A 131039-nucleotide genomic window follows, 5' to 3' on the forward strand; every position below is an offset into this window, starting at 1 on the left:
AGGTTTTATCAGACAATAATTTAAACCATTTATGATGGATTGAGTGAAACTCAATTGTGACTTGAATTAGGGGTCTTAACATTTAGGATAATGACACCAAGTTGTATCAAATTATATAATGACTACAAAATTGTAAATTGTTTAAATACGACAAATCTGTGATTATTTGAATTTTCAATATAATTAATAATTAATAATAAAACCTTGTAATAAATTAATAAATATTTATCTGGTTAATTACTCAAAACTTTGGTTAACAGTAATATTAAATATCGATTAGTTCACCATTAATCAGTGATGTCTCGTTTTCAGTGTTAAGTGTAACTTTATATTATTTTAAAGTCAATTTAAAAGTGAAAACTAAATTCCCTCTTTCACCATGTCTACCTCTTCATTATTTAAAACGTTTGAATGTCCTGTTTTAAAAATGCATAGGCCATCTGTGCACTTGTCAGTGCAAACAAACTTTGGCTAGCTGCCCTCCAGTTTGAAATGAGCCATGACATGCATTTCTATTCCCACTGAGCCGTCAGCTCTGTAACCAGTGTCAGACTACAGGCTCACCACATGTGTCCTTGTGGGCAGTATTGAGGTGAGGTAGATCACACTTCCTGTTCACTTCATGCTCTGTCCTTCATCTGGAACCCGGGTTGGAGAATTTGGGGATTAAGTTTGAAAACAGCCCAGAGGTTTAAAAAGTCTGAATGTGGACTTGTAAGAAAAAGAAAAAAAAGTGGATAAGACTCTTATTGCTTTAGTCCACAACAATAATGAGAGAGGCACAGGTAAAAATGCAGCAGTCCTCCCACCACAGGGGGAGATACATCACTACACAGAGCTCTCGTCCGGCCTGGGCAGCAGCTGAGTGCCTTTCCTCTTCTCCAGGATCTTATTGAGCTCATCAGCAAACGAGTAGGAGTGCGGCGACGTGTTCTCAGTGTCGCTTTGCCTCAGTAGCACGTAGCTGTTTCCGTTCATTCTCCTCAGCATGCTGGGCAGCGTGGCCGACAGTCCGTTGGGGAAGTCGCACTCTGGAGAGGGAAGGTGCGGCGTGGGAGGGAGAGGGGGGGCGGGGGGAGGAGGCTCCTTGTTTGGTGACGAGTGAGCCTCGCCAGGGACAATCTGGAGGAAGCCTCCGTCCTGGACGCTGCCGTTATGTTTCTTTGAAATGCCATTACAAACGCCATTGCCGTTGCAGTGGCTTGAGATGGTCTTCAGCTCCATGTGGGAGGAGCTTCTCATCTGTTTCCTGTTCCTGTTGTGCCTCTTACTGTTCGGGTAGGCAGAAGCAGCAGCGGCACGTAATGAGTACTTCCCTCTGTTGCCCACTCGCAGGCAGAAGCCCACGTAGACGAGGACCACGGTGAGGACCACGCACAGGGCGCCGAGGACGGTGATGAGGGACAGGTACATGGCCTCCATGTTCCTGGGGGAGAACAGCTTTGAGTGGGGGAGGAGAGGGGCTGGGGGTGGTGGCAAGGGCCTCTCTGAGGTTGGAGAATCAGTGGCTGGTGGCATGGTCGCAAAGAGGCTGTAAGGATCTTCAGTTGGCTCGAGAGGTGGCGGCGGGGGCAGGTTAATTTGGATGGTGACGTTGTAGGCAACTACAGCGACCTTGATGTTGTTCTCGACAGCGTAGCAGGTGTACAGTCCGATCTGGTCCTGCCGCGCCTCGATGATCAGCAGGCCGTCTGTGCCGGTTCTGAAACCCGAGTTGAGGCCGTAACCCTGCAGCTCGCCGCCGTCCAGAGTCCAGAGCGGCGTGGCCAGGTTGGAGCTGAGCTCACACTGCAACAGCACGTCGTCACCCACACGCACAGAGCGGCTCCGCTCCACAACATCTGAAACGCACACATTAAGTTTAAAGGAAAACTCACAACAGCCTCTGACTTATTTTATATTTTAAACCCTTTAACACCAACTTAATTAAATTGAAATGCTGTTCAAAGTTATCGAAGCATTCACTCTAACTACCGTGTTTTTCATTCCTGCCCGTGTGTCACCTTGTACAATGACCGAAGAACGGATGCTGCTACGTTTTAATAGACTGAAACTGTGAAGTGAGAGAAGGCATTTGGCTGTCTTGAATATCAAACAGATTTCTCTCCAGAGATGGTAAAAATGTGATTAAAGGAGGGAGGAGAGGAATTTGCCAACACAGTGTGCATAATCAACTTCCAAAGCCATCGCATGACAACTGTGCATCTTTCAAGTCCTTCCTAACATTCTCTATTTTTAATCTTCCTTTCATCGCCCACTGTGCCAAAAGCAAACTTTTTTTTAAACGAGTGGCACCTAATGGTAGATGAGTGCTCTGCGTACCGTCTTGTGTGTTCTCACATCCCCTGCTGCCACGCTGGATGTCCTGGATTAAACTAGACCTGCACAGAGAGAAAACACAGCCATAAGAATATTAGTTTCTTTCTGTATTCTGATCAGTGCACATCCCACATGACTTTTACTGCTTAGATAACAGCTTTCTCCTGAGTAAGCATTGCTTTCCACGTCAATCAGTAACCTGTAAGTCCACAGCTGCATGCAATGTTTATTATCACAGCCAATATTCCTGCTGGCGTTGTCGTTGCGCAAGAGTTCTGGGAGCTGACAGTGTGACAGGGCACCGTGATACCTGAGGTTACTCAAATCAAAACAAGCCAAAGGGCACCTGCAGCACTTTAATCATCACCTGATTGAATCTCACACACACACACACACACGCACACACACGCTTGCTCATCCTGCAACACCCACATGTCTGCTTGTGCCATTACGTCCACACACTGGGCTCCGTTCCAGGCACAGTGAGGGTCCCTGGCAAAGATGCAGTCGTAGCAGGATGTGTATCTGTGGCAGTTGGAGAGCGGGAGCTGCACCACGCCCGACGGAGAGCCCACGTACACACTCATCTGAGGGAGGAGGGAAGGTGTCATTATCACAGGATGGAGATCACTCCTCTGATACAGGATGTGTGTGCATGTGATGGTTGAATACACTACCTGTTTTGCAGATATCAGTAGAGCGCTAACAGGCTGTGGCTCCTCAAACAGTTGAAGCTCCTCGATAATGTGGAGTTGACCCTCAATTTCTACAGCTTTGTGTAGCCATCCTTCATCTGAGGGACACGTTCAAAGAGGAGAGACACGAATCAAACATGTGAGATGTGGACTTGTATAGATAATCAAGCTGAGAACCATGGAATCATCCATTCATTATCTACTCCACTTATCCTTTGAGGGTTGTGGGCAATAGGTGGGCTACATCCTGGACTTAACATAGAGACAAACAACCATTCACACTCACATTTACACCTACAGATAATTTGCAGTCTCCAATTAATCTAACCTCATTCAGCATGTCTTTGAAATGTGGGAGGAAGCCGGAGTACCCAGAGAAAACCCACGCAGACACTCAGAGAAAATGCAAACTCCACATAAAGACGACAGCCGCACCAAGAGCCGACTTGTTGTGAGGCAACAGGGCAAGGATTGTTGGTGTCCATGTAAATGTAGTCAGTGACACAATTGTGGGCTGCAGTTTTTGACCAGGTCTCTGTTTTGCTTTTCATATCAGAGTGATTTTTACACACCTGTGCCCATGTATAACACATGATTTGTTTGTCCATCCGAGCCTTGGATCTGGTGCACAGCCATGTGCGTGTAGTGTGTGGTCCTCCTGAACAAAAGGGGACGTCTGTCTGAAGGCTGGACCTGCTGCGACATCAGGGGATGCCTCCTGACAAAGTCCAGCACATCGTCGGTCAACGAGGTGGAGACGTTAATGCCCCTGGCCCTCAGGGCGTCGGTTATACACTGCAGGGGAAGAGGCCAAGGACAGGCATGATACAGGCTCCAGGAAAAGACATTTTTGGCTCATTTGTCATTAAGGCTGTTAATAAAAATGGGCAGTGGAAGGGAGAGAGGATGTCATGAGGCTTAGCGAGGTGGTCTGCACGGAAAATTAGGGGATCAAGAAAACGAGAGCCTGTGGAAGATTGGTCCGGGGAAAACGCGATAACAATGAGCCTGTGTGAGCTCAGCGGGTGGCTCAAGCTGACATGTGGGCGACTCAGCTCTCTGTGCACCTGACGAAGGGAATGACTTCAGCCAGCTGCTCTAAGAGGCTTTCACACTCTCATGTTAAAACCTTTGACTGTTTCTCCTTTCCCCTTAATATCAAAGTTAAAATTAAGTCCAACAAAGTGATACTACAGTGGATAATGTCTGCTCATGCCAAAAGTGCCCCGGCCCTGGCTGCCACACTAAGCCACAGTCGCCAAACGCTACGGGCTGGAGTTAATAGTCATGGAAATGGGTTTCAGTGGTATTAAGCTGGCTGTGCTTTGAGCCTCATCCTTGTGGACACTCTCATCATCAGTGACACATTTCTTTAGTGCTCTATCTTGTGCAGTGTTCCCTGTGTGTGTGTGACTGTGTGTTTACCGTTCCAGGTCGTGGGTCAGGGATCTTTCCAGTGTACTCCCTCCACTTGGAGCCAGAGTCCTGGTTCTCCATGTAGGGTCCTTGGAAGGCCTCTTGGACTTCAGACAGAGAGAACCGACACACCGCAGACGCCTTCACGTTTTTCCTTAAGACGTCGACACGCACGCACACACACACACAGACACACAAAGATAAACCGTGAGAAAGACCAGAGCACAGGGCGCCTACAATAACAGCGGTAAACCCAGTGTTGCCATAGAGACAGTAGTAGAAGTACAGTAGACCAGTGGCTCACGTTAGAAAGGGACAAATGGGAGGAACGAACAGGGGAGGGGTGGAGAGATTGTATGAAGCCGATTCAGAAGTCAGAGTTTTCAATGAGACTTTGCTGCAGTATAAAACCCGATTTGCTGTTACCATGGTAACCACAGATATTGCTAAATCGACCAGGACTGAAACACTTCAACTTTTGAGTAATCTGCATGTTTAATTAATATTCTGTCCTCAAACTCCTGCAGATCTCCTTCACGCAACTTGTTTTTCTATCATTTGGATTAAAAAAAAGTTCTCGTGGCCTCGTCTCGCCCTTCTCCTTCATCTCATCCCCTCTCGTCTGCCTCGATGTATCGATCGCTGCCTTTCATCTCTGTCCTGCTCATTTACATTTGCACCCTCAAAGCCCGCGTCGGCTGGAGAGCCCGACAACACATATACATCCCCCACTTACCACTCCAGGCCAAAGATGCCATAGAAGAGCGTGTCCTGCGGCGTCTGCCCGGGCAGGACGAACACGCTGCGCAGCATGTTGAAGTGGAAGTCGTACTCGGGCAGTGAGCACACGAGCCTGGCCTTGAGGAAGGACGTCCAGCGTTTCTGGAGAGTCAGACGTCCTCCCCGGTCCCCCTGAGGGAAGAGAGGTGGAGAAGAGAGGAGGAACAAAGGAGGAGGAAGGAAGAGAAAGGGTCACATTAAGTCAAATCAAATAAAAACAAGCTGAACACTGCTCGGGGAGGAACACAAGGGGGAGTGAACCTCCTGAAAAGCTGAAAAACGGCAGGGGTAAGCAATAACTGTACGTTCAATTCAGCTGACTAATCCACAGGCTTATATACCAGCGAGTGTTTGTCCTCGGCGGGTTGAAAGCGCACACTGTGAAGCAAAATTCTTTCAGTCTGCCAAACACACAGACACACTTCAACACCTGCCGACAAACCAGAAAAATGCTCTGACAGGTAAACGATGGAAAAGCTTGACTTGAAGACACACATATTTTGCATTGTCTTGGCCTTTTCGTTTTAACTTTTTGAATATTCAGCCAAAGGCAAATTAAAAATTTCACGCGTGCCGACCGGAGGTATTTCGATAAAGCCTATTAAGAACATTCAGGCAGAGAACTTGTTAGCCGACTTTATATTAAGATGCCACAGGAGAAAGCAACAACAGGTTTATTGCAGTGTACAGGTGGCTCTCGCTGCTCTTCGCTCCTACCTGGGCAGCAGATAATGTAAATCATCCAATTTTTAGGCAGCAGCGGATGCCGAGCACTCTGTCTTTCCCACTGCTGTCACCCATTCCTGTCACTCTGAGGCACGGTGACTCCACAGCCCATTCGTCAGCTGCACAGTCAGCTCCCAAGGCCTTGTTACCGATGCATTCTCCATTCAGCCTCTCATCTATTATAACACCCTCTCCTATCATCAACTACTTTTCGAGTTGCATAGGTTCGAGGAGGGGATGCATACCTTCAATCCCAGTTGCAAAATATCTCCCTGCATCTCTTTTTAAAACTGGTCTCACCTTGCAAACCCGAGCCACTCGTGCCACCCTGCTGTGGCTGTAGGTGCTCGTCTGCTCCTGGCTCCTCTCGGTGAAGAAGAAGTAGATCTTGTCATCGTCGCCGGTGCTGCTGATCAAACTCTCCTTCACAAGTGCAGAGCCGACAAAGTCTGCCTCTGTATGAGGGAGAAAATGATGCAATGGCTCACACAGCGATACTGTAATTATCCAATGATAGAGGTCACTTTTCATGAAACAAAAAAGTGACGAAAATTGAGAGGCAGAAACCATCTTGCATTGCAGTTGGCTTCCTATACTATGAGTGGAAACCTATACGAGTTCATAGTTTGCACAGATGGTGAGAAGTTGTTTACATGCTTCAGTAATCTGCAAAACATCATGTTTTCGAGTTTCTGAAACCCAGCATCATATTAATGAGACTGTCAGAAGCTACAGGATGCTACCATCTCTGTGAGTCTCCACAGTGACAGACTGGGAGAGAGAAACAGGATTATCTATGCATGTAAAACTAAGCTGCTCTGCTTTAAGAGTAAGTGGAGCAATCAGATGCAGGTTTAACGAAAAGTAAAATATCACATTTTAGAATAAGCTCGCAGAGCAAACTCTGGAGAAAGTCCAGAACAACTGACTCGAACATATGTGTCCAGAGTTCATTGCATCTCTGAAAGCAGCTTCTGTGTCTGCGTGGGTTTTCTCCAGGTACTCCCACTTCCTCACGTAATCCAAAGACATGCAAGGTTGTTAATTAACAGGTGAGCGTGTGTCTCCTGTCTCCTTCTCAGCTGGCTCCAGCCCCACCTTGGGGGGTATAGATAATGGATGGATGATCCACTGAAGCTGCTCAGGCTACTTCAGCAGAGAACTGTATATTCTTGTTGATGTGGAGGCTTAACCTCTATTTAGCTGATTGACGGACAGATGCTTTGACCACTTGGACCACCCTGCCATCAAAACATCTTTAAGAGCTTTCATCATTCGAGAAGCTTAACTTACCGTTCAGCCAGCGTGTGGGGGCGTCCTCCGTCTTCAGAGTGGGAGGCGGAGAGTTGCGGCGAATATCTGGAGAGCTCCTGAACTCGTACTGGGATGCTGTGTACATCTGCTGGTCTGGAGGTAAAATCAATTCATTGGATCATGTGTTTGTCGGATGAAACTCTGGAAATGATCGCTAACTGTTGAAGGGCTTCACCTATGATGAGGGCGGTGTAGCCTGTTGTCGGGTCATAGGGACATTTGTCTCTTCCGTCCTCAGGCTGAGATGACATCACAAACCTCTCCTCATCCTACACAGGACAAAACAAACGGGGACGGAGGAAGAGATGTAGTGAGCTTCAGGCTAGAAGAAGAAATTCAATATCAAAATCAGTAATTTGTTTTGCATGGACATACTATATATGCACAGAGTGGTCTGAAGGCGTGAGTCCCACACATGTAGAGGTGAGTCGAGTTGAACCTCTGGAGGAAGCGGATGTGATTGTAACACTCGGTCTGGAAGAGAAATCGAAAATTACAATGAGGAGGATGAATATCAAACCAAACAGAAAAAAAGATGAAACGAAAGAGAAAGAGGGAAAAACTAAATGAAACCTTGTTGTCTTTTCCCTTGAGAAGACACTGGCGTTTTTGCTCGGGGGAGGCCTCCCACTCGATCTAGAACACACCACATAGCATAGAGTCACACAGGGGTTTCATACCACAGATTTGCATGAGTTTTAGCAAAACAACACAGATCCGACAGCAGATAAATGGAGAATAATATATTTTTTTCGCTTTAATAATTCATCTATCAGGCATGGCAGTTTAATCTATGAGGCATATTTGATACACTGATGTAGATTCAAGGTCCTGTACAGGGACACTAAAAACAACACAGACAAAATGAAAAGAAATCTATTTAAAACCAGTTTAACACAACTTTGAAACAAAATAAAAGAGATTCAAAGAGTAGATTAAAGAAGGTAGAAGAGGAAAAATAAATACAAATGGTAAAATCTGTATAAGAAATTGAAATAAGTTGAAGGAGTAAAATAATAAAGATAACATTGACAGAAATGTGTAAGATAATAAAAAACTATTGTTAGGAATTTCGTAATTGTTACTGTGTTGCAGGCTTTTTACTCTTATGTAACAAAGAAAGTCGACTTTAGTTGACATTTTTACTTCCTGCAGCATATGGAGGAGTGCTTGTGACACACACACACACACGTTGTCACAAACACCGCCTCGTATTTACATAATTAGCATAACAGCTTAATGTCAGTCTGTCGGCAGGTAACAAACACTGCGGAGTGACAGGTGGATAAAAAGGCTTTTCAGCTACGATGGCTACTTAAGGGAACTTCCTGTAAACATTCGAATGGTTTGAGGACAACTCTGTTGATAATACACTTGAGGGAAATGGAAATAGACGAACCCAGATCATAATTTAAAAGTTATATCCCTAAAGATTTTACTTCTAGTTGATTTAGTAACAACTGTCGTTACTGATTAGTACATTTCATCTTATCCCAGAGTTTCGGTTGGAATTGAGGCATTTATTGATCATTGGAGGCAGGAAACACACTTTCTGCACCAATGACCATGAATTTTTATGTCCGTCTCAAAATAACAACTGTTGTGCTCTTCTCGAATATATGACATATGCACAGTAATACTTGGTTTTCTCTGAATACTTACCCACCACAGACGATACAAAATACTGCACAGATATAATTTAATAGCAATTGGTGAATAGATTTCAGCTATTAATAGTATGAATAATTGGATTTCACATGAAGAGGAGATGGAAAAGATGGAAAAAGATTCCAGTTTTTCCAAAGAACCCACAAAAGAGACAGAAATGTGTAAAGAAATCATGAATTAAACATTGTGATTCATGTTTTTAAGTTGTAACTTGAATAAAGTAAGTATTGCCAATGTTGGGTTGTTGTAAATATTATGCTAATGACTGCATTAACTAGAAGCTATTTCCGTTTAGACTTTTTCCATAGCGGAATGATATTAATATGAACTCTGAATCTGTTTAAATGGTAGCCTTACAGTAGCCTTTTCTTTCTCATTAATATGTATATTTATGCAGCAAAATACTCCTGTGGTGTAACTGTGAGCTATTGTGTTAAAAATAATGTTACTCGCACAGACAAACACAAGGGGAGCAAGGGGAATAAATATTGTTGCCACAAAATGTAAACTTATCGCCTGAAAAAGTTCCTGCACTGTGGGATGCAAATGAATCCGTGTCAAAGTCGAAGATACGCTGGCTGAGGTGCACGACACGCAGCGGCACGGAAACAAACAAACTCACGGCGAGAGCAGAGCTGGCTGAGATGTCAGAGGCGTTGAGACCGAATACAGCCCCCCGGGCGCCGACGTAGAGACGCTCACTGTCAGCCTCCAGCAGCATGGTGCTGTAGTTAACGGTAGAGGACGAGTGGAAGCGCCTGGAGCCCTGGAGACCTGAGGAGGAGAGGAGAGGAGGAGAGGAGAGGAGAGCAGAGGAAAGGGGAAGAGGAGTAAAGATTAGTAATGAGGACCTTTTGTATCCCTCTGTCTAGTTCCACAACATCTGTTTATGTAAAACAGCTTCAAATGTCCTTCAAACTAATTCATCATCAACCTCCACATGCACCACAAACACTGTTAAGTGGCTGAATCAGCGACACTGAAATGGATGATTGGTGAAATTTGAGAGAGGAACCCTGTGTGAATATTGAACAATATGAGTGGTTGAAAAGGCCGGATTCCAGGCATGTCTCAGCACACTACGCTATCGATCATGGTCTGTCTCGATGGAAACAACAAGGTTAAGAGAAAAACATCTTTCAGGGAAAAACACATCATCTTTTTGTTTCAAATAATCCAGGAATTAACTAGTTTGTCTGGTACAGCACCACACACCAAATACTCGCTGCTCATCTCAATTTTTATGTGATCATTTCAACAAAAGAATTATTACAGCCTCACATCAGTGTCTAATAACAACTCTCTTTGTTTAGGAAGCCGCTGAATGTGCAGAAAGTTATACGCATCAGGAGGTGGAACATTAAGAGAAGAACACATCAGGCTTTTATCAACCAAACCCAACAGTATGAGTATGACAGTATGAGAATAAAGGGAAAGGTATAAATCTGTTAATCTTCTGTGTTGGACTTCTCACTGTGTGATTGCCGAACATCAGTGCAAATTGGTGAGATGGCCTTCCTCTCTGATTTGAGCATTTGGCTTAAAAAAAAACTGAGATTTCTTTGTCGCAGCTGGGAAAATGTCTCTCTTAAAATCCACTGTGCTGTAGCTGCACAGAAAATATTTTTAAGTGACTTCACAGAAAGAAAAATACACAGTACAAGAAATGTGAAAACACTATTCCTTGTAAGTAGCTGCTTTTTGTCAGCTGCAGTGTTTTAGCCACTTTCTTTAAAGCCATTTGTGCTCGTCTTTATTGCTGAATTGATTAGTTAATAATTGATTAGATCACTTAATTAATCTTCATGTAGTTTGATGACAAATTAATTTATACACAGTTCCCTGCCGCTAGCACAGCTAAAAATGGAACAAATATGTGGGTTCCTGATTTTCTACTTTTCTCTGTTATATAGACCACGAAGAAGATAATTAAAACGGTCCAATCACAACATGACATTTCATGAGATCAACTTCAACTCAACGTGGGGTCAATGGTCCTGTGCTTTTTGTGGATATTCCCCAGCCCACTTTTTTCCATCTATTTGAAAACACAAGATACTAATGAGGCTCAGTCATACAAACACTCAGCAAAACACACACGCACACATACAAACAAAAAAATGTCATAAACTCACAAGCTGAAGTCATGACGTAGTGGAGTTATGTAAGTTTTAAACATTCAATCTATTAGGACTCCACGTTGCTTAGGTAAATATGACTTCCCCGCCCCGTCTTACTCACACACGCACCACTTACAACCTTTAGACCAGTAAGTGTTATGATAATAATAGTTAAGATATTCACTTTTATTTGCAGCACTTTTACCAACAAAGTCATAAAGGGCTTCACAGAAGAATATATATATATATATATATATATACACACACATACTGTACATAGATCTGGAAAAAAGTTAAAGACCAAAGACCACTGCAAGATTAACAGTTTCTCTTATTCTACTATTTAGAGTTAAGTGTAAAAAATATTGTTTTGTTCAATTAAAACTACAATTCCAAATTCAACAGACACTGGAATGAAATGGCTGCCATCGATGTAGAAATGCAGAGTTAAGACAAATCAGGAATGGGCTGTATATTTTTTCTGGAGCTGTATTTCTTTAAAAGGGGTTTAAAGGCAGAAACAGATAGATGTCTAATCTCAGTTGGTTAATCATTTCAGAGATTGGGGGCTCATACTGGAAAAGTAAGATGGCCTTTAGTCAGTCTCCGGGGATTTTATAACCACAACAATAACTGCATTGTTGTAAGAAAACACTGTGGCTAAAAATAACAGCAATGTGATAATTTGATGTCTTAAATATCTGCCATTGACGAATGCTGAGCAGGTTTAACCGTCATCTGGGGTGGAGCTCTGACAGCAATTAGGCCGTACAAACTTGAAAGCGAAAGACTTTGCACGTCTACTGATGAGAGCAGCCAAACTGACGAGTGTCAAAGTTCCCCAGCTCAATCCCTTCCCCCTGAAGACTGCATGGTTATCAAGTGAGCTGTTATTAAGATTCCTATCAGCTGCTGCACATCACAATCCACTCTGCTCACTTCAGGAGCAGCAGTTCTCATCCCTGACTGCTCCTGCAGCCGATCAGGTGCCTGTTGTTCCTCCCATGTGCTCAGCAGCAGGAAGAAGAGTATTACCTGTCTGAGATTTTCAGAACAATAACCTTTCCTACGTGACCTGAGTGTTTCATTGTGGGTGAAGGCAAAGCATTACAGCAGAGACAATACCCAGTTTCCTGTGCGTAATCTGAGTATTAGAACGACACAATACCCTTTGTGTGTGTGCGTGTGTGTGTGTGTATGTGTGGGCCTGGCAGTCAGAGCCAGGTAACACAAAACAACCTGCGTAGGGTACTGACACAATAGAGGGAGGTTTTTATCTGGGCTTCATTAACAATATGTGATGTGATCCCAATGCACATTTTAGCCTCAGCTTACAAGGCTGTGCGTCAAAAGGTGCTTTGATCAACTCTACAGCAAAAGAAAAAAGGAGAGGAAGAGCAAGTGGAGGGACCTCAGCTCACCAGCATAGTCCAGTGTTCCACTTTGAACACCCCTGTTCTATATACACATCATTGTGTGTCTGAGTCTGCAAGTGTGTGTGTGTGAAGGAACGAGCAAGCTCCGAGGACTTACAGCTCTTCAGGGTGCTGGAGGCTCATGCCATTGGACTGTGACATGACAGCCTTATATACAAATTTACACTCGAGCGCCAGGCCTGTGTTCTGGGCGATGGTATAAACAAAGTTAAATCCATCGACTGTGACTGATGTGTGTTGCAGATTTTCAAAATACTTCACGAGCCAATGAAAAGGAGTAACGAACAGTGATACTCTATCCGTTTTGCCGTCTTTTAGCCTGAATTCATCTAATTTTATAGTTGAATTTTTCGTTGTGTCAAGTGGAAAAAGGGAAGTTGTTATCGGGAGAAAAGTACAGGTGTGTGTTTGTGAGTTTCACTGTGTTCCGGTGTGTGCGTGTACAGTATCAATATTCCCCCCAGATCTGGAGGCTTTTAGGTTGCTAAGAAACACAGCGGTTAAAGGGATTACTGGTAAGTTTGCCGATCGAAAGATGTGCAAACGTTAAAATAACAAAGACGAGACGTAAGGGCAAGTGGTAGGAAATATGCCGTGCATATGTAGAAAGTATGAACTAATGGAGAAAAAATAACCACGAGGGATAAAGAGTCCAAATTGAAGAACCGTGGAAGAGGGAGGAGTGGATGAGAGAGTGATGGGGTGACAGACGAGGAGAGGAGTGTAGGAGGACCGGTGGGCTGCAGGCTCCAGCACAAACTGATGATGAACCGAAACTGAGCTAAAGGTACAGAGGAAGGAGATGAGTAATGAGTGCAAGCAGGTGATGCGTGGTGAGAAAGACGACTGCAGGAGCGGAGAGTTTTTTTCCACGGGTAGTTTGAGTACGAAAATTTGATCGCTAACAAAAAAAGTCATCAGATCATAACAGTTACGCTATTAGGACACACACAGACACACAATTGCCCACACAAGCACCAAAAGCAAAATACTGTATAGGACCATCTTGCGCCATACTATGACTGTTGTCATGGTTACGCTGCTTCTCCACTACTTAGTGGTGTCAGTCTCCCCGGCTGCTCCTTAGGGATCCAGGCGTGAGCACTTTACTCATCTGCCTCAGTCTCTGTCACCCTAGGCTACATTCCATCACTCACACAGGCTAAATGAATAATAATAATGATTACAAAAAAAACTTGTGGTTTCGGGGCAGGTGTGATAGTTTCCCTGAGGCAAGAAAATGTATGAGCAAGTCAATATGCACACAAATAAGACGAGGAGAAGGAGAAGAGAAAAGAGCTGTGTCAGGAGAGAGAAAGGGAGTGAGGGATGAAGAGAATAAGGATATGAAAGATTACTAGATAAAGAAAGAGGCAGAAAACAGCTTCTGTGGTTTAGCAGAAAAAGAAAGAATGTGAGGAGTTTCTTTTTCTATTTAAAAAAACCTGACTAAATCATTGTTGGTTTGAAAGCTTACACTGCATAGGTATTCTTTAAATGTTGATCCAGCTTACTTCGTGAGCAGCAGCTGGGACAGAGGGTCGTCAACTAACCAGAATGTCAGTGGTTCGATCCCCGCCCCTACCAGTCAGCATTTCAGGTTGGCTAAGATACTGAGAGCCCCTGCTTGTGCTTCAATTTGCTCTCAACCTTGACAAGACCAAACTACTTTACCTTCTAGGGAAGGGCTCTCCCACCCAGGACCTTACTATCACCATCAACAACACTGTGGTATCCCCCAGCCAGACCGCAAGGAACCTGGGTGTGACCCTCAACAGTCAACTCTCCCTTACTGCCAACATTGCTGCAACAACCCGCTCGTGAAGATACTGCACATCGGGAGAATACGCCCCCTTCTCACTCAGAAGACGGCACAGGTTCTGGTCCAGGTTCTGGTCCAGGTTCTGGTCATCTCACGCCTACATGACCGCAAGTCCCTCCTCGCTGGTCTGCCTGCTAGTGCCGTCCGACCTCTGCAGTTCATCCAGAATGCAGCAGCTCGACTGGTCTTTAACCAATCTAAGATTTCTCTCACACTACTAGGCTCATCCGCTCCCTTCCCTGTAGCAGTAGCTGCCAGCATCCGTTTCAAGACACTAGTACTTGCGTACCCTGCTTCCAACAGATCGGGCCCAGTCTACATCCAGGACATGGTTAAACCACACACTCCAGCCCATCCACTACGCTTTGCAACGGCTAACTGGCTTGCGGCTCCCTCACTGGGAGCTAGCCACTCAATATCACAACTCTTTGCTGTCCTGGCTCCCAAGTGGTGGAACATGCTCCCTAATGGCATCAGAAAGTTTACACATCTTCCACCGCAGGCTGAAGAAACATCTCTTCCGACCACACCTTGGTTAAGAAGATGATGTCTGATAACCCTTGTCAACTCTGTCGTTTATATTAAAGAAATTATAATAATTACATTTAGTTGCACCTATATGTTGCACTTGTGGTTTGGCTTTTTGAAGGTAATTGTACTTACATGATTCTTGCTGTTCTGGGTTTGTATCCGCGAGGTTGAAGGCACTTATTGTAATTTGCTTTGGATAAAAGTGCCAGTTAAATTATATGTAATGTAATGATGCTCTGCTTGTGCTCGCCCTGTGCACTGGCACTCACATTTTCTGTAGGACAGAAATCCTCGCTCCAGCTTCAGATCTTCTCCTGGTAGCAAAATGTCTGCGCTCTGATAACTCCTCTGCTCTTTGACTTTTTTGTTATGCTCTTAGATTGGGCAACAAGTTGGTCAAAATTCCCCAACCATTAGAATGCCAGGGGTAGTTATGACAAATGATACTGCGTAATGAGAAGGGCTGGAGCGCAGGGAATCTAAGCACAAGTAGGGTGTATTTGAGGGTGAGTGTAGGGCTTTGAGAGAAAGCCTTTCAAAATCTGAACATGAAATCAATAAGTCCTTCTTTCAAACTGAACAAGCACGATCTTGAATAAACCCCGCCCAATCACCTGCATGGTTTTGTCATTGTTTGCTTACCGCTGTTAAGAATAGTGATGCGTGGAGTCACATCCAGGTCCAGGGGCGATTTGAACGGGTAGCCGGCCGTCGCACACACACAGCAGCTCAGTAGCAGGAGCCACAGTGCAGGGGATCGAGCTCCCGGCATCTCTACTAAACATGCAAAGGCGCTCATACGAACATATTCAACCTGTTGCTCCCACACGTGGTCATATACACAGGCAGCCTCCTTCAAAGTGCAGGAGGAAGGACTGAAGAAACCTGTAAAAAGATAAAAACACACAACAACTGTGTTAGCACGTAGGTGGACACTTGAGTAGACACAAAATCCTGCAGAAGTGGTGAAAACGTGACACCTTAAACAAGTCAGAGGAGAAGTTGAAAAAAGAGGCAGCGAAGTCGAACGTCCGAGTTCAAACACAGAGAATAAGCTGACGTGCAGGATTTCACCAGGATGACGACAGAGATGTGAAACAGACCCAAAGTGCATTCGCTCAATAAACTATATCGGGTGCTTTCGCAGATCAATGGCGCTCTGCGAAACGGAGCCGTCTCTCGGCTATTTAAAGTCTCGCAGCCTGTGTGGTGTGTGTGTGAGCGGCAGCCTGGCCAGTCCAAACACATGACTGGAAATATCATTAACCAAACAGAGTCGGTCAAACACAGCCACGTGCTGAAACCACAAGCAAACACTGGAGGATTAAGCTGCAATGTGGAGCGATTCGGATCGATAAGGTGCGAGAGTGTTTCAAACAGCAGACGTACCTGAGACATGTGAAATCCAAGAGGAGGGGAAGACTGAAATATGATAATATCTGGTAGTGTGTGTGTGTGTGCGTGTGTTGAGAATGTCAATGTTGTTACTGCAGAGCAAGACGCTCTTTTGGAGGAGTGATGGGAGAGATGGTGTGAGGAGGACTGAGACGTGCGTGTGCATGTGTAGCAGCAGTGCACATAGCAATCTAATCCAATTCTGTGTGGGGGAATGGGGACAGCTCTCTTTTTCTTACTCTCTTTTTGTCTCCCATTTAAACACACACGCACACACGCACACACACACACACAATATCCCTGGATCTAAATCTAAACAGTCACACTCTTTAACACTTTCCATTAAACAAAGCATGAGCCTCCAGCACCCTGAAGAGCTGAAAGTCCTCGGAGCTTGCTCGTTCCTTCAGTCACGAACAAACAGACACACACACACACACACAGACTCAACACACAATGATGTTTATATAGAAGCATGGATGCAACAGCAAAAAAAAGCAGGATAGCTGAGCCATTAGCACAAGTTGTTTGTGACTGCTCTGTTATAGAAAGTCCCAGCAGAGCCTCACGGCTTGAGAGCTGCACCATGTTTCGGTCCAACACAGCAATAAGCAGGTGGATGAGAGACCCTCTGCTCGCTGGGAAGTTAACAGTAGGAAGTAACAGTAAGACTCACAGGCTCACAACAGGCACTGTAACGTGATATCACAACTGTTCACCAAGCGCTGGTTCTATGTGAGACTTTCATCGACCACTAATGTTATAGAAAGTTCCATAAATGTATATTTTATAATCCGGACCATCCTGCAGGTTCTTCCTGTTCCAGCAGATTTCTCTATCGAACTAAATCATCACAACAATGTGAAACTTATGGATTTATGTTATACTGAACTTTTATTCCTATTTATTTCTTAATTAAATGCACAGTGGCGCAGTTGCATGTAAGAGCTGTTTTGAAAATAAATCTGTGTTTGGCCAACTGCCACAAAGTACTATAACCACAAGTTATGCAGGAGATAAAATCACAAAGATGATTAGAATAAAACGTTCACGTGAATTTTCATGAAAAATTGATTGAGAAGAATCATTATTTTAAAGGATTGTTTCTGTGATTTTAAGTAGTTCTCATCACACTGTATATTCAAGTTTTCATTTTTTCTGCTAACTTTGGTTTTAATTAATGTAAAGCAAGTGAAATGTCCTGATTGACAGCTGAGATTGACCCTTAAATAATCAAGCACATGTATCAACAGGGCCTCACTACTGCGGCTCTCTATTTTAGCAAGGAAGTGGAGATATGTTGTGCATATAGTCTTTATAATATATAGTATGGGATTCGTATGTAGGACTTACTCCGAATACAAGGAGTATTTCAATGTTTTTGAAACAGTCTCTTATAGCAGCTTTATTGCCTTGACAGAAAGGAAGTTTGACTTTGAGAAGTAAAATTTAAATTAAAGCCAACAACATCTTCACTGCGATGGATCTAATGTCTCTGCAAATACATAATTCTATAACCTTGAAGTGAATATACACCATTACCTCTAAGGCTGGAAATATTGTTTACCTAAATGCTTTGGAAATGTCCAGTGTATGTGTCCAAATGCACAAAGATCCTGTCAGAGTGAAAGTGAGGCTGCAGTATTGAGATCCCTAAATGCAGCCATTTGGTAAATATTACTTTTATACCTCTTCTTTTCAAAGTGGTAGCAGAGGTGCACTGATTGCCATTTGATAATTCAACTACTTCCCTAAAATGGGCTGTCGGGGTCTCAATCTGTCGACCGCACTGGTCCTGATGTGGTCATATAATGTGAGGAAGAGGAGTCTATTCAAGTGTAAATGTTTTACACCATGAGAAAAAGAGTAAGAGCATTAAATGCTGTCCGGAGGTCCAGCAGCGAGCCAGTAATTGTGACATATCCAATTCTCTATCATCTATAAACCACGACTCCAGAGTTGCTCTGTTTACCCATGACCCCCCCCCCCCCCCCCCCCCAAATGCAGGGGCTTTCAATTGTTAATTGGCCATTGAGCACAAGAGTCAAAACTTGGAGAAAACATAGAACAGAGAGACGTTGAAAAATAAGACGGGGCGCACCCAGAGGAAATCAGAGGGACGCCACCACTCACGATCCAACCCCTCTAATCTCTCTTCACCCTGATTTCGCTGCCAGCTCTCGGTCCCATGACATCCATTCAAGGAAATGGATTTTTATCGGGCAATTATAAAGTGTCTATGAACCTGCCTGAATGGGGAAGGGTGGAGCAGGGTGGTGACAGCTCCATCAACAGACGACTCTATATCACGGGACTCAAATCTCTTTTTGACTTGGATGTGTGTGTGTTTAACAAAAGATTACAATCTAAGGCTTTGAGTTGTGCGTCAACTGAGAGAGAGAGAGACTGCTTTAAAACACAGACACAAAAGGAGGCAACGGAACTGAACTCTATTTGTTCCCAGTACTGTACGGCACTTTGTACAGTCACTTGAATGCAGCACTAAACCGACTGTTCACACTGGGCTCATTCTGACATAACAAAAAAAAGAGACAAAACTGATCAACCCATTCAATTTTGTTTACGATCTTTCATTATGTACAGTGCACCAACCACACCATGGCAATTTCCAATATATGCAAATATACGTGGCAATAAAAATAATTCAGATTCTGATAAGGGCGCATTGGCTTCGCAGCTTATTTGTGGTATTTGTGAAGATATAGAGTTTAAGTTTTTAGTCCCGCAAAATTCATGATCAATGACATTTAGGAAAACAATAAGCTTACAGACATTTCAGGCATTCAGTGAAAAATTGACAAAGAAAAACTCTCATAGCAAGGACCACAGTAAATAACCCAATATCCAACATTTGCCTGAAAGGTGGATTCACAGTCTTTCTTTAGAATATCATTGCAATGAGGAGAATGTTCTTAAGAGGAGCAGAGGAATCTCCTCCAGGACCGACAGACGTGCTGTAAGTGTTGCTTGAACAAACTAAATGCTAGTAGAAGCTAAATATGCTGTATTGTAAAAAGTTGGAGAATTTGTTCACACCATAGACTGTACCTCCCGCTGTCCAGACATAAAGCTAAAATCTTCCAGATACAAACTCAGCCATCTTGCTCATTTGGAGCCAGAGTCTGCCCAGTGGTGATCGGGAATGACCATGAAGCAGCCAGGTCCAGCTAATCGCAGTCTCAGCTTTCAATCATGATGTTTCACAATAGTTTTATAGCATCAAATAAAACAATTGTTACTTAAACTCTATGATAAGAACTAAATCTAATGAGAAGAAGCATCTCTGAGCAAAATGTATTTATCGTGTAGTTTGACTTTTTAGTTTGATGTCCCATCTGCTAACATGGAGGAGGCAGGGTTTACAGCCTATACATTAAGGGGAGATGTCATGATATCTATATCGTTTTACAGTCTATAGTTCACACCTACAGTATGTTTGCAGTGCAGACATAGCCAGGAGAAGCTGCTGCAGAATAATTATTTATACGGAAAAAAATAAAAGCAAGGGATAGGTTGAAAACCAGTAAAGCATTTGAATGATGAGGAAGAAGAGAAAACAATAGGAAGAGAAAGTCAATGACGATCTGCGTAACAATAAAATACCTCATGTTCTATGGCCCCCTATTTGCATATCTAAGTGTTTCTCTTCCACTGTCCACAGCTTCATGCATTTTTAAAGAAAACACAGACCGATGAGTGGGTTCAGTCGGTTTGCACAGGTTTATCTCTCTGATTGGATGATCACTAATGATTAGATCACAGGTACAAAGAGCAGCAGCCTGGACAAGAGGAGGCTGATTACACGTCTTTAGCAGATCAATCATGCTCTTCAAGCATCATGCCTGTGTTTGCGGCTCATTCACTATAATCACAGCTGCTCGGCCGGATGCCTTCCACATGAGTTTCAGGCCGAAGCTTCATGTTTGAATGTTTTACATCTTGAACACAGTCCCTGCTGATACCTGACGGACCAGTGCAGCCCCAGAGGAAGTGTAACTCAGTAAAGCAGGAGAGGGGTAACTGGCTGGTTTTCATTCAGCACATAACCATTGTACGTAGTGCTGAAACTATACTGAGGTAAAAATGTTCTCATCATTTCTAGAGTGATAATTTTTAGTACAATAAATGTCACATTACTGTCTCTGCTAAGTTTGAAGGTTGTGGGTTTAAACTCTTTTTCATGAGACAAGAATGAAAAACACTTGAATATCTTTTGTGTTACACCTCCTCACAGTCTATACACAATGCACAACCAATATATTGATGTGTGTTGTGTTTTTTTCTTCTCAATATAATAACAATATAAATCTCATCAATAGCAATATTTTGAATAAAACGATACGATTTTAATCAATACTAATACAATTTCTATATATATCAATATCTCATCGCTCTCAATAAAACAAAAGTTTAATATATATTGATATGTTGCTATTGATGATAATTATATTACGATAATTAGTTTGATCGTCTACCCCTAAGATATTACTCTCGTTTAATACGTTACATCTGCTTGATGAAATATCTTACAACGTATTTGAGACATTTTTATATTATGGGCTACACGTATTAAAAGTCTGTAAATTTACATTTTTAACATTGTTATAGTTTTAAAAGACAACTCATCGACACACACGTACACAACAGACACGCACACACACACAACAGTGAGGAACACTGCAGACAAACCGTGAAGAAGAACATGGAGCAGAAAGTGGTTTTCATGTGTTTCTGCTGTGTTGGATGTGAGCAGCGGTGGTTTCATGTTCTCACCTGAATCACGATCCAATTCCTCCGAGACAAAGACCCGTACGTTTCCTTCAGCTCCGGAGGATCCAACTGGACTGGAAGCGCCCCCACGCACACACACACACAATCACACACACACACACTTTGAAGCACACAACCACCCACAGAGAGTGACACACACAGCAGCGGACTCTCCGAGTACGAGCTCCTCCACTCTCCGCGCCGCCGCCGTCACAGGTGGTGTGCACCCTCCTTTCTCGTTTCCTCCGTCCTCATTCCTCCTCCTCCTCCTCTTCCTCCTCCTCTTCAGTTCTCTAAACGCAGTTCGCTCCTTCTTCGCTTATTTCGCCACGAGACGCTTCCTCGGTGCTTGAGCTTGTTCCTTCTAAACACAGGTAAATAAACACAACCTGTTCACTGCTGCAGGCTGAGCGCCCTGCGACACCCAGCGGCCACCGAGGGAATTACACCTCACCAGGGGCTTAAAGGGATTGTTCACCGGAAAATCGAAATCCACTCATTATCTATTCACCAATATGCCGATATGGGGGGTTGAAGTGTTTGAGTCCACAAAACACTTCTGGAGTTTCAGAGGTAAACAGTGTTGCAGGCAAATCCAATATATTGAAGTAAAGGGTGACCACTTGAAAAAACAACAGAAAAAAACATGAAATGCTCCATACTGCTCCTGTGGTGTCATAAGCCCTGGCTTTCAAATTTGACTCGAATCAAGCTGAAATAACACTGATGTTATTATGTGATAAATGAATATGGTAAACTCAAATGTTTGCCTGTTTACACATCCAGCAGATGTGGAGCAGGATTAGCACTCATTCATATTTGGGCTCCTGGCCACCTGGTGATCGGCATCCAATATTCACTGTGTTTTCTCCAAATTTGAAGCATCTGAACTTTTCACATCAAAGTTGATTGCTAACTTTTCCTGTCTGATGCTGGACATGTGGCTTGAAATATGGCAGCTTTAACTTTTTCACATTAAATAGTCAAAACTAAACAAAAAACTAAATTAAAAATAATCACAGTTGAAGCTTGGGTGTAAAACAACTTACGGTATTATTTTAGATCAACGTTAAAATAGTGTGATCTAGTATGAGGATATTGGTTTGATCAGATTTGATTGAGTGACTTTTGATTTATACATCATAGATTTTGCAGAATTTCAAACATCAAAGCTTTTAAATGTTAAAATAAACATTTCCACCACATACTTTCCTCAGTTGAATAATTAATTCGGAACAAGAGTAGAGGTCACCATCGATTGATATATGCTGGCTGCAGGTTTACAGAAGATGGTGGATGTGCAACGTTTACTGAAGATGTCTCCTCAGCTCGTACTTATGTTTTTTCCTCATTAAAACTCTTTGCTGTTGCTTGTAATAGAGTCACATTACTCACATTCAGGCATGCAGACATAATTTCCCCTACAGCTCCTCATCTGTTTCCCCACCTCCTCTTCTTCCTCCACTCCAGACCCTCAGGTAAAAATATTACATTTTGCATTTCTGGATCGGGTGAGATTCATGGCGAGGCTGATCTCATATCCCTGTGAGTGTGGATGTTCCGTGCACATGAGTTCAACACTTAATGAAGGTGCCTGTGAGGGAAGCTGGCTCCATCACTCTCCCTGTGTTCCTATACCCAGATATATACAAACCAAATGAAAAAACAAGCCCAGAGGGTCTATATATGGGATGTGAGTCATTATGTTGTAGAAGGCGACTGTAAAAACATAGATCTGATATATCTGTGCTCATACACACGATGGATCTTCACACTGCTCATAAAACACACAAAGGGCTCCTGCTGGTGTGCAGCAGAGATCAATGGGGGCCCTGATTCCAGTTTCTGTCATCCTTATGGCTCACGTACGGCTGCTCCTCCCTTTTGTACAGAACTTTTATTCATCATCAATGAATGCATCAATTATGAATGCAGTGGGCAGTGGTGATGTCGAATTCAGCATTTAATCTCAACTCCTTATTACAATTCAGCAGAGGGTGAGTGCAGCAGGAGCCTCGAACATTCAGCTCCATTAACCCTGCAGAGCTCACCAAGGGACACAGCAGAGGAACTTCACTGGAGCTAATGGAGGAGGGAGCATCCCTGCCACTGGTTACGTTGGCAACAGTGGCACCCGGTACAGGGGGGGAGCGGTTCGTTCATATATGGTTGTTTACACAATGTTAGTTACATCACACTATGCAGCACTTTAGTTTTTCCCCCCCGTTGGGGCTCATAGCCAATAATAATAACAATGAAGGATCCAGTACTGTTTCACTCCACCTGCTTTTCTGCTCCACAGATCTGCAGAGAGACACAAAACACAGCATGACGCAGGACCTGATCAAGGTGAACACATTCATTCATATGGATACAAATCTGACAGTCCTCCACCTTGGTCCAACCTTTCATATCAAGTATCTTTATAGTATCATCTCCATGACATTTCATACAGATACTCCTGGTCTCTACGAATTCTATGAATTCTACTGATTTCGGGGGGATATGATGTATTTTCCTTTAGCGCCGCCCTGTGGTTGACATTAGAATTTGCCTTTTATGGCCAAATAACCTTGTCACCATTAGCATGTAGTTTGTGGTTCATGTTGATAAGCAAATTGTAAATATTGTATCCACAGCCTCACAGCATGGCCCAGTTATTTCTTAGATTACTGCCTCATAAGTATCTTTATTCCAGTTTTTTATTCATTTTTATTTATAAAATTACAAATAACTGTCTCCGGTTTGTCCTCATCACAGAAGACATTACGTATTTCCACCTCGACACTGCAGTAAACAAATTCATATTGATGAGTTGAACAATAATTGAGACTCAGCCTCACTTATTAAACTAATCTATCCTTAAATTTTGAATCAAGATATCAATTTATTGCTTTTCTGCAGCACTGTACTAAAAATATGATCAGGTATAATTTCCCATATACGTTTTATAAATAATTATTCATAAAACAATATTCTGCTATTTGAATCACCTTCTCTCCAAGTGGTGAAAGCTTCACAGTCTCTCCAGCAGAGGGCAGCAAACACTACTGTTAAAGTTACTGACAATGTTTAGAAATATAAAATTGGACTTGAGTCATTATTTGCAGTCAGGAACAAGAAGACGATACAAACTTAGTACAAATTGTTTTATTGTAAATGTTTGATATACTACAGTACATTTGTGGTTATAACTGACAAAAGAGCTAAAGAAAAACATAACAAAAATAAATACATCTGAGTTGACAGAGAAATGTGATAAAGTGAGTTTTGGGAATGTCATTTTTTGCTTTTAAGAGATGACTTGACTTGTTTGACCGTTGTGACTTTACAATATAATGAATCATCTCTTACGGATCACTACAAAAAGTCAAGGTTCTTGGTATTAGGCTTGCCTCATTATATGATTGTATTCTCAAATTCATACTTTGAAATCCATTTTCATAACAATATCATTCCTACGGCAACGTTTCACTAGATTGTGCGACAGAAGTACATGTATACACAGTATCTTGTGGCATCTTAAACACGTGTCACAGCAGGAGACTGGATTTCTGGGCATCATCGACCACAGCGTGAACAGCAAAAGATCGATCAAAAGCTTCACCGTCTGTCTTTCCCACCCATCATTTCATATTCCATCAATGTAGGCAGAACAGTGGTGGTCACAGCTGAAATTTTTCATCTCCAGTGCAGATATACAGAGGCACGGTTACTCAGCAATTCGAAAGAATCATCCACTCGTTCACCACATGCAACGTAGAGCCCCAAGTTTGTTAGAAAATAAAGAACAGTTCAAAAGTGTCAAAATCACTTTCTAGAAATGAAAATACTGCTCGTTCCTTTTACATCCCAAGTTTTGAGTTTCTGTCACTTTAGATATAGTAGCTGAGTAGTTCAGATGCTAAGTACAAAAACAGCAGGGTCAAGGAAAAACAATGCCATTAGTGTCTTGAGTACAAAGTACACAGTAAGAGGGAGCGAGAGAGGGATAGAGAGATAGATAGAGAGAGAGGGAGAGAATCCTTCTATTGTAGAAACAGAAAAGTGCCAGAAAGAACTCAGAGCTGATCCTTCATATCGTTTGGTCTGTCGTTGTCTCTTCATTTCAGCAGAGTCTGTCTCTTTTCCAGTCTGTTAAAGCGTGTGGGTGTGTTTGTGTGTGTTCACGCGCACGCTGGCTGACTGGAATGTCCAGGGTCTTTGTGTTTTAAGCCAGGGTCCTCTGTCTAGGCTTTATTCTGGGATAGAGCTGTGAGGGATGGCAAGGAGACAATGTCAATATTATAATTGCAGAAAAACAAGTCTGTGTAAAATACACACATTCATTATTGATTCAACTTCACCGACTCACCCCGAGGAGGTTGCGGGGAATGTAACCCTCAGTGTCGGCCATGCGTGCCCACCACCATTCCATCTCGTCCTCGTCTTCTCTGTGGATGATGGTCATGCAGTCTCCCTCGCCGAACGTCAGCTCATCAGGGTTTTCACTGGTGTAGTCCCACAGGCCGTAGACCACACCCCTGTTCATGATGCCCATCTTCTCCTGCACACCTGAGGGTAGACATGGAAAAAACAAATTCATTACATACAGTATGTCCAAGTTAAATTGGTCATTATAAACAGATTATTACTTTTCAACCTTTATTCATTTCCTTTATTAATAAGCAAATTATCTTAACAGTAATCTTATTGATCATGTAATATGCATATGATCACTATAACGCTACATATAATAAAACTGCTTTCACTGACCATAGAGGAACTGCGAGCACTGGGTGTAGCCCTCCTCCATCTCTTCACATTTATCAGCTGCCGTCTGCATGTCGCTGTAAGTCATCGCGAACACCGCAGCGCCGGACTCCACCAGGAACTTGCACACTTGCACGTTGTTGCAGGATGCAGCACAGTGAAGAGGTGTCCTGTGTTAGAGATAAAACAAAAACAAGATAATGGGTAGATGTCTAATGACAGCTCAGATTTGCTTGAGACTCAGATCGAATAATCCATCATCAATCATGGCAGCAGTGAACTTGAACTCACCAGCCATCACTGTCAGCAGCATTGACGTTAACTCCAAACTGAACCAGAAACTTGACAATCTCAGTGTGTCCGGCACAGACAGCGTTATGTAGAGCTGTGATGCCTTCATCGTTGGGCAGACTGGGATCCTCAACCTACGATTGAGAAATGACAAGATGGTCAAAATATATCCAAACATCTTTGTACAATGGTAGTTTAATAATACAGCATAAATAGATGCAATAAAAAAATAATTTCTTACTTCATAGATGATTCTCTGGACCAGGTCAAACTCTCCCTCCAGAGACGAGTCCAGCAGCAGAGCCAGTGGGTTGAACTTCACTCTCATGCTGTGATCGATGCGTACAGAGCCAAGCTTGCGTAAGTTGGTCCTCTTCCCCTAAACACACAGTCATAAACATGAATCAGACGAATGATCTCAATCAGCCATTACAACAAAAAGAGAGATGAGAATCTAAAAAGGTGAGAATGTTTAGAGTCTCATCCTGCTGAGGTAAGAAACGGCTACGCTCTGTTGAATTCAATCTGGACTGAGAACAGAGACGTGTTTTTCCAGCCCTCAGTGCAATGCTAATCCAGTTGGTCAGCACAAGCTGTAAGACACAAGTCCATTTCTCTAAAACCTTGATTATGCAACCTGATGAGGAACAATCGCCCTCCAGTGAAACTTGGTGAATGGGTCTTAGAGGGGAACAGGGGGGGGGGGGGCAATATAAACAAAATCCACAACAAATTCCTGCAACAACATAGTTGATTCAGTTGCTAAACCGCCCTCTTTCCCTCTGAAATCTCATTGGTTTGCTCTTTCGGGTAAAAAAAACGCTTAAGTAGTTACACTGAGAGCTTAACAACAAGACTATGAACTGGTGTTTATTTACAACACAGTTTGTTCCAAAGTAAATGCGAGAAAGTAGGGTGGATATCCGCTTAGTGTAAGCAGAGTGAGGCCTATTTTCTCCAGAAACAATAGCAGTGATTGATGAGGATCATTTAATTATATAACATCAGGCCAGGTCACTGAACATTTACTGTAACTCATGACCTGCCCCCATCACAAACATGTGGGGGTTTAAAGGACCCGTAGTATAAAAACAAACAACAGTGTTTCAGATGTATGATGGGGATTCATACCGGTGGTAGTGTGACTTGGCCCGTGACCTCTGGTGCCTTCATGTTAAAGGTGTCCTCTCCCAAACTGTCCTGCTCCCCTCCGCTGGGGTACGGTGGAGGTGGGTAGGGAGGGAACTCCTCAAGGAAGCCCTCTGGAGGTGGAGGAGGCAAGTGGGGGATTATGTCTTCCAAGCCAGCAGGGGGTGGTGGTAGGAAAATGGCATCATCTGGCCTGGGGGCCGGGTGGGATGGAGGAGGAGGGGGGATGATGTCTTCGGTCTCTGGGATAGCTGAAGGCGTTTTAGTTTGTTCAGCAGGGACAGAAAGGGAAGACTGCGGCTGTCCTCCCTCCCGAGCAGGTCCTGTCTCTGAAGGGTGGTTCTCTGCCCCCATTAGAAGGTTTGGTGGCCCCACAGATCCCTCTGCCACCTTCTCTGCTTCACCAGCGTAAGTGGGGGTGGTTGGTGTGGTCACAATGGTCTCCATAGCTGCCAGTGTGGTCTTCTGATACAGGAGTTTCTGAATGTTGGGTCCTGCAGGACCTTCCGGTTCAGTGATGGAGCTACGTTTCTTCAGGGGCCTCGGGGCGTTGTAGAGTTTCTTTCTCAGGGCCTCCAAGTCACCCTCGCTCTGATGTCTGTAGGGGTTAGAAATAAAGGGAAGCAACTTGGTGGGGCTGAGGGGCCGGGGGGTGCGCTCCGTTTCTGGTTGGGGGCTCTCAGATGAGATGGGACCAACATTGACGGCTCCATTGTGGTCAACTTCAAACTCTGGAGCAGGGGAGCGGCGGTCCAGGTACGGGTTCTCTGGATATAAGGGGCCTCCAATTGGGATCACTGGTTTACCGTACACTACAAAAAAAGATAGCAAACAAGTTTCAAGACTTTAGTTTCAACATAGATATGATGTTGTGTTATTTGATGTCACATGTGGTGTGATGTCATTGAACAAATCCCTAGCAAATTAATAAATTACTGTATAAACTACATGGCCCAGTGTCACTGCTCCTGCATTTTTTACTTTATCTTACAGTCGATGGATGGTGAGCAAGATACTGTGTATACATGTACTTCTGTCGCACAATCTAGTGAAACGTTGCCGTAGGAATGATATTGTTATGAAAATGGATTTCAAAGTATGAATTTGAGAATACAATCATATAATGAGGCAAGCCTAATACCAAGAACCTTGACTTTTTGTAGTGATCCGTAAGAGATGATTCATTATATTGTAAAGTCACAACGGTCAAACAAGTACCAATTAATTTGACCTTTATTTTATTTTTTTGTGACACAGGATGTTAATAAATGTAGGTTCAAATCAAGCAGTTACTTATCACACAAAGTAAAAAGAGAAAGGAAAGCAAAGCCTTTGACAATTGAGACAACTATCTAATGAAGAATGAATACATTTATCTGGGTCACCTTAATAACACTCAAATACTACATTTTAGTTTAGTTTAGTTAGGTTACAACTGGATGGTCTTACCACTGGTGAATCCGTTGTTGCGGTTCTGGGACCTGTTGAGAACACCCTGCAAACTGGGCTGGAAGGGCTTGGCTGAGCCAGGTTGCTGTGTGTACATGGAGTATATGGAGCTGGCCGCTAAGGTCTGGGGCTTACTCATATCTTTGGAGGAGGGCAGCTCTGGGGTGAAGGGCCGTACGGTGGCTGCAGGTGGAGCGTCCTGCTTGGGGGGCAGGGGGAGTGTCTGGCTCTGTGAGGGTGTCATAGGGGTGCGGTTCTGGGCAGCCTGGGGTTGCTGGCTGTGGGGCTTGGCTTTAGGGAAAGTGCCTGTGTTGAGGCCTGGTTTGCCGTACGGCACAACACCTGGGCCTTTTGGTTTGGTGGGGACGGGAGGAGGCACCTTGACCGGAGCCTTGGGGGCAGACTAGAGAGAGGAGAGAAGAGGAAGGTAGCAAATTAAATGACAGGATATATACTCGATGGTAATAAAAAAGGAGATAATTGTTTTCTGGTCCCTCTTACATGAGCATCCCTGACCAGGTCATCACTGCTCTGGTTTTTGCGGAGGGAGGTGGTGGGAACTTCTGTTGACTCGAACATGGAAAGTGGACGTACCTTCCTGTCTCTCTTCAGTTCCGTCTCATCTATCCACAGACCACATGAAGAGGCAGTATTTAGTTTTGGCTCATTTTCAGACACAGATTCTATAAAAAGACAAAACAAAAGCCCCTTTGGAAGCTCTTGTTCTGCATTATATCTTATGATACTCTATACATGTGTGCTGTTTGTATATGTGTATTCTTACCTTGTTCTGCGCTTGCGTGGGAGTGAGAGGAGATTCGTGGTAGTGTCGAAGAAGGACCATGACCGTTGGTGTTAGATTCTGGACCTGAATAGAGAAGAGAACGAAGCAGGGAGTTTAATTTTAATTTATTATTAGCATGAGGGATTTTATGTTCAAATAACACAAAACTCCAATACACATAGTGGAAACTAGCTCCATTATAAATTATCAATCCAGAAAGAGAAAACATTCAGATTGAAGAAAAATCCTGGATTTCTGAAAAAGAACAGCAGGTGTTTTTTGGGGGGTTTTGCCTCCTTTTTTTACTCATCATTTGTTTTCTCGGTTGGCTGACTAAGACCCAGCCAATGGCCATGCATGTCCACAAACATCCACAGTCAGATGAGCCACAAAGAGCACGAGGCTCAGCATCACATCAACAAAGGTGAAAACATGATGATTTCCAGTACAATGCTTTCAGAATATTGTCAAATGCATCCTCTCAAGAGGCGTTGTATATAGACAAGGACATACACTCACACATTTTGCGAAGGAGACCTGATTGAGTTGGTCAGAATCCACACAGAATGTCAGTTCAACTAAAGGTTATGTGTTTGTTCCAACTGACCCATTTAGAGCAGCAGAAAAAGAGCCGGGGAGACATCTCAATAAAGGCATCAACAAACAACAGCAAAACAAGCAAAAAGACCAAAGATCCAGCAAAGAAGTCACGAAAGCACCTAATCTATTGATCTTTTTTACGTGAGGATAACTCACGAAAAACAATCACGTATAAACAAAGCCACTGAGAAGCACACACACACACGCACAAACACAAGTGTGTACCTTTTCTCTTAGCCCGCAGCTCTTTCAAAGGCTTAAGCAAGAACATGGCTTCTGAGGAAGATGCATTTGAAAGACAAAAAAAATAAAGCCTTAGATCTCCAGATTTTCGTTGGCTGTAGACATGCTATTTGCCGGGCCCAATGAGGGGGCCCCCCTTAGGGGCCATGCAGAGACCAGCACAGCCTTCAGGAGCCTGTCTCATACTATGCAATGTTCCTGCTGTAGAGGAACTAGGAATAGGTGCACACTGAGAGCGGCTTCCTCAGCATCCCCGCCCATCCCTCTCTCTCGCTCTCTCTCTCTCCATACTGCACATCAACTCAGCCAGCAGAAATAATTGTGTGCAACATCATGACAGTCAAAAACGTGTTACTTTTACTTCCTGTTCAGAGGATTGCTTAAAATAGGAAAACGTAGGACTCACAAGGAGATGAGCGAGGGAACAAGGGGGGAATCCCATCTCCTATTTTTTCATAATGACTAACTTGGTGTTGGAACATTCATTTTTAATAAGCTGAAGTACACTGACGGCCCACCAGCCACTGGGGGACTGATTTAAGGCTAAGAGAGTGAGTCAGTGATGTAGAGCGTGAGAAAGAATTACGAGATAAAGGATGGCAAAACATTTGAACATCCTTTAAGGGGATATGTTGCACTCATCCATCATTAGATTGTCAAGACTACAGTCTGTGGGGTTATGGTGCAACAATTATTATAATAAGTCTGGCACAGTAGAGAAATTTGTAACCTTTTGCCTAAATTGAATTAAGATCCATTCAATCTATTAATTTCGTAGGCCTTTTATCAATAAAATTGAATTCAAGACATTTTAAGAACCCTTGGCTGCGCTGGAATATGAGCCAAGCAGCAAAGACTGAATGCTTACAGCTGATGGAATAGGGGCACACACCACAGCAATAACACTGGTTCGAAAACCTCACTGCAAAACACATCAAAAGTTCCGAAAATGTCGGGAGAGCGGAAGAAAGAATGACATGTTCAGGCTCAGCAAAACCTGGGTCATAACACACCATCCAGGAGGTCGCTAGCTACCTTCTGAGCTCAGAGTGACATCACAACCAGCAGGTGTCCCAGACTCCTCTGCTCCTGCTGGAGGGACGGCAGTCTTGTCACATTTTATTTAAAGAAAATAGACCATGCACCATGATGACAGACACAAAGAAACACAGAGAGCAGCTGTTGAGGAGTCCTAATAGTTGAAGACTCTACTATTGGTTTCCCTAAAGGTGCTATATATACACAGTACATTTTCTATACAACCAAACGTGGTTTCTTGCTGGGAGCTAGTGGTGGTGATTGTCACCTGCCAAGAGCTTCAGCTATTATTGCGTTACCAAGATAATGCTATAATACCTTCTCTTCAAGGCAGACCGGACTCAACGGTGACCCACCATCTGAATGTGTTGAGAGGGCCTAGCCAGGCTGGGGTAAGCGGATTAGCATTCTTGCTTTACTTCAGCAGAAGTAAAGAATAATAGAAATAGAGGCCACTACTAGACACAGCTATTGGCAAGTTTGATGCTGATCTCAAGTTTTTCTGTAGTTTCACAAACTCAGCAATTGCCAAATGCAGCAGATTAATTTATATTTAAATGATAGAAGAGACAATGTTGATGCCTGCTGCCACCTGGACCCCAGCAGGGATCTGCGTCATGGTCAGGAGGGAAATAAATGAGTGAAGAGGTGAGCTAAGAGCTTCAGACAGTCTGTAGTCTCTGGTTACTGACCTGCCCCGGCCTTGCTCTGTGGTTCGTGGGCTGGTAGGGTGGCAGTGCCATCAGGGTAGGCTGGCTTTACAAGCAGGTCATGTCTCACTGGGCCCCGGGGCATGGTGGATGATTGGATGTATGGGCCGACCGCTGCCACTCGAGATGGACCTGTCTGCTGTCCGGCCAGGCTATCAGAGGGCTGCTGTACAGTGAAAAGAGGGGAGAGAAACAAACAGACGAGGCTGTTAGAGCAACAAAGGTCAGCGAGACAGAGAAAGACGGACAGAGACATATTAACATGATAACTAAAACGTTACATAATGCTAAGGTAATGACTCAGAAAACATCTGACATTAAGATGAGTGTAATGGACCCTTACATTCTTAGATCTTTCTTACAAGAGAGGTAAATCTGTAAACTTAAGCTAGGGGTGAAATCAGTAAACAGATTTTTTTGTGGCAAGCACTGAAGATTCTACTTCATTTTCTGACCTGTGGGTGGTGCTAGTGGAACGGTCATTCCAGTAAGACACACTGTGTTTGAGGTGTACAACTGGAGACTAGACCTGCTGGTGGGGATTTAGCGATTACAAGTGGGGGAAATAAGGAGTCATTCTCTAAGGATCCTGATGTCTGTGAATGCAACAGTGTGTCTGGCAAGCTTCTAAACCGTGACTGGGATATTTTACTCTGAACCAAAATGTTGTAATGACAGACGAACATAGCCATCCTCTCCGAACCTTGCCTTTAAAACGATCCCACTGGTACTTAGGTTTCTTAACAATCATTATGTTTAGTAACTATGAATAACTATAGTCTATATAGCTATATACAGCTACTGAGGAGAGAGTTAAATCATGCAGCTCAATTTAAATCCTAATTATAGAAATATATCCCTTTATCTTTTCTAAACCCAACAAACAATCTTTCACTTCAAGCTTGGATAAAGTACTTTCACTATCTAATAAACCTTGACCTCGGAACAAAACCATTTCTCACAGCTGATGACATAATGACAAAGTGTCCCTTCAAAAAGAGATGAATGTGGCTCAATCAGAAACAAATCTGATGGAATCTGAAGTAATACTTGAGAGATCAGAGAGAAAAGAGAAACATGTGTTTAGCTCCAACACTAGTGTAATTACCTGAGTATGAATCTCTTTTGAAGCCCTCTCTTTACCAGGGTAGCCATTCTTGAGAAAACAAAAGCACAAACATGCAACAGCAGTTCAAAACACCAAATAATCCCCTTTTCTATTAACAATCTAATGTTTACCTTTTCTAACTGTTTGCTGAACTAAAGGGCGAGGATGGTGCAGTAGGAATCTAATCTGACTGCTCCCTCAGCATCAGTGTGGTTTGAAGTGGCTGTGTGGTGATGTAAGTCGGACGCTGGCTATTTGTTTGGAGGAGAGAGCGGCTTGGACGCAGTGTGTCTTTGTGCTGAGGTGAAAAAGGCCCGCTCATTATGATTCCGGGCAGGTAGTGGGTAAATCACCTCCTCACTAGGGCCTTTTGAGGCCTTCATCTCAATACACATGCACAAACACACAGTTGTTTACTTTCTCTGTTCTCATCTGACTTTATATATATATATATGTGTCTAGCGAAGATCAAAAGACAAATAAGGTCTCTGTAAACTAGGATCAGGGAGCGGATTATATATTTATCAAAACAATCTCCATTATAACATTTATTATTTATGTTCTAACTTATAGACTACTTTGGATCTTGTTCACCTTATTTACTTAATGCATGCTGCCTGCTACAATGGTATTTTTGTATTTACAACACAAACAGCTTTGACTTTGTTTTACAGTGTTAAGAACCAACATTCAATCATGAAAAAAGATCTTTGCAGTTAATTGGTTGAATGTTAATTTGGTTGAAAGAAAGAAAGTTAATATGGAAGGACGCCGAATCACCGTAATTGTCTTTGAGAGGAAATCGAGCTGATTTCCTGAACAATCAAGTTACATTAGACAACTGCACAGAAGACAGAGTCAAATGACAAATGTGAAGTTAGAAGTTGAAAACATAAAATCATCTATCACCCATCCGGTGGAACATTATTATGTTTTTTCTTTTTTTAGCAACCCTCACTTCCTTGCTATTCCTATGAAAAGCTTTCAACCTTAAGCAGTGAACATGTTAATTTCTCTCCCTTGCAGTCTGTTCTATACACAATTTACAGTCTCATGGCAACCTGCGTTCAAAACAACTCCTGGAAAGGACACCAGATAGAGATCATAGCCAAAATCCTAACATCCATTAGGGCGAGTACAAAGATTATGCATCCTTCTGATTTCTGGTATGTGTTGAATCCTTCCAGGTATTTAGAGTTTTGACTAACATGGTTGTTTGTGTTTGATAGACCTGTTATTTGCCTTTTCCTGTTTTTATCAAGGGTGCAGCCAGAGCAGATAGCATCTCTACTGACATTCCTGCTTGTCTGCCGTGTCAGCAGGCACTCATCGCTGCTCAGGAGTTGTTTATGCCAAAATGTGACTGAAAACACAGCTGGGTAAAGAAGTGCGAGTGTAAAATCAGATGCAACTCTGTGACATGATCACAAAAATGATCAAGCCCCAACAGCTATCTCAAACAGAGGGATCAAAAAGTGGGAAAAAGACTGAAAGGTGTCAACTCCTTCAAACGAGGAGGTCGCAAGAATTTCCCCACACAGAAGAAAACAATTTTGAGGAGCCTTACGTTGGCATGGGGGATCTGTGAATGTCGGGGCATCTGAGGCTTTCCGAGGTAAAGAAAGACACAAAAAGCCTTCATCATAAGGCCACTAGGTGGAGCACTGATCAAAACCATTTCATTCACTTATAACAGGTATTAATATCACTGTCCTGACAAACTATAAGAGAGTCACGCAATTAAAAGCCAAATTAAAGTAATACTTTCACAAAATGTAAATGATGACATGTGAGGTTATTCTGTAACAGTTTATGTGAATATTTTAAGTTTTTATATTTTGTTGGGGTTTTATAATACTTACAGGCAAGTTCTCTTTCTGCTGCAGTGCTGCCTTCTTCTTCCACAGCCGATCTCGGAGCTCAGTGATCCGTTTGTCCATGGCAACCACCTCCAGGTTGCGCTTGTTCAGGTTCTCTCTCTGCTGCTGCAACTTAGAGTTCTGATCCTGGTTTAGCTTGTTCCTCAGCTGACCCGAGTAAACAAGCAGGCAGTACATAGAGAACAGATAGTTTCAACATGTATGCTCAATTAGAACAAAAATTGTTGAATTTCATTTATTAAATCTTATTTCTGCTCACTTGTAGCTCCTTGTAGAGTCGGTCTAGTTCGGCGACGGAGCTCTGGTTGTCATGGATGTTTTCCATTTTGCCATTTTTCAGCAACTCTAGCTGTCGGCTTAGGTCGTCAACCTTTGATGCAGCCATCACTAGCTCTCTCTGCTTCTGTTGGAACAGGTTGTTCATCTGTTCTATCTCCTCAACTGGGGAGGAGCGGGACATAGAGAGAAGGAAAAACGGTATGAGATGATAACGGAGGAAAGGAAGATGTAAGGAGAACCTCCGGATATTAATAAAACAAGAAATGAAACAAATATTTGTTCTCTTTATATCTTAAAATAAAAATCTTCCCTGCTTCTTGTCATAGAATTATCTGTGCAGGGATCCATTTGTGGATTCACAAAACTTACCCAGTTTGCCGTTGCTGAGGCGTTTCTGCTCCACCTGGCCCTTGATTGCCCGGACCTTCTTGAGCCGAGTCTCTTGGTTCTCAACGTTCTCTCGGAGGCGCTGCAGCTTCTCCTGCTCAGAGGCCTGCTGTTGCTGACGCTGCTCCTGCTGCTTCAAGTAGCGCAGCCGCTGCTCCTGCAAACAAAAGAAGGGAAGCACGGAGCAAAGGTCACCCACAAATAAAATCAAACACATGCATAGTCATGGCTGAGTATGCTTTCTACAGTAGTTACTGTTCTCGAGCAAGATATACAAAACTAGATATTATGGTAATGTTTAGCAGCTTGAAGAACAAGAGCCCTTGGCTTTTAAAAAAAAAAAGATTTCTTCCTGTTTCTATAAGCAGAAATGGTTTAAATATCAAGCTGCTGAGTTAAATAAGAATACTGTGTGTTGAGTCAAACAGTGTTAAACTTTCAAAATAAGTCTTGTTTATGAGTCTTGCACAGTGTGCACAGCCAATAACCTGACAGAGCTCTTCCAAAGAGGTTCCCAGATGTACACAATACAGTCTCTATCTGGAACTATTCAGGGCATGTGTGCTAAAGGTAATGGCTCTTTGTTCAGTTGACCTGCGTGCAGGTGTATATGACTGCCTGAGGTTACATTCCCTGGCTTGTTACATAATCCTCAGGCATGTAATGTACTTGGATCTGAATTCTTAAGTGGTTCTAGGACACGGGTTGCAGCCCATGGTTGCAGCCTGAAGGGCAAATTTAAGGAGGAAACAAGAGAAAGACACAAGTGGTGTTCTTTAGTAATCTTGATACAGTGCATAAACCTGTATCAGCAGAGTTGAAACATTTCAAGGTATCAAGGTGTGCGTAGGAGGAATATGTGGTCAGTTCTTTTTTTTGTATTCTGTCACATGTCTTTCCTGCTGTCACCAAAAAGACCCAGCCAAAATAAGAAAGATCTTCAAATACCAGATGGGTCTGGTACAGCGAGAATTCAAAGCATGCAGCAGATTCAGGCTTTTGAATTATAAACACTTCACTTGAAGCCATCCACAACTCAGCTCACCTGTCTGTCACAACCTCCAAATGCCATCTCTATTACAACCCATCTTCATTTCCTTGAGTGCACTAGAATTGTTTTTCCCCTTTGTTTACCATCTCCCCGCTTTCTCCCAATAACCTCCGCTTTAATCTTGGTGCACCATGTGGGTCTCTCCTCCTGCCTATTTTGCTTTCATCTCCACCACTTAAACCCTTCTCCCTCTGTTTCCATCCATCTCTCTAACCACCCCTGCCTCCGCTTTCATCTTGCACTTCCTCCTTTATGTACCTTGGAAGCGAGGAGCTGTTGTTGAGCCTCTATCTGCTGCTGCTGCCTGGACGCCATCTCTTGAAGCTCTGCCAGCGTCATGTCCATGCGGGGTGTCGCCACCTGGACAAAAGGGGGACAAAAGATGTCAGAACATGTACAAATACAGCTTATTCGTTGTTTTTTTACTTGTGTGGAGGGAAATTAGATCAAATAAATTACATGTCTACTTCAAATAACAAATGTAATGTAATTCGGAGAAGGTCAGAAAAGCATAAGCAGCTTCAAACCATCAGGAGGACCAACATTACTTTTTTGTGTTTTTATGAGTTTTAGAGCAGTGGTAAAGATAGTTTTTAACTAAAGGTTTTACACTTAAGATCTGTTGACATTATCAGCTTGATAATCATTATAATAGTAATGTCCTTGTTATAATGTGCTGATTATAATGGAAGTATGATCGTTAGCATTTTTACAGTGCAGTGTGTTTTTTAATTGAATTAATTAATGCTTGTAGGCTAATCATCAAGTTAGCTTTTTGTACAAACCAGGTCACAGAGTTTGACCTGGTTCTTTGACCTACAAAAAAGGGCTTTCAATTTTTCCTATAATAATAAAAACAAAAAAGTAAATCAGATATACGAACAAGTATTTCATTTATGCTGAACTGGGTCAGGTAGAATATTTCCTACATTTATACCTAACCTCCCCTATTGACCAAACAATACAGTATATAGCACATTTTCTAAAAACAAGATACAGAAACCTACCCCGTTCTCCATCCTCCTTTCTTGAGGACCCTTCACTCCATTCCTCTTCGGCTCTGAGCCCCTGGAGCCTCCTGAGTATCAAAAAAGATGCAAGACTCCATCAGACATAACCATCTATTGTAGAGCTTCATCAGATGGGACCTCAGACTAAGGAAAAGCAAACTGCTGGTCTTTACAGAGAGTTTTGAAAAATGACTGGAACTTTCTCTTGACTTTTTGCCTCTAATTGTCTGAACAAAACAACAAGCAGACCCTTTTAGGTGAATGGCTTTTCTCTGGACTGCAGAGGAGGGCTTAGATCTCAGCTCCTCTGGGAAAAAACTGGGATCAGTGCACTTTGTGACTTGCCTTAATCTCGGGATTTAACGTAATATATAACCGTCTGTGGGTGGGTCCCATAACTGTGTGTAATGTGCTTGTCTGTGTACATGAATGCACTTATATCCGACCACGCTGCTGTTATTTGAAAGCTGGGGGTTGGGTGGAGGCGTCTGATCCAGATCCCATCTTTAAAGCCTTGGCCAATGACCAAAGCCATTTAGCTTGCATAATAGGTTTAGATGACCATTGACATACAGTATGCATCTTAAACACGTGCACTGGTTGACTGTTGACTATAGTAAGGTTAAATATGTGACAAAGTGTGAGATTACTTAGCTAGCTCAATTCAGGACGACTGTATTCCAATGAATTACATGAAAAACATAGTCCACCCATCCTTAATTGAAATACAGTGACAGAAAATGTGATTCAGAGCTGTGGTACAAACAACTGAGCAGATCTAAGCTAACAGTGTGGGAAAACAAGAGCAGGCTAAGATAACAGGAAGGGAAAACAGCCATCTAATCCCTGGGCCAGACTCAAGCTGTGAGGGGTAAAAGGGCTTAGTTACGCAACTCTGTGGCTGAGAGGATAGCACAAGACCAAAATGCTAGAGTTTTCTGTGTTCCTAAGAAAACTGAAAAGCAGCAGGCTTATGACGATGTGGGACAACATGAGTTCGGCTTGGTTTTCAAGCTAAATAAGGCTTGTTGAAGGATTTTGGGCCTGCCAATATAAACCCATTGCTGGATGAAGACAGTTAAATAATTCCAGAGTTGTTGTGTGTATGTTGTGTCGTCTATAGGAATCTCTGGAGTTTACTAGGTTCATGTCAAATGTATTTTTTCTGTCTTCAGACCTTGTCATGCCATGACCCTTTTGTGAGTGAGGCAGCTACAGAATAAAAACAATGGCTTCATTATTTGCTGTATGCATGATTGGGGTGTGTATAATGGGAATGGACACTTACCTGATTCCCTGCTGGGGGCTCGGTTGTGGCGCAGAAAGAAGCGCACCTCTGCTATGTGCTTTCCCCATCGCTGGAGAACATCCAGCATCCTCTCTGCGTCGCCTACGGCTCGCTCTGCAGGAGTGAAGTGAAAAGACCATGAAACCAATATTTAAAATTCTAAATTGTATTGACTTAGGTAAATATAAATATAATATGTAACTAGGGCTACGTTGTAGCACTGAAGGGCCCAAGCTTTTAATATAAATTGTATGTCATATCACAGCTTTTTTTCCAAAGAGAATCAGTAGGGGTCTGCAGTAAGAAATGGCTGAAAATGTGACGATCTTGTCAGCCGTGTCCACTTGTGAAAGTACTCAAACACAATAACTGGCTCTTTATTCCATTTTATTGCAACGTCACCATGGAAACAGCTATAAAGTCGGACTCCTTGAGTTGGGATTCTGATTACTTCCTGACATGGCATGAAATCACACACTCCCCTTCCACTTAAGAAATGTGGGAGATGTCTGGGTGCTCGTGTTTGTTACAGGGATTATGGGCTACGGTTCATTTGCATTGCAGATTCAAAGAGATAAGCCCCTAAAAAAAAAATAGAAAAAGCTCCAAGCAGTTGACCACACTGCTCATCTCCATATATGGTCTACTTCAGAAAAGCAATTTGCCTCCAATTAAAGGAAGGACACAAACAAGTGTCTGCACACCGACTCCCGTCCCTTGGGATGAAGCCATGTTCCACAAACAAAACAGTGTGTGACTGAGAATGTCATGTTCTGCATGTTGTGTACATGGATTAACGCAGCAGTGGGTAAACTGGCACCATCGCTCACCAGATCCACGCCACATCTCGGACAGGTGGCAGTCCGCTTCTCCGGGCTCCTTGCACAACTCCACCACGTCCCGGCATAGCGTCTCCGGGGTGACGGGAACCTCAGTAAAATGCTGGTCATTGTTACTGAGGTATACAGTTAGGAACATCTGGAGACAACAGGTGGGAGAAGGAGAGGAAGAGAGAGAATGATTAGATGGAGAAATGAAATGGTGGCACAAAATGGAGAATCCTGGTGATCTCGAAAGAAGCAGAGTGAATACATAACTCTCTGTGATCGGTGTCTGGTGTAAACTTTTTCTGTCTTTGTGTGTGTGTGCATTTGTGTGTTTCACTGATTGCAGTATCCCTTTCCCAACCCTCTTCCTTAGAGGCCAGCTTCCGAGAATTCCGTTTTACTCCATGCCATCTAACTGCTAACTAGTGCTGTCACCACAGTGAGAGATCCCTCAGACACACACAATACAGAACACACAATACACCCACACACACAGAAACACTTGATACCCCTGCCAAGCACTCTAGAGGGAGAAAAAACTAAGGACCCTGGAGGAGCTGGATTTGAACGTCAGTGTGTGACTGAGGGGTGGGAGGGACTAATCTAATCTAAAAAGAAATGGAGTATCTCAGTGAAACTGTCACTGATAGAAGAGGAATGTGAAAGCCTTCAGGTACAGAAGAAAATAAAATAAACGATGAAACTGAGCAGACAATTTAGCTGTCTTCAATCATTCCAAATGCTGTCATTCCTGTCAAACTCCATACTGAAACTATGACAGCTGCAGTATTGTTTACAGGGTTTCTGCAGGTCCTAACCGGTTCATTTTAAAACATTTTTAAGACCTTAGTAACTGTGTTGTTGAGAAAGGTGACATTACAAACTATGCAGGCTGCAAAAACATTTCTCTGAAAAGCAATTTTAAAGTATAATGAAAGCAGCATTAAATGAACTGAAAACATGTCTAAAACATTTGAGACCTAGTACGTAATGAGGCCTAAAATTCAGATCACTAAATCTTGGACATTGTTAAACTAGTACCTTCCAAGTCGATTTAAAAATACCCAACTGGGCGTGAAATGTCAAAATCAGTATAAAACCTGCACACACATCCACAGTAGACATGAAAGTGAAAAACCTGTATTGTAAACAGGTGTATCTTATGAGGCTTTATGGCTTGAATACGCTCATATCTAATCTGATCACAGGATAGGAGCGACTGCTTTGATAAAGCTATAATAAAACTGATCCCTCAGAAAGTATAACTGAGCAATATCATGTCCTCTAGCTCCAGGTTATACTGTCAGTTTATTTCTATTCTCGCTGCTGTGAACACCCGTGCCTTTAGGGGCCATGGTGGGAACATCAGGTCAGTGGGGTTACGAGCACAAAGGGCTCGGGGGTCAGCGTGTGGAGCAGCTGCAGCCACGGCGCAGGAACAAAAGTATTCAAGTTGCTTTTGAACTATGTGAGCAAAAGTGCAACAGCCTTAAGATAAGAGGCTTTATTCTCCCTTTTCTTCTTCAACTGAGCTTTATTGAGGGAGTGGGCAGGTGACATGTTTCCTCTGAAAATCTCCTTGGCGATACACACAGCCAGAGAAGCTTAGTTTGTTTTGCTGGTTTTTTTTCCACGGTGATGACCGGAAGGTGGAAGCGAGGGGCAGCGGTCTGACTCAGAGGACCTGACTCAACTGGTTTGTTTCATAAGGATACAAATAAAAAGGATCCTCATCAATGGGGCGAATCAGCACTGAGTCAACTTGTCAGTGATCTACAGTGCGGAGAGCTGTAAACAGACATTGTCCCTGAGGTCCTTAATGGCCATAGAAGACGAGAAAGCTCTGTGAAGGAAGACCACCACCAGAGAACAAAGATAGAATTACCACTGCTCATTTCCTATCTAATCTGAGTCATTTTATCATTTGTGGTTATAAAACTGGAATCGGTTAACAATAACATAAATAAAACTGTCAGAGCAGCTAATTAATCAGAAACCTCAACTGGCATCAATTTCATGCAACGGGTTCCAACAAAAAAAAATATACATTCAGAGATCAGCACAGAACAGCTGACATCATCACAAACTTCCCAGCAGAGCAGGACATTCAAATGACCCTGTTAATATTTGGACAGTGAAGGAGAGACAACAGAGCGATGGGGGTGGGTGAGGGTGGGTGAGGGTGAGAAAGGAGAGTGAGCAGACACTGAAGGGAGGGGAAAGGAGTATTATGGGGGAGTGGCAATGCCTATATTCTCCTCAGCACTAAAGTTAATGATCCCGGGCCAGCACCAACACCCAATCCATCCCTCAATCGAGATGAGTTAGCACTTCGCTGCTTACCTTCATCCACCTAACGTCTGCGGTCACTGCTTTTGAGCTAGGACACTGAACACATGTTCTACATACACAATTCACTAAGCTCATCAGGTCACTTGTCATAAATCTTTGAATATTAATATGGATTTGGGATCATCAAAAGATGCTAAATAGACTCAGGAAATAGTGAATATTTAGGTTTATCACTTTCATATAGAAGGATAACTCTTTTTCTCATGATACAGCATATTGTTTGAATAGACAAAGGAGAAGGTGACATTGAACAGGACAGGTCCATGTCAGTGAGACAGCTTCACGGTGTCGACTCATTTTTGCTAAGTGTATATGGTGGTATATTTATATAGCTTTTTAACCTAGGTCAACACACTCAAAAAATACAGTGAGTCATGTTCAATGTCACGAACGCACGAAAAACTGAGCTCTCTCATCAACGTTGTCAAGCAAAATTAGCGCATTAACCTGGGCATCACATTCCCATCACTGCCGATCAGATCCAGACCTGAATAGACCTGTGTCTACTGCAGTCATTTAACCCGGGAGTGAATATCGATGTGATCCATTCCCATTGGAGACGAAAGCCAGATGTTAGTGGGTTATAGTTATATAGATATGATGTTAATTCACCTGGGCACAGGGACAAATGGAACATTATGTCAACCTTCCCCAACTTCGCTGTGTTTGTTTTGGTCAGAAACTCACGCCTCTGCGTTGCCCTCTAGTTGATGTATTACTTAACAACAATGCCAACGTAAAGGAAGCATGTTGGCAGTAACTATTACATCATTTGAAACGGATCTCTTTTCGTAAAAAAACAGCATAAATGAGCCTATATTCTTCATGCAACAACAGATAATGTCATACACATTCTACATACAGTTTCTCCAGGGATCACAATATCTGATTAACTCCATAACGCCCAGCCTGACGATAGAGTGTCTGCCAGCTTGATAAAGAACAAAACTAATGTTTTATGTGGTCTACCCACACAGACATGTGAGAAGAGTGCCCATACTCCCTGTTTCTACTCGGCCAGACGACTTGAGAGCTCATTAATTATTCATAGATACAACAGTGAGTAAAATTAAACAGCTTGACAACAATTCGATAGGCCTATTTCAACACAGACAGCTAACCAGAAAGTACCACTTTACCTTAAACCACCAGGAAGCTGAGCTGTACCATTTTTGGATTGTAAATGACAGTGTTTGATCAAAAAAATGTGCTCCACTTGCTTCCTGTCTATCAGAGGGGATGTCAGAAGCAACTGCTGAATTGCATTTCTTTCGTACCTCAGACAGGGCAAAGCGATCGTCCTGGGGATGGGAGATGGGGACGTGCTGCCTCTGCTGCTCTATTAAAGCGATAGATTTCTATTTCCATCACAGTAGCGGCTAAGTCAGAGCTGTCTCCCAGAGTTTGGGGACTCGTGTGACGTCTCAGAACTGCAAACTGACAATTATAGACAGAAGCAAAGAGATGTGGCTGTTAACGCTGCAGCCGGAACTGTGGATATTCTCAAAGCAGAGCTGCTATAAAGCTAGGTCAGTGGGGCTATATCTCAGGGATTAAGTTAATCTGATATATATAAATATCGGCTTTTAACAGACTAATGGATCAGTATAATAATAGTAAGCTTGAATTCAATCGCTTGCAGTATAGAACAACAGTATAGAGATTCCACTGCTCAGTGCCTACATTTAATCTGTAAAATTAAGGTCATTAATGACCGAGGAAGAACAAAAACCTACAGTCTTGGGGGTCAACGTTTTTTTTTGCCCACAACCCTTTTTCTGGACACAAAAAGGAGGAGCGTGTATCTCAATGATGAAAGATTGTTACATCAATACACCAGAAAAAAGACACTGTAATAAGAACAAATGTAAGAGGAACAGAGGGACTGCTGCTGGCAGCACTTATGTGACCAGCCCTGCTGAATGAGACAGGAAAAAAATCAAAGAGATATTATATCAGCTGTTCGGTTATTGTATGGAACCTGGAGTCTTCATCAATGTCTCTGTCCTATTTGGGGTTAATACACTTCTGGGATATTCTGTGAGATACTGTACACTGAAGATAAGCTCACCACCCTTTAGATTCTAAATTGGCTCCTTGCTGAGTAACTTGAATCCCTCCTCTCGTCTGAAGGCACAGGGGCCCTGAAACTGGGGAACAGGCTTTACCACCCTTTCCAGTTGTTTAGACAGAGGCCTTGAGTTTAAAGATCAACACTGTTCAAATTAGAGTAAGGAATGTTGCGTTGGTGTGTGTGGAACTCACAATGATCGTTACGATCATGTACATGTGCACTGATGTTATAGAGCGATCAGTAGTGCACGATAACAGAGCAGGATGTTGTTTTCTTCATGCAAATGCATTAAAGTTCAAGGAATATTTTAAACAAAGTTAGAAGAACAGTCCCTTTATAATTGTATTCTAACAGAAAATCAATTCATGTCCCACCTTGAAAACACCCTCTCTCCATGTGAGGGTCATTTCTATTGCTTTTGTCTCTAAAGACCTTAGTGTCCAAATGTAATTGGATGCACATTGAGTTAAGAGTGATCAGAAGTGTCCAGCACTGCAGTTTCCCATGTCCAAGAATAGACAAATCACAGGGGATTGTGCTATAATGGAATTACTCCACAATATCAGTAAACTAGCAAATTAAAGGTGAAGCCCGTCACAGAGAATTCACATCCAAAAAACTAAACACAACCACAGTAACATTACAGATCATTCATAATCCAGTTTGGTATTTTGAAAACAAAAAAATTCTAAATAAAAGCTGAAATTTGCGAGTGTGGCTGATTTAACAGCAAGTTGTTTTTCACAATGGCCCTGCAATATGCTGGCGACCTGAGTGTACCCTGCCTCTCCCCCAATGTCAGCTGGGATTGGCTCCAGTCTCCTCTGCGACCCTTATAGGATAAGTGGTATTGATAGTGGATGGATTGATAAAAGGTCATTCAAGAATCCAACATTAAAATTGAGTCATCTATTTTTTGAGCATCTAATTGAGTATCTAAATGTAAATCTACTATACTCATACTTAAGTTGGAACCATAAAATGTTTACTATAAATTCAATTGTTGTTACACCTATTCATCTTCTGTTGATTCACTGATAAAGTAACTGTTCCAGAGCTATTTCTATAAGACTGGGTCAACAAATGCAGTACTTGATACAAATAAGGCTGAAAAGAAAAGAGGTTCTTTGTCCCAAGTAGTATAAATCTATATTAAGCTTCTCATTGTCTAATCTGAGAAACAGAATTTACATGCATAATACACTGGTTGCTATGGTCCCGGGGAGACCTGATTACAGCTTCCTGCTTATTAACAGCGAAGATTAAACTTGAGTCAGTATTAATTAAAAACATGAATAGCAAAAATAATTATGCTGATGAGTTTGGCAGGTAAGACTTGGTGATGTAACAGGGAAGTATATTGTAAACATGTTACATTATTATAGTGAGTGTTGAATTCAAAATTAAGCGGAGAAAGATTTCACCAATTATAAAAACATCTTTGCACCAACGATAAAAGAGCAACATATCTAAAAGTGTCTTAATAAAAGAGTAAATTAGCTATTTTTCTATATTTTAAAACATAAAAGCAAGTTCTGATTCTAGACCTGCCCCAGGGGATTATGTGTCAGAACAAATAGTGTCAGACTGGCTTAATAGAATAAACTGGGATTGACTGCAACAGATACACACCGTCTGGTAAAACACCTCTGGGAGAAATGGAACAACTGGGACAGTGTTGTGAGATAGGGTGACAGGGGCTACATCTTCGACCCCTCCAGAGGGGTCTCACCTTAGGGCTGCTTGGCTGTCTGTCCACACACATTTCTAATTAGAGATAATGCTGTGGTAAGCGAATGATTCAACTAGCTCTCGTTGAGGGAGCCACCTCTGAAACTGCATACGACAGGTTTTTAAGAAACTGCAGCAACATCTTCCTCTCGCTCTCTCTGTGTGTTTGTGTGTCTCCCTGCCACGGCTACAAGAGTTTTGACACAGTTCCAGCATAGCAGTCTCTCCAAAAGACGAGGCAGCAGTAAGCTCCTCGATGGCTTTACGCATTATTCCTCGTCTCTCATTTACTGTCCTAAAGCTGAATTTCCGGGTGCAGGAGAAAAGGTCAGGGGTAATGAACAGCAGAACACAGAGGGAATCAGAATGCACACTCTCCTCATTCATCTGCAACATTCAGAGAAACAAGCAGCTTTTACAAGCAGCTTCACACTGAAGCTGCAGCTATAGCTGTGACTCTTAGATCACGACAAGCTCTTCTCTTCGTCTGCATTGCAGTACTTAGCCTATCACTGTATAATCCGCACTCTTGCAATACTCTTTCCATTCCTTGGCTACGTGATGAGACAGTTCCTACTTCGTGCTTATCTGAGAGATAAGGGAATGGGAGTCAAAATCACGCAGAAGGGAGAGGATGTATCATTTTTTCCGGGCTCTGGATGGGTGGATGAAGTCTTCCATCGAAACAACGAGGGCTTAATTTGGAAAGACTTAAAAAACCTAAATATAAATGACTGAGAGCTGTAGCATTCACAGAATTGTGAAAACACCTGGCCTCTTGGGAAGGAATTTACTGGATGCAAAATTATTTATTTATCTATGAAGAAACCAACAGCTGAGAGGGAGCGCTTCAAAATGTGCAGGCACACTAATTGGCTTCCTAAAGAAAGGCATGAATGATGTCTTTGTGGCATTTAATCTGTCATATGCAAAACAGCCTGGGGTGAAGCATGGGAGTGAATGACTGGAGGAGGTAAAGTTCTGCTGCAGGAACTTCTTTTTTTGAGTACTCATGAACATAAACAACATTTGGACCAGCAGAACAAGAGTCTAAATTTAGTTCCTGGGTGATAGTTTCTGTCTCCACAAAAGTCCCTGAACAGGGGTATTACTCACAGAGCAGTGAGCAGCGGGCGCCACGAAACTACGAAACAGAGATAGGTAGCAGAGGAATATTTCGTTCAACACGTAATAGGTTTTTAGAGTTAGAGCTTTATTGTCTTTGGGGTTTTAAGAAATCCGTAACGTCCATTCGTTCATTCATTCAGCTAAAATAACGTAAATGTCAACACACAAAATATCACTGAATGAACTTTCCAAAATAAATATACAACATTTACACCATTTTGACGCCAAGCTTGACAAATGGAATGGAGGTGAGAGAAGCAAAGGTTAGAACTTTTCCCTCTAGCTCACCATTTTTAGTTGTTGTCACTTTTGATATAAACAATGGATTCAACTGTATCGATGTCTACCAAGATAGACCGTCTGAAATTGTGCCTCATTATTCCCCTATTTAGATTTAATTGTGCCACGTCTCTTTCTATGAGAGCAGTCTTTTCAGTCTACCTTCTAGTATGGCTGATTTTCACAATAACTACAAACATGTTTCTACAGTTGCACAACACATCTACTGGTACTAAAAACTCGTACTGACAGATCATAAACTGCAAACCGCTGAGTTTGTGGGACTATTTACTCATTCTTACAGAGCCATTTATTTCCTACAGTGCTGATTCCCTGACCTAAGAGATCATTTATTACTGGATTAGTCTTTTAACCCCAATATCCTGTGTGGAAATGGATCTTTCTTTAATTTCACCGACTTCAATGTGTTATTCAGCGTTTCACAACCGAGTCGCCCAGTTTCCCTGAGCAGGTAATTTGATACCTGCTCAGGTGACTGTGCTGCTGTTCTTCCTTTCAGAAAACAGGCTAATGTTATGCTGGTATTGTGGCATTAGTGCACTGCAAAGTCAAACAGGCAATGTATTCAAGAGCATTAATCACAGACTCTGCTTAGCTTCATCATGAGATTTCATTACTACCTCAGCAAAACATTCTTTAATCTACCCTTTGATGAATAAATAAACTTTGTGTACAAACATTTTTAAGTACTTAGTTATACAAAGTTAAAGAACATAAATACTTGGAAAGGAAATATTTGTACATTCGTCCTGTAATTCTACATCCATCATCTCAGCTAACATCATCCTTTCAACTATTTTTCTTCGGACAAAAGTCAATGTATTGCCATTGCATGTCCTTGGCCATCACCGATGTGCCAGTCTGTTTACGTAACAGCCACATACTCTCCCACAGAGTAAACACAAAGGCAATGGTGGCCGCAGATAAAGCCTTCTTCGGTTTCTGTTGACACACAGCAAAAGTAGGCTTCCCAGAGAATCACCAAATTTTCCCACCATCTTAACACTGCCTCAAAGGCTGGCAAATGTGAGACACAGCATAACTGTAACAAAATAATGCAGGCCGTGCATGCCAATGAGGATTTGTCTGCTGGAAAAAAAAAAAAAAAAATAGCGACTCAAATGATGGGAGAGGAATGAGGAAATGAGTAGGGACTTGTGTCTGCAACATTTGAAATACAAGCTTGTGCATAAAAGTTCTCACTGTTGCCAACACATTTTTCTTCCCTGTTATTCCCTGGTTATTGTTATAGTCTACTTAATATAATTCATATTTACAAAACATGGGTTGTAACATTAGATTATTCAAACCGACAAATGGCATCGATAAGAGTCTGCAGAACAGAGACTGTTTGAAGCGGCGACATCAGTAAGTCATGGGTAAATGAACATGCCATGGTTGCATAAAGGGTGAGCATCCCTTATCGGGACGCTGCCACAGCACAGACACACACACAATGTGCTTTCCACAACATGCTGTATAAGAGTCCCTGCTCGTCATTGTGTTCAGAAAACAGTGACCCCCTATTTACCATCCCCAGCCAGCAATTACGACATGACATTCTCACTACCCCCCCGAGCCCCTGGCCTGTACAAGCAGGGTCACGGGCTATGAGAGTAATTTATAAGACAATACCTCACATCAGACGTGGCCAGATAGAGGCCATTTTGTGTTTATCAGGCTAACACCAGAAGCTGTGTTTCAGTCAAAGGTACCCACATATTGTCAGGTTGGTGTAAAGAGGGGGGAAATCACCAAGATCTCATGAGCCATGTAAAGACAATAGACCTTGTATGAAAACTTGTCAGGTTGACAATTTATACTGGTGTCTATGAGAACCGACCTTGGTTTTAACAAATGACTAAGCAACAGTCGCCAGGCATCACACAGGAGTCATCCAAACATTAATCTGTTTCCATTGCTTAGAGATGATTAATGAACAAGATGCGTCAGGGGAGGCACAAGTCTGAGCCAAAAAGGACAACATCAGCGTAGCCTGAACAATCTCATTAATTAACATTGATTTGAACCAGGTATAACATTTCTAATAATGAATGTCTGTTCTTCTATGAACTAAATATCCTGAAAACAAATGCTGGAATGGATCAAGTTTGAAAAGATTAGTTGCTTAAGCCGGTCAACAGAAACTATTTTGACAAAACCGATAAACTATAAGTCAGTGAACATTGCCTTCTTTATGCGGCTGTGTTATGATTTTCTCACGTTAATGAATTCTGGACCTAAAAACTTCAACTCATTCACTTCTACGTACGTTGCTGCGTAACCATCAAGCATGCAAACTCACAACAGTGGGTAGTAATGATAATAAAAAAACTTCTTATTCTTAAACATATTACTCTGTAAGTTGGGAAGGTTATTTCACCACAGTGAGACTAGTGCCTGATCTGCACATATCAGAAAAGTGCTGAAAGACTGAGACTATTGCACTGCAGCAAAAGCAATGGACTGATGATGATGATGATGATGATGATGATGGGGATGATGGTGGGGGCATGGCAGGAGTCCAGCAGGACTTGGCAGGTGCCCTCTGCTTGCTGTGTGTTCCAAGCAGGGAGGAAACATTTACACTAACAAAGCGCATAAATTAATAAATGCAGGTCAGATAAAAATGATGGTGAATGATCACTGTCCCAAAACCGAGTGTACACATATAACAGAAGGCGTCTGAGTGATGGAGACTTGTGTCTACATACGTGAGATAATAATGCAAATACATGATGTCACCTACAGAATAACACACAAACACACACAGACACACAGCTGCTGGTGAACTTCACAACACGAGCCTTTGTTGCCATAGCAATGACACCAAAGTACCCTCCGCATCAACTTGCCACGTCAATTTAAATGTCCAGGTGACTCCCGGTGGGAACACAGCGGAGCTAGCACGGTGCTACGAGGAGGAAGAAGCTAAGCTGTGGGACAGCGTTACAACTTGTAGCCGTGGAATTAAAACACAAACTCACCGGCATCATTTTAGCTTCGTGCCGCATTTAGAAAACCCAACACGGCACGAACCCCCGTCTCTCACTGGCAGTTTCGACGAAAGCGACGGGACTGGCGATCACTTTAATCCCGCGACGGGTAAGGCTACTTTCTCCAGGCTGGGGGGGTCGCGTCCTGCGTAAGGAAACACACAAACAACACAACGTTACTTCATCCACTCAGGACCCAGAACAAACACCAAACCAAGCAGAACACACACATGTTGTTACGGGTTTCCCGTGGACCTGTTGCAGCAAGGCCTTCACGACCGAAGTTTCCGTCGTAGTTCAGTGTTTGTGTGTGCGTGTGTGTGTGTGCATCGCTTCAGAACTTTGTAACGGCTCGTCGCGAGCGCGGAACACGACGGAAATCCCTCGTGTTATTAAATCAAACTACGGGAAAAACTACAAGTGAACATCTGAGGGAGTTTTTCAAATCTTTTCCAGGTTTTACTCACCGGAGGAAGCGATGGTGATCAGCTCGAAATCCCGATGAGTGACAGCGCAGCTCGGCGGATCGCAGCCTATCCCGGAGTGACGTCTCGAGAGGAAACTCGTTCCCACTTTGGAATTCAAGCCCCGCCTCCTCCAGGGGCGGAACCCCACCCCCCCTCATCTAGTCCGGTGTAAACATCAAACTCTATTGTAGTTTATAGTTTAACTTTAAAGATGTTAAAGCGGATTTCTTCTCATGTTGACTTTGATTTTCAACTAAATCCGCAGCAACAGATGCTACCAACAGGAAAACAAGGCATGCATAGACGCGAGAGGTCTCCCTCTGCTCCTTTTTCTAAAGTTGAAAACTGTAGTTGAAGTGGGCGGAGTTAATACAAGCGTTTTTATCATGTGACCGATTGTATTTTTTTGACCTGACAGATACCCAGGGGAGTAAAGTTCACTTTACTTCAGAAAAAGTACTAATACCACACTGTAATCAAAGTCCTACATTCAAAGGGAAACAAATATATAGAACATGTAAACTATGTGCATGAAGGCCACAGAAATGAATAAGTAAAGAGTCAAATTGTTTTAATCAACTCAGGATTTCCCCCAGCTCCATCCCCAGGTCCCTTACAACTAGTCTATCCACAAAAATAAAGACACAGAAGATAAATAGAATGAAGGAAAGGGAGAAAGAGGAAACAAATTATTTAAGAAAGAAACTAAATCTGAAGAAGACATGGACTATTTGCATTTAACGTTAAAGATATGGAAAGAAAAAACAATAGATTTAGATAGACTTTTTTTCAAACCCTGAGAAAGTATTGTGAGATCCTCTTTTAGTGCATTCACACACTTATTATCATGCACACACATTAACTTGGGTTCCAGTGGTGTTTCTTTATTTTGAAAGGATTTGGGCTGCTGTGACTCTCCACGAACTGACCGTGAGGAGAATCATCTCTTTCAAGGGATGTAAAAATAACAACACCAAATAAACTGCCCTCATTCTGAGATTGGAATAAATTTGACATCAGCGTTCTGATTCTTCCAGGCTGTAATGATCGAAGTTCAGAAAAAAAAATCTGCTTGCTGGTGAGATAGCCTTGAGATTTGAATGTATGATAATTCAATTGATGAATGAGGGAAAGAAAAATCTATAATCAAGCAAAAGATATTCAAATGAACCATTAAATTGTAAAATAACAACATTTAAGGAAAGGTAGTTGACTGACAATGTTAAATCATTGTCACAAGGTTTTGAAAGATACAACATAATTCAAATGAAATAGAGATTGATTAAAAAAAGAGGGTTTTATAATAAATGTAATTAGTAATTTATGTAAATTCACATGAGAAGAATGTTGCATAGGCTTTCTGGAGTGATTCCTCTGGCTGCCTATAGACGATCTTCAAAAAAAAAAGTCGCGCTTCAACTTCATCTCCCAGAGTTCCCCATCGACGGCGAGCGGACAGTCTCAAACCCTCGACAAGCGGTAGCACATTGATCACACGTTGGTGAACGCGGCTCGCTGCACTTGCTGGCGATTTTGCATAAGGGAGCTGTTCGCTTTCTCCTCCGCAGAGTGTCAGACTCGACCTGAAGTCATGGCCGACCCGGTGGCTGCCGTGTGCGAGCAGCTCGTCAAAGCTGTGAACGTGATGATGGACGCGGAAACGAGTCAGATATACCGACTGGAGGCCCTGAAGGTAGCATCGTTGTGGGCTGTTAGCATCGCTCCCAGCTAGCCTAGCTCGTCATTCATGTGGCAGCTGTTGTAGTGCGAGTTGTGCAATAAAAAGTGTTTTTCGTGTGGCAACGCCATCACTCTCACGGGCCAATTGTGTTCACTAACGGTAGCTGCATTAGCAGAGATGATGGCCAGGTGCTGTGAGAGGTGGAGGGTAACTCCACAGTCATCACCTCACCACTGTCGATCCACCTCCATTCATTCATTCACAGACACGCTGACAGGCTCTAGCACTGACTGTCGGTGAGCGTTCTACTGACGGAGCTAATTGTACATGGCCAGGTAACATTGCGTTGCTAAGGGCAACGTCGCGCCTAGCTTGAAGGGCTATATAGCAGGTTAGCTTTATTTAATTCACGTGTTATATTGAACGTGGCTGAGACAGATGCTGCTGTAGCCTCCAGATGCTGACGTATAACACGCACAAGAGATTTCGGTTGATTTAAGTAGCATTTAAAACATGTCGTCTGTAACAGTCTTTGTTTCTACTTGCAGTTTTACGAGGAGTTTAAAGAGACCAACTCCTTCTGTGTCCCATGCGGCTTACAACTAGCCGACAAAGCCCACCCAGCTGTAGTGAGACACTTTGGTTTGCAAATTCTGGAGCATGTCATCAAGTGAGTGTGACGCAACAATTCCATTTATAGTACAATACGTAATCACATGCCAAAAGGTGAACATCTGAAACTCTGCTTCTCCTGCAGGTTCCGATGGAACAACATGCCGCAACAAGAGAAAGTCCAGCTGAAGGAGTGTGCCATGCAACTCTTATCAAATGTAAGTACAATAGTTATAGGATGCCATAAGTAACACTGTGATACACCCTGATGAAGGCATGAACCCATTGGAGTCATGCCATTCTTTTTTGACATGTGGTTTGAGGGACACCAGTAGCGCTCCTGCCTCCTCTCTCCTTCGGGTGATAATTTGTCTCGGGGCTCAAATAAAATGTCACGGTTGCAGAAAGTTCTCTCTGATGCATGTTTTGTGTCTCATCAGGGTACTCATTCTATCCTGGAGGAGGAGAGCCATATCAAAGATGTCCTGTCCCGAATCACAGTGGAAATGATCAAGAGAGAATGGCCTCAACACTGGCCAGACATGCTGAAAGAGATGGAGGCTCTCACTAGCCAAGGGGTAGGTTACCTATATGGTGCACTTTGCATGTAATTTTTAATATGATTATACAGTAAATCAATGCATTAAAGTAACAGCCTTCATCAGGTCATCTTTGTAACGTCTACTTTTCTTATTACTTGGAGCAAACTGTCAACAAAAGACCAAGCGCTTGAATTCTGCTCTTGTGGACTGAAGCTGAACTTTAATTTAAATCTAAAATTCATCTGCACCTTCCACAGGAGGCCCAGACCGAGCTGGTGATGTTGATCCTGCTGAGGCTGGCAGAGGACGTGATCACCTTCCAAGCGTTGCCTGCACAGCGACGCAGAGACATCCAGCAGACGCTCACCCAAAACATGGAAAACATCTTCAGTTTTATGATGGCCATTTTGCAACTCAACGTGGAGGACTATCGTAGACTGGTCAGTGCGGTGTCCACCTTTTATTTTGAAGAAATTAGTTGCTGATTCATTATGACCATTTTATTTATACATGTAAACTTTAACAGTATTTTTGTGTGACCTATTTGTGTTTTGTTTTTGTTTTAATCCAGAAAGGAATACCTGGACATGAACTGAAAGTAAGTGAACAGCATCATCTACTTATTTGCTTTTTATAATGATCCTCTTATAAAATTGATTATTAATTAGTTCCCGTAACTTTCCACGCACAGGCCAGAGCTCACTGTCGAGTCGCTGTGGCTACGCTGAACACACTTGCAGGCTACATCGACTGGGTGTCGCTGGTCTACATCACCTCTGGAAACTGCCATCTACTGGAGATGTTGTGTTTGCTGCTGAGTGAGCCGGAGCTGCAGCTCGAGGCAGCAGAGTGTCTGCTCATCGCAATCAGCCGGAAGGTGAGTCACAGGCAAAAGTGAAGATATAATGATTAACTTATAACTGTGAAGAGATCAAGTTTTTCTTTCTATTTTAGTCACTAGATGCTTTCTTTGAAACATTGTCCCAGACTTTAATGACATTCTTTATACAGTAAGTCTGTGAGTCATTGAAAGAAATGGTGCAGAACCGGAGCTGCAGTGCTGCCATGTGGCTCTTTAAAACGCTCGACTATAGACCCATAACTCCTGAACCGAGAAGTGTGGACTCTTTTTCTCTGGGTTCTTGGACAAATATGCCAACTTGGCAATTTTTGCTTACTCAACTCTTACAAACTTTGTCAAGTCACGAATGAAGTAGAAACATCGAATAATGACGAAACCTCTGGGATAACAAACTCCTAGATACACATTCTTGTAGTCATGGCTTATTGGATAATAATAGAACAATATATAACCAAATGTGTAATTCTGCCACAGGGCAAGCTGGAGGATAGGAAGCCATTCATGCTGCTCTTTGATGATGTGGCCATACACTACATCCTCTCTGCAGCTCAGTGAGTACAGCTGCTTCTCTCCGTCATCCATTTAAACCTACCATTTTCATTTTCACTCTTACTTAATGCTTTGTGATTGTCTGGCGACAGGTCTGCAGATGGACTGGCCATATGCAAGATATCCCCAGAATCCCAGTAAGTAATGTGTTTACTTATGGTGGAGCACAGATGCAAATCAAGTTATTAAACGTCTAGCTGTGACTTATAGTCCTGTGTGTATATGTGTACTTGTAGAGCAGTGGAGGTGGTGGAGCGGCGCTACATCTTTCTGAAGAGGCTGTGTCAGGTGCTGTGCGCTCTCGGAGGCCAGCTCTGCCCATTAGTGGTGAGTTTATCCTAATTTGTTTACACAGTAATTCCTGTTCATGCCGTCTGTTCATCTCAGCTTTTTTTTACACACACACACACGTTATGTAGAATCCCAGAAGCATCCTTTTTACTTCACTTGTTTTTTGGACCTGTTTATGATTGATCATTGGCAAATGCCCTGTTGTCTCCACAGGGTTCAGAGGCAGAGGTGGAAATCCCTACAAATCTCAGCAAGTACATGGAAGCTCTTTTGTCCTTCACTACACATTCCAGTCAGGTGAGATGACAACTGATCTAAACCCCATTGTTACAGACTGTATTTGAGTAAATGGAATATTTATCAGCTGTGTTTGATCTCTTCACTTATGAACCCCTCCTCCTCTTCTGTGCAGTTTTTGAAATCGTCCACTCTGGCTACTTGGGGAGCTTTGTTCAGACATGAGACGATATCAAAGGATGCGGTTGTTAAGGAGATGGCCGTCAGATACCTCAAAGCATCTATGACCAACCTTGTTAAGGTGAGACAGAAGTCCTTTTTACACAGACTGTTCAAGGGAGGAATGTTGTGCCTATGTTTTGCCTCAGCATGCAGGGCATTGTTGTTCTGATTTTAAACCGATGGACAGGTGGGTCAGCCGGGAAGGAGGCGTTATTTCATGGCTGTTGTGGTGAGGATGGAGCTGAGCTGCGAGACAAAGCGTTTGATATACCAGTCAATCTACGTTCCAACCCTCACCTATGGTCCCGAGCTCTGTCTAGTGCCAGAAAGAACACTGTTGCGAATACAAGCAGCCAAAAAACGTTTTTTCAGTAAGAAGAGCCCCACAGGTTGTTAATAAAGTTTTTGTCCATCCTCGTTTTCTCCATCCAGGCTGGGTTTCCATCGAGAGACAATAGTCCAAGTTGTGAGTACTCCCGTGTGGACTTTGACAGTGACGAGGACTTCAACTCTTTCTTTAATTGTAAGTATTGTTGTGGTACTCTTGCTCCGATCAATACATTTAGGATTTTTGTCTCGCAATGTTTTTAATGCCGTGATTTTGTGCTTCACAGCTTTTCGAGCGCAGCAGGGAGAGGTGGTAAGGTGCGCATCTCGTGTTGTTCCCCTGGAGGCCTTTCAGATAGCAGCGGAATGGTTACAGTATCAGATTGCCAGCCCTATTGATATTGGGGATACCACATGTAAGTGTGTGTTCTGATCAAAGAATCCTAGAAGTGATAAAACTGTGATTATGTATCTTAGCTGTATATGGAAGATGTGGTTAATTTACCTTTTTTTTTTCATTAGACAACTTAACTTTGCAGTATAGACAGTTAATGAATTGTGTCTGCAGCGAATTAAGTTTTCTTCTCATCTTAACACCTCACCAGCTAAGTCCGCAGAGGGCCTGTGCTCCCTCCTGTCTCCATCTGTGGTTCAGTGGGATGCGATGACTATCTTCATGGAGTGCATGGTCACACAGATCTTCAAAAGTCTGGAAGAGGAGGTAACAACGGCAACTGCCAGCATTGGAAAAAGAAATGCGATGTAAGAAGATAATGTGGATTATTCTGACCCCTCTTTCTGCCGTCTCTCTTTGTAGAAGCTGCCAATAGATCAGAGTATGAAGCTGCTACAGGCCGTGCTGGACTATGAAACCAAAGACCCGCTCATTTTGTCCTGTGTACTCACCAACGTCTCGGCCCTCTTCCCGTTTGTCCTGCACAGACCACACTTCCTGCCACAGGTCCTCTACAAGGTCAGTTGAGTCATAATTGGTCACTGTATTTCATACATATGTGTATCTACTATGCATGTGTTGTCATATTAAATAGTTCACTGGTTATAATTCCTCTTTAACCCTGACATTAGCAGGTATACACTTTTTTTTTTTTTTTTAAGTGGGTAAATCTGCTAAAAAGGCCTCTGACTCATTTCCCAGTAGAGGAGTTTTCCTTAGTTTTTCCCCCCCTGGTGAGTCATGTTCAAAAGCCCAAATATGCTGACAGGAAACACAACAGAAGAAAGCACCATGGAGACCAGTGACAATGTTACAGTGGTTAGACTTTAATATCTTTTACTTCAGTCCCTCTTTCAAACAACTCCAGCGACTGCAGTATTTTTGCTTTCTTGCCCGGGTTGCATCATGCACGGAACGAAGAATAAAATCACTGTTGCACCTTGCTCCCAAGATGTAAAAAATAATTAGTACACAAACCCTTATGGCTGTTTACGAACCAATGCAGTGAAGTTTAATGCCCATCATGATGTCATTCTGGAAAAGGTGCAACGTCGACAAGTTCACTGGTGTTTCAAGTTTCCTTCACTGCCGATCGGAGCTGCAGCCGATCTGACGCAGGAGTTTATCCATTCACATTACAAACCAAAGCCAGATGTTAGTGTGTGTTAGCTGTTGGAAGACATTTAATTTCCCTCTCTTCTCTCGTCCCCACAGCTGTTTAAAGCCATCACCTTTGAGGTCGGTCAGGACACTAAGGTGAGTCATCCTAACAAAGAAAAAAATCGTCATCATTCTTCATGTCCAAGACCCACAAAATATAAATATTCACCAACTGACATCCTCAGACACCTCGGACCAGGTCTGTGAAGAATGTGAGGAGGCACGCCTGTTCTTCTATCATCAAAATTTGCCGGGACTACCCACAGTTCATCCTGGTAAATAACGTTGTATCCCACAAAATATGCACCTGAAGTTTGCAGTGCTAGTGAATGATTAGGAATTTATATCTTTGTGACTCCTCAATGATGATTCTCCCCCCCCCCCCCCCCCCCTCTCCAGCCTTGTTTTGACATGTTTTACAACCACGTGAAGAAGCTGTTCTCCAGCGTCTCCGCGCTGACTCACCTGGAGAAATCGTCACTGATGGAATCGATGGTGCTGATCAGCAACCAGTTCAAAGACTTTGCGAAGCAGAAGGCTTTTCTCGACGAGCTGATGGCGTCAGTGGTTGCAGAATGGACGTCAGATGAGATGAAACAGTGCGTATGATTTCTCTCTAATTTTGCTCAAATTGTACGCAAATTATTTTAATGTCATGACAAATAGCTGAATGTTATCCTTTCTGTTTCAGTGTGCTGTGTAACCCTGCCGTGTTCCTGACATTTATTGGAGCTGATCAGACGGTGGCTGAGCAAAGTGCAGATACAGACACATCGGGTCTTAATAGGGGGCGAGTAAGTGTATTAGTGTAAAGGCTGAGAAAATCACCCTTAAGTACAAAACACTGCGGTTTAAAATAAATAGGACACAACGTAAACAGAGTTTTTACAATTTGAAATGTATTTAACATGCACATAACAGTTTTTTGACTGTCTGACCAAATATCAGTCCTGTAAAGTCCTACAGAATAACTTGTTATACAGAATATGTCAGTCACAAATTTTTTCAACGCCCAAAAGCTCACGTATTTTAATTCAGAGCCAATGAGGGACGGCTTTAAGTTTAGATGCAGCAGTGTTTTGAGCTTAACGCTAACTGTCTGCATGCTAATACGGTGCATATGTGTTGGTGTATGTTGACCGTGCCTTTTTGTTCCTCCTCTAGCTGAGCTTCTGTTTGTATGCCATGTTGGGGGTGGTGAAACGGGCGCGTTGGCCTGCAGACCTGGAGGAAGCCAAGGCTGGTGGCTTCGTCGTGGGTTCCTCCCCCGCTGGGGCCCCCATCTACAGAAACCCCTGCACTGCACAGTTTCAGCTCCTGCTGCCCAACCTGTTGGCTCTTATCAGGTATCCCATTATATAACCACATCATATCATTTACACACATTATGCGTATGGTATGTTGCAGTGTAATGACTTTGATTTTATATTTTGACTTGTCTCTGGGTTGTTGGTGCAAAACAATTACCAATGTGTTTAACATTGTCTCTTATTCCTCCACATTACAGGACTCACAACAGTCTGTTCATGCCAGAGAACATGGCTCGTCTGAGTGAGACCTTCTCTCGGGTCCACGATGTGATGGATAAAGAGAAAAATGTGGTCCTGGGTAGGAGGAGCCTTCTGTACATGTTTCCGCCTACATTAAGCCATCATCTGAAAACCATCTGTTGATAAACCTTCTCAATTTGTGTTTTCTCTCTCCAGGTCTCTCTCAGCCTGCGCTGGATATTTACGACTCTCCGGTGTACAGAAGCAATCTGGAGCGCATGCAGGGATTTTTATCCACAGTCTACGACAACTGGTGAGATTTGTTGTTATAGTTTTTAGTAGTACTTATTTTAGTATTATTTATACCACACATGCCAGGGCAGATTTAATTATATTTCCTCTTCTGCCTCTGCAGCTTCCATATCCTGGGAAATGTAGGTCTGTCCCTGCAACAGGAGTTCTACACCATTGATAGGTTGGCTGAAGAAATAGCCGGCTCTGCTTTCGTTTCCCTCGACCACGTGCCCGACCACAGACTTCGCCCCATGATTCATATCCTTATTTGCTTTTGCTCCATTTCATTTACCTTTTTTATCACCACGCTTAAGCCAGTAGTTTGTTGATGTATATCTATGTACAAGATCTTTCTATAGACTCATTCCAGCTGATATTACTCTACATAAACAAATCTGAGTTATTGCTCCATGTCACCTTTCAATTTCCTTAACAAGTGCACGGGTGTTTGTGAGGCAATTGACGCTATCATGTCCTCAGGAGTACTACAACAGCCTACTCTGCCCCCTGCTGGGCCCTCTGTTTGCCTACATGCAGCAGGTCAGGATCTCGCCACACTCTACACACTATGGGGCTACAACCACACTAAACCTTTTACTTTTGCATTAATGCATTACTGTTGCTATGTTTACGTCTGCTGTCCACACTACTCTGGAGTATCCAAGTGACTAAAACCAAAAGGTTGGAAACGCTGCAAGCCCTGTTTTTAGTTGGGAAATCTCCTGGGATGCTTTCTGGTACACACAGCGATTCTTACTGATACAGAGCTAAAAGAATATATTTTTGTAGCTTTAAAATGCAGTTTGAAAAGTGTTAGTGTGGCTGTAGCCTTAGATTCACTGCATTTGTGTAACCACAGCATTTTGTTTTGGATAATGCTCAGCCTAATTTCTGCTTCATACTGCAGAGACTCAACAGTAAGTGGCAGGTCATCAACCAGAGGACTTCTGTAAGGTAAGTAATGGGAGAGTGTTTGTTTTGCAACTCTGGAGCCTGTGGTGAACATTTTGTGAATTAATTATTTGGCACACCATGTGCTAGTTATAAAATGGATATGTGGACTGATGACCTGTTTGTGTGTTTAGTGGGGAGGAGGAGGAGGAGGTGGTGTGTCAGGACACCCAGGTGACCCAGGAGATGTTGGAGGAACAGCTGGTGCGGCTGCTCACCAGAGAGCTGCTGGATCTTCTCTGTAAGTTTTCATCATCTCCTGTAGCAAAGATACATTTCCATACACATGTGGTCATTGTTGTGCAAAAAGAACTTATACAGTGTTATATTACAGCAATATGCATTTCCTTGCTATACTCAATGTAAGACTCAGGGCTTATTCCTTCATACTGCTATTGTACTTTATTTTCTGCCAGCTACACAAACTAAAACTGGTTTCAGTTGAGGAAAGTGCAAACATAAATAAGGCTATAACTCACACCTTGCAGTTTATGCTGAAAGCATATAGGGGGAGTTGTTGACACAATGTTTACTCTAAAATCAACAACTCATTTAAATGTTAAAATGATTTTGTATCGTAAACTGGATTTAAATTCACTTCATTGTCAGATTTCTCTGAAATGAATCACAACGTGGAGCAGAGTATGGTTTTTGATGGTGTGTTCTCTGTGGTACTAAAAAATATGAAGTGTTGGAATTCCAGGACTCGTACACAACTGCCTGATCAGCTTTTACTGAGTTGAGTATTTATGGGGCCATAATACATTCTCCTTCTCCCCTAGCCGTGAGCTGCATTGCCAGAAAAGTGCCTGAATCAGCAGCAAATAAGGAGGAAGTAGAAGGTGAGAGTGAAATGGAATGATGTTCGAATCAATGGATGGATTTTATCTGTTTTTTACTCTAAGGACCATCTCATCGTTTTGTTTGAATTGTTCGTACCTAGAGGAAGACATGATGACGGAGTCGGTGCAGATGGGGTGTCCCCAGCCCACAGAGGAGCTGACAGAGCTGGGGAAATGCCTTTTGAAGCACGAGGTCAGCCTACAGTGCTGTCTCATAACATTTACAGTCCCACATTGAATACTGTATATAAACTACTCCTTTTCTTTGCCCCAGAACATCTACATGTCCCTGTTGACCCTGGCCTTCACCTCACTGTCATGGAAGGACACCACCAACTGCCACCGCACTGCTTCCATGGTCTGCTGGACACTTCTGCGACAGGTAGATAACACTCTTCCCTTTTTTAAACATAATTTTTATTAGCCTCAAAACCCATGATTAGATCATTCACAATATTGTGTTATTTTGTATGTCTATGTTCATTATGATAGAGGAGCCTCCATTGGCCCGTTTAAACATTTGTTTCATTAAAGTATTTTAAAACTAGTATCTGTGGATTCGATAATACTTAAAAAATATGTATGGCACTTGGAAAGAAGGGCTTTAAAAAAACAGATTTTAGTTCACAGAGGGACTCTATAGCGCCTCTTTGAGATTGGAGGCTCAAAGTGGCTGAAGAGATGATAGGCGCCATCTTCCAGGATGCTTCTTGCTTTCTTCCTCGCCCGCGCTCAGTAAAGAGTTGGGTCAAGAGCTTCTAGGGTTAGACCCTCTCGCTTCGCCATTGACACAATCATAGACATGTTTTTGTTTTTTCATCTTTAATTTTTTTTTTTTTATGTAAATGTGATTTGGAAGGTTTCTCTTAAATTAATCTTAAATTCTAAAATTAATCTTAAATTCTAAATTAATCTTAAACGTTTCTCTCTTGTTCACTGTGTCTTTAGGTCGTAGGGGGTAATCTTCTACCTGAGGCGGTGACATGGTTTTATACCAGTGTTCTTAGAGGCCTTCAGATTCATGGCCAGCATGAAGTCTGCAACTCGACCCTCTCTCAGCTGGCATTGCTCATCTATGAAAACCTGGTGAGGCTATGGCAGTAATTTATTTTCTTCTTTCCATCTCTACTTTTTGTTTGGTCTAATTTACTTCTAAGAGTTACACTCTGACTCTGTGATACTCCAGGTCACCTAGGAGTGCAATTAACAATCATCCAATGAGTATGTCAATCAATTTGCCTTGAGTTTTGTTTACCATGGTTTTGTTTATTAACTGTCATAACATTTTAAACAAATGCCCATGATAATGTCTTCAAATTGTACTTCATAGTCCTGGGGTTAAGCAGTTCTTCCATATGTGGGTATAATGTGTTCACTTTCTGTTCATTTCTGAGAAACTGTTGGTCTGCCCCTTTCTCTTCAGCGGCCTCGCTACACAGAGCTGAGAACCGTTATGACCCAGATCCCAAACGTCAATTTGGAGTCTCTGGACCAGTATGATCACAGGCTCGTGGATCCCAACGCCCAAAAGGTTGGAGAGAAAAAGAGGAAAGACCAGTTCAAGAAGCTCATCGCAGGAACTGTTGGGGTAATGTCACCTTTAGCCACTAGAGGACAGTGCTTCTCCGTGATATCACACTGGAGACAGCCATAAGAAGTGACCAGAGAGACAGGCCATAAGAGTGCAAGTCATTACTCAGCACAGTGATTCTGGCGGTGTTGTAAATCTTACATGCAGCAGCTCAACAGGAGCTGTACAGTCTAATGAGTCTAATGAAATTCTTGCTGGTGGATCTCGGATGGCTCTGTTTAACCTCCCCTCTCTCTCCCCTGCCAACAGAAAGCTCTGTGCCAGCAGTTCAGGAAGGAGGTTCACATCAGGAATCTTCCATCGCTCTTTAAAAAGCCAAAGCCCGACAAGGATGTACTGAACAGTGAGGCATTAGGCCTGGCAGCTCTCTTCTCCCCGGAGAATATCTCCCTGTAGGAACACGTGAAGGTTTAAATGGACTACATGCTGACTGAAGATGGAGTTGTGTGTACAAACCAGGGGTTTGCCTTCAAATCATCCAGCTGGGGCAGCGTAGGGCAACCGAACATATCTGTCAACACTCCTGTTTGTCAACCGCTCCTCTTTTATTTTTGCCCTCATTGTGCCACAACACAATATATTTCCATTGGTTGTTTGTTCAGGCAAGACTCACACAGAGAATCCCTTTAAAATTGCTCACTTCTGCTCCATTCCCTTTAACAAACCTTACCGAAGGTCGTAGGAACTATTTTGGATTACAAAAAGATATGTTTCTGTTGTACATTCTGTTAAAGGATGAACTAAACATATCCAATATTGGCTCCTCAGCAGACTCTCTGCTGAGCCACAAACTTACTTTGAAACGGGTCGACTCTGGATTCTGTCATTTTAGTTTTTTACCTTTTCTTTTTAACGAGCTATATTTGCCCGTTGCCCAGCACCACACACACTAAGCACGTTATAGAAACCTTCATTTCCGAGGTTAGTGTTGGCAGATATGAATTGTGACCATGCTGCTGCCGTCAAGAGTCCAAAAGAAAAAAATATGGGACAAACCCTTGTTCACATTTGTTTATTTATGGTAAACATCCTTTGACTGGACAAGCTTGAGTGCTGTTTCTGATTCTGAAGGCGATTGGTACCTCAGATGTGACGCTACCTAAGATGGGGTGAAGATATATAAAAAAAAATAAGAAAGCAGCTGGATTGTGTTTTCATGAATGATTATTATTCTTTTAATTATGAACAACCGTTTTCTGGGTTACAGATATTGCAGAGTGTTTGAACAATGCATTGATTTTGTTTGATCTTCATGAGCACAACTAACACGACCCTAGTACTGTTTGAACTGCTCCTTTAATGCAGAGGACATATCATACTATCAATATTACACTCACATTTCTGCCAAAACACTCACATTAGACTTGTTAATTGTGTCAGAGACACAAAACCTTTTCAAGGATTGATTCATCCACTAACGAGTAGCTTAGTCCAAGTATCTCTGTTGTTCTCTTGCTGTTCATTTGCTGTTTCTCGTGAATTCTGTTCCCTGCGTTCCTACTGGTATTATCCACCAAGAAAACAATTGACCCAGCACTACATTCCATTCAAGGAATTCTTTTTTAGCCTGTGTTTTTGCTCTTATGGAGCCGTCGTGCTAGAGAGTTGTTTAAAATATGTTTTGTGTCAAAATAAATGGGAGTTATTTTGGCTTGGAGTGAGTCCCCCTTTAGGTGCATATAGATGTATTTTTGCTTGTTTGCTCTAAACACATTCACATCTCACCAAGAAACAAGATCATTATTCAGTGAATTGATTTCTTTATGGTCATTCTCCCATGTGGTCATTTTTTTTAAATGCTTCAACACTAAAATGAACAATGTAAATTCATTCTGCATTGTAAAATATATAAGGATGAAAATAGGCTTTTTAAGGTGTGTGGTTTATATTTACTTTTTTAAATAAAATTATTTCAATTTGTCTAAAATCCATCTTTTGATTTTAAATTTAGAATAAAGAGAAACAAAGGATAACATTAAACCCTTTATCTTTAGCCTTTTTTTAAAGAATCAAAAGTTGTAAATATAAATTTAGGTAAAATGCTGAAAAGAAAAAATACCACACCATATGGAAAATTGCTCCTGTAAATAAAATTTTGAAAATATGGCAGTCAATCTTCACACTGACATTACATTGAAGTCATGGTTAAGTTTATTAAAATGTACTAAACATTTTAATAAAAATGAGCGTAAAGATACAGAAAGATCTGCATCTGTGTGTCATTCATTTAATTCAGTGTTTCCGAAGAATAAACGTGTGCAATGAACGAATTTCCACACTAAATATGCAATACTACATTTGATCTTTTTATATAATATTTGTTTGTTTAAATCATAATATTGATTATTTATTTAAGCCTCGGAAAACACATTGAGGAATAAGACCCTCATTTACAATGGTGCCGCGGGTAAGAAAAAATAAATAAATAAGAATGAAATAAATATGCATATATATATATACAGTAATACAAGGGAAAAGGTCAAACAATCAATTTTGACGATTCAATAAAATACTATGGTTAAGTCAACTAACTGTTACAATCCATGCAGGAGAAGTCAGTTGTAGATGAGATAAGATTCGAGAATTCCCTTAATGAAATAAATGAGCACAACTTTAAAGATTTTTGGACCTAATTCCAAATGTAGGGTGCCTTATAAAAGAAAGATGTCTTCCCCAATTTAGTGTTAACACGAGGCAGATATAATGAAAGCCAGCTCTGGGAGCGGGTATTGAGGTTATTACAATTCCAGCTGATGAGAGAGGAGGGATATAGTGGTAGTAGCCCAATGAATATGGTGGTTAAAAGAAGTTGCAAGTTTTCTCTCTTATTTGGTCTCTCAAATCTTTTCCCCAATAAAGATATACACTAAAATAGATTAACACGTCACTAAATTAGATCTTTATTATAGCATATATTACATTTATAAGTTGTAATATCCCCACATTGTAGTAACTTGTTATATTGTATATGTGAGGTTTTTCAGGTATAAGTGATACACATTTTAACAATGATTCATATGTGTCCCCTTAGTTTACTGGTCTCTACAGTGAAACTTTACTGGAGGATATCGAGATAGGATTTCATCATTAGGGCCCGAGCACTGACGGGAACTGACAGACAGTGAGGCCCTATTGACATTTTTTTGTCTTTTGTGTGTGTGTGTCTGCGTCATTCTATGCTTTTTTTGATTCACATTTCAGAGAAAACCATTGTATCTTCTACTTAACTACATATATTTGACAGCTCTACTTAAAAGTTACTTTAACATTTTCTGATTTTAGATACTGGATGATCAAACATGCTTTAAAAACATGTTAAAAAATTGTTAGAGAATAACCCAGTAGTTTCCAACCTTGACTTCTGACGCCTTAAAATAATCACAGTGTGGGACACATTTAATTTAATACAATTCTTTTCGGCCATATTCCACATTTGTACTTTGAGGTACTTGTACTTGAAATTTAATTTTAACATCAGGTGAATTCGGCCCTTTAAAAAAAAAGCAGTTTGTCTTGAGCAGCTCGTTGAAAGTCACTTCAGACTCCAAGCCGGCAGGAGGCGGTAGAGCACTCTTTGCTTTTAGCCGCTGGCAGCACAGGGATCAGCGGGGAAGACGCTTAAAGAAGAACAACAGTGTCATGGCCTCTGTGGACCTGCAGGCGCCACGTTATGAGTTTGTTAATGAGAAAATATGAAACCAGTATTATTAGTTTTAATGATGACAGTGAACAGGAAGTTCAAACCTTCTACAAGTTTCTATGTCCGTTTGAAAACACAGCGGAGCGAGACAGAGAGAGAGAGAGAGAGAGACTGCGCACAACAGAGACACGTGCGTAGTACAATATGGTACAGTACAGTACAATGCAGTATCGCAAATTACAGTGTAGTACAGTATGCTACATTGCAGTACAATAAACTACAGTACATTGCAGTATAGTGAATCACAGTCTGGTACAGTACATTGCAGTGCAGTCTCATATAGTACAGTACATTATAGTACAGTGTAATATAGTAAAGTACATTATAGTACAGTGCAGTAATGCAGTTCATTGTGCACTTGTACGAGCATTTACCAAAATTAATTATGTATTTCTCTTGCACTATTCAGGTATTTTTCTGTTTTATATTATTTATATAATTTTTATAAACTCATACTCCATTATATGTTAGAGGAAACAATGTCTCACTCCACTAAAGAGTATGTGACCTATTTCACAAATTATACGGACCAATTTGTACACTATGGTGTGGTTTTATTGATTAAGCTACTCATTTGTTAGATTAGCTTGACCTAATCAAGCTACTACAAGGTAATGCTGCTTACACCAATAATATTGATCGAGTTCTGCATATGAGTATTTTTGCTTTAATTACCTTGAGTAAATTTGGGTTTCCTTAGTAAAATTATGAATATACTTTTTTCTGTAACTGAGTATTTTTAGTATTGCTACTCTGCTACTAAAGTAAATAATGATCTTTACAAAACTACCCAAGCTCTGCTAGGTTGTTCGGGGCCATTTCCAAGTCTACATTTTAGAATGGAATCACATCTTTATGTCTGGTGCAGTTGTTCTGAAAATCCAAACTGGTCCTCCTGCAGGATTTCTTCATATTTGCAGCACATCGAGTAGACAAGACGTTTCATTCGATAATTGAAAGATTAATCGACAGGTTAATCGGTAAAGAAAAATATAGTTCCTCCTGTTTGTGGTCTATAACACATTTAACAGTGCGTTGCTCCTTAAGGCAGAAAGAAAGAAACAAAAAGGAAAAGACTTTAACATTTGTTTTCAACATTTCAGTGGAAGTTTTGCACCGATCTTTAGTCTTTAATATAAAATATCTACAAATGGTTCAAAACAAAGTACTAATATAAAAGCAAATAACCGATTGTATAATTTGATACCATATGAATGGATTTGTTGTTTCCCCTTGAATCTTTGCCGAACTCAGTCAAGTTGCACAGAGAGTCAGTCACGTCCGGCCTCAGATGTCACTCTGGACACGTGGCTTTATGTTGCTGTTTGTCTTATTCAGAAAGGAATTGTTTCTTAAACGGCTGTTTTACAGAATGAAGTAGATATTCCTCCGTGATCTCTGTACTTTGCTTTATTCATTTTACTCTCTGCCTTCACACGCCTTCGGGCCTGCTGCAGAGAAACACTCAGCATGACACTGCCACAGTGATATTGCCTGATCAGCTTGTAAAGTTGCAGCAGGCCTTAAGGTAGCCAGCTACACAAGTGTATATCTCTCCTGCTCAAGGCAGATTTACAACAGTGCTATTTGATTTACGTATTTCAAGGGATATTCACTTCCCCGGAAATTATTCCCACAGCTGATATTTTCATTCCCTGTCATGTAACGGTGGAGTATTCGTTTGAAAATACACACTCTAGCCATACAGATAGAGGAATTCAAATATCCTCATACACACGTGACCTCCTTTGAGGTTAATTATGTGACATCCAAAAACAATCAGCTACACTGGTGATTATTTGAATTTGTAAAGAGTGGATGGCTGTGAATTTATTCAAAATGTTGTTGTTATATCTTAATATAACAGATTTTATTTGTGTATTTTATTTTAAGTTTAGTAAGGACTTTTGTGTCTGTGAACAATAACAATAAACTCACTTTTTCTGTATTGGAAAACAAAAGTTGGCAAAACTGCATTTGAATAGTTTGATGTATTATCAGTAAGTCTTTATAAATAATTAATGATTAAAAAATGGGTGGGAACACCTCGTTGCTTGAGCTTTTATCCTGGTTGATGATTATTGTTTGTATCTTTTGTGAGGTCACCGTGGTGGTTGACTGAACCGCTGCTTCATGCTTCTTAAAAGAACAACAACAATGTTAAGTGTCACACTTTAAATTGTCTATATGTTTTAAGTTGATGGAGAGACATACGAGCTCGTTCCCCAGCAGCAGCCTGACTCCTGCTGGGGAACGCGGTTGTTTCAGGTGGAGGCTCCCTGACATTTGAATCAGCTCGTGGGAAACAGGTGCGCGTGTACTCGGTGTGTTTCAACCGCGCGTTGGACGTGGAGCCGGTCACTCGGAGAGAAACAACCGGGACTCTCCTCCGCCTCCTTCTTCTCCTTCACTCGAAGAAACAACTCGCTGAGCTTTGAGATGTTCGTCTTGTTTTCGCTTCTTCCGGTCGCGTCCTCCCCGCTCAGCCTCACGCGCTGCCGGTGAACGGGAGCCAGGTTTTGGCGGCGGCGCAGTTCGCTGTGTTCGAATTCAACACAGTCAACGCAGAGCAACAGTTCGAAGTCTTGAACGTCACATCGGCCAATATCCACGTAAGACCTCTCCCCGTTAGCATCAAGCTAATCATATATTTAAAACCCTTTATAAATAAAAGCGTGTAACACGTCTTGCTCGTGCCCCGCAGCTGGTCGCGGGTCTAGACTACATCCTGGAAGTGCAGCTGGGAAGCACGACGTGCACGAAAAGCCACCGTCCGACCCTCGGAGAACCACGTGATCTGTCCTCCTTCAAGGCAAGTTCAACATTTCAGCAGGTGCCCGACTCAAGGAGCTCACACGAGCCTCCTCCCACAGTTGTGCATATTCTCTGTCCCAGTGCTTTTTTTTTATCATGTGGAGTAATTAAAGGATTTTTCCCTTTTATATTGCAAAGACTTCAGTGCAAGTTTGTCGTCACTGAAATCCTGTGCAAAAATTCCCATGAACTCACTAAGAAGTGTTGCCTGCATGATGCCTGATGTTGTTGCCAAGCAAACGGTTGTTATTGAGCTGTGTCCGATATTGTTGTTCATCTCAAATTTCAGGCGCCATGCCTCTCCTTACACCCTGAATTTATAATGACATGTTCACAAAACCGGTGATTTCCATTGGCTCCCATCTCTGCCACTTGCTCTAACACTGAGTTGAATAAGTTCAGTGACCTGCACGCACTCGGCTTTGTTTAGGGCGAAAAATGGCATAATTATTCCAGTGAGTGACCAGGGCAGCTTTACTGTGCCTCATCTCTCAGTGTGTGTCCTGGCAGCTGTAAGGCTCCGGTTGCGTGTCAAGCTCGGTCAGACACATGGCCGCTAAACGGAGACGAGGCTACACACCTCAACTCTGCCACGGCGGCCTCCAGAAGGGCTCTTGTATGGAGGATTACAGGCATTTTCAGATTACTGCTCAGCAAGACCAAACGGTCTGCGGCTCTGACCCCCTTTCTAACCGGGAGAAATAAACAGCTCACTGATGTGCCAATAAAGGGGGGGGGGGGGGGGGTGTAAAATATTGTACAGGGGATGTGTTTATGTGTTTGGGGAAAGGGTGAGGGCGTATGGGTGCTTCCCTAACTTGGCCACATTCTGACGTACCTCCCTTTTGAGAGAGAGGGAGAGAGGAAACCTGGATTAGTGCCTGACAAAATTGTCTTCCAATATCACTATGAGGGATATTCCTGAAGTGGCGTGTGCATGGCCAAAAGTGGCTTTGATTACAGTAAACAGAGTGGATAAGCGCCACGCATGTACACACACACACACACACACCCTCTCACCCAGCCCATAATGTCCTTAATCATGGATGTCTTAATCAAACCTAGGCAAAACATAAAGAATTGGCTGGCACTGTGGATTAGGTTAGGAATGTGGGGGAAGGGGGATGCTCCTTAATGTGGGATGACTGACTGCGATGCCAGGAGTTTGCCCGGTCCATCTGCCATGCTACTCACCCACCCACCCACTGACACACTAACAGGTGCGTGCGCGCAGATACACGTGTCTTTTAATTTTTTTTTTGTGCACGCGCTTCAAATACTCCACCCTGCACTCTGGCCCTACCCCTGTCCTCACTTAGCCTGGGCAGCAGATGGTGAGGGGTAAGGCTTGGAGCCCCCCTCTCCACTCCAAGCCACCAACCCACCATCAACCCCTATTTTTTTATTTCCCCCCACCCACCCACGAACACCACCCCACCCGTCTTTGTGTTGTTGAAGAGCCTGAGTGTTGAAAGGCGAAACCCCAGCTTGTCTGCCCCCCCTCCAACAAATCCTTGGCTGGCTGCCATTGGCGGGACTCAGTCAGGTGTCCTAATGCTTCAGTTAGGGGAGGAAACGCTGGTTAATCTGCCCATCGCGTGCCACCGGCCATGGCCTGGCCTCTTTGTGTCTGGCACCCCTCTGATCGGTCCCTCCACCCCTTCATCTGTCTTCCCCCCCTTCTCGTCCAACCCAGTTTCTCTACTCCAAGACGGTGTCATCCTTTCTTAAAGATAAACCCCTCTTCCTTTCGGGATATGCATTAACTACGTTCTTTACTGGACAAATCCAATAGTCTCGACAGTTGCACTACATCAGGTCACTTATTTATCCTGTCATACCATTTTTTTTTTTTTTTTTAGTTAGTGCTGACTCATCACAGGTATTCAGTACACTAGCAATGCACTATATGGGAAACATGTTGCCAGTGACTATTACACTGTTCCTTCTTAATAACTTCTCTGCTGCTTCACACCTATTGTTTGGCTTTTCGATATAAACCATGAGTTAAGATGTAGAACTCCAACAATTATTGCACTTTAGAGCTTGTGTTCTTCATGCTCACTGGCCTCTTTTTCAATAATGTAGGACAAGTATTTAAAAGTTGCTTCTGATGGAATAGTTGAGCTGCAACCAAAATTGCTTCTAAATGATTCAAAATACGAACACAGCAATGTACTTTACGATTTCTCTGAAATTCACAATTATAAATGTTAAATATCTTATTATTGAACTCTAGTTTTCTGAATCTTGTCTATTGTCCATAATACACCATCACATAGACTTACAGCCGTCTCATTATGCAGAGGCAGCTTCACCTCCAGCAAGGTGCACCTCTCTGATTACGATAAATGATGCTTGGATGCTTCTCAGAGCAGGTTGATATGGTACGGTTGCGTAACCATAGGGGTCATTACCATTTGACCCCTGCTGACCTTGTTTTTGATTGACCCCTTCGCTTGGCCGATGCTTCAGATCACATGCAGGAGTATAAGGTCAGAGTTCAAAATATCCTCAGCTGTGCTGTCATGGAAACGGCAGCTTTACCCCTCTCGTGGTCAGTTCTAATCTAAGGAGAGTGGGTCACTGAGGTTCAGTTGTGGTTTTTGTGTTACAATTTTGGGGAGGTTTGATATTTACTATTTTTTTTTTTGCTATAGTGAAATTGAAGATTCTGATAACATTTCTGAAATATTGACATGCAGATGTATGTGATACGTTCCTGTTGTACTGATGCCGCCTGGTTGGTTTAAAAATAATGTGACTGCAAATTTACCCTGGAGCCCCATTTGTTTTTTTTAACTGCTGGTAACATTTTACTGAGTTGTTCTTTGTGTTTCACCTGTTCTTTCTCTATTTGACTTGTCGTCTTGGGGTTTCCATCACGTGGGTTCTGCACAGGAAAGCACCAATGCCCTTCTTCGGTGTTGTGACCGAAGCCTCGGCGTCCGCCATGGTGGTCAGTCGAAACACACCCGCGGCTTATTTTTTTCGCACTTCCTGTTTGTGGCCGTTGGGAAGGGTTTCCTTGCAATCAGTGCTGCGACGAGGGGGAGGGGGGGGCAAAATCAATACTTTGAATGTAGCGTGCGGCCAATGGAATAGGAGAATGATTTATGTAGGAATGGCTTCTCCCCGTATCAGATGGGATTTGTTTGCTGGCCAGATGAGTGGACGGGAGGAGGGGTGGTGGCACAGCGACCCAGAGCAAGCAGAACTATAAAAGGTGGAGAAAAAAAAAGGTGTATTGCTGCTGTTCGATCATGGCACTGCTCCACTCCTCTTTTCTCCCGCTGCCCCTCTCCTCCTCTCTTTTCCTCTCTCAAACACACCATGCTCTCTGACTGTCCCGCTTAATCTCGGGACTGTAGTATTACGAGACTAAAGACCGATGGGATACATGCACTCACAAGCACACCAGGACTTTAGCAGGTTGTGGACCACCAACCCGAGACGGCATATGTCCCTCTCCTCTCCAGATTAATGAGAGCATGTTAATATTACTGTACAGTAAGGGGAGGAGGGGACAGGGCAAAGGGTTAGGGAGGGGTGGGAGGGTAGAGGGAGAGTGTAAGAGCCTCGCAGACGCACCAAGATTCAGAGGGAAGCATGAGGCGACAGGAACGAGAGGGAAGGAGGGAAAGGAGCAAGTCCTGGAAAGAGACAGAAAGATGGAAGTATGGAGGCGGGAAAGAGCGAGAGAAGCAAGGACATAACAACCATAGAAAAATGTGTTTGCTTTATTGCAGTGGCCCCACCTACCCCTCCATCCTGTTAAGGAGGCACAGTCCTAAGGAGGAGGGGTAGGATCCCCTCCCTCAGCCACTGACACACACACACACACACTCCCTCCCTGGCTCACACACACACTGTGCACTGTGAGGGAGCAGTCGCTGAAGAGCTCTGGATAGAGCATGCAAGGTTCTGCAGGTGTCCCACCCTTCTCTCCTCACACTGATTCAGAAGGTACTATATCAATTTGTTTCTCTCCTTCCTGCCGTTTTCCCTCCTTCTTCTTCTTCAGTTTTCTTTTGGTTTTGCGCTTTCTCCTTCATCGCTTGGAAGATTTCCTCTCTTCATGTGTCCGTGAGCCTCTGCTGCTCGTGTATGTTTGTGAGACTGCGTGTGTGTTTGTGTGACGCTGACTGCATGCTTGTATTTACCAACTCTACTGTAGTCACAGCTCAGACAACTTTAGCAGAGTGGTTTCTATTGGCTGCATGTGTTAAAGCCTGATTTTTATTTTATGATCCTGTAATGCCCTTTTCAAAACTAATTTAATAGGGGTCAGGGCTTCAGCTGCTTGTTGCATTATTTAATCTTTCATTTTATTATATTTATTGGCGCTCAACTCTAAAGGTTAGCGGGAGACAAAGCGCATTATGTATGCCCTGTGTACACCCTCCATATGTGTATTTATGATGTTTGGGTCAAGCTTCCAGGCAAATCAAGTCGTAGAAATACATAGCAGCATGTTTGCTTTAAAAGAGTGTGCTTTTATTTACAAATAACAGAGGATATAAGCAAACAGAGAAATTTGGGATTTGTATTTAGTCCTACTATTTTTCTCACTGCCCAGTATCATTTGAACAGTAACACAATTACAAAAACTGATCAGTTGAGCTGTGGGGAGCCGGCATATTTAGCTTTTCATAAAAAGTAGTTTTGTGTGTCACAATACTATTTAAAGGCTAAACAACATGCTTTATTATCGAAATTGGGGAGTTGGCAGCAAAAATGGCTAATAATCCAGTGTGTGCACGTGCACGTGTGTGTGAGGGAGAACGAGACCACATGTCTTGTATGTTGTGTGCTGTATTGGCGCACACCCAATACACCCCTCCTCTGCTCATACTAGAGTTGGAGGTACAGTGTAAAGAGGCACTCCTCTAATATATTACTAATGATATAGTCATTTTTTTTCTATGTGCAAAATAATCTTATAAGTTCTCTTTTATTATAATTGTACATTTAATATATATTCCAAGTTATTTGAAATATCCATTTACTGTGATTATATTGGGATGACTAAGCGTAAATGCTGTTATTTTGCTGAGGTTTAGTTTGAGAATTTTGTAAATGAGATTTGACGAATCTGTGCTGCTTCTGTGTTTTTGAACAGTGATCTTCTGCAAATGAGCATATTTTCTACCATGTTTTCAGGATAGGCCCCACTCATCAGCGTTATTCAAAATAAGTCCATGTTATTACATCCTTGTTTGGAAAATTAAGTTTATCACCATTTGTTTAAACAGTCCTGATGAATAAGCTCTAAATACATCCTGGAAATGTGTTTCCTTCACAATATCTCAACCTCAATCCCTTTCTCCTGCTCATCCTTTACATTAAAGCACTGTTCTCCCCCCCCCCCTTTTTATTTAGGCCTGTATTGACCTGTTAATAGTATTATCCACAGAGCGTGTGGCAGGGCCAGGGTCACATCTCTCTAGGGTTTGGATGGTCATCCAACCGGCCGCAGTTCGGCCAACGAGTGACCAATAGGACCTGAGCTGTGGTCATCCCTCAATCTAGCCCCTTTCACATCAGAGGTCACGCGAGTCAAAGGGTAATAAGTTTAACCCCTGGAGGACTGAGAAGCCAGAGGTCACCAACCAGGCTATAGGGAGAAGGTTTGCATCATCAATCAGTGGCACTCCTGGTTATATCTGCGCATATCGATGACACAAACTCGTTCCTGCCAATCTCATTTGCATGGCTTGCCAAACACAAAGGGCAGCAATTATAGTCGTACAAATGTGAATGAACGTAGATCGTGATTGTGGCGGGGCTGCCAGTGTCAGTTTGATAAGCTCGTACAAGATTTACTAATCTCCATTTTACAGGAGTTTAAATAAGATCCAGGTTAATGTCGTCGACTTGAACAAATGATGTCACTGCAGTCCATTTTCCTCAAAATTAAGAAAATATATTCTCTTCACAGGAATCATGTGTTCTGATATATTTTTTATTTCTGTTTGTCTTAAGACAATAGATAACATCTTTTAATATTCAACATTAATGAACCAATTTATTCGACACATTGGCTGTTAATCATTATTATAGCTCGTCAATAAAACCTTGGGTCGAACAGAAAGAACTGAAAACATGAGCTTTGTCCATATTTTGGTCTCTTTTCCTGTCAGAAACAACATTCACAACCGTTTTACGATGACTTAATGTGAATGATTAATTAGAAAGGGTGTGGCCTCATTTCCCCCCCGTGCATCTCTACAATTTTACTCTTGTACATTGCCACAGCCTCACAGGTATCCTCTCAATAATTATACAGTCTTTAAAGTGGATCTTATTAAAACAATGATCCACGACGTTAGGTGGGCATTCTCCTAAATTCTGCTGCAGACGAGCGAGTGTGTCCCTCCTTGTAAATCTGAAATGGTGCTGTGCTGATGTTTCCTCTTCCTAGCTGATGTTAGCGATGTGTCAGCATTAAGCTAGGCCTGCCTGCTCGGCTGCTGGGGCCGTGGTGGCGACCAGCCCAGCCCAGCCTGGCCAAAAGCCAGACCAGACATGTCTTGGCATCAGGCGACAGAGACGCGACGGGATCAGGGACTGGGGGACATTAGTTCATACTGTATTCAGCATTGATTATCCATGTTCTACACAAAGTATAAAAAAAATCTGTATTCTCTGCATGATTTCTAAGTGATTTAAAGATTTTATTCTTGTTTTTTTCTTCTGTTTTTGATTTAACAGTGTAAAGATGACGGGAGCAAGAATGTACGAGATCATGGGAGGGCCGAGGACATGCGGCAAAGATCCCAGGTTGGTCTACACAACAAAATCCCACAGCTAACGTGGTTATGGTCCTTCGTCAAAGGATTGACCAAGATGGGCCCGGTGTGCTCCTCTGCCTCATTACTTATTGTGGCGCATACATTGAGTTCACTATAGGATACGTGCATGCCTTTAGGTTTCTGAATAAGAGAGATGTACATGTTGCTCAGTCAGCTATTGCACAGACAGAGACCATCAATCACGAATGCACGGTGAGCCGCATTGCTCTTTCGCTGGTCCCTCAAGTCCTTTTTCTGGGCCGGAATTACACAGCACTTTACCTGCGGCACTGCATTATTTTTTTTTAGCCTTAACCCTGCACCATAACTCAAGCAACACATTTGTGTGGAGCCTCGGCTTTTAAAACTATGACAAGAGGTTAAATTCCATGGTGCGCCTGAGCCTGATAAAAATACACACAAACAATTTCCCTTTTTATATTGGGTTCCTATCCTCAAGTTTCAATATCTGCATGTTTTTGTGGTGTTAAAGACATTAACTGAAGAGCAAAACAATGAACAGGCTGGTTCTTGCAACAACAACCCTGCTCAGTCCATACACTTCGTACAACATGTGTGAGTGAAGGTCCGGCACACACCGCCGTTCACGTCACAGAGATGTTTCTCCGTCTCTGCTTGGCGTCTGGTTTCCCTGCATGCACCTGATGTCGCCTATTTAAGAACTCTGCGTGATCCTGACCCCTGCAGCAACTCCCCGTTTATTCTGTCCTTATGTTTGATCATCATTCAGCTTGTTCTTCCTGTGCCTTGTGTTTTTCGTCTTTTATCGCTGATATAACTATTTTTGCGCTGGTGTATCTTCCTTCTTAAAGAAAATCTAATTTGCTGTTTAGAATTATTCAAAAAACTATAGTATGTGTCACGGGATGTGATCACATTATCTATAGCTGTATGGCATGGGCAGCAGCCAGGTGTTTCTGATAGATGAGTGTAAAGACCTTGGCTTTTGGATAAGAAATGAGGCAGCGCACGCCGAGGGCTCTTTGCATTTTGCAACACCGATGAGAGTGTGCGTGTGATAAGCAGCAGGTGGACTTGTTACTGTTGTGATAAGAGCAAATGATCGATCATGCGGTCAAGGTCTTGTCTTTCAGACATAGTTTGATCAGCTGAAAGGTTCACTTCACATTTATCTCCTGAACTGCGACAGTCGCTGACTACTCACTTCATGACTCTGTCGTCCTCAAACTGTTCAAATAGGTTTGATATATTAAGTGTAGAAAAAAAAATATTTATTCTCTCGTCTTCTCAAAATGTGTCCAAAAGAATGACAAGTTTATAAAAGGGATTTTGTGTTTAACTGTACCTAAAGTAGTTTTTTCAGAAATAAAGCTGCCCTCTGACAGCGCTTTAATGAAGCAATGTGGAGCCCAGGTTTTTGAGAAATGCTCTTTGTAAAGGTCATGTATTACTGATGCTGTGATGGAACCAATATAACAGCCAATAACTGACCCTGGCAATCGCACACTAACGAGACTGTTTGGTTAAGGGTTTTATCCTCGGGATTAAAAACACCCTTTAAACAAAAGTAACCAAAATAGCAATTAGTCTCATCAATGGAACTGTGAATCTATGAACTTAGGTAACAGAACCAAGAGCCCATTACTGAGCAGTTATTAAAGAATGCAGACAGATAAATAGATAAGCAAACTTTGAAAGTATACATCCACGTAACCCGAGTGTTCACACCATCATAGACCTGCACTACATGCAGCAGTTAACCTTCACAATGGTACAGTGTGTTATCTTACGATTAGAACAGTGTGTTTTCTTCACCTCAGAGAAGAGCAAAGACAGCTCTTCATTGTCCTCTTTTAATGATCCATTCTGAATTACAATTTAAAAAGCAATAACTTGGAAATACAGTGAATTCTCTCAAGTGTCCAATTTTACAATGCAAGATGCAATTTAATGTAACCTCATGACTGTTTTATTGTTTTAAACGTAAATGTACTAAAGAAATGTATAAATCGGGAACAGGTGGAGGAGCAATGATGCTTTGTGTTAAGGTTCTTGTAGAAGAATGGGTAAGCGTGTATGTAGGTAGAGAAATAGATGAGGCTTCATTCGGAGCTGGTGTCGTTCGTTAAATCAAGGTGATGAACACAGACCTTGAAATGAACCGAGACCTATAACCGAACGCTCCCTGGGAAAAGGCCAATCCTCCAATCGGCTTCGATCGGCTCCCCCGCTCATTTACATGAGACATAAATTCACATTTAAATGGTTGAAAATTGCTCGGGTGGCTGATACACTGGAGCATATGAAATTATAATTGTAGTCAGCCGTGTGGGTGATGTGTGGAGGAATTATGAGTCCAATAACCGAGGTGGGATGTAAATATGGTCAAGACAGTCGGTGGTGTGATGTGCCATCAGCCTGTTTCATCGGGGACTGCAGTGTAGGGGCTAAATGGCAGCCAGGCCCACGATGAAAGAATAACTAATAGAAACTGGTCTCCACAGCCCCAAAGTAAAGGGTTGTGTATATAATAAGAAGCATCTTGTCTAAATGGAGCGTGAGCTGATCAATTTTGTACAGGTAGGATTAGTGGGGGTGCATTAACGATTATTTCACTTGTATATTTACGTAACCAGCCATGTGATCTATAACATTTCACAGCCGCCGTTCAAAAACGATTTAGTTTAGTGTTGTTAAACACAAAAAGAAGCAAATCTGTACATTGTAGATGCTGGAACAAGAATATTTGATATTTTTTGTTCAACATAATCTAGTTTGAATTTTATGTTGATCAATCGACCAATTGTTGCAGCTCTATTAATCACTGTGTATAAATACACGCACACAAACCACATTGAGAGAAACTCATTACAAGATAAATCACTGAAACGCTGGAGCTTTATTTTTATGAAATATACATTCTACCTGTTTTTATGTCCCTCATGTTTTCCGAGGCATGATTAGCGGTACCAGGGCCGGATCATATAACAATATCATTTAGCTGTTTATCAACTAGTGTCTCATTTTCCGCTGATAAAAAAGAGTTCAAAATACACTCGGGAGCAAAAATCTGTCTTTAAACCTAAAATAAATAATAGTTTTTTTATCTCAATATAATTTCTGGCCATGTTGTACAACAGAGGACACCCCTCGCTCACTTGTCCTGTAGCTGGTTGATGTCTTCCACTCCAGAGACCCTGTTGTTCTTCGTCCCTCTGTCCCTCTGTCCCTCCCTTCCTTGGCGCTGTTTTTTCTTTCTTTCTTTCACCTCTACAGTAGGGCTCCCCTAACGGAAAGGCTGAGACACATACACATGTCACATCAGCTCATGGAGATCCCAATTGTTTTTAGTCAACGTGCACCTCAGAGGTCTTGGGGTTGCCTGCGCTTCCCATCGCTGCTTTGTGTACACAAGTGCAAGCCCACATCATTTCACACGGCTCCCGCACACCACACTCCACATACACTCGCATGTAAGGACTCATATGTTGTACATCTCTATTTCTCTTCGCACAGTCGTCACACACCGCGCTGTTTTCTATCTGAATATCACTCAGTCCAAATCCGAACAATCAACAAACAGTACAATATGGCTCACCAGGAGGCGCCTCACAGACCTGTTTCATAATTTGCCCTGCTCTGTCCATTGTATCGGCCCCCTTTGATAAATTTACCTCCAACTGATACAATGCGTCAGTCTTTTTGTTAGGGGAAGACAATTGCTTGTACAGTGAAGGTCCGGGGCCTTAATGAAATGCTGAGGCACACACATTGGCTGCGGGGCACAAAGGTCGCGTCTTGCTCTTAACGCTGGCTGACAGCTAACGGAGCAGAGAACATGGTCAAAGGATTGGGACTAAAGTTTAAATGGTGATATCATTATTTTATTGTTCACTGCTGCATGTGGGGGTCATTGGAGCGTAAAATGAATATGTTCAAAACGGCGTTCAGGAGGGCCATTGATGAGTCACAGTGAGAGACTAACTGAAGAAAACAATGACTCGTCATTGTCAGAGAAGGATCTTGACCTTCCCAGCTTATAGGACTAAACTCCCATGTGATCTCCAGACCTATATTAAAAAAGAATCACATGTGGGAGCTGAGTTGCAGGATTTGCAAGTTGAGAACTTGTAAGAAGTAAATAGTTTTCCTTCATTTGAAAGGACTTGTTATTGTTCTCTTACTAAAGTATTGTCTCTATTCAGGGGTCACTATTATAGGCTCAGACTGACCCTCTCTGTCTTCTCTCACTTCCCTCTCAGTGCTCTGGCTGTTTTACTCTTTATTTTCCACCACGCAGAGAGGTTAGTATTAGATCCCAATGACCCAGGCTACACCTATTAAAGAAAGCAACTTTAATGAAAGTCTGCAAAGAAATCAGTTTTCCTGATAACCCATAATGCACGTTTCCTTTTGAAAACCAAATCCTGCGGATTACAAGCACAGCTATTGTTTGCAAAGCATTTAACGTGGACAGCTTTAAAATGTTTGACTGAAAAGTTTATCCTTCACTGAAGATGGCTCAGTATTATGAATTTAAGGATTTGATAACGGAGGAGTAGAATTATTTATATTTGTATTTGTTTAAAAAAAAAAGCAGTATTGAATGATTTCTATGCTGAAGTGTTGGGGGACAGGTTGGGGGGGCCTCATGTGTTGGGACAGATGGCATTTAGCTCTAGCTGTGCCGAGCTCAGTGGGACCCGAAGCTTAAGAGGTTAGGCCTGTCAAAACCACTCTGTTCATTCACTGCCTAACAAAGTGTGGACTGTCAGCCTGTTCCGTTTAATAAACTTAAGATTTTTCTTTTGTCAACGTCCGAGCAACACTTTGCAACTCGATGACCTGAATATCCCAACGTGCACGCAGGCACCTCTGGCAAAAGATTTACCAAATTTGTGGACATGTGTCTAATCTGGACACTTAAACTGTAGTAGCTTAGTTCTATTAATTAAACATGGTTCAAAGGACTTTTTCAGCAAGATGTAGGCATGACCATGATGAATGTGGACATTTTAAATGCCATAAAATATCTAAAAAAACAACATTATTTGAATTCACCAGTTTATCTCATATCAGCCAAAAATACGTATTTTATATAGTTCTTCAGTTTTATTATACTTCACAGTACATCTATAGACAGGAAAGGATGAGAAAAGGGGGCATGACCTGGAATACATGTACTATCGTGAAACTAAACCACTGTCGTTGTGGTTATGAGGCACTGGGACGCCCGTATTCTGAACTTCTGTCCCCCACTTAGAAGTCAAGTTCACAAAGAATGTGATCTCATTCAACGTATCATCCTCTGCCACAAGAGGGAGACATACTGTAACATGCGGTGTGATTCTCCACCATACTGTACACGGCCCTCACAGGACCACACGGCTGAACTGTACACGCCTGCAGCTCAGAAGAGACCCGAGTTTGTCGGAGCATCTTGAACTTGTCACGAGATCAAATGGAATCGTTGAACAAATATTGTCATCTCATCCTCCTCTCTCTCTCTTTCTTCCTCTCTCCCCCATCTCTCAATTTGTTTCAGTGCTTGTTGAGGGTCAAAGGGCAAAGGCTGGTGAGTGTTGACCTGAGCGAGAGCCAGCGGTGACATCTGACCTCTAACTGGGTGTGCTGGCTGACCCTGGAGGATACAGCCCAACAATGGGAGGCACGTGCCTTGGCCTTGTCACCATGGTAACGCAGGACCTTTTGAAACGGGGCGGTGTGGGGGTCAAAGCTTGGTCTTTATCCTGATCTGTGTTAACCATCTGCTGCCAATTGACTCTTGTAGATATAACGTATACGTGGATGTGTGTAGGGGGGGGGGGGGGGAGTGTGGGCTGACTGGGTAATCTCTGCAGGCAACTGTGATGGTGCTTTTTATTCTCACAATCACCTGGAGAGATTCTGCAGTTTGTCTAATTATGCATCAGAAAACACCATGCACCCAGAATCTAATCTCTTGAGTCTATTTCACAAACCAGACAAACTATGAAGAGTTCATTGATATTTTGCGTCCTTCCCGGAACACGTGCTGAGACCATACTGTTTACTGAAGGTTGTCTCAAAAACCGTCCGCCCACCTGAAACGGTGATCAAAGAGGATTTCACACTCGGGCTTAAGGTAATTATCATTGCACAAGAGGCGAACTGTTTCCATGTCACAGTTTTGCTTTGTCTTTCTTTGCCCGACTGTTGCAAGTCAAAACAGTGAGTGATTGGTTAAAAGGACAAATAAAGGGGGGAAGATTATTGAATTACAGTCCTGAATAAGGGCCAACAGGTGCTGTCCACCTGGAAGAAAGCATGTTTCACACTTTATACTTAGACTCTTTGATGCTGTGCAAGCTGCACACTCATGACAGATAACCACCACCACCCTGATCCTCCACCCACCAGCCAGCAAACGACTGGATATATACAAAATATATAGCTTAAGATTCAGTGTAATGTCATATTTGTCTCTATAGGTTGGTTTTACCTAATAGCACTACCATTCCTCCTGTCTTCTCCCCTCTCATGCCCCTCCTCCACCTCGGATTTTCCTATCTCATCCCCTTCTCCTTGTGTTCTGCTGTGTTTTGGTGAAATCTCAGCTGGCAACTGTGAGTCGTTCACTAGCTGCTCTCACAATGGCCTCTGGGATTATGCTAAACCCAGCGCCTCGGCTGCTCTCCCCATCGACTGGCGTCAGCGACGCCCTTTGGAGCACACAGGAAAGAGATGGAGGGCTCTCAATGAAGATGTCACTGCAATTACACAAGTGCATTTCACAGACACCCTTGCTGTCTGCTCTTCGTCCTCTTGCATCCCCCTTCCCCACTTTTTAAAAATTTCTTTTCGACAGTCTTTTGAAGTGCAGCCTCATCTCTTGCAGCTCTTTCATAATGCATGTCCATTTTGAATTTGCATGAATTCACTTTCCAGATGCTTCTGCTGCCATCTCGGCTTACAATGATGTGTGCTGTACAGTATCGGCTATTATATTACGGTTCAATGAAAGGAATACTAACAGCTTCTTTTTATGAGTTTGTGTTGTTTCTGTATTGTTCCTCTCATTATTAGGAGATATTGCATAAGGACCCACATGTTTTTGTAAACTATCCAGCTTTCACTGCCCCTCAAGTGACGCCGGGGTGAAGCAGAACTTTCTGATGTGGATGATACTGCATCAGGAACTGATTGGCCGATGCTCAATAGCCAACAGAACCTGATGCATTGCCTTCAGCATCTAAAGAAACATCGCTGAGAACCGGCTCAGAAAAATATACTTCAGAAATGTCAACTTTTTAATTTATACTTTTGCTCTTAGAACTGACATGTACTTTACACACCCAAGAATGAGACTGTGTGTACGTGTACTGTGGGCTGGGGGGAGTAATATAATTACAATCGTCGATGTGAAACTCAAAGCAGCACTTATGTAAAGCTAAGGTCAAATCTATCACTCATTTAAATACACTTTCATATCGAGTGTCTTCTGTTCCCTCTTGTTCTCTTTAAGTCCAAAAGAGACACCTGGGTCAATTGAAGTCACTTTTAAGTTTAGTAGTTTATCACTTGGAGTTATAGTTTATAACCTCAAAGTGAGAGGGACCATCTGCTTTTAGTACATTAACATTGCTGTGGAGACTTTCTCACACCTAAAGATGCATCCGGGCGGACACGCCCACTTCAGTCTCGCCTTGATTTGCAGGAACTTTGATTGCAGTGAGGAATAAGAGCGAGGGGAATGTTCATAAAGATCATAAGATAAAATCTTATATAAACATCTTTGATTAACACAATGCTGTATCTGAATGCCTCTGCTTTTTTTTAACTAACTTGCCAAGTAAAATAAAGTTTTAGTTGTCAGTCAAACCTTTTGTGCAATTATTTTGTGGGTCATCCATGTATGTACACTTGTAACATGCTTATTTTATTGGTAATTCCTGTGTTAAATTCTGTATTGGTTCATTGGGCCTTCATGTGAGCCCACATTGAGTGCAGGGCCAGAACTCGGATATAACTGAACCAGTTAAATGCTGACATTAATGATTAAACACTATTTGATTCTTTGAAGAGAAGAATTTACGTTTTCACTAGGAACATATTTTTGACTGTACACCTACCGGATAAGGCACCACGCAAGAATCTCTCTGCAATCCTCTGTCATCCACACCCTGTGAGATAGGTCAGCATTTAAAGGAGCTGGTGCCAAGTCCATCTCCATCCACTCGTATCAGCAAGCTGTTGGCACATGTACATGAGTGTACACACACAAGCACAATCCCTTGCTGTCTCTCCACCCATGGGAAATCCAGGAGGCCGTGCCAACTCCAGCAGATGTTCCTGAAGCGCAGGCATCTTGTAAACACCATGAAATGTAGAGGCTAATGTAGTGGTTGCTGACAGAGGTCTTAACACATGATTCGATTTTACCACCTGCTGCACACACATAATCTACGCTACATGTACACAAAGTACACAAGTCTCTCACAGCTCGAAATAGTTGAAGGCTACAAGACCAGAAGTTATAGAGGCATATTTGTGAATATAAATAGATTGAGAGCATATAGAAATCCAGTACAAATTAATAGATGTTATAGGTGCAGATATCTGGCTATAAAACTGTTGAAATCATACAAAAGGAAGATCAATAATAAGGTGGCCCTGAAGTGTTAATCAGGAAAACTCCAAAAAAAACAAACCACGAAAAAAAAAAAAATCTTTACAAATAACACTAAATCCCCAAAAGCACAACAGCAAATGAGAAAACATCAAGTCACAAAACCAACAGCAAATAAATAAAACACACAAAAAGTCTCCAAAACTCAACATCAAGTCACTAAAGAAACGAAAACAAATCACAAAAACATAACATCAAATCACAAGAACATTTGGGGCAAACAAAACAAAATTGGGTTTTATGAATTGTTGCTGTGTTTTGCACTTCAGAGCCACCGTACAATAACATAAAATACACTCCTGATGGGAAACAACACAGTGGTGCAATATTGTTATATTTCATTAAAGCTTAACTGAATAATCTATTATGATTGTTCGTGTTACCTATAATAAATTATTATATTCAAAGTTTACTGCATCTTATACCAAAGCAGTTATAATCTTAACTGTTCCAGTATTTTTTAATGAATGCCATACATGCAGAGGAAAAAACTGTTTTGAGAAAAATATGTTTTATTTGATAAGTTACATTGATATATTTTGCTTATGATCGTTCCCTTTATTTAATCCGCCACTCATCAGTCCATAGAGGGAGCCACTGTGGTCTGCTGATCGCTCCCTGCGCCCTGGTGAGAGACAAACCTGCCCGGTACACCGCCCCCAGTATGTCATACTGCACGAACCGCATGTTCATCACAAGTGCTTCCTGCGCTCCGACTCACACCTACCATCCCGTGCGCACGTCCTGCAGGATACTTTGCGCACACACGCTCGGGTCTGCAGCAGAAGAAAAAAATCCAGGGACTTTTTCTTCAGGACGCCAGGAGGAGAGTGTGGAGATCCACAGGTAACTGCAGGTACGTGGCCATGGCACCGCAGGATGACACGGCGAAGGGTGAAGGTTGGAACAAGTGAAGGAGAAAACATGTCTGTAGCAGCGCGTGTCTCTGATGTCGTTCTTTAGAGATTTCTCCGATAACAAGTGTCAGGATCTTGTATAAAAAAATCTGAATCAGTAAAAACGCGCATTATGATGAGGTTTAATTGGTCAGTTGTGTTCTGTTGTTGCGCAAACACACAATCTTAATCAACACGAGCCCTTAACGGTTGATTAACTCGTTCTCATTTTCCTGATAGACTGACACACACGCACACACACACACTGGGGCATGTTTACGCACGATCGTTACGCGTATTACGCACTAATCCTTTTGGAGAAAAACAGCAGAAAAAACACTTCGCGTAACTGAAGTCACAGATTCACCTGGAGCGCCGCCAACATAAACATCACGCCAGCAGAGGGATGCGTTGAGACTCGTTAAGTAATGCCATCAGTGATGTAATAACTGGTATTAAAACGTGTAGGCTTGATAAGAGAAAAAAAAAAGAAATGATCCATTTGGTTCCTCTGCTTCTCCTCACAGTGTTCCTCCGACGTTCAGCCGACATGCTGGGGATCTGTGTGTGTCTGTGCGTTGTTTTCATGCACGTCCTCTCGCAGGAGGCTGAGGAGCCCGTCTCCTACACTGTGAGTCAGAGATTTTTTATATCTTTACCCAATTGTGCCTTTGCGGGTTTTAACACAACCTGGCATGTCTGAGATGCCACACACTTTAATTTGGATGTTGTAATTGTGCTCATTATCACGTGTTGCTGCACTGGATGTAATTAAAAGATGATAACTTCATACTGATCTCTCCTTCACAGTGCACTGAGGGGTATGAGTATGACAGAGTCAGAGAGCAGTGCAGAGGTAAGAGATGAATACGTACCTTAAATACTAAAGGTTGATTATTTCCCATTTGTGCAACTTTTCTGCCTTTAATATTATTCCTTAAATTTTCCTTTATTTGTATACCAAAGAATAGAAATGGCCACGTCTAATGTCTGTCTCCCTTTCCCTTCTTTAGACATCGACGAGTGTGCCTTGTTAGATGATGCCTGCAAAGGAGGGATGCAGTGTATCAACCACTTTGGTGGATACCTCTGCCTCCCCAAGAGCGCCGTCATCTACATCAGCCAGGAGGGCGAGCAGGTGCCGCTGCCGGACTCCATCCCTCCGGTCCCGCCGAGCCAGCCCCAGATCCCGCCTGTGTTCTCTGGCAACCAGAGGCTCCCCCAGCCCACCCGGACGGTCCGCTGTACGCCCGGCTTCACCCCAGATGAGCAGAACCTCTGCAGAGGTGAGATCAGCTCAGCAAACCTCTTCTCCCTCTCTCTCTCTCTCTCTCTCTCTCTCTCTCTCTCTCTCTCTCTCTCTCTCTCTATTCAGCTGTAGTATCACATTTAAGTAGGCTCTCTTTGCGGCTTTGCAACAACAACAGGGAGACAGCTCCGCACGTCTCAGCCAAGGATGTTGACGAGCTCCTTCAGGAGAGAAATTGGACTCTGTCAGCAGGAGCCGAGGTGCGACCATAAACTATGGGATACAAGTGCAAAACAGATGGCTCCATCAACCGAGTTACTTTTTAAGTATCTTCCAGAATATCAAAGATAACATTTTTGGCCCCAGCGAAACAGATTACACCCTAAAAATGTGGTTGCCGATTGGAATTCCATTGTACTGACTGCTGTGTACTGCAGGCAGAAGGGAATGCTGATATTGAGAGCTGGTGCACATGGACAGATGCCGCGCTGCTGCCAGGAAAAATGCGTCCGAATGTGTCTCTAAGCAGAGCTATGTAGGTATTTGATAATTACTTGCTAATGACTTCGGAGCCCCGACAAGCAGAGCTCCGAAGGTGAAGCGTTCATCCATCTCTCTGACAGTCATGAACAGTTAAACCATGCGTAGCTGCCAGATGTGTTGCAAGCTCCTCGCTCTCTCTCCCCGTGATGTCACGTTTTCTAAACCCTTTAGCTCGCAGCGTGAGGTTTTTTGGCCAGAGTGCCCCCTCTTCCCAAAATATGAGAAAAAAAAAACTGTTTTGAGGGTTTTGAGGTCTGATGGCAGATGAAGGAGGTTTTACATCAGTGGAGCAGGTTCTGCTCTCACATCTACAGCTACAGTAGGTGGGGGTTATCCTGTGTTTAAGAGAGAGACTGTTTGATCCCCTCAGATGGGGAGTGGTTCAAAAAGTCATTCTTCTCCTCACACAGACACACACACTCAGAGACACACACACACACACACACACACACACACACACACACACACAGAAACACACACACACACAGAGTCCTGTCTCCATGACTTCAGAGGACATTGTATTGACTTAAACTGATTTCCTGGAAACACACTCTAACCACAGTTACTACTTGCCCAACCATAACCCAACCTCAACCTGACCTAGTTTTCACCTCAAAATATCACGATTTACTTTATGTAATCTTGCTTTTTGTCCTCATAAGGAAGATAAGTCTCCATAATTTTACGACTTTATAAACAGAGTAAGGTCCCCACATCATGCATAATACCTAGAAGACACCCACACACCTACACACTATTCTCTAGCCCTTTACCCAAACCTTTACCATTACACCTCAATGCCTCACTCTAACCCTTTTGCCCTGCCCTGTCCTCTTACCCCCCCAACCCTCAATGTATCAACCTCTAACTTAATCTTTATCTTATTCTAACACTTAACCTTATAACAGCCCTTTGCAATAAAGAGAACCAACCAAAATGTCCTCACTCCGTATGGTCTGTGTTCAAAATGGTCCACAAAGATCTAGGTACAGTATACACACACACACACACACACACACACACACACACACACCTACACACACACCTACAATGGTGCTCAGATGTTGTAGCTGCACCTGAGGGACAGATATACCTCGCTCATGACCTTTCTTCATCTCTCTGCAGTCTGAGAGGAGAGTGAGGGATCATGGTGGTGGTAGTTGTGTGTGTACGAGTTAGTGCGGTAAATGTAATATGAGACAAAGTGTAGTACCACTCTGTTCATGTGCTCTGTAGTTAGCAGCTCCTCTTGCCATAGGCAGAGGCACGTGTGCGGTGAGGCTTTGTTTGCGGTCGCAGAGCTCCACTGAAAGTAACAAGTTTGATTTTACACCTGGGGCAACGGTATGTGTGCGGTGCTTTATGTGTTTCTCTGAATTGGAACCCAATTAGGTTTTATTAGAGTGTAAAACATGGCAGCATATCAGCTAAACTAACTACATAAGCGAGTTGGCATGGCTTTAATACTTAGTCATTCACTGGTGTGCCGCTCCAGTTCATGAGCTAAACAAAGATATAGGCAGTTGCCGTCAGGGCCGTTGCTTTGAAGTGACTGGAGCTTTAACTGGAAGGCATCTCGTGCCGTTTTCTGCTGGCGGGAGTGATATAATCTTTGTTTACATCTGTCTCTGGTTTCTCTGTCATTACCTTGAACTTGCCACAATGTGCCAATTGTTCTTGGATGCAGATTTGTCATTTCTCTTCTCCCTCTTTTCGTTTTTGTTCCGTGCACAGTGGCTGTTTTTGCACAGCTCCGTATCTTTCTCTCTCACAAAGGGACTCCCATAAGCTTTCAATGGAAGGGAAACCTCAATGTATCAAATAGCGCTTACATCAGGCTCCTACCCTGCTAACTCACCACTCTGTGGAGGAAACCCAGGGTGCCGAGTCAGGTAGGGCAGAGGGGAACATGAAAGGCTGACACTGACTAAACTCACCGCAGAAGTGCGGGAGCGCCGACCGAGCCAGGTCGTACCAACGTCATGGCTCCTTCTGCTGGTGAGTTGCCTTGGCGATTTATTGCTGAGTGTGTGGCGGTAATAGTAGAGAGATCAGCGTAATGCTCTGCAAAAAATCCAGCCAATTTTCCAAAGCAACAACTTAAATTGTAAAAAAAAAACTGCTTAAAACAAAAACAGCTTCTCTTAAGTGCACTGTCCTTTATGCTGATTAAAAGTGAAACAGGCCGCAAATTACATAATACACTATACCCTGTTATTTTTCCTTTCAAATGGAGCTTTAATATTCGTTCCTTGCGGACGGCTGTTGCAAATGTAATAAAGCCGTTTGGCCCCGAGTGTGAACCCGAGTCTTAAGTGTGTGTTGTTGTAGTGACACATAGGGGAAGCTGGCTCCCTCTTCCTCGCCTGGCCACATAGAGAAACTATGAACCCTTACTGTAAGTGTGACAGCTTAATGATGCCCCGCATTTCCATGACCTCCCTACCCTTCAAACACACACACAAACACACACACACTCTATGTGTTTAGCAGCGGGAGATGCCCACAAGTGGCTTGTTGTACTCTTGTGTACTCATATTAACTCTTGTTTTCATCAGCGTTGAGATCACTTCCTCTCAGAAATGAAGGTTGTCCCTCAAAAGCGTCCGAATCGGTCGTAAAATCAGATGAAAAGTGGAAAGTGGTTGTTTTATTAGCCGTTGATGTTGAGCACAGTTTGAGAGCACGCCCTCCTGTTTGAGAAACACAAACTAACCGTGCTTTCATTGGCCACTCAGACGTATTATGTCGATAAATATCATGTTTTACACTTTGCGGGTTCTATCATTCTCCCTGGGAGCCCGGAGTTTACACACTTCAGCTTCTGCCTATTTATTTTTCATCTCTAAATTAGACGCTCATGCGCTGCACTATGGGACATGAAAGGACATGCCACTCCTGTTTACCTGTCTGGTTTCCTGAGGTCATGTAGGCCACATTACCACCTACATGCCTGACTAATTTCTGCTACGTCTGGATGCTCCTCACCTGCAGTGGCTGGAAATCTTTCCCAAGTATGTTCTATTAAGGCCGCTAAGCCCCCTGTGACAGAGAACGTGTGTATTTTTCCGAACAAGGCCGAGTACACACGCAATGGCATTTTTCCGTGCAGATGCAATGCACTTTGGGAGGAATATCTCTGGAATGTCGGCGGAGGTTGTTTTTTCCGTTTGCGCCCATCTTTTGTGATGGTAAGAATTACTCACCACCTTGACAGATAAGCATCGGATCGATCTGCGAGGAGCAGGAATGCGGAGGGAGAGGGAGAGCCCCGGTGGTTGCGCAGCACGGCGCCACCCGCGGGCTCCACCTTTCGAACTTTTACTGTTTTAAACTTTATCTCTCCACTCCTGTCTCACCCTGACATTTGCATTTGAAGTGAGGCACCTCAGAAGATCAGTCTTTGTGAAAAGAGTTTTTCAAGAAATTCCTTCAGATGTTATCATGTTCGTGTTTGTTTCCCCTCGAACATCTCTGAACGATAAGTCGAATCTTCAACACAGAGGTGGAACACACACAGGATCTCGAATGAAAACTTTCCACACTGATTTGGTTTCTCTGCAGGAGGAAGTGGGATCAAACAGAAAAACGACTGCTTGATGAAAACTGTTTGATTTGTTTAGGGTATCTGAAACCAAAAGACACCTGAGGCGCACCTCTGTGGTGTCCGGACCCTTCTATTACCTGCTAAGCTCTTCTCCTCCACCTGCTCTCAGACTAATGATTTGCTCTGTCCTGCATCACTGCGTCCCTGTGATCACCTGATTGCACCTGTTGCACTGCGGCTCCAGTTTGTGTTTCATCTTTTAGCCCGTGAACTGTCGAGGCCCTCTGGGCAGTGGCACATTTGGATCAAACGGGCAACATTTACATACAGGGGCTAATTTATGATTAAGCACATAGTGTACTCCAAATCTATTGTTATTATTGTTAGTAAGTAATTTTTTTAATAAATATAAACAGGGGTAGTTCAGGGGCCAATCAGATTTCAGTGCCCCCCTGGCCCCACCCCTGGATCCGCAACTGCTTCTGGTCTGTCAGCTCAACACTTTGGTCTGGATTGAAACACGTCCTAGGTGTTCGGTAGTTAAGATCGAATACTTGGATCGATGAAATTAACATTAGCATTTTAGCATCTTAGCAATAGCTAAATGCGAAGCCTCACTCAGCCGCTAGCATGACCAAAACCTCTTAATCATTTTTATTTTATGGTTTTTATTCATTTGTTATGTTGATCTGTTCAATACCTTTGATGGTTCATGTTAAAATGTTTATATTTAAATGTTCGTTAGAATTCCCTAAATGGTGTCATTACACACTTTGTCCAGCAGAGAGCAGTGACAACGGTTTTTTAACTTTATGACAGATTTGAGGGTTCTTTATTGAACATTTCCACTAATGTTTTGTAAGATAAGATGATAAATCTTTACAATTGCCAGAATTACTGATTTCACTACCTGCCTCTGACATCCGGTACTGTTCATGTTTTAAAGTTACTGTTGAATCAACATTACTGAGATTTCTGGCTTTGAAAACTGTGGGTGTCGCAACTCCTCAGCTGCCGATAAATAAAGAATCAAATTCTTCAATAGACGTTTAATAACGCTGGCAAAATATTTTTACTAACTTGATTTAAAAAGTCACGATAAAACTACTTCAAAAACCTCCTAGAAGAAAAGCAGCACATTACATGAGGAATCTTAAAATACATTTCAGAGAATGGTTTCCAACTCTGCTGTATTTCAACGTACATCATCTGTTTCCTGACGTTGCCAGAAAGCGCCAGAGTGTTTTTCAGTCCATCCTGCGGGCAGCCTCTCGTTTGGCCTGTGCAGTGTTGCTGCACAGTATTCTGTTATTGCGTGTTGTTTTTGATGCTGGCTCCTTTCTGCAATCACATCAACGATGGCAGCGAGAAGCGTGCGTTGGGGGAAGCAGCTTTTTCGTGCCTCCTCGCTGTAAGTGCTTAATGTTGTTGTTATTATTCTCCCAGAGGTCGGTGCCCGTCCAACAGCCAGCTGCTTCCTCCTCTGATGTGCTCACACGTGTTGCTCTTTCCGTTTACCTCATGATGGAAAGGGACACGGGGCTGTTATAAATCACCACCACGCACAGCTAGGTGACACACTCGCATGTGATTGCAAAATTTGTTTCTCATGTTTTCGCAGTGATTTGTTTCGACCAGCCGGTGTCCGTGTTTACAGGTTTCATTCCTTCCATGCCACAGAGTTTCTGTGAAGGCCAGCCGACCATCGGTGTGTCGGGTGGGCAGGGGTGATTGATCTTCTGCATATCGAATAGCTGCAGAGCCGTTTTCAGTGTAACAGGAAGGATTATTATCAGTCAGGAATGTAGCTGGCACACTGGACGGATTTTCAAGAACGTCAAGACTCTGCCCGACCTTTAGAAGTGAGTGGAACAAACTCACAAATCAGTTCATAAATGTCAACATGACTAAAAACTCCTGTTCCTCCTGAACAATGAGAGCGATGAGAGGGGGAATGATGGGAGTGGTGTGGAGCGCCGGAGCATGGAAATATTTCTTGTCCTAATAGGGATTAATATACACAGAAAATAAAGTTTAAGTGTCTCAAATTCTTTTTTCTTTTTTGATTTCTTGTGTTTGGACTTGCATTGAAAGGGAAACACTACCACTCCCATTTGTCCTGAGGTCGTGTTCCAGCCAGTGATAGCTGCAGTTCCTGCACAAAATTAACAACATGTGGTGTCGTGTTCACCATGTAGGGGGGGGGGGGGGGGGGGGGGCATCAAGGTGTTTGAGGTCAAGCAAAACCAAGCGCTCAGGGGCTGGGCTGTGACATGTTGATAAATTTGAGGCTGTGAAATTTTATGGGCTATTACCATTGCGCATCTTGCACCCTGCTTTCCCAAAAATTGAATTATCCAATAATCAGAGGGAAACGGAGATGCTGTCCAACAGCAGGACAGTTCCAACTGTTCTCTGGATCGGCTCCTGCTTTCCATCGCAGCGGTTCAGTGAAAACAAGACTAAATGCTCTCAAGTGATAATTACAACAAGCCCTATCATGTCAGTATAAATCTGCAGCAAGTAACACATTGTTCTGAATTCAGGCCAGACAATAGACAAACATGTTTTTTTACATGCAAATACATCGAACGTGACTCTCTTCATTTAACATCTTTCCATTCTTAAAGCATAAGCTCTGTAAAAAGGCCATTTAAAGTTGGAGAACCTCAAACAGGGGACCTCCGATGCGCTCATCCGTGCACACGCACTCGCATTCTTTGAGCTGCCGCCATCCCCGTCACTCCCCCAGCTCCCGCAAGGCATTTAGAATTAATCCCCCTGAAAAGCAAGGAGTTTGTTAACTCTGACATCACACATGCACACGCGGCTGTAAATCTAACTTCAAATCTTAAAAATACCTTTTTTGTTTAAAAAAGAAAAAAAGGCCTCCTCCGCCCTTTCTCCTTCTTCATCTCCTTGAACTCATCTTCCACTCTTCTGCTGGACTGCCTTATCTTTCCCTGTGATGTTGCGGCAGGCTGGCTTCTGCAAGAAACTCGTGTTGAATGAAAAAGGTAAAATAAAATCTGACCTCGGAGAACAGAGTCACTTCTCTCCACATGCAACATATCATCACATTTGATGACTTGTTGCAGTAAAATCTGTTTTCCTGTGTAAACTATATAGACTGTCCTGCATGTGGTAAGCTGTGGAGATTTTATGGGACCGAAAAGCCAGCTAGAGCCACACGCACATACACACACACACACCGTACACACACACACACAATACACACGCACTCTTGCACACACGCACACTCACACACTTCTGTGTAACTTTGCATTGGCAGCTTCTTAAAGGTTTAGTGACAAAGTAGCAGTTACCACAACATATTCCCGTGAATGAACCTTTGGATCGCGTTCAGCACATATGCTTTTATTTAGAGCTCTCGTTCTTGAAGGGAGCGAGGATATAACTCGTGCACCTCTGTTCACACAACTCCTTGGGAAGCTACGCAGCTTCTAAAATTCAACAGTCATGTGCTGTTAATTCTTTCTCTAGCGGTTCCTACACCTTATGTAAGGAAGTGTTGAAACATGACCCAGCTGCAGATGTCTGACCTGCACCAGTGACTCCTTTTATAATGATTCACAAACTGAATCCCCTCTCTTAGGTAACCATCACCAGTCCGCCCAACAGTGGCATAATATGTTTTCGGTAATTCAAGATCATTCAAAGTCCATCCGATTTAATTCTGCTTGGCAACAATCTGCAATAAAAAAACAGCTAATACTGCTATGAGGAGCTGATTTGTAGCCCACGTCTTGAACCCATATGTGGACCACTTTTAGCTTAGATTTGATCCTGAATTCAGCCAAACACTGCTGCCTGTCTGAGCTAACGTTAATCCTGTGCTGGAAAATACAAGTTTAAAACATAGACTATACCTAAAGATGGGGAACAGGTCTCCGCTTCCTCCCACTGTCCAGAAATGAGGCCAAAACATGGTCCATGTCCTTTCCACTAACATGGAGGAGCCTGGATTTATGACCCTATACTGCAGCGGGCCACCAGGAGGCGATTGATACTCTTTGGCTTTCATGAGCTGTCCTATTTTCAATATTTTTGTACATTCCATGGTTTAAACCAAAATATTTTCTTCATCAGAATAATAACCATTAGGATTTATTGCCATAAATTCATCCACCATTTTGTTTCATGACCAATTCCCTGCAAACCTGGCATTCCCAACAACTTGTGTATATTCGTAATTAGCAAATGCTAACATGCTAAATATATACATATATACATATTGGCCAAATTTAGTTTTTTTTTTTCTCACTAAAACCCCTGGCATCACAGTTTTGTTGTCTGTTTCTTGGCAAAGTGTCAGCATCAACAGGACTCTATTTTATCGGGAGCCTCAGACTTGTGTTGTCAGAATCTACAGCCGGAAGGCAAGGCATTTCCAGTCACTATGAATCACCAAATACCTGCAGGAAGTGGGTGTGGCTGTGATTCACAGAGGCTTGATATCAGCTTCTGACTGGTGCTGTCTCCCATCTAACTTTTTCTAGCTTTCTTTCAAATGGACCACGTTATTGGTTCTGTGTAAATCTATTGTCCATATTTAGACCAGATAGGTAGAGGCTGGATCTGGCAGCTGCAGGTCCACCACCAACAGCCACAGGAGCCCTCCTAATGCACCTGGGCTTTTTTTAACAGCCATGTTATGAAGCTTTTTGATAGGGTCATAGTTTCCCACAATGTGATACTGCTGGCATCCAAGCGTTTGGTTTCTCCCTAATACTCGGTGCTGGTTGCAGCACTTTCCCACATGCCTCTCAGGCCACATCAGAGCACAGATTCTTCCAGAACAACACTGCTTTTATCTTTGTCCTTTTACAAAGAGGGTCATTCTGCAACCGGCCTTGACTGGGCATTCCTCCCTCTGTGTAATTCACACCTGGTGTCTCTCAGGTGCACCTTCAGATAAGCCCTGGTTTTGTCCCTTATGTACTGAGCTCGTCGTATCACCGTGCTCACGTAGGGCTGAACACAGTGAAGCCGTCTTCCCTTTCCTTCCTGGAAGGTTTGAAGACTACTCACCCTCTGTCCACCTTTTGTTTCACGGGCTCTTCCACAGCAAATCAAGCCAAATCAAGTGGGCAATTCTCACACGCAACAGTCCCACTGAATTGTGGAGACAGTGCGTCAGGCAACATATCTATGTTAAAGCAAGGTAGATTTTCCTCGTTGGATTCTTTTGGTTTAATTTATCAATCTAAGGGAGTTTTGTGGCCGGAGGCATTATGTTTTAGGGATGTCCCTCCCATCTTTTTGAACACATTATCTCTTCAAATTAGGTTCAAACATTCACTTTGATTCAAGGATGACTTGAAGGTCAAAGTCAAAGATCAAAAGCACTCTGAGCTCACAAATCACATTTTTTATCTTGTGAACGCGATATCTCAAGTTCAAGGTCACTTTGACTTTACGTATCACAGTTTTGGTTTCGTGAACACAGCATCTCAGGAATACAGTTAGGAAATTTGTTTAAATTTGGTAAAAACGTTTACTTGGACTCAAAGATGAGGTGATTTGATTTTTTGTGCTTTGCCTTGTGAGCACGTTATCTTAAGAAAGTATTTAGAGAATCCTTGCAAATTTAGGTTCAAATTTTCTCTTGGATTCAGGGATAAACTGAATAGATTTTGGGCGTCAAAGGTTTTTGCTTCTTGAACAACACATGATATCTCAAGTCTGGCTTTAGGGAATTACTTTTTGACCAGTTGTCACTTCTACTCAAAGATTGATTGATTCGATTTCAGTGGACGAAGGTAAAGGTCATGGTCAACTCATATGAGATGTATGAGTCTTACAAGTGCAGGGCAGTACTCGTAGCTCTCAGGTGGATTGCAAGTAAATTCTGCAGGAGGGAGAATACCAACATGTCCATCAAGGCAGGAGAGAGCGCAGCTTTTTGGTTTTCCAGTCTTTAGTTTACCACTCAGGTTCTCCAGATTATTTTTAGATGTGTGCATGTGTCAAATCACAATGCAGAAAAACTCCCCCCTCCTTTCCTGTGTGAGTTCGTGTGCGTGTGGTATTGAGGATAACTGTCATGCTCTTAAACTGATGCCCACTGGCTGTCTGCATATGATGGGTTGAGTCAGACCACCCAAGAGGACGGCTGAAGGGCCCACAGGGATGAGCATATACAGTATGGGCGTATTTGTAGTGTGAGTGTGTGCGTGTGTGCGTGTGGGGGGGAGAGAGAGAGAGTAAGATGTAAGAAAGCGTGTGAGGGGGTTGTAGTGAGAAAGGTCTTTTTGTAAGAGGCTGTGGCTCTAAAACAAACCAAAATTGTCGTAGGATCAAGATGATAGGGGAATATTTTCCACTCATGTGGTGTCATGTTTTTAAGTCCAAGATGGAAAAATTCAAACTTTGCCTGAAAAGTTATCTAATAACAAAAGTACCATTTTATCTCAAGCAATCTGTTCTTAACTATAAAATCTGAGCGTGCAACTTCTGAGCTTGCACTTCTGAAATCATGTTTATAGAAAGGTCTCTGATAAATGTGCGGAGCTGTTTAGAGTATAGACATTTTACAATATTTTCAAATGATTTGGAAGATGTTGCATCTTCGTGGCAAGAGCTTTGTGCTTTTAATCTTATTATACTAACATCAAATACTCCTTATCGTGGTATATAAGTAATTAATGATGGGGTGAGAGACATCTTTATGCTTTTGGCCTGATGAACACACACACACACACACACACACAAACTCCCACCTTCAAAAAGCTGTCCTGTTAGTAGAAGATGTAATCTGTGCTTCCTTCACCCGGAGCTGCTAAATAAAAGCCCTCTTTATTGGATGGCCTCCACTCCTGTGAATGTGTGTTTATGCCCACGTGTGTGACGTGATGGTGTCGGTGATCACAGATTTCTCTGTCTGCAGAAAGTCCTCCACACATCACAGATCACAGTCCAGACACGTTGCTTTGCTTTGTCTACCATTTGCTCCTGCATGAAGTCCGTGTTGCTCCCTCTTAACAAGGCAGTTTTTGTTTGTTTGCAGACGTGGATGAGTGTGCGACAGGTAGACACACATGTGGCCCCGATCAGACGTGCTACAACACAAGAGGCTCCTACACCTGCCAGTGTCCTCAAGGCATGCAGAGGAACGGAGACCACTGCGTCGGTGAGGTCTTTAAACACTCGCTTTTTATTTGCAATGCATCCCACTGCTCACATCCTCACTATCTCCCCTGTGCATTGTGTGTGTCCGTGTTATTTCCGGCAGACAGAGACGAGTGTGCCCAGACCCACTACTGCATGCACAGATGTGTTAACACCCAGGGCTCGTACTACTGCGAGTGCAACGAGGGTCACAAGTTGGCCAGCAACAACCACAGCTGTGTCGGTAAGTCGCTGCAAAGCCATGTGTGATCGTGTGTGTGTTTGTGTGTGTTTATGTGTGTGTGTGTGTGTGTGTGTGTGCGTGTGTGTGCACGACATCGAATTATAAAAAACAGTTGGATTTAGTGCTTTGTTATTCACAGGCAGCCTGTCAGACATTTTGTGTCGGAGCAGTTATCCACCCTAATCTGCACAATTACCAGGCTGACTTATAATAGACTCAGGTTCCTGCTGCTACTTGCACGCCAAATACAAACGGCAAGAGTGTATGATAATAATAATCATAATTACATATATTTATATCTAACTTAAGGAGAACTTTCGGTAGACTGCAAAATCACACACATGGGGCCAACAGAGAATTAAATGTAATACATGATCAAACATAAGGGCAAACAAATGAGCATTAACGAGGCTAATTGATATAAATTCATGAAAAGAAGTGAGATATTAAATCGTCTCGTGTCATCCCCAGCGGAGGATGACAGTCCAGGGTTTTTCTCATGCCCCTGGTTTTCTCGGGATGCGGCTATTTTGAGGTTTGAACAAAACAAGCGGTGCACGAGTTGTTGATGCTTGGAGGCTCGGAGCTATCCTGAGATTGACCGTGCAACCTGAAGCACACAGCAAATCTCCCCAGAAGTCGGAGGAAGTTATTGAAAATGTCTTGCTGTGATGAAGAGCTTTTCTCTCTGAAAAGTATTCAGAGAATCCATCAAAAGCCGTGACTGGTTCTCAGCTGTGTTCAAACATGTGTACAGTACAGTGTGTGTGCGTGTGTGTGTGTGCGTGTGTGCGTGTGTGTGTGTGTGTGTGTGTGTGTGTGTGTGTGTCTTTCCTATAGTGGGGTACAACTACCCTATAAGAAATAAACGAGTTAGTTATGACCTTCACAACATCCTTATAGAAAATGTGCTTTTGTTCCAGATGTGAATGAGTGTGACGTGCAGAGTCCCTGTCAGCACCACTGCTACAACCTGATTGGCTCATTCCTCTGCCAGTGTGACCAGGGCTACGAGCTGGCACAGGACATGGTCTCCTGCCAAGGTGGACGCGCACACACATGCATGCGCACAAAAATATGTATTTCAAAGCAGCACATCACATTCCCGATTGCTAACGTGCGCTATCTCATCCCCTTTCTGTTTGTTTGTGTGTGTGTGTGTGTGCATATTTCCTGTACAGATATTGATGAGTGCAGCTTCTCCAGCTACATGTGTCAGTACCAGTGTACTAACAGCCCAGGAAGTTACTCCTGCGAGTGTCCAGAGGGATATCAGCTCCAGGGAAACAGGATGTGTCAAGGTACTGCACTCCTCCTTTTTTTTTTCTCTCCCCTTTTTCCCTCTATCAATCTTTATTAATCCCCTCTCCGTTTGTTTATTTCTCTGTCTTACCCTCCTCGATGTTTTCACACTCAACAAAGTTCCCAAAGTGAGTTCTCCCCCCCCCCCCCGGCTCCCCCCTCTCTACCTCCCTCCTGGCTCTTCCTGAACACTTTGGAGATAAGTGTAAAGGGAAACTCGATCGTCGCTGTTATCGTCCACTATTCTACCTCACTTCAGCAGGACTGAGACTCACCCTCTCTCAACCAGTACTGTCATGGAAAGAATGCGGAGGTTAGGCAACACAAAGTTTCACACAGCAACTTTGTGTTGCCCGGCCGAGCCACCTCTGTGAATTTATATGCATGATGCTGGTTTCTTGAAGTGGATTTATTTGAAGCGCCGGCATTCGCTCACAGGGCGAGCTGTTATTTTTTCCTCTCCCCCCTCGGTCAGGTGCAGGGCTTTATAGGGGCAGCCATGAATTCGCCCGGTTGTGTCAGGGGGAACCTTTCAGGGATGAATCCAGGTTGCTGTGCCAGAAATAGCCCTGCGGTCTGGGGCACGTTTGATCAGACTATTTTCACGGTGCTACAGGGAAATAGCTGCAGTCAGGCCTGTGTGGGGCTGCATCCACACTGGGGCTTCCCTCTCGTGTTTCCTCTTCACAGCTGCTGGAAATGCAGCAACAACACCAACCCCCAAATTGTCCTGAAAAGCCGTTTTTCAGACATGAACTCTGGAGAATGTACGGACATTTGGCTCTTGAGTTTCTGGAGGTTGCCTTTCACACACCAACAATGCAGCAGGAGATTCTCTGCACAGAAGGGTTCAAAACACAGAAATCTCACGGGGGGTATTGATCACATTTTTTAATTTACACCCTTATCACCAAAAGCTCTCTCTTGGCACCGCATTTGAATCCTGAGACATTTGCTTTTCTTTTTGTTTTGCGTCTGTCCCGTGTATGACACTTCATAAACAGCCCCACCTGCTTGTGGTGAAAGTCTGAAGCCTCTCACTCGGACACTTGGTTCTCACATAGAGCCCCTCCAGGGGTTGCATGATTCAAAGCAGCTAAAGTGTGCAGAGTTTGTTTGGCCATGTTCCTAAACTGAAGGACAGTAGCATCGTCCTTCAGCTATTTCTGACCGGTCAATATTTATTTCTTCCCTGTCTCTCTGTGCCAATCACAAGACATAAATGAATGTGAGACGGGGACCCATAACTGCCAGGATGATGAAATGTGCTGGAACTATTACGGAGGCTTCCGCTGCTATCCCAGAGACCCCTGTGAGGCACCATATGCCAAAACCTCTGAGAAGTCAGTAAACATCATCGACCTCTTTTGTTTCACCATCAGCGCCGCTGCCAGTTTCACAGAGATTTTCGTAATTGTTGTGTGTTTGCAGCCGCTGTATCTGCCGTTCTCAGGCCGAGTGCCAGGGTCTCCCACCATCAATTGTCTACAAGTACATGAGCATCCAGGCTGACCGGACCGTGCCAGCAGACGTGTTCCAGATTCAGGCCACCAACATCTACTCCAACACACACAACACCTTCAGGATCAAGGCTGGGAACGAGGCAGGGGAATTCTTCCTGCGGGTAAGAGCTTAATGGGAATCTTTTTCTTGTTTTTTGTATGGCATGTAAATCTGGTGGAGGGTGTATCAGGTGATAATCAGCTTCCTTTAGGCTGCACATACACAGTGAGCCAAAGGCTAGCTTTGGCCTAATTCACAGTGACAATGCTAACCTGTTAGTGCCCTGCAGGTATAACGTATACCATGTTCAGCATAGACTGTATTTAAATTTGGAAGACATGACTGCTCCCAAAAGTAAAGCCAAAGCGTCTCACCTGGTGGTTGGCTGCAGTATAGGTCATAACCCCTACCCCCTCCATGTATGTAGATGGGACATGGACCGAACTAATAATCACGAACGTCTGAATGAAGACTGCAAAACCAACAGAAATTGATTTAATATAATATGCCATATCCCACCAGTGTTAAAATGGTATAAAAATCTGTATTCACATACTAACTATTAATGTTTTATTGCAGCGTTCCAGCAATGTGAGCGCCATGCTGGTGCTCACCAAGCCTCTGACAGGCCCCAAGGAGTACGTCATAGACCTGGAGATGATCACTCACCATCTGACCATGAACTACCGCTCCAGCTCACTGCTGCGGCTCACCATCATAGTCGGGCCATACGCCTTCTGAGCACCTCCGCAATTCCCAACAGCCCACACAAGTCCGGTTCAGGAAACATAGCAGTGTAGCACAGCAGATGCCTGTTTTAGCATAAAATACTGTACATTTTTCATAAAATACATGCATATAACATATAACATAGGCAGTTTCAAGACTCTTCCAGCAGCAAGTCAGTTCAAAATGGCTCAAGACAGACCAGTCCATGTTGTGATATGACCACTGGGCATCTCTTTCTCTCCAGGTGCTGGGAGGCATATATGAAAAGAGCAGTGGCACTCCGAAAAAGACGCCTAGTGGACACACACCCTAACGTGGATGAATTCTTTTGATGCAGCTGCACCCACATTTATCACTTTGTTACGACCAGCAGTGCTCACAATAACCTGCTTGTACATCAGTGAAGCACTCTGTCGTAAGCCAGACAGGAAAAAAAATCATATTTTCTTTATTAATATACAAGACAAATATCCAGTATGAGCTTCTTTTGATACTGAAGTATTTTTTTTTTTAAATCATGTGCTTTTGTTGATAAATGTCGTAGGGGTTAGTGCTTCTGCGCCACGCTATTCATGCAAGTGTCTGTACAGTTTTACTCATGAGTAATAATTTCCAGAGGAGTCCAGAACAGTTCAGAAGTGTCAAGGGAGGGAATTTGCCTGTGAGTTGAGAGACTGCTTAACTTTGTACGACAACAGGATTCGTGCTCGTGGACTTTATTGACAGGAGTTAAGTTGTGTACATACCTAGGTAACAAATCTATGTGTGTGTGTCTGTTTGTGCGAGTGTTTGTGTGTGTGGATGAGTGAGTGTGAGTGTGTGTGCCTGGCTTTGTTTTTGCATGCAAGCAAGTGAAAGTGTGAAACACGGAGGGGGAGAAAAGGAAAGAGTGAGAAGGAGCTTGTTCTCTGCCGCAGGTTGATGTGGTTGAGCTGTTTATGTGTTTCTTTGATGCCATCCTGTAACAGCCCTCGGTCACAGAGGCAATAACCAAGATTTCTGAACCCGAGAGCACTCCACAGGAAATAAGGCATTCTTAACATGCCTTGGCCAATTGACCCCTCATTGGTGCTACTGCGGATCCCCGAGAGAAACAACTGGGCTTTCTAATGTCGGCCCCAGTCCAGAACACGCACCGGCACCAGGCTGGCGTGCCAGATAAAGATAATTACAGTGCTTCGCCATGTACCGATAGTTCATTTGTGAAACAGGGGGATATTATTAAAGTGTTAATACAATGCCGCCACACTTTTTGAAGAGGGGTACTCTTTCACTACCTGCTTCGCTTTTCGTGGCTCCGCGTATCTGTTCTGGCTTATTGCTGAAACACTGTACACTTTAGACACATTGCACTGAAAACCACATCAGAAATCGACATTGTTGTCTGCAGCGCTCTGCAAGTGTAGAAACTCATCCATCTTTGCCTGGAAGTCTTTTTATGTGGTTTCTGCAGTGATCACGCAATAGTGCCTTAGAGGTATAAACACAAAAATGTAACACTAATCAGTCATGCTGTCAAGACTGTTAATCATTGAAATGCCCTAATTTTTCTCTTGTATTTAAAATATATTTTGTCATATGTACCTTATATTGATTGTACTCTGAAGAGCAAAAATTATATTGTTGAATAAAACATGATGGATAAATGGGGTGAAGTGTTTTTGTGTGTTTTTTTTAATAACTAAAAGAGCAGACAACTGATTTTAAGAAACTACTACAGTTCCCAGTCTAAACTTAGTAACGCTCAGGAGTTACTTCAGAATTATTTCTTGTCATAAGTGAGTCCTCCTCAAACGATTCTACAAAATACTTTCTCTTTTTTAATGTTTGTGTCCTGGATGTTGTGTGAGGAGCTTTTTATACACAGTCTATGGTGAAGAGTGGGAGTTTGTGTTCATCTGGTTTATCTGAAGTGAACCATTTATAGTCAATGTTCTCCATAAAATGAAACTAGTAATTCTTTCATAATTTGCTTGTTGGCTATTTCAGAGGGCTGTTGAGCAACCAACAGAATCCTCAGACCCAAGGGCAAAACTTTTCAAAATAAAAGCTCTGTAGTTCAGCTCTATATAAAGCATTACAGGGACAAAACAAATATGCTTTTATCTTAAAGACAAATTGCTAAGGAGGAGGTGATTCTATGAATGTTATTGTCATAAGAAGGATCAGCAACTGCTCAGCCGTGACCCCTGTGTTAATCCAAATAATCAAATCATCTAAAGGATCTGACCCACCAGTTGCCAACAAATAGTTTTGAAGAAGACATGTTGAAAGCCGAAAAATATGAACGGTTCTCGAGTGCCACATAGAGACAGACGTTTGTGGACTCAGTGGGTAGAGGCTGTTTCTCCACTGTGCAAAGGGAACGAGATCTGACTTCATCTACAACGTAATGGAAAATGCAGTGGTTGAGTGAAATGCTCAGCTGCTCCTCTCGGCTTTTGGGAAAACATGAGGATGATTTATTCTGGATATAAGAATGATACATTCTGTGAACATGATGCTGCCGCCATCATTCTGTATCTATCTTGTTTAAAGGAATCCAGAGGGGGACATAGTAATATAGTATGTTGAGGCTGTGTGCGCTGAGGGACAAATGTGCATGCAGCCTGCACACAGACACACACACACACACACACACACACACACAATATATTAAGAAGTGAAATTGGTTGGGAGTGGTTTTATGGTAAGTTGTTACTCAATCATACTTCTGTCGAGGGCTTAAGTCAGAGCAGTGCTGGGATGTGTAAGATGATACATGATGTGTCATTGTTCCCCTGGCCCCTTCTTCAGCTCCCTGCTCACTGGAGTCATGTTTTTTGCTGCATGTGCCTGATTCAACCCCCTTGGACAGAGAAAAAAATTGCTCGTCCACTTTTTCTGTGACTCAAGCACCGAGCACCGAACATCCTTAGAAGCGCAACACTTTCAGTTCCTTGGTCTTGGTTAATATTCTCCTCGTGGTAAGTGGTGGAGATAATTAACTTTATCTTCCCTGCATGTAGCTCGGCCTTCATTAATTACTGTTAGAAGATCAGGGCCTGAGTCATTGGCTGCAGATCATACAGAAAAAGAAAAAACTTGTGAAAGTTCAGTGAGTTTGGATGTTTGTTCACCTCTCTAATCATCTGTTTTATAATCTGAACTGCTCTGGGGTCAGATTTTCAAGAACTGAACAGTCATTTATCCCAGCTGTCTGTCAGATTTGGCCAGAAGCAATTGGATGTATCAGTGTCACGGGATGTTTTGTAACATCATCAGTCAGTGAAGATGACAGGGTTTAGGGCCACTGATCTCCCCGTTTATACTCTGTGCTCAGTAATCAGTGCTTAGGTTGTGGTCAATTTGATCAAAGAGGATTTTGTTGAAGAAGATGCAGCTTCCTGAATAATGTTCTTAAAGGTGCCCACTGGAGTTTGCTTGTGAATAAATGTTTATATTAATGTTCAGTGTTTCTCACTTAAATACATTGTGTATTGTTCAAGGCAAACAAACAGACAACTGTGTTTTCTTGCTCATGAAACATTTGTACAACTTTCCCCAGCCCGAGGACAATGTTTTTTTATCAAATATTTAAACTGGTAAGCTTCATTCAAGATAAACCTGATGACATCATCAAGGTAACCTTCTCCTTTAAACAATAAAGGTTTTACAACCACAGGTTAACTCATTACGGGGTCTCAAGGTTTGGCCCTTTTCTGTAACACTTAAACATTGAATCTGGAGTCTATAAAGATGCTGAAGGTTCTGGGTAGGACAGGTTTGCCCGCTTGGTTTTCCAGCATTGATGACAAAAATCAAAATCCCTCACTTTTCATTGTGTGTCGGCCTCATCTGCCTCAGAGCATCACAAATAAGCAAAAAAACAACCCACTTCTGGGATGGTGAAGCAGAGTTTACAGTGCGACAGAACTACATTAACTTAGACACCAGTTGGCTCCGTTGTTTTCCAGGTTTGAACTCAGGGTCTAATTCACCTAAACGCTGTTGAAACTCTACTCATTTACTTCTTCTCACTGGGAAATAACTCACAATTACTTCATAGTGTGCTGTTACTTTATGTTGTCACCGGCTTGAGCTCTTTAGAGTGCGAGTCAGAGGTAAGAGGTGTTTTAATGGCAGGAAAGAGAGAGCGAGTGCATGAAGAGGTGAGAAATGAGTAGTTTATTGGACGACATTTGAGATCGGAAAGACAAAATGGGATGAGGTCACTTGTTAACGCTGGCAAAAAGTGCCACATGAGAGTGGCATAACCACACAAGGGCATTCATGGGGGAAACAAGCACACAAACACACACCTATGCCACTCAAGAAATCGCAAAGCTAACATTAACATGCACACGTCAAACAAATTAGCAGAACCACCCGTCCATGTGTGCATGTTTGTGTATGTAAATCGTGAACTCTGCTGCGATGGTATGCTGCCTGGTGCCACTGCATGTGGCTTTTGAACATGCGCCAGGTTGTAAACACTCAGCGCCTGGTGCCCGACCACAGATGTCGTTTCAATCAGCCTTCAGTCAGGCTGAAAAATAAATCCTGGAGGTCCATACCTGTGTGATTACATTCTCTAATTATAGTTTGGAGCAGTAACTCTGAGATTACTAAACGAGACGGGTCCTCAGGGTGTTGTGAATGTAATTATATCCTGACAATTAATAGGCCCGTTCCTCAGAGAAGAGTTTGTTACACGGTGACGTACCTGACTGTTTTTAGCTCGCCGGGGAAGCCTTTTGAATTATGGCATAATTACAAGGTAAAACATGATATAGAAGGATGATGTTTATCCCCAGGTACAGTAGCATTAAAGGCCTTTAATGATACAAGTCCATATCAGGGGAAAGTTTATATTGCTGCCGCACAGTGTAGTGCCTATCATTCACTGCTTGCTCAAAAGAGGAAGACGGAGTGCATCATGTCGACGGACACCAGTGGGTCCCTGAAGTGTTGCTTTGTTCAAAGGAGGCTTGAATCAAAAGAACTGAAGCAAGGAAACACATGTGTCAGTGTCTCAGAAAGGAAAACATGAAGGTAAAGGCTGAAACATGCTGAAAATGTATTGCTGCCTGGCTTTCTGCATTCTCCAAAGTGGCTTTCGACAAGATGTTGAAAAATCAAATGCTTTAAAAAATACTTGTTGTGGCTGACCTGGTAGTGGTGGAAGTAATTTTTAAGTTGGCCCTAAATTGTCCTGATAGCTATAATGATTTAGACAATGGGACTTGTACTATGAAGTGAGACTTGTACTATGAAGTGGAACTTGTACTATGAAGTTCTTTGGGTGGAGTTAAAACTGGAAAATCTATATACATGTGTACAATGGTGTTTAGACATCTTCTCAGGACAGTAAAGTTTTGGCTCTCATCTCTTTCTTCTGTTAGTTTTATTTGCACCTTCAAGAACTGGACAAATTTTGCCTTTATCACAATTAGCAAGTATATGTATAACGTTACTTTACATTATTGAAAAAAATATTTCATCATCATCCAGCAATTAGTTTTAACAATTAAACTCTAATCAAGATATGGCTTTAAAGTGTTGCTGCCTGATTATGTAGTGATGGAGTGTGAATCTCCGTGCTGGGCTCGGGTTTGCTCAAAGTCAAGGTGAGTCTGCCTGTCTGTCTGTCTAGACTGTCTGTCTATACTGTCTGTTTGGACTGTCTGTCTAGACAAACTGTCTGGACTGTCTTTCTAGACTGTCTGGACTGTCTGTCTGGACTGTCTGTCTACACTGTCTGTCTGTCTAGACGGTCTGTCTAGACGGTCTGGACTGTGTGGCTAGACTGTCTGTCTGTCTAGACTGTTTGAGTGTCTGTCTGTCTAGACTGTCTGTCTGGACTGTCTTTCTAGACCGTCTGTCTAGACAGTCTGTCTGTCTTGACTGTCTGACTGTCTCTCTGTCTACACTGTTTGGACAGTCGGTCTGAACTGTCTAGACTGTCTGTCTAGAGAGTCTGTCTGTCTAGACGGTCTGACTGTCCGTCTGTCTAGACTTTCTGGACTGTCTGGTCTGTCTGTCTAGACAGTCTCTCTAGACTGTCTGGACTGTCTGTCTGTCTAGACTGTCTGTCTGGACTGTCCGGACTGTTTATCTGTCTAGACGGTCTGTCTAGAGGTCTCTCTAGATGGTCTGACTGTCTGTCTGTCTAGACTGTCTGGACTGTGTGTCTAGACAGTCTGTCTGTCTAGACGGTTTGAGTGTCTGTCTGTCTAGACAGTCTGTCTAGACGGTCTATACTGTGTGTCTAGACTGTCTGTCTGTCTAGACTGTTTGAGTGTCTGTCTGTCTAGACTGTCTGTCTGGACTGTCTTACTAGACTGTTTGTCTTCTACAGACAGACTATCTAGACAGACAGTCTAGACACACAGTCTAGATAGACAGTCTAGACAGATACACGGGTAGTCTAGACAGACAGACCGTCAGACCGTTTAGACAGACAGACTGTCTAGACACACAGTGCAGACAGACAGTCCAGACAGACAGTCCAGACAGTCTAGACAGAAAGACACTCAAACAGTCTAGACAGACAGACTGTCTAGACAGACAGACAGTCAGACAGTCTAGACAGACCGACTGTCTAGACAGAAAGACTAGACAGTCTAGACAGAAAGACAGTCTAGAGAGACTGTCTAGACACACAGACAGTCCAGACAGTCTAGACAGACAGTCCAGACAGATAGACAGGCAGTCTAGGCAGACAGACAGACAGAACGTCTAGACAGACAGACAGTCTAGACAGACAGTCCAGACAGTCCAGACAGACAGACAGTCAGACCGTCTAGAGAGACTGTCTAGACAGACCGTCTACACAGACAGACAGTCCAGAGAGTCCAGACAGACAGTCCAGAGAGTCCAGACAGACAGTCTAGACACAGTCCAGACAGTCTAGTCAGACAGTCTAGACAGACAGTCCAGACAGACAGACAGACACTCAAACCGTCTAGACAGACAAACAGTCAGACCGTCTAGAGAGACTGTCTAGACAGACAGACAGTCCAGACTGTCTAGACAGACAGTCCAGACAGACAGTCAGACAGTCCAGACAGACTGTCAGACAGTCTAGACAGACAGACTGTCTAGACTGTCTAGTCTAGACAGACACACAGTCTAGACAGACAGTCTAGACAGTCTAGACAGACACTCAAATCGTCTAGACAGACAGACAGTCTAGACAGACAGTCCAGACAGACAGTCCAGACAGACAGTCCAGACAGTCCAGACAGTCTAGACAGTCCAGACAGATAGGCAGTCTAGACAGAAAGACAGTCTAGAGAGACTGTCTAGACACACAGACAGTCCAGACAGTCTAGACAGACAGTCCAGACAGATAGACAGGCAGTCTAGGCAGACAGACAGTCTAGACACACAGTCCTGACCGTCTAGACAGACAGTCTAGATAGACAGACAGTCAGACAGTCTAGACAGACAGACAGTCTAGACAGACAGTCCAGACAGTCCAGACAGACAGACAGTCAGACCGTCTAGAGAGACTGTCTAGACAGACCGTCTACACAGACAGACAGTCCAGAGAGTCCAGACAGACAGTCTAGACACAGTCCAGACAGTCTAGACAGACAGTCTAGACAGACAGTCCAGACAGACAGACAGACACTCAAACCGTCTAGACAGACAAACAGTCAGTCCGTCTAGAGAGACTGCCTAGACAGACAGACAGTCCAGACAGTCTAGACAGACAGACACTCAAACCGTCTAGAGAGACAGACTGTCTAGACAGACAGTCCAGACAGACAGTCAGACAGTCCAGACAGACTGTCAGACGGTCTAGACAGACAGACTGTCTAGACACACAGTCTAGACAGACAGTCTAGACAGTCTAGACAGACACTCAAACCGTCTAGACAGACAGACAGTCTAGACAGACAGTCCAGACAGACAGTCCAGACCGACAGTCCAGACAGTCTAGACAGACAGACACTTAAACCATCTAGACAGACAGACTGTCTAGACAGACAGACCAGACAGACAGTCCAGACAGTCCAGACAGACAGACAGACAGACAGACAGACAGACATTCAGACCGTCTAGAAAGACAGACTATCTAGACAGACAGAGAGTCCAGACAGACAGTCTAGAAAGACAGTCCAGACAGTTTGTCTAGACAGACAGTTCAAACAGACAGTCTAGACAGACAGTCCAGACAGTCAGACCGTCAGACCGTCTAGACAGGCAGACTGTCTAGTAAGACGGACAGTCCAGACAGACAGTCCAGACAGTCTAGACAGACAGACACTCAAACCGTCTAGAAAGACAGACTGTGTAGACAGACAGACAGTCCAGACAGACAGTCCAGACAGTCAGACCGTCAGACCGTCTAGACAGGCAGACTGTCTCCTGTCCCATCACTCCCACAGCAGGACAATACACTTCTAAATGGTGAAAGGAAATCCTACCTAGATTGGAGTTGAATGAGGTGGTGGGCTGGATTCACATAAGTGAGGAGGGGGGGGGGGGGGGGGGGGGAGATGCTGGTCATACGGTGTAGTCTTGCAGGGGCCTAAAAAGGGGGGACTGAGAGACTGCCCTTGTGTCTGTTCTGTATATATTCACTCATTCATCCCGGCAACTTGTTACCCTCTGCTGGCTGCCCTCTGCGTCACCCCCAGGAGACACTAAAAGAAAAATGCAAGACAGTTTATTTCAACTTACCCAAGACTTGCTGATAAAATGCAGGATTCCGATGAAATAGGTCAGTTGAAATAAATCCTGAAGAGAACAATTTTAGGTTGTTTTGTGTCTGTATAGGCTTTAAAAAGCACTTAGCATTTTTTTATTTGGGTACTTCTACTTTTACTTTTGATATTTAAGTACATATCTTTGCACATCAATAACTGTCTGGTTTGGATCGGCCACCAAACTGGATAAGAACAGACTCCAATGGACAGTCAGGTCTGCAGGAAAGATCGGTGCCAACCGGCCCACCCTCCAAGACCTGTACACCTCCAGAGTCAGGAAATGGTCAGGAAAGATCACTGCAGACCACACACACCCTGGACACAACCTATTCCATCTCCTCCCCTCTGGGAGGCGCTACAGATCTCTGTTCACCAAAACCTCCAGACACAAAAACAGTTTCTTCCCCCTCGCCGTCTCACTACTGAACAGCCAACCCACTGTGACACTGTGCAACAACCCTGGATCTTTATAATAACCACTGTACAAATACTCCTGAAGTTATATTATATTGTAATTATATCATATTATTTATTTCACCCTCACTGTATAACTGTAATACTAATACCGTTAAATATTTATCCCTGCACTTCTTTTCTTTCTTTTCTTAGACCATTGCACTGTTTGTATTGTTTTGTGTTGTTATGTGTTGTTATGTGTAAACATCAGTTTACCTGCTCAGTTTCAGCAGGTAAACTGATGTTGATGGCTCAAATCAATATCCTTCAGAACTGGGGTCGTGGTTATTTTAGGGTTTATGAGCTGAAAAGTTTGGGATCTCTGAGCGCCATGACCAAATTCTAGATCTAACACTGCCCCCTAGTGTTTACAAACACTAATCATTCAGGAATTAAATCATCATCTTTATTCATTTCTTTTACAGTATTTCTAAGAACATTTACAAGGACAGAACAACAACAAAAGAAGGAAAAGCAGAAGAACTTAAAACAGTATTTACATAACGAGCTCAACCCTTCTGAACTTTGGTGATAAGTTCATCACAAAGTTTGGTCAGCTCTTCAGCCTCCTTCTCCTGGAAAAAAAACAATGGGACATTAGGAAAATGTTGAGATTATAATTTTTCTATTTTATAAGATTTATAGACTTGTTCATTCACCTTCTGGTCGAGGCTCTTCTCCAACGAATGAACCTTCAGCTGCTCCCGCCGCAGCTGAGCCTGTAGAGCCGACACCTCGGACTTGAACTTTGAGCGCACCTCATTGATTTCAGCATTTGCACTGAGGATGAACAAAAACAGTCAGCCACTGCAAACCTTATATATTTTTTCACCATTAAGACAAAGGGGCTGGTTTCTTACAGGCCAATCTTCTCCTTAGCGTGAGCTTTAAGCGTCTGGTAGCGCTTCTTCTCCTTTTTGATCCTCACCAGGTAGTCCTGTGCACAGGCTTTCAGAGTCTCTTCATTCTGGGGGAATGGCAAAGGAAACAAATTATAATCCAAACTACCGCAGATTTAGTGAAATCCTTAACTACATTAAATGTTTGTGGTTTATCACAGCGAAAGAGTTGTTGCTTTTCTAACCTTTATGTAGCCCTCGAGAACGTCCTTGTACTTCTCCAGTCGCTGGAAAAGCACAGACAACAATCCCTCCATCCCATTCAGGTGGCTGGACATCAGCTCGTTCTCCAACAGAGCCTCATTCAGCTTCGCCTGGGCCACCTCTCTCTCCCTCTCTTGATCGGCTGAACAATATCAGAGATGAGGTTTTCAAATAAGCCATTATGTTCGCACTTCTTCAGAGTTAAAATGTAAGAATGTATGTAAACTTAACCATACATTCTTGCCATAACTTTTGCAATCATGAGCTCAAATTCTGCGATTATTTTCCTGCGCAGAAGGAAAAAAAGTCAGGTATACTGAAACTTCTATATTTGATTGAAAGTGACCAAATTTAAAGTAGCAAAATTAACCAAAGTTCTTGACCATCATCAACTTCTTTTTTATGTTTTTCACTCCATTGCTGCCCCTTCTCTTTTCACTGTTGGTGAAAATACAAAGTATTTAATTAGAAATATTCTTTATTCAATAGTATCGTCCATTTCAAACAGGTGTATTTGCAATTCACAGGGTAAAATCAAAAAAGTTACTATTTAGGAGTTTGATGTGAACTTTCAGTGATAAAACATGGCAGCATTCAATACTTGTCGCTACTGCTGTTGCTAAAGTTTAACAAATTGAACTAGTCTCCTTTAATGATGGAAGAAACCGATACAGTTTCAACTAATGTTCTGCTTTAAAAACAGTTGTGTTGACATTTGCAACCATACTAGGAGCACAGTTATTACCTCATTGCACTTGCAGTGGCTGAATCAAATAACTCTAACAAGCTCCAGGGACTGTTTGAAATAAACATTGACAACAACTTGGCCTAGTGTGGTTGACTCTGTATCAATATGTTGAATTTTCATTTACCAAAACAAAAATGACCCCAATTGGAAAAGCTCCTGTGTTTGAAACGACTGCTGTTACTTGTCAGCTCACAAAACGTACCTCCGCCTGGACTTTGGCGTTGGCTGCATCCATGTCTTTCTGACTGTAGGGGAGAGCGGGGTAATGTGGGACATCGGGTGATGTGAAACACCCCCTGTATCAAGGCAAGGAAAACATTTGTGGTCATTTGACCATTATGTTTTCAACCCCCTCACATTCCACCCTTGCCATGAAGGACAGGTTGGTGCTGGTGCTGTGGAAAGAATGTTTTTTCACAAAAATGTGTTTTTTGCATGTAAAAGTAAATTGTCTTGCTTTGAACTTAATCAACTGTTGTGTCAAAACAAATTGAATCAGGTAGAAAAACTTATATCATACATGTTGGTGAACTTCCAACATATAAAACCATGTGATTGATGCTAGCTGAAGATTAGCCTGAATTGATAAGAGATGTTGTTTTTCTAAAATTGTGGCTTCGGGGTAAAGTGGGACAAATGCTTTGGGGTAAAGTGGGACAGTGTCTCACTTTACCCCACCATGAAGCACAAGTTAAGTTTAGTCTTAAACATATTTTAGTGTTATATTACATTATATATGTTTTATTTTTAATGTCATAAACATTGTAGAAAAGCCATCATGCCAACAAACTATACACCAGGAAGACAACTTGAGGCCAAACACCCCTCACAGAGATGGAGAGTGCAGCCGCTGAGGTCATGCAAGGAAAGAAGTCCTTAAGAAAAGCTGGAAGGGAATTGACAAGACAACCCTCAAAAGATTCATAAAGAAAAAAGAGAAAGGGAAAGTAAAATCAGTAGCCTGGGGTGCAGTAGCTGAGGTAAAGAGAATATTCACATGTGAGATGGAGGAGGAGCTTACCAAACACTTGAAACAACTAGCAGACCAGTTCCATGGCCTTGCTCCAGTTAAGTGCGGTGAACTGGCATTTGAATACGCAGTGGAAAACAATATCCCTGTAGCTGTGCAGGTAAGCTAGGGTGTGCAAGAGATCACATGAATCATAATAATCATAAATGTGCTTAATTGACCAATCCCCATGATTCTGTTACTAGTCCGATATCAGTTTTGGAATGTGTGGTTGTCAGGATTTTAACTATTACAACATGTGTTGTTATGGAAGTTTTAAAGTGGAAATAGTAAGTGGTCTTGTGTCCCACTTTACCCCGTAGCGGGTAAAGTAGGACACAAGACCACTTTTTTTAAAACAATCATATTTTCACTGCCCTTTGTCCTGAAGAAATTCTCATTCCATTGCTAGAAAACATCCTGAATTATTGGGAAATGTGTATATTTTACTGATATATCAGTTTAGCTCGCCTAGAGGTGAGCAAATGTAAAAAATGTCCCACATTACCCCGCTCTCCCCTACTTCAGCACGTCGATAATGGACTCGTCCGGGTTTGCCTGCTGTGGGTAGGATGGGACGAGGCTCTAGAAGATTGGTGTCGCCTACATGACAGTTGCAGTGTAAACAAGGTGAGCATATGACGAAATGAAACAAAGAGTGTAGAAAACAGAGCCACAGATTCAGTGATTGTTTGCGGTTCAGCAGCAACTTACTGGTGCTCTAGGATCAAACAGTTTGAAATCACAGTTCCGTGGCGCTTTTGTCGCCTCTTTTTCTGCCATCTGTTGAGTTTCAAGCAGAGGTGTAAAGTAATTGCATTTACTCACGTTACTGTAATTGAGTAGTTTTTGTGTACTTTGTAATTTTTTGAGTAGCTTTTGAAATGGGTAATTTAAATTTTACTTAAGTAGATTTCGACTGAAGTATTGTACTTCGCTACATTGGAAATTACATCCGTTACTGAGTAAAAAAATAAACTGTTCAAGGCGCAAGGCAATTCTCACTAAAGTGTTAGATGCTGCATAGACTGGATGACGTTCTCTCACGTGCACGTTCAACATATGAAAACTGATCGTAAAGTTCACTGTTCGCAAAAAATATGCGCGACATGCACAACACTGCACAGGGCCGCAGGTTGCCGACCCCTGTCTACGGCGAATGAGCGATTTGTTTACTGCTCCGCCGTTAAAGAGATGCGGACGTCAAAACATTAGTTCGGCTATTAGTTCCACCTCGCATTTTCCCCTCCCGGTCGCGTACTCCACCCTCCGCGCAGTTTGAGAATCACACAGGGCCGGCCCTAGCACATTTGGTGCTCTATGCAAGCTTCACTCCTGGCGCCCCCCCCCCCCACCCAAGACTGCATTTCTTTTCAAATAAACACAACAAAGATCGCAACGATATGGTGCAAGCATTCGATTTAGACAGCGTCTCTCCTCAGGAGAAGGAAAACATTCCGTAAGGCTTAGCTAGACTTCAGATAATATGAACGTGTTCACCGTTCAAATTCATTATTTATCATTAAGTTTCGTTCAGTTCAACGTTCTCATAAAAATGAACGTCTTCAATGAAAGCTTTCTTTTGAAGTCGTTCATGCACACTCTGGCCTACCTGCCCCTGTCCTCCACAAAGAGGTCTTGTTTTTTATCTTGCAAAGCACTTGGAGAGCGAACCATCTTAGTGGTTCCCTCAAATGGATTCATGGCTTCCAGGTTGTCAAAATCCAGCTGATAACCACCCTTGCTCTGTATTGGCATTTCGTCATCAGGATAAGACGACACTTCTGTGGAGAAGTCGAGGGGATTTGCATTAATTCCACAGTGTTCAGAGACATTAAAGTGAAATATCTTTGTCATTTGGGATAAATTACCTGGTTCGGGCTCATTTGGCTTCTCAAGGACCTCTTGTGGGAAAGGACTGGAAAAGCAAAAAAGGATTTTTTTTAAATTGACTTAAACTGAACATTTATTTCACTGGATGCTTGTTTCAGTAAAAGAAATGTAACTTACTTAATTTTATCTATATTTAAAGTCTCCATTGCCTTTGTGCACTCGTCCACACTGGTCATCTTCGCAGTCTTGCTCTGAGATTGGACAATTCTCTTGTTCATAGGTTCTCTTCTTGGGGTCTGAAAACAAACCTAGACACAAATAGCCCGGGAGTTTAGCAAATGTTACATGGATACAAAAATATCTACAGAAATAATAAACGGACGTAAGAAAATATTAATTTAAATGCCGTTTTTCTCGTGGATTTATCTCTCAATAGATATTTTAACCGGTTTTTGGTTTTATAGAATCGAGCAAGAAACAAGATGTGGTAAAACCTTCTATAGTCAGTGAATTGAACATTTCAAGCGTCTTGTGTTGAAAAGTGAAACAGAAACAAATTTTAATACAACTTATCTTATTGTTTGGGAGTTACTGTTTTTTTTTCACCTAGTCTCATTACGGTGTCTGAAAAGTACACAAACATCTAAAATGATGACAAGTAGCCGGCTATGTACCTTCATCCCCTTCGGCACAGTCTTGCTGGGCAAGGTCTCTGACTGACGCAGGATGGACGGCGTCCCGGTCGGTTGATCCAGGTCAAATATGTCAGTGATTGAGCTGTTGTGTTTTCCTCCAGGGCAGACCCCTCGATTCTCATCATTCACCTCAATGGAACTCATCCTGTAAAAGCAGAGAGACCGACTATCAGTGTAAGAACTGGGGTGACCAGGCTACACTTTGAAGGGGGGAGGAGGCGCCATCATGAAAGCTGCAATCAGTAGATAAGAACTATTTGGTGGTGGCCGTTTCTGATGTGCAAGATCCATCTTCACAGGAAAGAAGACGACAGGTTAAGTCACAGAATCTAAACAAATGAGATTTCACCTACTTACTTGTATTGGTAAAGCTTGGTTGCCACGTGGCTCCATTTTGTATTAATATAACAGATTGTAATTGGAAAAAAATTACACAAATTACAAAGTAAGGACATAAACAAATATGTAAAACATAACCTGGATCCTTAAGGTTAAGGTTGTTCTGGTGGTCAACATTGTGTAGATAGATATATGGACGGCAGTGCAGATGTTGATGTATAAAGGGAAGTAACACAACAGGGGAGTGTCACGTAGAGCAAACCCCCTTCCGGCATCCAAGTTGTCTGGAACGCAGCATTTAATTGATATTTATTTATCTTATTGGCTTCTGAAGTTAATATACCACTGCGCGATCAGACCTACCGATGTAAGGTGTGGGAGCTGACAGGAAGTGCTTGCACACAGTCCTTGCTGTTTCCTCAGCTGCAGGACTTCATTCTGCAGAACTTGGTTCTCTCTAATCATATCATTCACTTTGTCCTCAGCATCGCTCTTCTGCTGCGTGAGGATGCTGAGCTTGTCACTCGGCCGAACTTTGCAGGGTGTCGGTCGATCTTTCTTCTGGGTTATCCCTTTAAACCAGTTCTCCATCCGCTGGAAGTGTTGGTTGATTTTATCAGTACTGATACGGAGTCTCTTTTGCTTTGGCTCCATGTGACAGCTTTTTAATATTCTCAGTCTTCTCAAGATAAATCTGGTCGATCCTCCTCTTTAGTTCAGCCGCCACATATAGAACCTCTTAGGTTCTATTGGCAGGTGGTAACCAACATAAAGGTGCATTCCTACCATCTACAGTTATTATAATGGTACAGGATCAAAGGATGAACATACAGTTTAATATATAGGAGCAAACTTGTTACTTTGATAGTGTTGAGGAGATAAGGGGCGTTACCCTAGTACAACAAGGATGTGTCCTTCATCCTATTGATGATTGGATCCTGTTGGTTGGATTTTTTTTAAAGTTTAATCCTGTTGATCTATCATTAAAGACCGGGGACATTTCTTTATACAATATATTAAGTATATTTCCCTTATACAATTACATCAAAGACCATGTGTCCTTCATCCTATTGTTAATGTTATCCTGAACTAGCGTTCCATGGCAAATGGGAATATACTTTAAAGAGTTTTTTGAAAACTTTTTATTGTATATTTTCTCAACTTTACTATCACTTGTCTTTTTTGCCTCGTTTCTTTTTTAATTTAGAATAATCTGTCTTTTATACATATATACATTTTATATTTATCAGTAGAAATAAACCAACCAAATCGTTTTTGGGGGAAATTGTCATTTTTTATTAACACTAAGTAAAAAGAGTTAAAAAAAAATGCAGACAACAATTCAACATTATTAAAATAACTGTTACAGCAGTGCACTCTTAGTGTACGACAGCAGACAAAGTGATTGGTCAAATGAGGAACGTAACCCCGCCCAAACTGCCTCCATATGGGTGGAGAGGCGGAGCAATGCTGCCATGGCAACAGTATCCTGCGACAGGGTACGGAGATGGAGCTGGAAAAACAAGAAAATACTGAAAACCTGAGTAAAAATTCAGACATTTGGCTGCTGACCTTTAAGAATAGTGCCAGGTAGGCATGAGCCAGATCGAAGTCCCGCCCATTAGCCAACATGCTGTCAATCAAGTTGACGAAGGCGCGCAGGAGGCTGCTGGCTCCGCCTCCCTCCGGTGTCAGACAGGTGAGCGCCGCCGGCCCACAATCCTTCAGGAGCCGCACTGGGCGATCGACTGCACAGAGAGAGAGTTTTCTTGTTTATGTGATGAGGCAACAGACGCCATCAAACATTTTATTCTTTTATACTTGGAAACAGTTTTGTTTGATAAAGAATTCAGAAATTAAAAAACAAACATTGTATTTTTAACTTTTACTCAGAAAAAAAATATGATACTCAATTGTTTAAAAAACGTATACATTAATTTGTTTATCTACATATAAAGATAAAACATTAATTGTAGATTCGATCATTAAATTATTAGTTTTAAATCGACTGTCAGATGCAAAGGTGAGAAATTGTTTAATAATTTTATTGACAATATGTTAGTTAAATAATTAATATCAATATATGAATGAAAATGATCCAGATTCTAGAGCTGATTCCAGAGCAGAGCTCTGACTTTTGACTCAACAGACCACGACTCAGCATCTTTCACTGGAAAACAACAATGTGATGATGTCATCATTTCTACCACACGATGGTTGCTAATTGGTTCGTTTCATTCGATTGTAGATCCGATCTTTAATCTTATTGGCTTCTAAAGTTAATACATCACTGATCACATGACATTATGGAAAATCATCTTCTGATAAATATAAGATTTGATATCATTTTCCTGATTATTATTATCGTGCTTACCCGTCACGCAAATTAATTTCCTGTCAACTGGATGATATAAATATAAACAGAATATAGAAAAAATAAACACAACAATACAATAAAATTCACATAGATATAATAAAAAAGCTTCATGTTCAGATTCTGAGTTGAAAGTTCAATGAAAATGAAAGAAGTGTAGAGGAAAAAGATCAAAACTCAACATGAATAATAAACATTTAAGTTTTCGTGGTCATGTGATCAACACTGGACTATTCCATTCTCACCTGCTGGAGGGAAGATCCCAGGTACGAATGGTGCAGTCCATCGCCATGGTCACAAGCCAGCGACCATCAGGGCTGAAGGTCTAGAGAGAAGAAGTAACATCATCACTACAGTCGTCTCTGATGTTAGCCTTAGCATTGTGAAGGTTGAAAACCGCCTATTAGCATCATTAGCAGGTTGCTAGCTGTGTTAGCTTCACTCACCATGTCGTTAATGTTGCTGTGGTGTCCCACAAACCTCCTGACCACTCGTCTGGTTTCTATGTCAACCACCTGCAGTGTGAAGTCATCCAGTGCTAATGCTAACATCCCGCTAACATCAGGAAGGAAAACTAAATACATGTTAGCTACCTGTCTGTGTGGAGCATCATGCTAACCTTTATCCACCTGCTAACTGGAAGCTACCTGTCTCTGTGTAGCATCATGCTAGCTGGGGCAGCATTTAGCTTCAGCTGTTGTTCTTGTTTCCTGGTCTTAAAACGCCAGAACCTGAGCAGCCAATCAGAGCCATAGGTGAGGGTCAGCTTGTTCAGGGCGTCTGTGGCGACACCTCGCACCGCACCACTGTGAGCTGGAGAAGAAGGGCGGGTCAGCATTGGGCCGGGACACAGTACAGACCAATCACAGACAAACAGGTGGGCACACCTTTCTCATTGTCACCATAGCAGCCACGATGCAGCCCTGACTGAAGGTTGTAGATGTCAACACGTCCGCACGATGAGCCAATCACAGCAAAGTTACCACAGGAAGTTATGTCGACGGCATGGCGACAGTGAAGTAAGTATTGAATAAGAAAACTCTTTTCGCTTTGGTTCAGGTAAATGATTCAATATTACATCAAGATTGGAAAGTGACTCTGAATTTTTAAGACGCCCTTTCAATATTCCATCATCAGGGGCCTCATGTACTAAGGTTGCGTACGCAGAAAAACGTGGCGTACGTCCTTTTCCACGCTCACGTTCAGATGTACAAAACGTGAAATGACCGTAAAAATGTGCGGTCCCCACGCCAGCTCCAGAGCTGTCGTACGCACGTTTCTACAACTATTGTTCCTTTGGCGACACTTAGAGGAGACGCCGGGAACGACGGAGGAGACCCCGGGGCCGACGGAGGAGACGCCGGGGCCGATGGAGGAGACGCCGGGGCCGACGGAGCAATCCGTGCCCTCTCCTTGCTTGTCTATTCAAAAATAAAAAATTTAAGTTAATAAACACGAGTCAAAGTCTTTAATATCCTGGCATCTTTACGCACGACTTATGTGTATTGTAAGCAGCCAATTGTATGACCAGTATAATTACAGCATTTATGAATTCAGCATATTTACCTTGGGGATGATCGGTGTCCCCTTCATGGGCTCCCACCACTCCGGTGAGAGCTGTGTCACCGATCAAAGCGGCCACTCTCAAATCGAAGGGGGAGAGTTCCCCCACTCCCGTCCCCCCACCTGTTGCGGTCACGCTTCGGCGGTGGGCAGAAACCCTCCGCTTCACCTCCACCTTGAGGTCTGACCACTTTTTTTTTATTTCAGAGTGTGTGCGCTGCTGAGACCCCACTGCATTGACGGCCTCGCAAACCAATCCCACTCATTTGTCTTTTGTTTAGCATTTATCCCTGTTGACAGGGTACCAAATAACATATGCTTGCGCATTTCTACCTCGTGGAGCAAAATCTCGAGCTCGGACTCTGTGAAGTTGCGTTTTTTAAGACTGTTCATGGTGCCAGGTGATCGGATTAAGAGGTGAATCTCAGGTCCAGGGGCCTATTTAAATGAAATTGCATATTTAAATGAGGGCGTGGACAGGGAGGAGTTTGGCACGTCGGCATGTGCGCTCAATTCCACGTTGATTGAGATGTACAAAAGAAACGTGCTTGGATCCATGTGTTCGCACACTTTGATACATCTGAATTTATTTGTGCGTAAGACAGTTTCTGGGTTTTGGCGTACGCCAAGTTTCAGTATGAAATCCACGCAAGTCTTAGTACATGAGGCCCCTGGTGTATAACAGCCTTCCTCCAATTCCCCTGTTGGATCAAGAGGTGGAGCTGAAGGACTCACTGGAACCGCGGCAGCAACAGATGAAAACGACAACTCAGGACCTATCACAGGGGAGCGAGCAAAGTAGGGTTTTAACAAATTAATGTGACACAACTGCACCGACTTTTTCCGGTCAGGGTTCGAGATTAAATAATTAAGGTCCGACACTTTTCGGGTCACTGTATAAGGGCCAGAGAACATGGCCTGGAAAGGCGAGCCAACTAAAGGCAGGAGTGCCAGAACTTGATCTCCTGTACTGAATTCCCGTCGTTCCGCACGCCTATCATAAAGACTCTTCATTTTATTTTGAACTGCTTGTAAGTTTTCTCTCGCCATTTTATTTGCCTGATACAGCCGGAGTTTGAAACCATTTACGTGATCTATTAAGTTTTTGGGTGCAACCTTTGCTTGCCAGTCGCTGTGCAGGGAGGCTAAAGGGCCTCGCACTGTGTGACCAAAGACCAGGTCATTGGGACTGAAACCCAAGCTCTCTTGGGACACCTCCCTGGCAGCTAACATCAGCCAAGGTAATCCTTCCTCCCAGTCATGGTCCAATTCAGTGCAATATGCACGGAGGAGGGACTTCAATGTTTGATGAACCCTTTCTAGAGCTCCTTGGCTCTGGGCATGGTATGTGCTAGACAGAGAATGTTTGACATTTAACTGGTTCAGCACTTCTGCAAACAACTTTGAAGTGAAGTTATACCCCTGATCAGATTGAATCGTTTTTGGGATACCAAAAATAGACATAAACTGTGTCAGAGCTTTCAAAACAGACTTGGTGGTAATGTTTCTGAGGGGATAGGCAGCAGGATAGCGCGTAGCCTGACACATCACTGTGAACAAAAAGTTAGTGCCAACTTTGGATCGTGGCAAGGGACCAACGCAGTCAATGATCAGATGCTCAAATGGTTGTTCAGCAACCGGTATGGGATACAGAGGGGAAGGCTTAATTATCTGATTTGGTTTTCCCGTCAATTGACATACAGTATATGGCAAGTTTTGATGAAAGCTGAAATGTCTCTTTTCAAAAGAGGCCAGTAAAAATGTCTACTAACTCTATCATAGGTTTTTCTTACCCCTAAATGACCTGCAACACCATCATGAGCAGTTTGAAGTACATAGAGTCTTACACTAGAGGGCAGAACAATTTGTAAAGCTTCATCCCCCATAAAACATTCCCCCTGGGGAACCCATGTTGTCACCAACAGGCCATCTTGGAGAAAATAACCATGGGCTGCACTCTCCACCTCATCATCCGGAAGCACCTGGTTGTACAGAGCCTGAAGGGTTGGGTCATCTTGTTGCTCTTTCACAAGGTCACTGCAAGACACAGGCAAGGGGAAAACAGGCACAAAAGATACAGATTTTCTTTTCTTCTCGGAATGTTCAGAACAGAAATCCCCACTGGCACGGCTCATTGCGCGTGTCACTGCACAGGTGGGAAGTACCACAGAAGGGGTTTTGGGGGACTCATAATCTCCTACCTGGGATGATAGAGGGTCCACTGGCACCTCAGGCCAGACTCGACCACCAGCCAGGTCATTTCCTAAGATGACCTGCACTCCCCCCATAGGCAAAGAAGGACGCACTCTCATGATCACATCACCTTGCACCAGACTTGAGACAAGTGTCAGTTTATGCTGAGGAACAGAGAAGACAGCCAAACCCATCCCTCTGACCTCAACACTAGAACCAGTGTCTGTCTCAGGAGAGAATGGCAACACAGATTCCACAATATAAGAGTCAAGAGCCCCTGAATCTCTTAATATCTTGACAGGTACTTTTCTATCACTTTCGACCAGTGAAACATAACCTTTAGAAACAAATGCAGCAAAACCAGGATCAACGTCCTCATGAGATGAGTAACACGGCTGTTCTTGAGCCCAAACGGAACCTCAATTATTGACTTTAACAAAGGCGGTTTAGTGTGTGACTGCACTGCGGCAATGACAAGACTTCTTTCTTCGGCATGAAGAGACATAGCAGCCGCAGATGGTTTTGCTGGAAAATAAACAGGCATTGATTTTTTCCTCAGGACTGGACACTCATTTCGCCTGTGACCCTTTCCATGACAGTAATTACAGATGCGATTTGGTTCCAGCTTTCCCCTTAAACCCTGCTCTGCTTTACCTGAAATTCTTTCTGTCCGTTCGGACCAAAACTTACGGGAGTTAAGTCCAACAATGCTCTATCGGGGGCAAGAATCTCCACGACCACTGCTCTCACCAAAAAAACCTTTATGGGTCAGGACAAACTCATCTGCCAATCTAGCAGCATCTGTAACCCTGCTTACTTGCTTTTCCTGAATGTAGGTAACAACCCGGTCAGGCAAAGTATTTTTGAACTGTTCAAGCAAGATTAATTCTTGAAGATCCTCCATAGTATTAACCTGAGAAGCAGCACACCAGCGACTAAAGTGAGTGGATAACTCGCGAACAAACTCAGTGTAAGACTGATTCTCTTTTCTGAGTAATCTGAAACGCTGACGATAAGCTTCCGGTACCAATTCATATGTTCTAAGTACAGCAGCTTTAACCGACTGGTAGTTACCACTATCAGTAACAGTCAAGGCTGAGAAAGCCTCCTGGGCCTTGCCAGTGAGCACACATTGAAGTAATAGGGTTCGCCCCGCGTCCGACCAATTTCGTGCCTCTGCTAAATGCTCAAACAACCCAAAGAAAATGTCAGGGTCCTTTTCATTAAACTTAGGAACTAGCCGTAAGTTAACGGCAACATCAAATGACAGAATAGGAGGAACAAACAATTCTGACTCTCCAAACTTTTGTGGCTTAGGGTTAGCACTTAAAATGGCACTTACTTATAGCACTTTGTAGTTTTACTTAATTTTTTAAGAAATTGTACTTTCTTGCTTCTTGTTGTTCTGGGTTTGTACCCTCGGGGTTGAATGCACTTATTGTTAGTCGCTTTGGATAAAACCGTCAGCTAAATTAAATTTGACCGGGAATTTGGTGTATAGGGTTCATGATCTCCCTCCACTTTTTCGCTTTGCCCTGTGAGCCCTTCTGTAAAATGAGCGGATCAAGGAAATGAAAAGTGGACAATAAGTGCTGAGTGTTTAACACGGAGTGGACAACAAAATACTTTTGGATTATTAATGGCGGGGCGTCAAAATGTGTAGACCTAAATGAAGACAATTAAGATGTACCTGCAATATAACATCACTAGAGGGCAGTGTAAGACCATGGTTTGCCAAAGGCAAAACTTGTGTTACCTTGGGCTTAAGAGACATTGTTTAAACTGCTTCTCACATTAGTTATTGGTGAAATATTATTATATTATCACAATATATTTACAAACATCACAATAACCATCTCATTTGTCTCAATGGTTGCATTTAATGGACAGGTAATTCAACAGTATCTGTGTAGAAAATGATAGGTGTGAAGGAGTTGTAACCAGGATCAGGCGCCACTATGTTCATGATCCAACATCTGACATCAAAATTTGTTGTTAGATCCATTGGCAACATCAGGACTCACCATCAGGATGGATGCCATACACAGAATATGAAAGCAAAGTCATTACTGTAATGCTTCAATGAATAAAACATTTTATTTGAAGTGTATTGTATATAAGACATTGTTTGCACTTTGTATTTGCAGTAATAAAAATCAGAAGACACGTTTCTTTAAATGGTTGCGTTTAATGGACAAAACGGTTAACATGTCTATGTAATATCATGTTTTATTGGAAAACCATTTACTTCTGATGAAATAAATTACAGTTTCCTGAATAAGAGTTTGATTGAAATGATAGTCTATGATCAGCTGGTGTCATGATCATGAAGTCCACCACAGCAACATGCCACTGAGTCTACATGGCATTGTAAGATCCACTGTCACTATCTGACTACACAATCTTGGGATGACAAAGAACACAGTTAAAAATATACTTCACTACACTTATTGGACTTAGAGAGTTATTTTATAATGCATAGAATACTAAACATTTTACAGTGTTGTGTGTAATAAATTAAGTACTTTGACAGTTGAGACAGTTCATTGGAAAAAACATACCATTGTTGCCTAAGTTGTCTCCACAATCATGATCCACCACCACGATCAGGTGCGATTAAGTCCACGAGCCATCAACTTCATTCATTGTCAGCATTAGGTTCCATTATCTTGTGGGCTGAGACACAAAAAAGTGAGGAATAGAAAGGTGCTGTGATGATGTTACTGCACAAACAAACTTCATTTTATTATGCAATGATTAGATTACAGTGAACATTTTGTATGTTAATTATAACATAACTTAATTGGTGAATGTACTTTGGAATATATGTATTGTATTGTTGATTATGTAATATAGTAAAACATGGGGAAAAACCTTTCATGTAATGTTATGTCATCAAGTCAGGACACCGCAGGGAATTGAACCCTGTCTCCAGTAAACTAGGAATTCCATCCGGAGCCTTAAGCTTTTTGACATCACAATCCAGGTATAGCAAAATCTTATCATAAAAGCATTTGTGTGTAAACATTGGTGATTTCAACAAATTATAAATCTGTTCAATACATGTGGCTGCATTGTCAGTGCAGGGTTGAAAATGAGATGTTTGTTAATAGTTCTTTGAAATGCTTTTATGATACAAGGCAAAAACCTTAAACAAAACAGCTGTGTGCATTAAATGGCAGTACATTATATGTATCTGCATGTTTATTCAAAGTTTTTATAAGAAAAGTAAGCAATCGTGACACGAGCTTCTGTATCTTGGACATATTTGGTCCAATCGAGTCCAAACTAGACTTGTAAGACAAGAGTCGCGACCTGAAGACATCTATACATAAATCGTGACTTAAAATCACAGCGCCCCCTGGTGGCAGCAGGAAATGTCTTGTTTTTGGTACTTCTTACACTTGGATGTATTTCTCCTCATCCACATGGCGAAACCTCGTCAAACTGTGTCAAATGGGTCTCAAGACATAGATAATGTAGGCATAAGATTACTGTGACTTTTCATCATGCGGATTATTAATGGCGTTGCATCAAAGTTCATCAGCTCGCCATGAAACAGGAAATCGCTGTAACTTCCGTGTTCATGGGTCCAGCACTACGTGTGTGTTAACATCCCCCCCCTTAAGATATTCAGATGGTTTTAAGGAATGGGCGTGGCAAAATAACTGACTAGCGCCCCCTAAAGGGCAGCCCCGGCACTACAATTGGCTGACATCTACAAAAATCGATAGCGACATGTGTTTTTTCATGATAAAGAAATAAGTCTCCTCGATAGATATGCTAGACCAAACAGAAAGCCCGCCTTTTTAGATTTGGTGGCCATATTGGCCTAATTCCACACTTTTACTTTGATGTACTTGTTGTAGAGCTTTCATCAGGTCAACTTAAAATTTTGATGAGTGTTTTCACAACAAGATGGAGATCTAAAGTTATTTGAATTTTTACTCTCTGTCATTCCATGTGACCCCAGCCGGGCGTCAAAGTTTAATTATACGCCATCAAAACACGAGCTTCTGTATCTCAGCCATATTTGGTTCAATCAAGTCCAAACTACACATATAAGACAAGAGGCGCGACCTGATGACATCTACAAAGACACCATGACTTAAAATCATAGCGCCACCTGCTGGCTACAAGAAGTGAAGCGTGTATCCTTGGTGCATGCAACGCGGAGACGAGCGCTTGGTCATCAATGCTCTTTCTACACAGACCGCAACAGACTTGAAATTGCCTGTGATCGGGCCCGTTAGTGCTACAACGTAGCCCTAGTTAGGGCCCGAGCACCTCCGGTGGGAGGCCCTATTGAAATTGAAAGGATTATTCTGAGCGTTTTTCAACATGCTCAAAAAGTTTTAAAAGTTTGCAATAAATTAGAAATGTGTGAAAATGTACGTATTCTGGAGTATTTGGAAATGGGCGCAGCGAAATAGCTTAACAGCGCCGCCTACGGAAAAGCCCCTCATTTAGCATTCACTGATCCCCTCAAAAATGAGGATAGTTGTGTATGATGACCAGATGCACAAAAAGCCTCAAGGAGCATTATGAAAAACGCAACACGAAGCCCGCCATTTTGGATTTAGTGGCCATTTTGGTCATATTCCATATTTTTACTTTGATGTACTTGTCGTAGAGCTTTCATCAGGTCAACTTAAAATTTAGACGAGTGTCATCACAACAAAATGGCTCAGGGGAGGTAATCCAAAGAGGAAGGTCACTGCTCGAGTGAGGCTGATTGGAAGTATGACATATGCGTGGACAGGGATAGCTGTGATTCAAAACTTTAAACCTGTGTTTATCCAAACTGGACTGGTTCATATCAGCACAAGTTTCTTTCAAATGAGCAAGACAATAAGTTCAATATGAGTTTGCCTCAGATACCCAGAATGCAGCTTAGTAGTTCGTCTGGCCGCTCAGAAGATATTTACAGAATCTACAAAGATTTCAAACCATCTGGTGGAAGAAATTCCTCTGCTGTGCCACAAAAAGGGGTTTGGTTTTGTAGATCTTTGAGATTTTTAATCTATTTCCCCAGCTGTGTCTTTGTTTCCTATTCCAAACGAAGAAAGGTTGAAATAACATGTTTAAAAGGATAACTCCTTTAAACTGATTTTTTTCACATTGAAGGTCTTCGGGTGACGGCTACAACTGCATATGTGATAACTTAATTCTGGAGGATGTGGAGTTGAAAAATGTAAAGTAACAAGGCCCATAGAGCCTGTTCTTAACCTCAGTATGAGGCTACAAGTGCGAAGTTACACAATAACCACTGTTACAGGTTTTCTGCAGGTTTCAACACGTTGAATTTAATACTTTTTAAGACCGTGATGAATCAAATCCAGGACACCATGTAAAGACATAAAGGAATATCAGATTCCCAGAACTACTCACCCTTCACCATACATTTCAGATTATAACCTGTAGAAGCCTCAAAGCACCACATTATTTCACAATCTACAGGTGAAGACAGTTGGTATCCATATTCTTTTTCACAGCCAAGCCAAACTAAACCAAACTTCACATGCCAAACAAAACATGTCGCTTAAAAAAGCTAAACTAATTTCAAAGTGCAATAAAAGTAGTGTTAAATGAATATTAACATTAATAAGACTTTGAATTGAAGACTTATAATATTCTAATGTATTTAAGAGTTTTTGATGCCAAAATCCAGATTATTTAATTCTTAGACTTTTTAAGACTCTGCTGAAACCCTGTATCAGCATAAAATACCCAAAAGGCCCAATCTCTAACTGTAGTATCATGGTTGAACAGCATTGTGGGCAATGTAGGCACCTTGGATCCTATATCAATCGGACAAAAAAATGCATTGTTAAATTCATGGTGATCTTAAAATGAAGACATTTTTGTCTATATTGATGTTACTGTCTAATGTTTTATTCTTTCTTGTATCATGCAGTGGACATGTCATTGTTTCATGAAGATGGTTTGCAAAGTCTGAGGATTTTGAGAATACCTTGAGAGCAGCTGTAAATGTTCAGCAACCTTCTGGGCTTCTCAAACATCGCGGGGCATCTATCTTCCAGAGAAGTAGATGCTGAGGTCTGGGACTCCGTTGTAATGGTAATAGCCTTCACAAGAGGCACACAACGGGGTCAGTGTGAGCCTGTGAAAATCTACAAAACATCTTCCCTCCCAAGAAGGATGTTCATGATTATTTCCCACACTTCTGCAGGATGTGTGCAAAAACACTGCCTGGAAAGCAGTGGTTTGACTTTCACTGGTTAAACTGAGTCAGGCAAAAAGAGCTATGGTAAAGGGCCAATGCTGACAGATGCTACTCGGCTATCTGTGTCATAATGAGTTTAGCCCCCCCCCCCCCCCCCCCCGCTATTTCTCCATCTTTCTACTCTTTCCTCTCACCCCCTGTCCTGCAAATACAGTTAACTGCATGACCGTCCGTGATGAATGGCTGTTAACAGCTGCCTATTTTTTGATGGTTGCTGGTGAGAGCATGTAATTGCATTTGGCCCTGGGTGTACATGCACTTATTTAACCAGTGTCAGTGCCCATTACATTCCACGGCAGTGCAACCCAGGTACAGAATGCAGATCCACGGGGACGAATGCAGTGTGCTCTGTGGACGTTTGAGCCCAGAGGAACAATAGCACGAAAAACCTCAGCTCAATACAAGAAGACACTGCATTGCACTGACTGTTTAAAGGGTCAATTGACCTTTTCCAAGAGAACACAAGGTAATTTAATTCAGTATTTAAGTATGAATTCACACACAAAAACAATTCGGTAAATGCATTCAAATCTAAAATACTTGGACACAACAATCGTAAACTTCACCACTACTGGCAGGAAGATGTGCCTAGCTGGGATAATTTAGTTGCTCCCAGTTGTTAGGGCTCAGAGAGGCTGATATTTGCTATGCTGGGACCAGATCCACACCGGGATCAGATGCAGAATTCCAAAAATGCCCATCCCAGGCCAAGATTCAGTGTTGGACCTTTTTTATTGTGTTGAACCATCTTATCTCTTTGCATACTGTTCTGCTACCCCCCCACCCCCCTCAACAACCCCGCTAGAAAAAAACAATTCTGAAGACAAAAATATTTTTCAATGAAATTAATCTGCGCAGCCCATCCTGACTCTGCGGATGGGAGGAGGGAGGCCTCTTTTGTGTGTGTGTGTGGGGGGGGGGGGGGGGGGGGGGGGGGCAACACTCTGAGGGGGGGTGCAATGCTGCAACCAACCAACAGATGGCAAAGTCTGCCCAGTTTACAGTGAGACCTATGGGCCTCTCTCTGGACAGTGTTAACCACGTTGTCACACTCAAAAAGCACGTGGAGATCATAAATGATTTATAAATGTAGGACCATTAGTAAGGTTAAACTAGTTGTGGGTCTGTACGGTAAACACTGCTCCCAGTAGACAACATGCACCTTATAGGCTTTATCTTATCCAGGGTTTAATATATGATTTTCTATCTCATTATTATATATGTGCAATGTGAAACTTTGTGTGCATTTTGTTTACATTTGACATTAGTCAGTTTTTTTATAGTTCATTGTGTTTGTTAGTTTTGTTTTTTTAGCTATTTATTTCACTATTTGCATCTTGCTGCAGTCACATGGAAACTTTTCTGGGACAACTAAAGGTCACTCTTATTCTATCATATCCTATTCATATCGCAGCGCGTTTCTCTTATCTCAGTTATCAAATTGTATTGTGTCGTATCTTATCCTATCATATTGTGTCGCATCACATTGTGTCTTATCTTATCTTTTCGTAACTTGTCTTATCTTAAAGTGTTACATCAATTTGCATCTTATCTTATCTTGTCTTATCTTGTAGCATCCTATTGTATTCTATATTATATTATCATACTGCAACGTATCCAATCTTATTTTATCTTTTCTTATTTTATTTTATTGTATCAAAACTT

General features: G+C 42.6%; 6 protein-coding genes across 11 annotated transcripts in view; 3 read left to right on the forward strand and 3 right to left on the reverse strand.

The window, feature by feature from the left end:
* Nucleotides 1–21396, reverse strand: part of LOC128453039 (semaphorin-4G) — a 24884-nt gene extending 3488 nt beyond the window's left edge. The window contains exons 1-15 of one of the 2 annotated variants that reach the window (XM_053435654.1): nucleotides 21017–21396; nucleotides 15470–15712; nucleotides 9541–9692; nucleotides 7824–7886; nucleotides 7626–7724; nucleotides 7426–7519; nucleotides 7230–7343; nucleotides 6237–6391; nucleotides 5167–5342; nucleotides 4440–4584; nucleotides 3587–3809; nucleotides 2997–3112; nucleotides 2752–2906; nucleotides 2323–2381; nucleotides 1–1841 (exon numbers count right to left, since the gene is read on the reverse strand). The exon at nucleotides 1–1841 is cut by the window's left edge and continues 487 nt beyond it. In XM_053435654.1, coding sequence (XP_053291629.1) covers nucleotides 829–1841; nucleotides 2323–2381; nucleotides 2752–2906; nucleotides 2997–3112; nucleotides 3587–3809; nucleotides 4440–4584; nucleotides 5167–5342; nucleotides 6237–6391; nucleotides 7230–7343; nucleotides 7426–7519; nucleotides 7626–7724; nucleotides 7824–7886; nucleotides 9541–9692; nucleotides 15470–15626 — 2721 coding nt within the window. In that variant the 5' untranslated portion in view covers nucleotides 15627–15712; nucleotides 21017–21396 and the 3' untranslated portion in view covers nucleotides 1–828. Of the gene's footprint in view, nucleotides 1842–2322; nucleotides 2382–2751; nucleotides 2907–2996; nucleotides 3113–3586; nucleotides 3810–4439; nucleotides 4585–5166; nucleotides 5343–6236; nucleotides 6392–7229; nucleotides 7344–7425; nucleotides 7520–7625; nucleotides 7725–7823; nucleotides 7887–9540; nucleotides 9693–15469; nucleotides 15713–15807; nucleotides 16022–21016 lie in introns of those variants that run through there. The other variant, XM_053435655.1, reaches the window with a different exon arrangement.
* A 2752-nt stretch (nucleotides 21397–24148) lies between these two features.
* Nucleotides 24149–51210, reverse strand: LOC128453041 (apoptosis-stimulating of p53 protein 2). Of its 3 annotated transcripts, XM_053435658.1 has the most exons (21): nucleotides 50908–51210; nucleotides 50432–50585; nucleotides 39863–40010; nucleotides 39033–39146; nucleotides 37742–37812; nucleotides 36993–37094; nucleotides 35666–35840; nucleotides 35277–35458; nucleotides 35000–35164; nucleotides 34705–34743; nucleotides 33138–33185; nucleotides 32012–32195; nucleotides 29439–29522; nucleotides 29156–29277; nucleotides 28655–29057; nucleotides 27188–28017; nucleotides 26298–26435; nucleotides 26057–26190; nucleotides 25769–25935; nucleotides 25368–25567; nucleotides 24149–25265 (listed from the first exon to the last, which is right to left on the reverse strand). In XM_053435658.1, exons 2-21 carry the CDS (start codon nucleotides 50456–50458, stop codon nucleotides 25224–25226), a joined length of 3375 nt encoding a protein of 1124 aa, XP_053291633.1. In that variant the 5' UTR covers nucleotides 50459–50585; nucleotides 50908–51210; the 3' UTR covers nucleotides 24149–25223. The 3 variants fall into 3 exon arrangements, with proteins under 3 accessions (XP_053291633.1, XP_053291634.1, XP_053291635.1); XM_053435659.1 differs by lacking the exon at nucleotides 34705–34743 and having other exon boundaries at nucleotides 50908–51208; XM_053435660.1 differs by lacking the exons at nucleotides 33138–33185; nucleotides 34705–34743 and having other exon boundaries at nucleotides 50908–51209.
* Nucleotides 51211–52366: 1156 nt separating this feature from the next.
* On the forward strand, nucleotides 52367–64670 carry LOC128453040 (exportin-5). Its single transcript, XM_053435657.1, has 33 exons — nucleotides 52367–52600; nucleotides 53137–53258; nucleotides 53346–53418; nucleotides 53641–53778; nucleotides 54000–54182; nucleotides 54314–54340; nucleotides 54434–54619; nucleotides 55079–55155; nucleotides 55246–55290; nucleotides 55390–55480; nucleotides 55658–55741; nucleotides 55857–55982; nucleotides 56336–56426; nucleotides 56518–56646; nucleotides 56836–56951; nucleotides 57048–57203; nucleotides 57900–57941; nucleotides 58031–58120; nucleotides 58245–58444; nucleotides 58537–58639; nucleotides 59010–59191; nucleotides 59353–59453; nucleotides 59552–59648; nucleotides 59751–59886; nucleotides 60071–60169; nucleotides 60537–60583; nucleotides 60715–60821; nucleotides 61363–61422; nucleotides 61524–61615; nucleotides 61697–61804; nucleotides 62371–62508; nucleotides 62846–63010; nucleotides 63263–64670. Exons 1-33 carry the CDS (start codon nucleotides 52499–52501, stop codon nucleotides 63407–63409), a joined length of 3660 nt encoding a protein of 1219 aa, XP_053291632.1. The 5' UTR covers nucleotides 52367–52498; the 3' UTR covers nucleotides 63410–64670.
* A 4075-nt stretch (nucleotides 64671–68745) lies between these two features.
* On the forward strand, nucleotides 68746–69750 carry LOC128453838 (cystatin-C-like). The gene is made up of 4 exons (XM_053436932.1): nucleotides 68746–68749; nucleotides 69153–69325; nucleotides 69418–69525; nucleotides 69673–69750. The coding sequence occupies exons 1-4, from the start codon at nucleotides 68746–68748 to the stop codon at nucleotides 69748–69750; spliced, it is 363 nt and encodes a 120-aa protein (XP_053292907.1).
* Nucleotides 69751–85608: 15858 nt separating this feature from the next.
* efemp1 (EGF containing fibulin extracellular matrix protein 1) lies at nucleotides 85609–103765 on the forward strand. 3 transcript variants are annotated; one of them, XM_053436636.1, is made up of 11 exons: nucleotides 85609–85817; nucleotides 86395–86498; nucleotides 86678–86723; nucleotides 86881–87153; nucleotides 98237–98359; nucleotides 98462–98581; nucleotides 99505–99624; nucleotides 99763–99882; nucleotides 101100–101226; nucleotides 101315–101507; nucleotides 101966–103765. In XM_053436636.1, the coding sequence occupies exons 2-11, from the start codon at nucleotides 86418–86420 to the stop codon at nucleotides 102125–102127; spliced, it is 1365 nt and encodes a 454-aa protein (XP_053292611.1). In that variant the 5' UTR covers nucleotides 85609–85817; nucleotides 86395–86417; the 3' UTR covers nucleotides 102128–103765. The 3 variants fall into 3 exon arrangements, with proteins under 3 accessions (XP_053292611.1, XP_053292610.1, XP_053292608.1); XM_053436635.1 differs by having other exon boundaries at nucleotides 85610–85827; XM_053436633.1 differs by lacking the exon at nucleotides 85609–85817 and adding an exon at nucleotides 86164–86292.
* Nucleotides 103766–111779: 8014 nt separating this feature from the next.
* LOC128453839 (transforming acidic coiled-coil-containing protein 3-like) lies at nucleotides 111780–116802 on the reverse strand. Its single transcript, XM_053436933.1, is given in 13 exon segments — nucleotides 111780–111845; nucleotides 111930–112050; nucleotides 112131–112237; nucleotides 112355–112515; nucleotides 112605–112660; nucleotides 112744–112811; nucleotides 113324–113371; nucleotides 114653–114733; nucleotides 114845–114913; nucleotides 115760–115914; nucleotides 116002–116048; nucleotides 116141–116271; nucleotides 116638–116802. Coding segments are annotated over 13 exon segments (1275 nt in total).
* Nucleotides 116803–131039: the final 14237 nt, after the last annotated feature.

This window comes from Pleuronectes platessa, chromosome 12 (assembly GCF_947347685.1).
Source record: "Pleuronectes platessa chromosome 12, fPlePla1.1, whole genome shotgun sequence".
In the NCBI taxonomy this organism is placed as follows: domain Eukaryota; kingdom Metazoa; phylum Chordata; class Actinopteri; order Pleuronectiformes; family Pleuronectidae; genus Pleuronectes; species Pleuronectes platessa.

Excerpts from the sequence above, each read along its gene's own strand:
- LOC128453041 (XM_053435658.1), bottom strand. The coding sequence starts at position 50,458 with ATGCGGCACGAAGCTAAAATGATGCCG. Across the intron at positions 40,011-50,431 it reads ACGAAGCTAAAATGATGCCG|ATGTTCCTAACTGTATACCT; the intron begins GTGAGTTTGTGT and ends TGTTGTCTCCAG. Across the intron at positions 25,568-25,768 it reads GTGCTCGCAGTTCCTCTATG|GTGTGCAGGAGAAGATGGGC; the intron begins GTCAGTGAAAGC and ends GTCTACCCTCAG.
- LOC128453040 (XM_053435657.1), top strand. The coding sequence starts at position 52,499 with ATGGCCGACCCGGTGGCTGCCGTGTGCGAGCAGCTCGTCAAAGCTGTG. Across the intron at positions 58,445-58,536 it reads ACGTCAGATGAGATGAAACA|TGTGCTGTGTAACCCTGCCG; the intron begins GTGCGTATGATT and ends TTTCTGTTTCAG. Across the intron at positions 59,887-60,070 it reads ACAGACTTCGCCCCATGATT|CGGGTGTTTGTGAGGCAATT; the intron begins CATATCCTTATT and ends TTAACAAGTGCA.
- LOC128453838 (XM_053436932.1), top strand. Across the intron at positions 69,326-69,417 it reads TCACATCGGCCAATATCCAC|CTGGTCGCGGGTCTAGACTA; the intron begins GTAAGACCTCTC and ends CGTGCCCCGCAG. Across the intron at positions 69,526-69,672 it reads GTGATCTGTCCTCCTTCAAG|TGCAAGTTTGTCGTCACTGA; the intron begins GCAAGTTCAACA and ends CAAAGACTTCAG.
- efemp1 (XM_053436633.1), top strand. Across the intron at positions 98,582-99,504 it reads CAACAACCACAGCTGTGTCG|ATGTGAATGAGTGTGACGTG; the intron begins GTAAGTCGCTGC and ends CTTTTGTTCCAG. Across the intron at positions 101,508-101,965 it reads CAGGGGAATTCTTCCTGCGG|CGTTCCAGCAATGTGAGCGC; the intron begins GTAAGAGCTTAA and ends GTTTTATTGCAG.